General features: G+C 31.5%; 11 protein-coding genes across 16 annotated transcripts in view; 3 read left to right on the top strand and 8 right to left on the bottom strand.

Moving 5' to 3' along the window:
• Positions 1 to 10716: 10716 nt before the first annotated feature.
• On the bottom strand, positions 10717 to 18536 carry LOC111318550 (pleiotropic drug resistance protein 1-like). The gene is made up of 24 exons (XM_089755075.1): positions 18111 to 18536; positions 17851 to 17971; positions 17538 to 17626; positions 17325 to 17409; positions 17082 to 17241; positions 16801 to 16877; positions 16431 to 16484; positions 16225 to 16315; positions 15831 to 16132; positions 15213 to 15494; positions 14813 to 15129; positions 14546 to 14706; positions 14325 to 14428; positions 13897 to 14053; positions 13724 to 13819; positions 13489 to 13610; positions 13056 to 13388; positions 12663 to 12953; positions 12470 to 12553; positions 12222 to 12355; positions 11879 to 12106; positions 11615 to 11786; positions 11257 to 11511; positions 10717 to 11143 (listed from the first exon to the last, which is right to left on the bottom strand). The coding sequence occupies exons 1-24, from the start codon at positions 18431 to 18433 to the stop codon at positions 10886 to 10888; spliced, it is 4296 nt and encodes a 1431-aa protein (XP_089611201.1). The 5' UTR covers positions 18434 to 18536; the 3' UTR covers positions 10717 to 10885.
• Positions 18537 to 24062: 5526 nt separating this feature from the next.
• LOC111274484 (pleiotropic drug resistance protein 1-like) lies at positions 24063 to 31708 on the bottom strand. Its single transcript, XM_022859160.2, has 24 exons — positions 31148 to 31708; positions 30860 to 30980; positions 30676 to 30764; positions 30475 to 30559; positions 30202 to 30361; positions 30026 to 30102; positions 29673 to 29726; positions 29487 to 29577; positions 29096 to 29397; positions 28728 to 29009; positions 28323 to 28639; positions 28049 to 28209; positions 27869 to 27972; positions 27623 to 27779; positions 27404 to 27532; positions 27162 to 27322; positions 26711 to 27043; positions 26042 to 26332; positions 25862 to 25945; positions 25627 to 25760; positions 25255 to 25482; positions 24994 to 25165; positions 24647 to 24901; positions 24063 to 24540 (listed from the first exon to the last, which is right to left on the bottom strand). The coding sequence occupies exons 1-24, from the start codon at positions 31483 to 31485 to the stop codon at positions 24271 to 24273; spliced, it is 4395 nt and encodes a 1464-aa protein (XP_022714895.2). The 5' UTR covers positions 31486 to 31708; the 3' UTR covers positions 24063 to 24270.
• A 5890-nt stretch (positions 31709 to 37598) lies between these two features.
• Positions 37599 to 42457, bottom strand: LOC111274485 (PII, uridylyltransferase (DUF2921)). 2 transcript variants are annotated; one of them, XR_016334143.1, is made up of 2 exons: positions 42069 to 42457; positions 37599 to 38016 (listed from the first exon to the last, which is right to left on the bottom strand). XR_016334143.1 is itself a non-coding variant. In XM_022859161.2 (2 exons), the coding sequence occupies exon 2, from the start codon at positions 41811 to 41813 to the stop codon at positions 38625 to 38627; it is 3189 nt and encodes a 1062-aa protein (XP_022714896.2). In that variant the 5' UTR covers positions 41814 to 41858; positions 42069 to 42214; the 3' UTR covers positions 38434 to 38624. The 2 variants fall into 2 exon arrangements, 1 of the variants encoding a protein (XP_022714896.2); XM_022859161.2 differs by lacking the exon at positions 37599 to 38016 and adding an exon at positions 38434 to 41858 and having other exon boundaries at positions 42069 to 42214.
• A 1715-nt stretch (positions 42458 to 44172) lies between these two features.
• Positions 44173 to 46100, bottom strand: MOT2 (sulfate transmembrane transporter). Its single transcript, XM_022859159.2, has one exon. The coding sequence runs from the start codon at positions 45849 to 45851 to the stop codon at positions 44451 to 44453; it is 1401 nt and encodes a 466-aa protein (XP_022714894.1). The 5' UTR covers positions 45852 to 46100; the 3' UTR covers positions 44173 to 44450.
• Positions 46101 to 48379: 2279 nt separating this feature from the next.
• Positions 48380 to 52280, top strand: LOC111274482 (uncharacterized). Of its 4 annotated transcripts, none has more exons than XR_016334176.1 (8): positions 48380 to 48641; positions 48822 to 48937; positions 49050 to 49168; positions 49254 to 49416; positions 49513 to 49739; positions 49838 to 50159; positions 50248 to 51336; positions 51891 to 52280. XR_016334176.1 is itself a non-coding variant. In XM_089755472.1 (7 exons), the coding sequence occupies exons 1-7, from the start codon at positions 48480 to 48482 to the stop codon at positions 51284 to 51286; spliced, it is 2100 nt and encodes a 699-aa protein (XP_089611598.1). In that variant the 5' UTR covers positions 48380 to 48479; the 3' UTR covers positions 51287 to 51630. The 4 variants fall into 4 exon arrangements, 2 of the variants coding, with proteins under 2 accessions (XP_089611598.1, XP_022714893.2); XR_016334177.1 differs by having other exon boundaries at positions 49886 to 50159; positions 51891 to 52193; XM_089755472.1 differs by lacking the exon at positions 51891 to 52280 and having other exon boundaries at positions 49886 to 50159; positions 50248 to 51630.
• On the bottom strand, positions 51790 to 55001 carry ECB2 (Tetratricopeptide repeat (TPR)-like superfamily protein). Its single transcript, XM_022859157.2, has one exon. The coding sequence runs from the start codon at positions 54911 to 54913 to the stop codon at positions 52295 to 52297; it is 2619 nt and encodes an 872-aa protein (XP_022714892.2). The 5' UTR covers positions 54914 to 55001; the 3' UTR covers positions 51790 to 52294.
• Positions 55002 to 58276: 3275 nt separating this feature from the next.
• Positions 58277 to 60612, top strand: LOC111318549 (uncharacterized). The gene is made up of 6 exons (XM_022921409.2): positions 58277 to 58347; positions 58558 to 58654; positions 59292 to 59435; positions 59546 to 59644; positions 59881 to 60000; positions 60131 to 60612. Exons 2-6 carry the CDS (start codon positions 58621 to 58623, stop codon positions 60439 to 60441), a joined length of 708 nt encoding a protein of 235 aa, XP_022777144.2. The 5' UTR covers positions 58277 to 58347; positions 58558 to 58620; the 3' UTR covers positions 60442 to 60612.
• A 13588-nt stretch (positions 60613 to 74200) lies between these two features.
• Positions 74201 to 77304, bottom strand: LOC111274480 (coleoptile phototropism protein 1-like). Of its 2 annotated transcripts, XM_089755036.1 has the most exons (3): positions 76609 to 77304; positions 75621 to 76445; positions 74201 to 74954 (listed from the first exon to the last, which is right to left on the bottom strand). In XM_089755036.1, the coding sequence occupies exons 2-3, from the start codon at positions 76353 to 76355 to the stop codon at positions 74412 to 74414; spliced, it is 1278 nt and encodes a 425-aa protein (XP_089611162.1). In that variant the 5' UTR covers positions 76356 to 76445; positions 76609 to 77304; the 3' UTR covers positions 74201 to 74411. The 2 variants fall into 2 exon arrangements, with proteins under 2 accessions (XP_089611162.1, XP_022714891.2); XM_022859156.2 differs by having other exon boundaries at positions 75621 to 77304.
• A 499-nt stretch (positions 77305 to 77803) lies between these two features.
• On the bottom strand, positions 77804 to 82145 carry LOC111274479 (plastidic ATP/ADP-transporter). The gene is made up of 5 exons (XM_022859155.2): positions 81232 to 82145; positions 79669 to 79923; positions 78960 to 79103; positions 78511 to 78858; positions 77804 to 78422 (listed from the first exon to the last, which is right to left on the bottom strand). Exons 1-5 carry the CDS (start codon positions 81982 to 81984, stop codon positions 78063 to 78065), a joined length of 1860 nt encoding a protein of 619 aa, XP_022714890.2. The 5' UTR covers positions 81985 to 82145; the 3' UTR covers positions 77804 to 78062.
• Positions 82146 to 88133: 5988 nt separating this feature from the next.
• Positions 88134 to 89809, bottom strand: LOC111274117 (caffeoylshikimate esterase). Its single transcript, XM_089755837.1, is given in 2 exon segments — positions 88134 to 88964; positions 89390 to 89809. Coding segments are annotated over 2 exon segments (795 nt in total). The 5' UTR covers positions 89526 to 89809; the 3' UTR covers positions 88134 to 88305.
• Positions 89810 to 100834: 11025 nt separating this feature from the next.
• LOC111274478 (uncharacterized) overlaps positions 100835 to 102888 on the top strand; it is a 5744-nt gene continuing 3690 nt past the window's right edge. The window contains exons 1-3 of the mRNA XM_022859154.2: positions 100835 to 101413; positions 101515 to 101828; positions 102626 to 102888. The exon at positions 102626 to 102888 is cut by the window's right edge and continues 472 nt beyond it. Coding sequence (XP_022714889.2) covers positions 101146 to 101413; positions 101515 to 101828; positions 102626 to 102888 — 845 coding nt within the window. The 5' untranslated portion in view covers positions 100835 to 101145. The remainder of the gene's footprint in view (positions 101414 to 101514; positions 101829 to 102625) is intronic.

Below are 102888 nucleotides of genomic sequence, written 5' to 3'. Positions count from 1 at the left end.
CTACTCTGAGCTCTTAAGCTCTGCACAAGTTTAATTTTGTTCTATTTTTTAAATTTTTTGATACAACAGTAGAAACGATGAGCTCTTAAGTGAATGTAAAAATTTGATGTTACTTGAACCAAACTAACACACCAGCCAAAATATAACATTAAATGAAGAACACATTTCACATATATTAATATGATTCAACAAGTTGTTCAGTATACTAATCATCACGTTAGAACCGATTTTTGTAAGAAATGATCCCAACCTAATGGAACAAAAAGAGATAATCGATCAAAAATCAGACTTGAATGCAAACCAACCTAAGCCGGTTAAGAACCTCATAACAATTTTATTCTGGAATAACGTCCTTAAAAAATACATGCAGATTGAAGTCAAGCTCCAACATAAAGACCAATTGATTTAACTTATAAAAGATAATGTTAACCTATTTGCTTAGACACCATTCGAAATGACCAAAATTGATATCGAGGTAATGGTCCATAGACTACATACTAATCTTGAGGTTAAACCAATTCAATAAAAGCAAAAAACTTTTGTCATTAAAGACAACAGGCCATCGAAGAAGAAGTTGACAAATTAGTAATAGCTAATTTTATCGAGGAAGTCCATTACCTTGAATGGATAACTAATGTGGTCATGGTTAAAAAGCACAGCGAAAAATGAAAAATATCCTTGAACTTTACCGACCTGAATAAAACTTGTCCAAAAGATAGTTTTTCTTTCCCTAACATAGATCAGCTGGTAAACTATAATGCCAAGCATGGTCTTTTTAGTTTTATGGATGCTTATTTCTACTACAATTAGATCAAAATATTAAAAGAATATGAGGATAAAATAGCCTTTATTACCAAAAAAGGTCTCTGTTGCTATAAAATCATGCCTTTCGAGTTGAAAAATTTAGGAACGACCTACTAGAGATTGGTGAACAAGATATTCAAAAACTAGATCAGTCATAATATGGAGATATATGTAGATGATATGACAGTTAAGAGAAAGAGTCTGATCAAGCATTTAAAAGACTTTAAAAAAACCTTTAACACTTTGAAAAATACAATATGAGACTTAACTGGAGTAAACATGCTTTTGGGGTTACGTCAAGCAAGTTTCTCAGCTACATGATCAACTAAAAGGGGATAGAGATAAACCCCGAGAAAGTTCAGGCAATCCTAGAAATGAAAGCATCGACCTCAATAAAAGAAGTGTAGAGATTAACAGGCAAAATAGTCGTACTTAATCGATTCATGTCTAGATCGATAGAACGATATTTATTGTTCTTCAAAACTTTCAAGAATGTCTCTGACTTCATATAGACTTTTTAATGTCAAAAAACTTTCGATGAACTTAAAGAGTTCTTGTCTTCCTCGCTTGTTTTATCTAAACTAAAAATTGATGAAACTTTGTACTTATACTTGGCCAGCACAAATCAGGTTGTCAACTTTGTCTTAGTCTGAGAAGAAAAGAGGAAACAATGACCAATCTATTTTGCAAGCAAAGTTTTGACATGACCTAAAGTTAACTATAGCAGTATAGAAAAATTAGCTTATGCCATGGTCATTTCGGTTAGAAAACTTAGGTCATACTTTCAAGCCTACATGGTCTACATCTTGATCGATCAACCATCGAGATAAGTCTTACAGAAGCTTAAGACGTCAAAAAAGGCTAATCAGATGGGCAATAAAGTTTAATGAAATTGATCTACACTTTTTATCCAGATTAGCATTAAAATCACATGTGCTAACAGACTTCGTAATAGAACACATCTTGGTACAATTGGAAGGATAACCTAAGAAAAAAAAAGTTTGAATAAGGGCGACTAAAAGCTCTATGTCAATAGATCTGTTACAAGCTAGAAAGAGGACCCGACTTTATTTTGATCAGCTCGAAAGGGCTATAGTACCTATATGCCTTAAAATTCCAGTTCAAGGCATCTAATAATGAAGCAGAATACAAGGCAATGATAACTGACCTAAGGTTCATAACCAAACTGAATGTTTAACACATAATCGCTTATAGTGACTCTCAACTAGTAGTTAGTCAGGTAAATAGAGAGTTCAGAGCTCGAAAAGGTGGAATTTGAAAGTACCTCAAGTGGTTTCAAAAAAGCTAAAGTGAAAAAAATACCAAGGTTAAAAAATTCAATAGTAGACTCTTTGTCTAAGTTGGCTTCAAGAGTAGTAATGGAAAGCCTAAACTAAATCTTAGTAGAGGAACTAGTGCATAATAGCTCCAAAGACAAACTTATGGGACAGGTCATAGAGAAAAAAACTAGGATGACACCAATTAAAGCTTACCTGACTATAGAAGGCTACCTAATGAAAAAGTCTAAGCTAAAGCACTAATAAGAAAGGCCCTCTGATACATTATGATCGAAAGTAAATTTTACAAGAGATTTTTAGTCTACCTTACTTAAGATGTGTTGATGAGAAAGAAGTAGAGTACATCTTGAGAGAAATTCATGAAGGAATATATAGAAATCACTTTAAACCTTGGCCTTTAACTTATAAAGTGCTAAAACAGAGCTATTACTGGCCCACCATCAGAAGAGAAATGACTAAACTGATGAAAAAATTTGATAAATGTCAAAAGTTTACCCATGGTAACATCTCCCCTCAACCAAGCTCACTCTTATATTAGCCCATGGCTATTCATGTAATAAGGGATGGATGTTCTCGGATCATTCACATCGACCATAGGTCAGAGGAAATTTGTCTTAGTGGCAGTAAATTAATTCATAAAATGGTTAAAAGTTAAAATCCTAGCCACTACCATGAAAGTGCAAGTTGAAAAAATTGTGTGAAAAAACATAGTTTGCATATTCGAACTATCTCAGTCTATAATAACAAATAAAGGCAAACAATACGATAATCTGAGATTTTGGGAATGGTGCTCAAATCTTTATATTGACCTCAGGTTCACATTTATTGCCCACCCTCAGTCTGATGGGCATGCTGAAGCTGTAAATAAGATAATACTAGAAGCTCTAAAAAATAGACTCGACACAACGAAAAAAAATGGGCAAATGAGCTACCAGGAGTTCTGGAGCTTTGAGGACAACCACGAAGGTCTCTACTAGTGAAACCCTTTTTCACTTGGCATTTGAAACAAAAGCCATAGTATCGATTAAGATAAACCTATCGAGTTTAAAAGTTAAATTTACTTCAAAAGAAAAAAATAAAGAGGCACATAGGGCCGACCTTGACCTTGTGAATGAACAAAAAGACATAGCCCTGACCCGAATTATGACCTACCAGTAGAAGGTAGCTAATTACTATAATAAAAGAGTCTAGCATAAACACATCAGAAAAGGCAATCTGGTACTCAAAAAAGTTAAAGCTTCAGGGGTAGATGACTGAGGTGGCAAATTGGTTCCAACATGGAAGGGACTATATGTTATTAAAAAGGTTGCTCACAATGCAACCTACAGATTACAAGATTTGAGTGGCAAAGTTGTCCCAAGAACGTGAAACACAGACAACCTATATATTTACTAGTAATAGCTCGATTTTAACTGAGCTCACACTTGTATTATTTTGTCTTAAAGATATAAACTATAAATAAAGATCTATTATCAATATATCGGTTCTAACTGAGTTCATACTCGAACAATATTTTTATGCGCGAACATATAAGTTAAATCATCTTCAATAAGTTTATGTATAAATGATCTAAAGTGATTCAAAAAAAATTGATCCAGAGGTTGTAACTATGTTCATTTAATCCAAGTAGTCTAAATTATTTGCCCTTAGATCGGTTACCCATTCTCAAACTTGTGTGAATAAGAAAAAAACAATAGTAAAATTGGGTTGAAATCAAAAAAATCTTTTTTTTCTATTTTAGTGTAACCAACTATATCAATTGGAGTATAGGAGGTCTTCATAAAAACCTAACCTCAAAGACAAAAAGTTTACCAAAGTAAAAACAAAAATCATCAAAATCATCCATTAGTAGTAGTAGCAATAGTAGAATGAACGATTTCAACTTTAATGTCCTTTATTTCTTCCTCATTTATCCCCATGGCAAGTTCCAGCTCTTCCTCCAATGCCTTATCTTCAATTTTTTCCTCTTCTTTTTCATCCATTTCCTTATCCTCCTTGGGTTGATTCCAAATAAGCCTTGATCTGATATTGTTGATATCAATAGCAAAAAGGTTGAGATTGAGATAGGAAAATTTAAATTGTACCTTATTTTTAGCCAACTGAAAGACACCAAGAATATTTTTCCTAGAGAACTCAACCTTTACTCTGAAACATTCATCAAAGGCTTTATACTTCTCCATTGCCTTCACCTCTAACTCCCATTTCCTATTATCTCGAGCCTCCAGCTCGAACCTTAGCCTTGCAATTTCAGTCTGAGCATCATTTAGTTTCAGCTTGATCTATTTCTTCATCAATTTGGTTAAGGTCTTGTCCACTAAAATGACATCCAACTTCATTGACAAGTTATCTATTTTTTTTTCAACTCGGCCACCTTCTTATGGGACGCAAATGAGGCTTGATCTGACATTGCCTAATGCTTTCAAGCTCTTTTTATGCTCCTTAACAAGGGCAACTATATCTCTTTTAGCCTTCAACATATGCCACATGAAAAGATAAATGTGATAGAGAGCTTGCATATTATTCTTCACAGGCTGAGATGAAAACTTCTTTTGGACTACACAAAAAGAACTTAAACTTAAAAAAAAAATTAAAAAAATAGTAAGAAGAAACCAAGCTGAGGTCAGGGGATACTCACCAAGAGTAGGAACCATGACTTTGTAAAACCTCTTAGCAATGCTAGGGTTGGATACAAGATCATCCATCGAAGTAAACTCTAACCCCACAATTATATATTTTTTTAGCTAGGTCTCAGCACCCTAGCCTTAGGGTTCTTAAGAAAAAAAGATAACACTTCATTTGTGGTTTCTTGGTTGGAAAGGGTGGCATCGGTGTTGACATGAAAGACAGGTCTTGACTTACCCTAGCCTTCGATTTTTAACCTGGGAGAGCGCCAAGAATCACTGTGCTAATTACTCTATCTCTCTCACACAACGAGGCCTTGAGTTGGATTTTTTCCCTCTTGGGCCTAAGGGCATATTGGTATAAAGCAATATGGAATCTTCCTCAGCTTTAGCCATATCTGCAAAATCGAGCTAGCAATTAAATAAAAAATTAACTTAAAGTAAAACCCAATGAGGTTACCTCTAGCCTACCCCAACACTTTATCATGTTTATTACTTCTGGGGAGGTCAATCAATGAACATCAATAACGAGCTCTCCCTACATGTAAACTCTAAAATTTTATCTCGATCTGACAAATCAAAGATGGTGAAGGCTACCTATATATTCATAAAAAAGTCAGATATACTACTTATTTCTTAAGCCTCAACCCCAGGCTCACCATCTTTATTAGCCTTTTATTTCTCAAGACATAAGAAGAGTAGCTTCTAGTTCTTTATTGTACTTGGGTAATCAATGAGAATCTTTTTATTTAATCAAGTTGTGATATAAAATCACCTACTATCATTATGATGCTTTTTAAGAGAAAAAAATTCCTTGAATGAAAGGAATGAAAGAATAATATTTAAATGTTGACAAAGGATAATGAAATAAACTACATATTGAACAAAATTAGGAGTGAGTTAAGTAATTGTTAAATTATAATAATTAAAAATTGAAATAAATAAGGATGAAGTGAAACCCTCAGAACGACCATGAACGAATCTCAATATACATAAAGCTAATATGGCTGTAGTCTATCAGTGAACTGGTTTAAGGAGTTTGATGTTATTATATTGTACATTTCTTTAAGAAAAAGAAAAATAAAACCTAGAGCTTGAACATGTTAAGCAAACACATGTTGGGATAGTCTTCGAGATTTGCCCTGCCCTTTAACTCACTCATCGCATCTTTGGGAATTACACCAAGGTTACATGGAGTATATATAGAGACCTCTATGAGTTCGTCTTACTTTGTGGGATTCTCTCTTTTATCATCATTTCCCCATACCGAGGTGCTCCCTTCTTTCCATTTTTCCTCGAAACCTTTATCGTCAAATGACTCTAACTCTTGGAAAGGAGGTGGATCCTAAAAAAAATTAGTGAATGAAAGTAGCTTAATCTTGGAGAAAGAAAAACGAGGTGAAGATCCTTCAAGAAAAGATGAAATATCAAGAAAAACTAATTGAGGGAAAAAGTAAAAGTGGTAGAAAATGGAAAAGATCAAGCAGGGGGTGAAGAAGATTGAACCCCAAAAGAGGAAACAATTGAAGAGGAAAAAAGGTCGATCATAGAAGATGGATCAACTTGAGAGATAAAAAAAGTAAGTGAATTTTGAAGTTTAAAGTCGATTTGAGCACACAACTCTTCAGTGCTCAAAACCCGTTCGGCTTTTACCCGAGCATTCTCTTTATTATGTCATTACCCTTTCTTAGACATCGAGTTAAATCAATAGGCCATCATTTCGTAGTTACCTCGATAATAAAGAGGATTAGGTTATCATCTTACTCTTGCTGACCTTCTTTTGGCTCTACCCTATAACTCTCAGCCCTTTTAGAACTTATATTAAAAAACATGATTAGAAATACATACCGAAGTGGGTGTAAAAAGAAAAACTTGGAAGGCTAGAAAATTGTTGCGATCAAAAATTTTATTTTGGATTAAGAGCAAAGAAAGCAAAAGGTAAAAGGCTAAAGCTCTACCAGCCTGTATATATGGATACACTATAGACCAGATGGATGACACGATTCATGCCACATGTTAAAGCATGAGTAGGTAGACACATTTTCATCTTCTTGTTTCTCATTTAAATCACCTCTCTCCTTATTTAATGCTATTAGATCGACCTAACTGGATGAACCCTAGATAGGACTGGTTGAACCAAACAGCCATTAAGGATAAATGTAAAGCCCGATTTACTTCTAAGGTCCAAAATAAAAGCTCAAGTTTGAATTTTTAAATGAAAATACATGTCTCACCATGGACAAATAAGCTCTAACAATAACTTTGAATCACCCCAAACAATTATCACATCGATAACTTTTAAATTTATCATGCATTTAATCTTAAACACATGTATAAGATCAGATAACTACTAGGTCAGACCATTAGTCAAAGCCAGTCATCATCCAAAATCGACCTCCTTCTGTAACATCGACTTTCGACGAACCATGCAATTAACCAACCTTACACTAAGGACGTCAGTAATAAATTTGATTATTTAATACTCAGATCGCTGGATGAGGGGGACAAAGTATTAGGGACATATAATGGTTAAAAGGGTATAGTGGTTTTTTCATCTTTCTAAGCTTTTAGCAGACAACCGGAGGCATCTTGGTCATTGACGTCAACATGACTTAACATGGTCAATGCCACCTCAGCTCGGCTCTATCTAATTGTCTCTTTTTTGTCTTTTTCAGTTTACCTATAAATACGAAGACTCGGGCATCATGAAGCAGGTTCATTTTATTCATCTCTTTCCTTTCTTCCTACTTCCCCACTTCTTTTTTTCACCTAATCCTTATTAACTTATGTGTCAAGGTATAAACACAAGGAACACCTCTTGCCTTTGCCTCTATTCGTATTTTTTTTTTTTTGTATTTACAAGAATATCTTCAGGTCAAAGCTTGACACCAACAAATCCTTATACAATTATTTATGTAATTAGTTAATTATAGCATTATAAAAAAGAAAATTATAAATGATATGCATCCATTTTCTATGTGGTGATTGGGGAAGCATTTCAAATATAATTTTGTTCACTATAATATTACAAATGTTCAAACACAATCAAGAATTACATGAGAATCAACCAATTATAAGAATGGACTCTACATAATATTTTGATAAAACTTACATAACTCTAAAATGTGATTTATTAAATGTAATATAATTATTATAGGTGATACACTCTGAATGATTGGGTATTTTGTTGAAAGCTAATTGGGTGAATGATTTAAAAATTCGAGTGATATGTAAAAGAAAAAATGATCAATGAGATATAGAGATAGAACTTCATAACACACAACACTCAAGTTAGTCACGTTGTTAAGTTCCAACAAAATACCCAATTACCATGCCAAAAACAACATCAACATGTTTCAAAAGATGAGCAGCACTTATAATTCATCCGAATTAGGAATATTATATAAAAAAAAAAAACCTTTTATTTTGTACATTCAAATTTTCACAATTAAATAATTAGTTTATTGAATTTTTTGACCAAGTATTAGTTAATTGGATAAAAATGAAATAGTTTGACAACAAATTTAATTTTAATATAATTAATATCATTAAAGTAAAATTAAATATAGTAGAGTAGGTTAAGATAGTATCTATTCATTTTTTTTAATTACGTGTATAAATTATAATCATAATCAAATATTACATTCATAATTAATAAATAATCAAAAAAATTAATTATCCAACAAATTTATAATAAAATTAAATCAAATTCACATATAATAAAATTTAAATCTACGACCTCAATCCAACATTTTAATCATAACTTTTCTTAGTTACTTAAACAAAAATAAAATAGAATACATTTCCACTTTCTAGTAATCACTTATCAGCTGAGATATTGGCTGACATGTATAAAACATGCTTTAGTTGGAAAATCCTGTTTTCTTTTAGACTTGAAAAATACTTTCAAATTTTTTGATATTTTTCGATTTGTGGGTTCATTTCAAGTTTTAAATTTTTAGACTGATTTTTAAAATAATTTTGCAATTTCAATTTTTATTTTTTAATTTTTTTTAAAGGGAAAAAGAGAAATGCGGAGTTTGAGGGCCTAGGGGACTGCATTTGGCTCCCAAATCTGGGCCGAAATGCCCCTCAAGGCATCAAATCAACGTTGCAAGATGACCAAAATTAACCATCCAATCTCATATCCAACAACCAACGAGCTAGCTACGAGTATTAGAATTGTGAACGCTAGATTTGAAAGAGAGCAGGGAGCGGAGTACATCCGATTTATATATGGTATGGATATTAAAATTTAAAATTTAAAATTTTATTTTATATAAAAATTATATATTATAATTTATATTGATATGAAAAAATAAAATATTTTTTTTTATTTTATTAATTTATATATAATTATTATTAAATTTTTAGTTGATATCATTTTCATTGTTTTTTATTATGTTTGTATTATATTATTATATTATATTTTAAATCGTAGATTTAAAGAAAAAGATAAAAGAAAGAAGAAAAATTCGATGGGGGAAAAATAGCCGGTGACACCAAAGACAATTCTCAATCCAAAAAAAAGAAAGTGGGATTGAAGACCCAATTGAATCTATAATTTGAGCTCTTCAAACACGTAGCAGATGAGGCAATTTACAAAAAAAAAAAAAAATTCATACCATGAAACTTATATTTCTAACACCACAAAAACACGGGGAAAAAAAAAAGATCAAACCAAGTTCCAAAATCATAGCAAAACTTCATTTCATTGCCATTAGCTTCACCCGCCAAAACACAATCTGTAAACCACCAGGCAGTCACTAAAAGCTACCCATTTCCCACTCACTTCCAGTCTTCCACCACCGATTCAAATTATCAATGTAAACAAGAAAAACCATCCTAACAAATCCTAAACACAACAACGATCACCCTCTCACAATCCAAGCTCGACCAGTTTCAACGACAGCCCAAAAAAAACAAACCAAAACCTCAAACAAAAAAAATCAGTGAAATGGTAGCTTGACCTTGAGTATAAGGGCAAGGATTTTCGTTTGAAGGTTTAGGGACGTAGAGGGATGTGCAAAACCACCGTACGTGGCGGCGAAAGTGGTGACTTGCGACGGAGCTTCGGGGCTTTAGGTGGAAGAGAAGAGGAAGGAGAGGGGTAAAACATAGTTGATTTTGTGGTGGTTTGGAGCGGGGGAGGAGACCAACGGCTTTAGGTTTAGATTTAGGTTTTTAAGGTTAATTTTGAAAAAATTAATTTTGATGCAAGTGTAGAAGAAAAGGGTGAGGTTTTTGGTAATTTTTTTTAAGAATGTTGTTAGTATGTCAGGAAATTTAGAAAAAGATTTAAATATTAAATATTTGCATTTATTTATGAAAAGAAATAGAAATGTAGAAGATAATAAAAATTAAAAATGAAAATGGATAAAAACTAAAAATTGGAAATTAAATGAAAAAGTTTAAATTTGAGTTATCTTCATAGAATAAAAATAAATATGACGTGGAGTTTATTCAAGAAAATAAATGAATTTTTTTAATAATTTTAGGTAAATATTTTTTTAATAATTCTATCGTAAAGATGTAACCAAATTTTTGTAGGGTGATATTAATATTTTCTCTTCATGTAATCAGATTTTTTATATTAATTTTGTAGAGTAGACAAGAGTTTATTCTTTTAATTTTAATCAAGTTTAACTTTTTTTTTTAAAAAAGATAAATTTTATTAAGTAATCAATCATAATTAATTAAAAAATATTAGTGAAAAAATTTCTTTTCACATAAGGTGGTGGAGTTTTTGGAATCGAACCTTTGACAATGAGCATTAATAATATTAGATTGAAATTTATATATAATAAAAATTTTATATTATTTGACATTAGCAAAGTTAAAATATAATTAAAATTACTAAAATTATTCTTGATGTCAAATTAATATTTTTGTTTATAAACTAAAAATTATTAAAATTATTTTTATCAAATGATACTTTACATTACTAAATATTTGAAAATTATTTTCATGTATATTTTAATGTAAGTTTATTTGATTCATTAATTGATTTCTTATATTGAATGTAAAATGTTATCTGATTATGACATAATTTTGACTAACTAGTAGTCTTACATACTTCATTATGCCTATAAAAATGATTGGAACAAACTCCTATATATATATATATATATATATATATATATATATATATAGCCTTCCATCCTATCGCTTTTGAAAATTGAACAATTTGATGAAAACTGAGAACAAAAAAGCAAAAAGCAGTGCCCATCCAACAATCACAGCAGCCACCACGCCTAGAAATTCATGCCTGAAACCAAAATAATTTTTCAAGAATTGCTTTGTAGTTTCTCCAGTTGCAAGAACATCCTTTCCATCTCCATACTGGGATACCACCAATCCATACAAGGTCCAAGCCGGTGGACAAATCCAATAGTTCCACCTCCACCATACAGGAATTTTCTGCAAATCAATTGATCAACATATAGGTGAAAAATGTAAGCAGAAAATGGTATGTTTAGATGATAAAGAAATTGGAAACAAGAACAATTAATGGATGCCAAGAGCTTAATTACCGTGTGTGGGACTAAGAATCCTGTAAAGAGATTCCAAATTGCATAAAATGCAGTAGAAATGACTCCAGCAATGTGGAAGTTTGGTGTTATAGCCACAGACATCATGCCGAAAAAGGTGAAGTACAGCAATGTGAAATACATGAAGAATATGTACCATAAGAATTTAGCAGCAGTCCATTCGAATGCCATTATTGAATAAACGATGGTGCCATAAGTCACTGCTTGCACAAAGATATATGGGAGCTCAACGACAACCTGGGGGAAAGAAATGCATGGTAAAATCTCTTTTAAGGCCAATGCCTGATCAAATGCAGTTGAAAACTGATGAATTTTTTTTGCAGTGCACAAAATGATTTACCTGTGCAAAAGCATAGGCCATAGGTGTATACATTCCAGCAGCTTTTTCCCTGTAAAAGACGGTTCGCTCAACGTTCACGACTGGCTGTATACTTGCAGCATTTTGGAACCCAAGAAAGAGAACAGCAACATACATAGAACCCATTGAATTAAAGAGGTCTTGATGCCTTGATCTGTGGTTTTAAAATGTAGCATTAGATTAAAGGCCGGAAAGAAATTTAAGGTTCTAACACTTATTCGCCTTTAGTTTTCTGTAGTTGTTTACCTCTTGGAGCCAATTTTCCAGAACATTGTTCCGATCATTAAGGCTATGACAGTCGTGAAGAAAAATCTTACTGCAGTGTATGATGTATTTCGCCAGTATGACCATCGTTGTTTCCATAAGCAAACCAAGAATTGGGAGAAAAATGACTGCGAGTACCGAGTGGGAAAATGAAGTTCCTTTGAACCAGGAGAAGGCACGTTCAGTTGTTCAATAAGTGCTTTATTTCTCCTAAAATATATCCAATGAAATGGTAAGAAGTTGCAGAAACAGGTTCAAGCTACTCTTTTATGTCTGAAATCGTATGTTGGTAGTTCAGATGCAAAAGTTTTGTCTTTACACTTACTTGTGCAGTTCTGAAGTTTTGTATAAATCAGCAAAATCAACCCCCAAAGCCATCTCCTGCGCAGGAGTGGAAAGTTCTAACATCCAAGTTGCTGGGTTATAGCCATCTTTTATTTTGCTGACTCCATCAATTCCCTTGGTGATCCAACAACAAATCGAGTATTTCATTAGAAAGTACTAACCATGAATTATGACTTAAAAGTTTTACATTCACTGGTGAATTTAATAAGGATCAACATTGAAGTTTACCTCAAAGTACTTTATTAAGTCACAGTAATTGTGACCCAGTGGCCCAACATATATCTCTTGTCCTCCTTGCTTCAATAATAATAGCTGCGATGCCATCCATATATATCAGTTACTCATGCTTGGTTCTATTTGGACAACGGCTTACTATATATGGCAGAGGGCAGACTCTTTTTGGTTCTTTAACATTTCTTACCTCATCAAAAGCTTCAAATATATCAATGCTTGGTTGATGGATGGTACATACAACTGTCCTTCCAGTGTCCACTGTGTTCCTAACTGTTCTCATAACAATTGCAGCAGCTCTTGCATCAAGCCCTGAAGTTGGCTCATCCATGAAAATGATTGAGGGATTGGCCACTAGCTCAACTGCAATGGTTAGCCTCTTGCGCTGCTCGATAGACAAACCACTTACACCTGGCAGGCCAACTAAAGCTTGCCTCAAGGGGGTTAGTTCAACGAGCTCCATGACTTCCTGCACGAACATCTGCAACCAATTGTGCAACCATTTGTTTGTTTAGTTGAACTATATGGAAAAGAGTGAATGGATTATGTAACTGGTCCTAGATCGTAATCTTTTGGACACTACCTTTCTGGTTTCAGTATTCACTTCAGGAGCTAACCGAAGCCAAGCAGAGTAGAGCAACGACTCATAGACCGTAAGATAAGGGGAATGGATGTCATTTTGCTCACAGTATCCAGACATACGAGCAAAAGTTTCTTGCTTTTTGGGAAACCCAGAAATTTTTATGCTTCCCTCAATGTATCCTCCAGTTTTCCTACCAGCTAGGACATCCATCAAAGTGGTTTTACCAGCTCCACTAACACCCATCAGGGCAGTGAGAATACCAGGCCTGAAAGCACCACTTACCCCCCTCAAAAGCACCAATCTATCTTCAGTCACACCCTGTGCTTTCATTTCCTGAAATTTCAGTTCCAACTGTTAATCAATTTTTTTTTTTTTAACTTCAGAAACAAGCTTTCCAACTTCTAATCAATTCTATCATATATTTCAAGTTCACCTGTGGCATATCTACCGCATATGTAATCTCCTCAAAGGTAATGCAGTGTTGTTGAAATGGAAGAATCATGCCCTTTTTCCTGTCTCGTATTGTATCTGACTCAGCTTTTGACCTCAATAGTTCTGCTCAAATTATTTGTTGCATAACATATCAAAATGTGCTGATTTTAAGACATGTGCTTGCACATATAAACGCATGCTATATTCAATGTCATTATCTATGCATGTTTGATTACCAGTTCCCTGGGGCAGCAATTGAGCCTCTCCTTCACTTCTATCATCATCTTCATTGCTTTGAGCTTCTGACTTTACACACCGGGATTCATCCAAGGCTGCACAAATATTGTTAGAATATGAATATATATGACTTTAGTTTAGTGGCTTCGAGTAGACATGTAAACAAACTCACGGTTGAGATACGTGAGAGCGAGAGTATAACAGAAATTGAATACTAATATGAATCCCACCAATGCGCCTACTCCTATCCAATACCAGTACGCTTCTGTAAAGAACCCGCGAGACTTTAAAACCAAAACTCCCAGAGGTTCTGCTGTTGACGGGATAACCTATCAGAAAGGAATTATTTAGGCATTAGCTTTACTTAATAATCTACAAACAAATGATCAAATGGATAGAGGAAAAGGGTAGCCTGGTGCAAGAGGCCTCAGTGTTGCAGGTTCTGGGGAAAATCAAATGTAGACAGCCTTAACCCTGCCGTGCAGAGGTGCTGTCAGCACGACTTGACCCTTTGACCTCCAGCTCACAAGGAGAAACCTCAACCAATCCACCAGGGCACACCCTGAAATGTTCAATTGGCCAGCCAGTTCAAGAAAATACATGATTCCAGCTCTCTCCAAGGAATTCATTAATTACTATTGCATTCTGTGAGTACATCATAGGTGATATCCAATAACCCCAGATCCACCATTTCTTAACCTCATCTACAGGAAGAGACAAAGACAAGGCATCAATGCTAATGTTAAAACTTATCTGATTATATATAGACGAAATACACTTGTTATCATGTATGTAAAAGTAAAGTTGTTCACTTATTATACCTTGTGACAAGACATATCCACAGTTCGCAAAAAGAACAAGCAATGAAAATGATGAGAATGTGCTAGTAATAGTCAACTCCCTACCCAACGCTGCATTTAATCGAAATAATGCAGAAGCCATCTGGTTCGTCAGCACCAGCAAAAGAAACTGCTTTAAAAACCTGCAGCAAGTTACATTCTAGTGAGAATGAAGTAATATGAGAAACAAAATACAACTCTAGTTATGTCATTAGTATAATTCTTCTTTTCTTTAAGTTTTTTGGTTACCTGAAAATATCGGGATCCAGGCCCATGACATAATAGGTGATCGCTACCCAGATGCCAACCTCTATGAATGATATAGGAATCTTCAAAATCCATGTAGGAAGGGCATATGCCCATGCAGGATAGAATAAGTTGTCTCTTTGCTTGAAGAAGACTGGAAGCTTGAAAATAGTGAAGCCGAGCTCTACTAATCCATTAAACATGATCATAAATACAGAGAAGAACACAGCCCCCATCTGAATTACTCCATCAATTTCAGTCTTCTTATGCATCTCAGTCCTCAGAAAGACAGTTGATCCTATCACTGCCATCAGTACGATCTACTAGCAGAAATAGAAAACCTAGTCATAATAAAATGTGTTAAATTAAGACTCAAAAATGATACTGCCTTCCAGAGTCCTACCTGTACGAGCTTGAAGATGTATACAAATGAATTCCTCTTCATCAACAGAAGTTCTTTTGAGAAGCAAGCTTTGAAAAGCTCCATCTTCTTAAGACCATAATTCTCGGTGGTCAAAAGAGTAGGATCACTTCGAGTCTTATCAAATGGAGTTGCAAGATCAACTTGCAATCCTTTTCCCACATGGAATGATTGGAAGGCCTCCGCAAAGTTGTCCACTGTGACGAAACTGTAGGCTCTGTCAGTTTGCATCCAATACTGTCTTTGATCATTCCTTGATGTAACCTGCAATGCAGTATTATTATTAAGGTCAAATATATGACACTTTCCAGGTGTGGTCACCTCAAATAAGATAGTCTTTACTTAAAACCATGGATGTAGACTCAAGATACAGGTGGCAATACAATATCAATATGGTGATTGGACGATTCTAAGAAAATTATAATCTAATACCTTTTTTTTGGCCATAGGATCTAATACCTTGAATACTACTATCAGTATTCAACAATGGTACTTGATAAACATAATAAATAGCTTATGAAGTTTTCAATGAAATATTTTATTGATGATTCCGAATGATGAATGACAAGTTTGACAGACAAAAGCTACGTGTACTCGTACTTCTTGCAAGAAGTCAGCTACACCCTTTCTTGGAGGACATTTGAAACCCATGGATTCAAAAAACTCAAGCACATGTTCACGGGGACCCTGGTAAACAATCTGGCCATCAGACAGGAGAATGATATCATCAAAGAGTTCATAAGTCTCTGGTGCTGGCTGAAGGAGAGAAATAAAGGCAGTTCCATTCAGAATGTGAATAAGTTGCCTCAGTGATTTGACAATTTGGTATGTCGTTGAACTGTCCAGACCAGTGGATATCTCATCCATGAGAAGTAGCTTTGCTGGTCCAGCTAGCATTTCACCTATAGCTCAATCAATAGAGAATTTCCACTTTACTATGCTGAATTAGCAATAGCCATTCTTCAATATTATGAGAAATTTTGACAATGTTTACCGGTTGTCACTCGCTTCCTTTGTCCTCCAGAAATGCCCCTAATCATTTCATCCCCTACCAAAGTATCTGCACAAATTTCTAGTCCCAAAACCTGAAAGCTCGAAACGAAGAAATTAGATATGAGGTCAGTGGGATTCCTTTTTCTCTTTCCTTCTCTAGGTTCTTAAGGTCCTTTGATGACGATAGAGTGATCAGTATCATTATACCTTTATAATGTACTCTGTGATCACACTTGTTTCTTGACCCTCTATGGATGCTGCCTGGAATATTAGAATACTGTTAGAACTAATAAAATAGAGTATAAGCCACCCAATTCAAGGCCTTGCTTTCAATCACACAACATTAGAGAGTTGTAGGAATCAAACTCAAACCAAGATCACCGAATTTTGAATTTATTTTTAAACCCAAATTTTGCCATCACCTGTTCATATAAGATCACATTCGCTAAAAAACCATATTTAGACTGCCTGTGCATGCAGTTCTATTGTAACATTACTTCCCTGCCAATAACTTCTTGTCTAAAACAACCCAAGCTAGATAGTACCAATCTTCATATTTCTGACATAAATTCCTTACCTTCATGAAGACATCGATATCAGGATCAGGTTTAATATTTGCAGCTTTTTCCCTCCTTGCCAATTCTGCTAGCATCTCTGCAATCACCGGCATATATATATTGATCATTTACATTTTGCAAGAAAAATTATTCACATATGCATGCATATATGTGCATATAGACATTCACTTTAAAATAAAAACTCTGCTAAAAACAGTAACACCCATCCAAACAGTTAGTCTTGGTTTTAAGTTATGGCAGAAATCAAATGAGAAAAAACTTGGGCATGTTCTTAACCAACCGTAGCGTGGTCCGACCCCCTGGCATCTTGCAGAGAAGGCCAAGGTTTCTCTTACTGTCAGCTCTGGAATATGGAGATCATTTTGACCGATGTATGCAGCAGTTCTCTGTGCCACAAACTCATTCATATCATGGCCATTGTATGTCACCTTTCCTGAAAACTGTAAGAGATATTACAGTGCAGCCTCTTAGGTTAGTCAGTGTACTAAAATATGCAATTGCAAACAGAGTTTAGAATTTCAACCTTTAGATCACGGTCAAGCTTTCCTGCCAATGCTAACAAAAGAGTGGTTTTTCCAGAACTTGGAGGACCCAAAAGCAAAGTCATCCTGCATATTTATAAACACAATGAGACATCTAAATTCTGAGAAAATCCAAATTTAAACCAGTTAATGTTTGTACAAAAATTAAGAGCCTAATTCAAGAATATAATGGGACATATCTTCACAGTTCTCACCTGCTAGGCCTGATGATCCCACTTACATTGCGAAGAATAGACAAATGTTTCTTTCTACTAGAAAGCAAATGCAGGTGATGCAAGATGCTCTTCAAAACCAAAAGAAACAAAGTTAAAACTAACAAGAATAGCATCAAAGTGTGTGTTTTTTTTGTACAAATGAGACCAGAGTTTGAAGATAGAGAAAAAAATTACAAATATTGAGATTTAAACCTTATACCTGCTAGATGTTATCTTCAGTAACAGTACGAACCAACTAACTTTTTTTTTTTTAAATAGAAAATGATAGTAACTCATGAATTTTGGTAGTTACCTCTAGTTTATTGATAAAGAAACTGAAAAATGAAGGCAAGGCCCTGCTTCCTATATATGCTTCTGCGTCAACTCTTAGATGCTCAAATCTGACTTCAAGAGTGGGAATTTCAATACCAACCCTGACAAATATTCAAGAAACAGGAAAACATGGCATGTCAATAACCTAAGAAAAAGCAAAGTAAATCAAAATTTAGTAAAGTTCTATGCTTCTACTCTGCACCAATGCCAAGAAAACAGCACAAGGAAGAATGTTCTTGCCTGTCAAGGCGCTGTCTGTGCTTTAACAAGAAACTTTCATTGTCTTCTTCAGTGTCTTTGATCAACCTTCCCATCAAATTCTTCCTTTCTTCATACCCAAGTTTAGATATATCAACTTCGCTTGTCTCGCCATTTGATGTGGTCAATAAACCTTTCCTAACACGAGCAAATGTTGGAAGTCTTTCAATGGCTGCCCATTTTAGTGCTTCTTCATCATCTTCTCGGAAAGATCTTGAGAAAACGTCGATACCAGTGTCCCTCCATATGGACGAACTGTTTGCTCTTAAACTATTACTTACTTGATAAAGATCACCTCCCTCCATTGCCAATGACCAACCTACCAACTATCGAAAACCACGTAAAGATTCAAAAACTCCAAATTTTGGAGCCCAAAGAAAACCAAACGGCTCTTTTCTATGTACGTTGATCACTTCCCTACAGTAGCCTTTTTCTCATAAAAGATACATAAGAAGTGTATTTTAGTAGAGTTAATTAAACTTTTAGTCTTTGAATTTTGTAAAAATGTACTTATAAAAATAAAATGTATAATTTGCATCATAAATTTTTAAATTATATATAATATTAATCCGAATTCTAATTATGTTAATCATATCAACTCATATACGTAGCATTTAATAAATATTATCAAATTATCAACATTGTTTTAATATAAATTAAAAAATATTTTTTACTTGACTTATAAAAATTATTTAGGATCAGTCAATTATTATTTATCATGTAACATTTGACATTTTTATTAAATATTTTATACTTTTATTTAACAAATAATATACATATAATAAAATTATACTAATTAGATATCATATAAGTAAATTAAATTATCATTATTAAAATTTGGATTAAAATTATATATTATTTAAAAATTCAAGCACAAATTATACATTCTATTTATTTGAGTACCAATTTATATATTTATCTAAATTTCAAGTACTAAAAATATAATTAACTCGTTACATTAATTTTCAAAACTTTGGTATAGAATTATTGTTTATTTATTATTATTATAAAAAGTTAGACTTCGAATTTAAGATCTCTACCAAAATTCTATCCTATATATCTCTATCATTTGATCTAAGTCAATTGATTCATTTTGACTTGATTGTAAGAAATTAATGAAAATTGATTAAGGAGATGGCATATGTAAATGTGTTTCTTTTTTTTTTTTTTCATTTGGCCTACAAGGGTGATTAATGTGGCAAGAAACTTAATTCAACTAATCTTCGGAGTTAATGTTCAAAATTCAACTTGAATTAAACAAAATTATTTTCCATAGTTAAAATACTAAATAAGCGACTTCAATTATCTTAAAATTATTTTTTTAAAAAAAAGCTCTTATCTTTTTATTATATTTAAATAAACTCTTATTATATTTATATAAGTTCTTATATATAAGATTAGAGGTCGTGAAGTTCATAACCAATTGAAATCTTTGCGCTCATAACAAAACGATATGCATTAACACTTACGTGTGTAAAAGATGCTAGTTGGCCATGAAGTTAAGATTCATAGGATTAGGGCTTAAGTGAGCATAATAAAAAAAATAAAAATTTATTTAGAAAAAAAAGTGAGAAAGTTCAGGATTTATTTAATATTTTAACCAAATTTAAAAACACAATTAAAGTCTTTTCTTTTTTTTTTTTAGATATATCAATTAAAATGACAAGCCAAAAATTCTCCAACCGGACAAGATTAAAGATTTGCTACAAGAACTAGACAAATAATTAAGTCCCAAGTATTTATTAATATCACCTTATTAAAGGCAATGCAAAAGGGTGAAGGGAACCAACCTTGAAGTCCCGAACCTGAATCTCTTCCCCTCCCTACGGCCCCTAAAGACTGAAAATACCTAACTATTAATTTACTATAGAACACGTTTTCTTGATAAACTACAATATTCGTATAAATCAACTTATATTATGCTAGACTATTAAGTTTTTAATATTGTTTATTATAATATTTTTTATTATTTTTATGGTTGAGTTAAAGCTTTAGATTTATTAAATATATATTTTACTAAAATGAAAATAATTAAATTTATATAACAATATAAAATTTAGAAGTTTCAATCCAACGTTCTATGGTACTTAACGTTATCATTATATAAGTAATCTATAAGATTTTTTGTTCTTAGAAATTCGAATCCTACAAATTTTATACTTCTTAATATCATCACAATTTAAATAACTTCACTTGAAATTATAATATATATTTACGGACGTGATAACAAATATTAGTGGAGTAATTATTAAATGGACATATATAAACATTTATGATTTAAATTCGCATATAAATTTATAGAAAAAGAATATTACGTTAATGATGGTACGTAATTACTAATTAATTATATTTTTTTCCTTTTTCTTGCAAGATGAAATAGGATTTATTCATGATAAGATCAGATTTCCTGTCACTTAAAAAAAAATTACTTTTTTCTTGGACCTGGCTATAGAAGAAATTAATTATTGTAATAAATTTAGATTTATGAGAGTCTGCGCATCATATACCTTTTTTTTTTCAATGGCTGTTCAGTAAGGATTTAATTGTTCTTTACCTTCCCATCCCAACCCCACCCTAAATTTAATAATTTTATATATATAAGAGTTCTTCAGATTTTAAGTTACGAAATAAAAGCTAACTCTTTCGCACATCGATCATTCCATGAAATTTCTTGTTAGGGATAGGTAAGTACATTTGAAATCATAGATAAGATGCATGCATGTATTGCTTTTGTCTGATAGAAAATCAATACACAAGATATACATAGACAATAGAACAAAACTCAAAGATAAGAACATATAAAATGATTTACTTTAAATCCAATTCATTAACAAATAAATTTTTATAATTATAAGAATTTTAAAATGAAAAAAATTACAAAAATCTCATTACTCAAAATTTAACGCAAAATTCAAACTCAATTATATCATTTTAATAATTTATTCACTTAATTATTCTTTTAATGTCTAAATATCTCGTATTATCAAATTAAAATTAAAATATTTTATTTATAAAGATGAAATCCTTATACTTTTGTTGAATTATCTATATAGGATACAAGATAAATTTTCAACTTTTATAATTTTACTCAATTTTTGATGTGGGAATAAAATATTAAAAGCAAATCTCAACATTACCATGATAAAGGCAGTACATGCAAATTTTTATTGGTATTCATGGACAGTCTTTAAATTGAAAAATAAAAAATTTTCCCTTGATACCTTTAAAAATGTTTTTTGAATTTTTTTTATTAATAAAATTAATAAATCTATCAATAATTTTTATATACATTATAAGTAGACATTCAAAAAAATCTTCAATCTGTCGCTGCAAGCTTTAATAATAAATATTTAATCCCAATTTCGTGTACTTCTTGAGCTTCTAAGGTAAGTATCTTAAATCCGAAAATATCAAAATCCATAACTAAGAAATATTTAATCGAGCTAATTTAATTTTCTTTTGATTACCGATAATCACAATCTTTTTAACTTCTCCTTCTCATATGCATTTTGTATCTCAATCGATGGATTAAAATTATTAGAAAAATGCATCTTAGCATTAAATAATTCAATGGTTGTGCATTCTTTCCAACCTGTTCTTTCGACTCGCATCATCCCAATATATATAATAATAAATATATTTTATTATTATTTGTGGAATATATATTGGATTTCACTTCTTTGTAATTATTATTTGACTTTCGTATGATGTTTTCATATCTATAAAGTCCACACATCGTGGCCATCCCATTAATTCTGGCGCCTAACGTAGTGCTTGCCCGGCCTACCCCGTTTTGTTATAAAAGTTGTTTAAACCTTACAATTTTGTGTAGTTCTACTTCAATTTCAATTGTCAACTTGGTTAAAGACTTGTCGTACTGGGATTGTCTCAAGGCTACTAGATCAGCAAAAGGAATGATGAGAACAATATTGAAATTTTAAGTTAAAACAATTAATTATCTTTGTTCTTTTTTTTTTTTTTCATTTTTTTGGATATTTAGTAACATTCCATAAAAATCTCACCAAATTTTGGCAAAATTTAAACATTTGGGTCCTTTTACCAACCTTTTTTCCCTCTTATACAAGGTAGCATAGCCTATTTAAAAATGTATATAATCAACTCAAAATAATTTTAATTTGTGATTGATTGATTGTAAATTTGTAATGTAATAATTATTACAAGTAACATGTTGTCATATTCTTGAAGGTAATTGACAATTTGATCCTTGAATATGGTTTGAAATGGCTTAAAAGCTCAACCTGATAAACGATTTTAATTTGTTTTATTCAACCTTATAAAGCCACTTTTGTTCTTTTTAGTTAATAATTAACTTAGTTGACTCGAACTAAAAGGTGCGCAATCATATTCCAATTAAAGTTTCCTTTGTTGAAAAGTCCAAAGATAAAAGAATACGTAGAGGTTGGCACCATAGGCTGCGGAGAAAAGGTAAAAGCTTGTAATTGCTCCATCAGATTAGGAGTAGACATGCCTAAGGTTGGATTATTTGTTCAAATTTTAAAAATTTATTTAAAATTTGAGAAAATTTGAATAAAAGATTAAAATTTATTAAATGAATTTAGATATAATTTTAAAGTCTATTTAAATTTCAAACTGAACTTTAGATAAAAAAAAATTTTTAATTTGAGTTTGATCCAACTTGATCAAATTCATATATATATATATATATATATATATATATATATTATTTATATATATTAATTATATATAAATTAATTCACATATATATAAATTAAAAATAAAAATTATATATTTTGTTAAACTTAATTTTTATTTTTTATATATATGTGAATTAAATATAATTCCATTAAACGTAATTTAATTACATTTTTTAATTTTTTATTATATAAATTAATTTAATGGGTGAATTTTAGATTTATTTTTTTTTATTTTGATCAAGTTTGAGAAAATTTTAAAATTTTAAATTTTAAGTCAGATCAAATCTAAACAAACATATAAATTATTAATACTAAAAATGATATCAATCTAAATTCAATTCAATTCAACCTATGAACATCTTTAATCAATTATCCACATTTCAACACTGTATTTAATTAGTTTGGTTTTTCATCTCCCATTCACCAAAATCATTTGATTTTGTAAAGCATTACAATTTCAAAGTCATGTTGTATTCAAAATTTCTTTGACCCTTGATACTAAAATTAAACGAGTTCATAATATGCATAGAGAAAATTGGAGATAATCATCCCTCATTTCATAAATTTAAGTACCCATTGTTCACAAAAACTGAACATGAGAATGAAATATCCAGTTCTAACCATTATGTTAAAATAATTAATCCCCTTTAAGGGATCATCAATTCATTTAGATTTTTTTTTTTTTTGGGTACAATCAATTTTTAATACTACTGTTTTTAATGACGAATAATTTATTAATAATTTTTTATGAAAATAATTTATTAACAATATGTCAATACGATAGTTATGGATGAATTGGGCCTATAAAATTTCGAGCCAGGCTAAACAATTTCTAGAGCTTCCAGAAGGCAGGCTTCAGAATTTAGGCCGAATCTCTAAAACTGACTTCAGAGAGTTTGGGCCAAGTGTTTAACATTTTCAACTTGTGAGAACATCAAGAAAATTGCTATGCTAAAGAACCCAAAAACAGAAAAAAAAAAAAATTTGCTTAAGCCTCATTAGCTATTGAAATCTTTTACTTAATTCCCGATGTTGAAAAAGAAAATTCTGTGTGCCAATGCAGAAATGGTCTTTTTTTTCTGATGGAATAAATCCTCAGCCATGCATTTTTTATATTGTGATTTACAAATACATAATTACATTAAAATAATTAATTCGATTAACTAGAGTATAATTTTTTCTCAAAAAACCGAATAGATCCTTTTTCCAAAAAAAAAAAAAAATCTGAACTTCGCTACAATGAAGTATATTGCATTAGTTTAATCAGAAATAAAGAGATATTCATTGATTCATAGTTACATGCAACAAAATCTTCAATTACAATGAAAGGATTTGTGTTTTGTAATAAATAAAATAAATGTATAAAAGTCATAAGAGTTGATAGGAATAAAACATACAGGAACTTTTTAACCGTAGATGGATCTTGCTTTAACACTCTACGTACATTAAGTATCAAACCAAAAATTCTAGCGTCTTTGGAAATTAAACACCTTTATGGACATGGTAAAGATTGCTGCAAAGAGTACTGTGAAAGCAAGAATTACAGCTGCAACTACTCCCAGAAAATCATGTCTGAAGTCAAAATAATCTCTCAAGTATTGTTCAACTGTCTGACCGGTGAAGTCGCCATCCAGAAGAGGCTTCTGTATATCTCCAAATTGTGAAACAACCAATCCATACAAGGTCCAAGATACTGGACAAATCCAATAGTACCATCTCCACCACACAGGCATACTCTGCAATTGAATGAGTTGGAACAAAAGTTAGTCCTCAAGATATGTGTGCATGTATGTATACCAAGAACTTGAAAATGAAGAATCATGTGAAGGCAGATCAACTTACAGGTCTTGGGATGATGAATCCTGAAAAGAGATTCCATATTCCATAGAATGCTGCGGAAACTATGGATGCAATGTGGTGGTTTGGTGTGACAGCCACAGCCATCATGCCATAGAAGGTGAAGTACAGTAAGGTGAAGTACATAAAGAAGAGATACCAGAAGAACTTTGCAGCAGTCCATTCAAACCCGATCATCGCATACACTATAAGGCCATACACAGCAGCTTGAACAAAAATGTAAGGCATCTCGATTAAGACCTGCACTTGCAAAAATGGAAGTCAATTATAAGATGCTAAAATTTTGTACAACTTTCTTTATGTTTTCAAGTATTCAAAATGTGAAAGCTTACCTGGGAAATGGCATATGGCATGGCAGAATACATTCCAGCAGCTCTTTCTCTATAAAACACTGTCCTTTCAACGGCAACAACAGGTTGCACAGATGCAGCGTTTTGGATACCAAGGAAAAGAACTGCAGCATACATTGAACCCATTGCATTGGACAGATCTTGCTTCCCATCCCTGTAATTTCACAACGTGACTTAGATATATATGAAGTTGATAAAAGCCAACATTGAGGCTTAAGCTTTTGTGCTTGAGTTGTAGCTTACGTTTTAGAGCCAAGGTCCCAGAACAATGTGCCAAACATTAATGCTATGACAGTTGTAAAAAGCAATCTCACGGCAGCATATGGTGGGTTGCGCCAATATGACCAGTGCTGCTTCCATAAGCAAGCATTAATCTGAGTCAAGAATGACGTAGAGTACTGAGTTGGAAAATGGAGTTCCTTTGAACCGGGAGCAGGTTTGCTTAAATCTTCAATAAGAGCTTTGTTTCTCCTGAACAAATGGCATACGTCAGTAGCAAATTCAAGGTAGCTGAGATAGCTATGCCAGATATAGATTTTATGCTGAATTAAAGTAATCAGTTGAATCAGTTTACACTTTTTCTTGCAATGTTGTGTCTGAGTAGCTTATCATTACCTGTACAGTTCTGAGTTTTTGTAGATATCGGCAAAATCAGCACCTAAAGCTAATTCCTGCGCTGTTGTGGTAACTTCCAACATCCAAGTTGCTGGATTGTAGCCATCTTTGATTTTGCTAACTCCTTGAATTCCCTGAAGGAGATGAACATTATAGTGTTTAAGATATAGTTCATGTGAACTGAGAATGAATAAGCTATCAACTATGTAATTTGTGGTCTTTCATTTCATCTCACCTCAAAATACTTGATAAGATGTTTAGAATGGTGTCCTAATGGCCCTACATATATCTCTTGTCCTCCCCGCTTCATAAGGAATAGCTGCAATATATGGCATGTTTATTCAGTTACACAATTGTATAAAGAACCAACTAAAAAAGCAGCAACTTATTTCAAACTGATTTTTAAGTTTTTCACCTCATCAAATGCTTCAAATATGTCTATACTTGGCTGATGGATGGTACACACAACTGTTCTTCCAGTGTCCACTGTGTTCCTAACTGTTCTCATGACGATTGCAGCAGCTCTTGCATCAAGCCCTGAAGTTGGCTCATCCATGAAAATGATTGAGGGGTTTGCCACTAGCTCAACCGCAATAGTAAGCCTCTTTCGCTGCTCAGTTGATAAACCACTTACACCAGGTAAACCAACTAGTGCGTGCCTTAACGGATTCAGTTCCACAAGCTCCATGACTTCCTCAATGAACATCTGAAAACATATGTTGAAATTAAACCATCAACTTAATCCAGGCCAGAGTGATCATTAGGAAGATGTGTAATTTTGTTGGACTCTGTTGTCAGGATTTCAATCCAGATAAAATGACCTATATACTCCAGTCATTGAAACGATACAATAATTGGTAAAGAATCCTTTTCTTTTTCAACTCAGTTCTTGAATTCATTCTATTCAGTAGGCAATGGAGGGGTAAATGAAAAGAATTTTTATCAAACTAAAAACTTCTCAACCTGAATAAGTCCTTGGAGTTTGAAATCGAATTGTCTATTGGCTTATCTTAGTGAAAACCTCTAACATGTACCAAAGTAGATTAAGAGACTTGAAAGAGTTTAGGGTTTGATGAATGCCAACCTTTCTTGTTTCAGCATCAACTTCGGCAGGTAGTCGAAGCCAAGCAGAATAGAGCAAGGACTCATACACAGTGACATGGGGAGAGTGAATATCATTTTGCTCACAGTATCCGGATACTCGAGCAAATGTTTCTTGTTTCTTCGGGAAACCTGAAACTGTGATGTTCCCATCGATATAACCACCAGTTTTTCTGCCAGCAAGCACATCCATAAGAGTGGTTTTCCCAGCACCACTAACACCCATTAGAGCTGTGAGAACGCCTGGTCTGAAAGCACCACTAACACCCTTCAGTAGCATCAATCTATCTTCAGTGACACCTTGTTCTTTCATTTCCTGCAAAGTTTCAATTGAAGCAAATAAACTCTTATATATCTGGACCACATTAAACTGAAACAAAATACAATCCGACCATTGAACATATATGGTATTTGTACATGGAACCTTATGTTACCTGTGGCATATCAACTGAATAGATAATGTCGTCAAATGTGATGGAATGTGGCTCAAATGGAAGAACCATTCCCTTTTTCTTGTTACCACTGGCCCCAACAGTTGCCTCAGTAACAGATGAGGACTTGGATGAGATGCTTCTTCGAATATCATCCTGAATCTCTGCATGTCAACTAGATTTAGTATTTTACATAATGGCTTGTACACAAACACACTGACACACATATAGATTAGCTCTAATACCTGATCCAGTCACACGACTTGAGCTTCTTTCAAAGTTTGATAACTGAATGCTTGCGCCAACTCCAACTCCATTGGATTGTTCGTTGCTTTCAGGTTCTTCTGATATTACTGCCTGAGGCTTCTCAAATGCTGCATATTTATATTTAATTGAAAAAAGGTAAAAATTTAGCTCTCCCTTCCAAAGAGGCATAAGTTTTAAGTAGATACAGCTATACTCACGGTTTAGATAGGCAAGAGCCAGAGTAAAACAAAAGTTGAACAATAATCCGAATCCAATCAATCCCCCTACTCCGATCCAATACCAATGTGAATCATGGAAGAAACCCCTGGACTTCAAAACTTCAATTCCCAGTGATTCTGTTGAGTTCGGAAGAACCTTCGATACGAAAGAAAATACCATAAAAGATCAGCAGATTGTTTAGAGATAAAAGCAGAATCATAGACATGGCAGATTCAAAGCATTACCCGACTCCACTGGTTCCCAAGGAACTCATTAACCATCAATGCGTTTTGACCATACATCATAGGTGAAATCCAGTAACCCCATATCCACCATTTCTTTATGTCCTCTGTGACATTAAACAAAGAAAAGTGATTAGAACTGTCTAAAGTTTGATGTCCCGTTCTGTCTAAAACTTATCATACCTCGTGACAGGACAAAGCCACCCAATGCAAAAAGTACGAGCAAAGCAAATGACCCAAAAGTGTTGGCAACAATCATGTTTCTACCGGTTGCTGCAATGAAGCGAAACAACCCCGAAGCCATCTGGTTAGCGAGAACGAGTACAAAGTACTGCCTGAACAACCTGCGCCAGGCAAATTACTTACATCAATTTGGATCAAAGCTAATAAGCAAGCAATTATATATACTACTACTCAAGTTCCCCCTGAAATTTTTATTGCCCTTTCTTTTGTTTACCTTTCAACATTCGGATCAAATCCAATGACATAGTAGGTAAGAAATACCCATATGGCAACTTCTACAAATGTAATAGGAATCTTGAGTATCCATGTTGGTAGAGCATATGCCCATGAAGGAAAGAATAGGAGGTCTCTTTGCTTGTAAAAGACAGGAAGCTTAGCAATGGTCATAGAAAGTTCAGACATTCCATTAAACATGATCATAATCAAGCCAAAAAACAAGGCTCCCATATAGATTCCTCCCCCTTCAACTGAACCTTTGTTCATCTCAGTCCTCAGAAAGAGTGTCATGGTAATTAATGCCATGATTGTGAGCTAGTAGCAGAAAGAACAAAAAAAGTAAGTCACAGTCATATAAACCATAATAATTGTGGTAAAAGAATTAAATATCATAAGTACGCACTTGAATGAACTTGAAGATGTAGACGAAAGAGTTTCTCTTCATCAGCAGAAATTCCCTTGAGATGCAAGCTTTCAGCAACTCCCGCTTTCCAACACCATACTTTTTGGTTGTCAAAGCAGCAGGGTGGCTCTTGGTTTTTTCAAATTGAGTTCCAAGTTCATCTCCGAGTTTCATTCCCACATGGAATGACTGGAACGCCTCAGCGAATTCATCGGCCTTGACAAACCTATAAGGTTGATCTCTACGCATCCAATACTGCATTTGATCTTTCTTTGATGTAACCTGCAATGAACAAAATCGAGTTAAATGTGATAGAAGAGCAGCTTTGTCCCAATGCAGAAAGGAAGAAAACCTCTGTCAAGACTTACTTCTTGCAAGAAGTCAGCCACGCCTTTTCTCTCAGGACACCTGAAGCCCATAGATTCAAAAAAGCTCAGCACATGTTCGCGGGGACCTTGATATACTATCCGGCCATCAGAAAGGAGAATAATGTCATCAAAAAGATCATAAGTCTCTGGAGCTGGTTGGAGAAGAGAGATGACTGTGGTTCCATTAAGGATGTGAACAGTTTGCCTAAGGGAGTTCACAATTTGGAAAGTTGTAGAGCTGTCCAGACCAGTAGATATCTCATCCATAAACAGTGCCCTTGATGGTCCAACCAGCATTTCACCTAATTGCATCGACATGATTAGATTTCATGACAAGAAATTTAGGGTACTTTGGTAATGGAATTAATGGTTAACTGATTTCATCAATTACCTGTTGTGACACGCTTCCTTTGTCCACCAGAGATACCCCTTAACATTTCATCTCCTACCATAGTGTCTGCACATATTTCCAGTCCTAAAACCTGCAAATTTTATGGTAAAGGTATTCAATAAGTAAATAATTTTTATCCTGGTTTTTCAATATCTTTCAATATACTTCAGTTTTCTGCAACATTACCTTTAGAATATAATCTGTGATGACGTTTGCTTCCTGGCCTTCTGTTGCTGCTGCCTGAAATGTTAAAAATGACAAAGTAAATCAAGATGAATACAAGATTCTCTATAATGGAGATTCCTGTGAGATAAAATTAATCTTAATTTGAATTAAATTTCTGATTTTCAATCAATTTTGTTTCCTATTGTCATGAATGAAAAGACCAATCCAAGTTAATTGATTGGCTTGAGTGCATAGAACATGATTTCAAGCTACATATGCAACTAATTTCACAGGACGCCTCCAGCAGACGCATTCTGCCAGTTAGGAATAAAAGATGTCCGTATTTTACATCAAAATGGCTTTTTGGTTCTTACCTTCATGAAGACATCAATATCAGGATCAGGTTTAATATTTGCTTGTTTCTCTCTTCTTGACAACTCTGCTAGCATCTCTGTAAAGGCCCAAAACAACAAAATTTAATGCTTTGAAGAACCAAAAAAACATGTAGATTGTTCCAAAACCAAAAGGGGTGGAAATCAATCAAACTAACCATAACGGGATCCAACCCCTTGGCATCTTGCAGAAAAGGCCAAAGTTTCCCTCACAGTCATTTCCCCTATGTGAAGATCATGTTGACTGATATAGGCAGCTGTTCTCTGGGGCACAAACTCATCCATTCCATGCCCATTGTAAGTCACTCTCCCCGAACACTGGAAGCGAATTTCACTTCCAAATTAGAAATAGAAGCAAAGACAGAATTTAATGCAAAAACAAGAAGCCTAGAAAGGACACCAATGATAGAAAAGTAAATTTTCTAGAGCACCTTGAGAGCGGGGTCGAGCTTCCCAGCTAAAGCCAACAAGAGAGTGGTCTTTCCAGAACTTGGAGGACCCAAAAGCAATGTCATCCTGTAATAAATACATGAGAAGAAAAATAGTTGATGAATTCCAGGATCTCCAATCTTTAAGTTTAACAGTAAAAATAAAAATTCAGGTGTTGATGAGAACTGAGATCGCCATGTTACCTGCCCGGCTTAATGATTCCACTGACATCATTGAGGATAGTCAGCTTTTTCTTTCTACTAGAAAGAATACCCATATCATTCAAGAAGCCCTGTAATCACAGTACAAATTGGAACGTGAGAAAGAATCCTTAAAAAAAAAAAAACTGTGAAATGATAAAGTAGCGAATATTTTCTAGGTTGGTACCTCAAATATATTAGTAGTGAAATTAAGAACTGTAGGCAAAGCACTGGTTCCTACAAAAGCTTCAGCTTCAATATTTAGATGTTCGAATCTGACTTCGATTGTGGGAAGATCAATGCCAACCCTGAAAATAAAAAAAGACCAATGCAAATGATTATTAATACATGAGAACAGGACGTTCAAGGACTAAAACAGGGTACTCTGTTTAGTTTTATTCTTTCCCTCCAAAATATTTCTTTCCATTTCTGTTTTACTAGTAACCAAACATAAAAAAACACAAAAACTCTATACCTATCTACACGGTTCTTGAGCTTCAACAAGAACTTCTCATTATCTTCCTCAGCAACTTTGACCAACCTCTCAAGCAAAGTCCTCCTTTCTTGCCATCCAAGGTCATAAACATCGATTTCATTTGCACCACCTTGAGAGCTAGTCAATATACCTTTCCTGAGACGAGCAACAGTGGGTAGTTTCTCAAGTGCAGCCCACTTTAAAGCTTCTTCATCATCCTCTTCTCTTGAAGACCTTGAAAAAACTTCCACACCATTGTTTCTCCATATCGAAGAACTACCTGCTCGTAAACTTCCCCGTAAACTACTACTCGCTTTATAAATATCAGCACCCTCCATTGGCAAAAACTTTCACGTCCCCGGAGATCAAATAAAAGAATAAAAAAGTGGGTTTTCCTTTTAAAAAACAAGAAACTCAAGAATTGAATGAATTGAAGAAAATAACTTGTTTGGTACTGTTTTCTTATCAGGCTGTCTTTGAACCTGAACAAGAAATCTCAATGGTTTTGAAACTGAAAGAACAAACAAAACAACAGTATGAAGTTCGGGAAGATCGTGGTGCAAGAAAATCAAGGTTTGCTATATATATATATACATATAAGGTTGTTAGCAATAATACTGGCGGCCCTTTTTTTTTTTTTCTTGTTATCTGTCAAAGTTCAAAATTTTCCGGGGTGTTTCGTGGGGATTGAATTATTTGTTTTAAAATAAAGGAAAAAAAAAAAGAAGATTCTTAATCTGTTTCAAGTCATTTCCAACTTTTCTTTTGTACAGACAAAATCCATTAGCTTTTCCATGCCACCATTTTTGAAATTGAATATTAATTAATTTTCGGTTATTTCTTGGTTCTTTACTGTTTTGGAAATAGTAATTTGAAGGGTTCTTGTTCCCACTATTGTCCTGTTTACCAAAAAAGCTGCCAACTAATAGACAAATGGATCCAATATTACAATTTTGTTTGTCGTGTCTTATTATTTAACAAAATTTGGATTTCAAAACTTTGATCAATTTGTTTTTTCCTTTATTTCACGTGTTAATTAGACTAATTAAATTATAAGAACATACTTTTGATAAATAGAGTTAGTTTTTATTTTTTATTAAATTTAATAAATAATTAAAAATAATTAATTACGTCAAAATTGGCACTCCGCTAGTTCAAAACATCAAAAAGCCAACATGATATAACTTATACAATATGTGTTTGTCTGGAAAGTCATAAACATGGATCATGAGAATCCACTAAATCAAAGGAATATTTTTTAAAATATGTTTAGATGACATAATTGCTGAGCTATGACCTACATTAATTTTAAAAAAAAATTATATATATGCTAATTTCAAAATAATTTTCAACTCTAATAAATTGGACCAAAAGCATCAGAAAATTTTTTGGTTAAGAAAAGGATCTAATCTGTGCATATTTCGTGGAAATTGAAGTTGGAACTCTGATATTAACATAAAGAAATTTCTTTTGAGTTTTTTGATAAATGAAAACGTCAAAAGATTAAAAAAAAAAAATCTTGATGCTGCGGAAGTTAAATGGGCATTTAGATTTAATTTTTGCTTCTAATTGTTTCTATTTATAACTTTCATATAAATTTTTATTGAAATTTATGACACATGTCGAATTTCCCTCCCTTACCAACCTTTTCTGGAAAAAAAAAAAAAGGGTAATTTTTTCAAATCGATAAAAAATTACTTCATATCAGCCTGTCATGTAGTTTTTTCTTTTTCCTGATTTTTCCGGGTTTCTTGGTCATATTAGTAAACACGTCACATCACAAAGTTTCAAAATTTATTCAGAAATGAATTAGCAAATTTAATTGGTCACGGTCCATTTGATCTAGAAATAAATACATCGTATCATTTGAAATTATACTAGGTTGAATGATAAATTTTTTACCAAAATGTGACAATTTTTCCCATTTTTTCAATTTCTTATTAGTTAATAATACATCACATTGCATAATTCATCTTAAAAATTTTAAAATCAAATCTTGAAATAAGTGGAATAAGATTTATAAAATGAAATAAAATGTCAATTATTTCGCGTTGACATAATTCAAATCCTTGTGAACAAAAAAAATTTTTTTTAAATATTATCGAATTTTGAATTGGCTTTAGTCAATTTAATTAATAATCAGGAAACAACATCATATTTTGAAATAAAAGCCAATCCCATATATAAAAACAAGGTGAAAAAACTGACTTAGACTAGAAATTTGAATATCAAGCAAGGAATATCTTTCAAATTTTATAAAAAAAAAATTATAAATCCAAAAGATAATACTAATAATAATAATAATAAAATTAAGACATCATAAACTTCCTATGAAACATCACCAATGACGTCATCTTCGGAGTTTTGGGGAACAAGTAATGTGGTTCGTGACCAATGGGTGATGTCTTGTAACAATATGGAAAACAGTGGTGAATTTTCCGACATTGACTTGACTCATCTTTGCCTTCTAGAAATACCACCAATCGAAAATTGAACACGACTAGTTAAATAATAGTCATTGGAAATCTTAATTAAGTCTGCATTTTGCTTCTAGAAACACAACTGTACCTTAAAATTAGGGGCATCTTCCGCAATTCTAGTCATAATTTTTTTTTCTTTTTATATGAGAAAAGAGTTCTTTTTTATATATCAATAAAATGTTTTTAATTTTATAAATGAATTAAAATATTATCTCACATTTTATTTTTAATATTTTTTAATTTTATTATACTTGGAAAATATCAGGTCTTGTCACCTTTCCAATTTTGATAAATTCAATTATCAGTAAATATTATAATTTTTTCAAAAAATTTGAGATTTCAATCCAATATTAAAAAAAAAAAGACATGCATTTTTTTAAAAAAGAAAATGCCTTTGTTGTTAAGCAAAATACTCGTCTCCATTTCAGTAAGGATAAATAGTGAAAATATTTGCAAATTCTGATCAAATTTTAAATTTTCAATTTTTTAAGTGAAAAATTGTTTTGAACCACGTGATAAATGCCATAATAAATTCTTCTTTTAGAAAAAGGTAAACAATTGAATGCAATAATTAAAATTACACCACAAATGATATTATTTTTTTTTCTTATAAATTACCTTCTTTCAATATATTAAGACTCTTCTAGAAGAAAAAACAAACATGAACCAAATATTTTGGAGTTTGGACAGAATCCAGTTTCTTTTCTTTATAATTTTCTTTCTTAATGCCATAATTATATATTATGTGATAAGAATTTTTTCCTTAATAATTCATAATTTCTGTGAATATTCATACTTTACCTGTATTATCCAATTTATTTGAAAATTTTATAATTTTATCAACAAAAAAATTTTCACAAATTTAAATTTAAGTTTTTACATACACATATAAATCCATATAAAATTTGAAACATTACAATCTCTTTAATTAAAATTTGACGTTTTCATAAAATTTAAATAATATCAAAATCACATCATGTGTTAAGATTTTAAAAATAATTTTTACAAAATGATATTTTACAAATACTCACTTGAATTTTATAAATGATCCGATGTAATACTTAGTTCTCACATTTTCAATTGATGATTGATCTAATATTAATAGAAAAAATTTACACTTAATTTATAAAATATTATTTATTTGAATAAAAAAAATATCACAATTTTATATTATAAAATACACTTAACAAATATACATTTAAATTTTTATATATATACACCATATCATATCAACATAATTACTCAATAAGAGATTAAGATATTACATTTTATTGCTTTTTTTAAAATTGTAGTTGAAATCAAGAAAAAAACTCTTTTTTTTTCTACAGATGAAGATCAACACCACGTAATAATTGATCAAAGATAAATTCCCTAATCCATCAACACGTTTTGGTGAAGAAAAAAGAAAAAAAATAGGCCACATGATTTGATTTTGCAGTTAGAAATTTAGTCCAAACGAAGAAACATATTGAAGCATGGGCAACCGAACCTAGAAGTAGAAGGAAATTTTATGCACGGTACTCTTTGGCCTTGACCAATGCAGGTTTGGCTATAAGGACTGGACCTAATCCAACCAATTTTACGTTTGAGTTCTTTCAGTCTTCACTCCAGCATCCCGAATTTCATGCATCTTCGGTTCTTCCCAACGCTGCGAAAAAGACCACGACTGCGGTCCGCAGCCCCAATCGACCGAAGACTGGTTGCTAGGATAAGTTAGGCAGTCCCCGCCTCCTTAGAACTCTCAATACTTAAATTTATTTTTTGAAAATTACAAATTCAAAAAAATTTATATTTTTAATATAATTTTTAGTTATATAGAGAGTAAAAGATATAAAGATAAATTTTAAAAAAAATTTAAAAAAATTTGTTCCCATTTTTTAATTAACTAATTTTCTTTGTTTTTCTGAGAAAATTATTAGGACTCTAAATTATTTTAAATTTAATCTTTGTGCATTAAATACTTTTCCACCGGTCTTGCTATTCATGTGAGCAAGTGATCGGTCATGTGTGCCTCTAAAATATTGGTTGTTAATTAACCAGAAAACATGCACTTTCTCCACAAAAATTTCGGACATTTCTTAGGACTTTGTCCAATTCTGCTGCCCACCATGCATCCGTTTATTTGACTTTTCTTTCTTCTTAATTACTAGCGGTTGCCAGCCTCCATCTTGCAAATTAAATTGAACTCGCACTCCATCGACTTCTCCACGCAAGTTTGGAACTAATAATTTTTCATTACAAAACCATTTCTATCAAAAAATTTTAATTCCAAATTACAAAAAAAAATCAATACATTAAAAGTAGATTATATGTTTTTTTTTTTTTCACAAGATAATAATTAAACTATATAATAACGTGAAAACTAAAACAAAATGATCATAAGTAAGGTAAAAGAAAGTTGTAAAGATTAGTTGTGACATTTTCTTTTCTTATCAATTACGGTCGATTCTTGTCAAGAAGCATTTCGAAAATAAAGTTTTAATGATAATGATAATGATAATATGAGCAAATAAAATCAGAAAATATTCTAACTATGTTACAGAAAAGATTTCCTTGAGAAGATTTCTACATGCATTAAAACTGTTAAGTTATAATCAATGATCTCCTAAAATGGGAATTATAAATAAAAAAAAATTATAACTTCTAAACGAATGGATTTAACATTGTGTAATCTAAAAACCATACGAATAAAAATAAATGCGGCAAACATTTTAACAGCTTTGGCATGGAATTTGTGGGATCTGCTAGCTGTTATTAATTAGGCGTTAATTAAACTTGTATAACAAATTATAATCAGACATCTATTTTTCCTATAAATTTAATTTAACTACCAAGTTTTTTTCCCTTAACAATTGTTTTTGGGATATGTTGGATTTGTGAAATTTTAAGTTAATAATTTTAGTATTTTGAGGAGAGTCGATAATTTTTTTTTTATAATTTTTCAAGATTGTTAATGAGAATTAAAATTTTTTCATATATATTAAAATTATAAATGAGATTTAACCATTGCATTATATATTAAATTCTATCAAACTTCCTAATTAATGTTCACTAATTATCAAATTTAAGTAAGCAATTTTAATATTTTGACAAGACTAGATTTTTTTTTTAATTTTTAATGAGAATGAATTATTTAAAACTTTTAATATTTACTATGAGCTTCTAATTAGTTAAAGTTGTTAATAAAATTGAACAATTACATTTTATATTAAATTCTATCAAAGTCGAGTATTTTTTTAATAAAATTTATACAAGTCTCGAACTGAAGCCGACTGTCCTAGTATCCAATGAAAACGAGAATCTGAGTTCTCAAATGTCAAGATTTAATAAAGCTCCCCCAAACCATAACGAAGCTGAGCATTCATTGCTTCCATTGACTTTGCCTTCATGCATATACATCGATTTCATTCGGCTGGCCTCGTTATTCACATGGCTTGGATGGAAATCAATATCTAATAAATTGAGACAATATGGATATTAGTTTTTGAGTAGTTTGGTAAGCCTTCATTTTAGACTTTGAGAAATGGATTAGCTTGTTTAGTTAATTTAATTTAATTGATGAGGTATTTTAAATATATATATATATAGACGAAAATAATAATTAATTGAACTGAAATCCAATCATATAGTACTTTTTTCTTCTCAACTTGAATATCCATATTTAATTTGATTAATTTTTAAAAAATGTTTTGATTTTAACATTTTTTAGATTTTTTTACAAAAAAATTACAATATTATTTTTGAAATTATATATCAAACAAATTGTATATATACTAAACAACCCAAGTTTAATTCTTCTTTTTTATTATTTTAGAATTTATTTTTCATCATGGATCTGTATTTTTTGGTCACACATGTTATGGTCTATCATGCCTTCTTTATATTAAAGGCATTTAAATTAAAATTAGCAGAATTTCTAAAGTTCAGAGTTTACACGCTATAGTATTCCTTACTGAAAAGACCCCTAATATATATGATTTGGAAACCAATTTGAACTTGTAATGAAAATCCATCCAAATCTACCATATCCTTGACCTAATTCAAGCCCCACCTTTTGTTAATAGATACAGCAAATATATATAGTTAATGAAATAATTATACATTTCTTACAACGAAACTAAAAGCCTGGAAAACAAGTATGAATAAGATTGAGTTGTCTTGCCAGCCACTGCCAATTGAGGTTTGATCTGATGTAGGGTTGCCTAATTGTAGCTCCAATTTCTTCATGCAATAGAATTGTTTAAGGTATCGGTTTTGGTCGTTCTCTTCCATGAAAAAGGCGTAAAGTGTTATTCTTTCCATTAATTTGCTTCTGGCCTGATCAAGTTTCCTTGGTATAAAAGAACCAGGAAAGATGGAATCGTTGCATCGGAGATCAAGTTACTATAACTGAAAAAAAAATGGAGATCATCACATATTCATGATTCCCCCTCTCATTTAATAATAGCTCTAAACTCGGTAAAAGTATAGCTCCTATATGGTGCAGTCTGTGACAAGTTTGGATATCTGGAGTGACATAATATATATATATATATATATATATATATATATATATAATTTGTTCTTCACAGGCTCCGAAAATTGAACAATTGGATTCAGAAGACGACCACGATAATGACATAATGGGTTTCACATCATAGCATTTTAAGTGTTGTAAAACACAATTTCAGAGGCAGAAATTCTATCCTCTTATGCAAGTAACATGAGATTTCATGATTTTACATTCTTTTGGACACACCCTTATAAGAGTAGCAGAGCAACATTCAGCCACGGAAAATTTATCCAGCAAGAATGGTGAGATTAAACTAAGATAAAACCAACCTGAAGTTGTTTTTGTTCTCTATTTATGGGAAAACATGCAGGACAAACCAAAGCTTTTAATTGCAGTTTTTAGAGGCCATCGTGTTATACTTGGAAAACAAACATGAAAATATCACCTACTTTCACATATATTTTACAAACATCTCTTCTGTCAGTAATGCTGAGAAGGAATTGAACTATTCTTCATCATCGTGCTGTAGCTTACGTGATGTATTCCCATTAACATCAGAGGCAAGCTCTGCTTCAAATGACAGGGAAGGCAACCTCTCATAAACTCTTGATCCTGCAGGAAGAAGCCTACATTGCCTGAAGCCAAGAATCTGGCTAAGCTGCTCATAATTCCACCTTTGCTGACAATAGACAGCAGCCGCAAGGAAAACTGCAGTGATGGGAATGGCAACATCCCCAATATTAGAGTAGAAGTCCAAAGTTGGATTCACAAACTCATACGCCTCTGCGAAGTAAGGATTGGGAACTGGGGCTCGTATATAGTCATAGAAATGAGGGAGAAGTCTGACCACTGTAATCCCAATAAAATACAGTTTCCTGAGAGGTTTACAATCGATTTGCCAGATAAAATTACCAATGACTTGAGGGAGCAAGAAGAAATCTTGAATAAGGCCAATATACTCCCCTAGTTCAATTTCCCATTCCCGTAGTGTTTTGGTCTGACCCCTTGAATCTATAAACCTATCTGTTCGAAGTGGTATCTGACTAGTTTTTACAGTATGAATGATCAGAACAACTACGTATCCAATGACATGTACGACAAGGGTTGCAATAAGTACCCGCTTGTCACTTGGGACACGATGTGATTCGAGTGGGGTTCGTGAAAGTAATCTGATCCGAGATTTCCACACCTTTTGACAAAGCCTCAGAGTCAGAAGGAACATAACCAGCACAAGAAGCTTCACCATGTAATCAATCAAATTCAACCACTGACTCTTCTCAAGATCATAAGATTGCATTTCATAAGAATCAGAAGCCTCTCTCTTGAAGAAAGCTTCGGCGCCAGTAATTAGAGGAAGACCATACCCAAAGGCTTGGACACCCAGCATGACAAGAGAAATAAAAGGAGAGGAATCAGCATTCTGTTTGAGGTAAAACAGTTGACTTGAAATGCAAGCAATTGCTAAAGAAAGAGTCAAAATACGGAGGATTCCCTCAACACCCCGGCGAGAGAGAATATCTTCCCTCTGCTTCCTGTACATAATTGGAAGAGTTTGAAGCTTAACCATTCCAAAATATAGTGGATCATCTTCATTTCTCTGGCTGGCTATGGAAATTCTTGCAGTTGGGTTGACCAACCACCGAGCTGTAGTGGGCGGGTAAGACACTATGACTTCTGTCAAGCAATCCAACCCTGACTCAAGATCCATGCTCTGAAATAAGATCTTCCATGAGGCTCGGACATCCCTGCAGCCAACAAGATACATCCGACCAAAATGTGGATCATAAAGACCCTCCAGAAAAACAACAGAAAAATTGCTATAATCTTTTCCGATAATTGTTAGTTGAGCTGATACATTCAAAAGGAGCTGTTTTTCGGTGTATTCAGCTTTAGTGTGGTAAGGTGTCTCTTCTTCTCTGGTGCTTATATTTCTTGAATACCAATAGCGCCCAAACAATGGACCAAGTGAGAAAATATCCATCTGAATATCAACTCTTGGGGGATGAGAATTTGGAAATGGATCAGGAACTGCAGAGATTTGAAGAGTCAGATCTTCTGCAAGGAGATCAAACCTGGATAAAAAGTCATCTGTGTCTTCTAGTTTAGGAAATTGCAGCAAGGATTTCTTAACTAGAGTTCCAAAACTGAAAGGCTCATTTTTTTCTAGGATTGCACCAGCTGCTTGGATTTTTAAGTAACTATAATAGGGACGTGACACTCTGAAGTAATTCCACAACTCTGAGGGCCTAACTAGCCTTTCAAATGATAAAGGAAAGTACTCCTTATTACTTTTATCAATACTTGAAATACTCCCAACAATTATGCTTCGCTGCTTTATTGAGAATGAGACAGGAATATACAAACAGATACGAGAGTTACAACTACTCCCTTCTACATCTACTATGCCAAGACAACCAACCATGCAAAGCTGCCCACTAGAAGAATTCCAGATTCCTTCAGCAGCTAGAGTCATGTTGCTAAGCCCAGATCTCTGTCTCACTCTATACTGATCCTCTGATGCAGGAACAGCCCAAAAAACTGCAGCAACTCTTGCCGCACTAGCATTTCGATGCCCATTCATTGTCTTGCACCTTACATCCTGCATGTAAAGTATGACATCCTTGAAGGCGCCATTTGTGGCTTTAATCTCTTTATCTGACACAAAAGGACCCAGCTTGCTACAGTAATCATCCATGCCATTGCATTTCCAGTTTGGCACAACAGTGAAAGCTCCACTATTAGTAACTTGCTCAAGAATGGCACAGAAGCTATCTCCTTTGTAGACATCAATGCCAGAATTCATCAAGTTATCTCGATATGGATAAGGATCACAAGCCTTGGATACAATCTTCTCAGAGCCAAACTCATATTTTGTCGACTTGAGCATCTGGGCCAAAACATGAACTTGATCAAAGTACTTAGCATTTGATTTTGGATTTAAACTTTTCAACTCCCCTCGTATCACCCTATCAGTCAATTTATGTGTCAATGGGTAATGAAGAACAAGCAATATCTGATCATCTTGCAAAAGAGGTGCTTGGTTGTAATTTAGATCAGAGCCCTTCAACCATTCCCATGGATTGTTTGAGTCAGACTCCCGAGATGGCAACATTGCATTCCCCAACAAACACAGCACTCTTTCCCCACCATTCTGTTTGGTTTCAGTGTAAATCCCTTCAAATGAAATTGCAAGCTGAGTATGACTAGGCCATATCTGAAATCGAGGACTGCCCTCATACGGCCTCTCTGCAAATGAAGTATCTAGTGTTATGCCCAACATCAGAATCCCACTGACACTTACAGACTTCTTAGTCTGATGAGCGTGATCAACATCTGTGATCCAGAAAGATGATATGTTCGAAGGATCCTTTGAAAAGGTCTTAGGGACATCCCTATCATCAAATGGCATAATGGGAGCATCACCTGCATCCTGCCACCAATCCCCATACCCGAAATTGAGCTCTTCTTTTATGTCAGCTATCCTATTATCTTCAGCTTTGAATTCAGAAGCAGATGATAAAACTGGTTTACAATGTTTCTTTACCTCACCAATTCTTTCATACTTGTACTCCACTTCCGCCGAAGATTCCTTTTTAAACTCAAACTCCACTTTTGGGACATAATTTGCAAACCCTAGGATAAACATCTCATACATTACCCAAACAACAACAACAACCAGATATAAACTCTTCATGGTTCCAAATCTCACTTTTTTCAATATTTCTCAGCTACCCACTTCCTAAAAACCACTAAAAATCAAAACCAATTTCTCAAAACACAAAACAAAAATCACAAAGACTGCAGATTTGCTACTTCCCCATAAAAACTAGTAAAACCGTAGTCACTACAGAATTATTAATCTAAATGAAGACCATCAAGATACAAGCTTATGGCATAGTAGGTACTTTTTGCAAATTCAATGAAGCAATTTAGTACAAGAAAAACAAACCTGAAATTTTGGGTGTGCCTGTTTAAGTTCTCGCAAAGATTTCTGGGAACTTCGATTTAGTGAAACTTTGGATATTGGAGAATGCTTAAAGCGAAAGACTTTGAAAGTAGTTGTCGCGTAACAGGTCAATGCTTGTTGGCTTGTCTTTTTCTTTTTCATTTTTTATTTTTTTTTTACTTTAAGTTAATTTTAGATAAAGTTATGCTGCCGCGAATAGTCAAGAATTAAGTGAATAAAAGGAAAGCAAATTATCCGTCCCCGGATTTTTTTTTTTTAAATTGATTTTTTTTTTTATGTTTGTGATCGTAGAATTTAAGTATTTTCATGCAAATTAATAATTTAATATTTTATCAATAAATTATGAGATTGTTGATAAATATTTAATTTTTTAAAAATATTTTGATTATAAAAAGAAAGAAAAAAATAACTAATCAATTGAAAAATAAATAAAAGAAAATTACAATAATCAAATGCATCCTTCTTGGTTTTTTTTTTTTTTATGGGTTCATTGAAAGTTGTTTATCTTGCATGCCAATTTTATCAATGTATATTCGATGATTGTTAATTTTGTTTAAGAACATGTTAATCGATTGACTTTATCTCAGAGACTTTAAGTGACTTTCAATGTTCAGCGTTAAGCTCGTGACAGAAAATGAAAAAAATAGGAAAGGGGTCCTCTTGTCTTATTTCCTCTAGTAGGGGTAATGGTGTCAGTTTTGGAAGCCTTGAGAAGAACCGAGAGTTTAATGGTGAATTTATTCGGAAAATTAAGGAGAGTAATCCCATGTTAGCCTATCAAAAGCTTTCCTACGCTTAAAAGTATGGATAATTTTTTGAACAACAAAAAACATTATTATCAGCATATTTCATCCCAGGGATTTTTAACTGGATTGATAATGTTTTGCTTATTCTTATTAACAAAATTTTACCAATGGGTCTATACAGGGAGGGAGGGAGCAGCCATTTCAGGATTGTTGTTCTTATGGGAAGGGAGAGAAGACTTTCTCAATAACATCAGTAGTCCCACCATTTTCCCAGCTTATCAAAAGAAAATTGATATCATCGATTACTCCTCTTATAGAAGGATGTAGACGTGAAGTCAGGATTACTGACTTGGGGGACAATTGTTGCCTTGGTAGACAAGACAATAAAAATAAAAATGAAAATAGAAAAGAAAATTTTAACCAAAAAAAGCATTATAAAAAGTAAGCTAAATTCAGTTAGCGATGGTGCTGCAGAGGAGCAAACCAATAAGGTAACTTATAACCAAATAAAGGATTTGATAATGGCTTTCCAACACAGCCTTCCTGTTCTTGAGGCCTGAAATTTGCTCCATTCCAAGCTTCAAGCTGCCTGAAAACCACCTAAAGTCATACTTTTCAGGCAGCTTGAAGGTCAGAAATTTTCTTCCAGAACATGTTTTTAGGCATATGTATGACAAGCTATTTAATGAAGAGCTCAGATAAGAAAATTGCTGTCCATCCCATATGAAAATGGTTACTATAAAGCAGGAATGTAGTTTATGAATTTTCAGCTCCAATGATCTCAAATACCATCCAATCCACCTTATTCATCTTGATGATTCTCTTCATGCCAACAAAGATGTTCCATTGCTTCACAGCCAATCTTCGTTTCTAAATGACTTTAAAAAAAAAAAACCTTCTCTAGCCCCATGTGAACCTCCATCCTTCCTTAGCCACACAAAAAGAAGAGTTCTGCCATCTTATTCAACTTACGTTTGATTTCTAATGCTGCAGAAGAATCCCAAAGAAAACTTAAACTGATCCATGACAAAAAGTTCTACCAACATCTTTCACTTTTAGTAGCAGAATATTCATTCTTCTCATTTGAAATTCCTAATAGACAGATTCATCCGAAAAGAAAATTCTTACCCTTTGAATTTCCGGCACCATGTGAAACCAGATAGTCTTTGAAGAATTTAAACTTTAAATTTGACAACATAGAAGCAATACCCTGTTAACTATGATTTCTATAATGAAAATGACAAAACTTCACCTAAGATACAAGTTTTAAGAAACTTGCTCTTACAAGAACGAGATTTATTATAACTAGTTTGCCAAGGAGCAAGATACATCAAGTCCAATTACTGTAGCAACAGAATAGGAAGAATACATTCCACAACATGCACTGATAAAATCATGTACAAACTGCTAAGCCAGAATTTGGTATATCCAAGAGGATTATCTTCTATCATATGATTCTGGTAGTATAATAATACATAAAATCTGCTGATAAAGATACCATCATAATTTAATCAGCATAGAAATCAACAATAAATATTGTACTTACATTTTAGAGTGCAACTTATCCTACATTGCCTCGTTATCCAGTATCGAGCATTTAGCTGATATAAGTGCAGCTTTAAGGAATTAAACTAGTTTCATCATCAATGGCAGAGCCAAACTTGAATTTGCTAAAACAAGAACCAGAACACTCCATTTTCCTTAGCTTCAGCAATAAAAACAGCAAAATCCCACACACAAACCCCAACGCAGCACTAGAACCAGTCAAAGAAACAGCAGCACAAACCAACATAACAAAAGACTCCTCCTTTGAGTTCATATCCCTAGAGGCCATAGCCAACTCAATGCCAGCAAACAATAAAAGTACTCCAAGAATCCCTATAGGAAACTGACTCAAAATCCTAACAAAAGAGTTTCCAAACACCATCCCAATCACCAACTTCCCAATCCCCAAAAAGACCACTGACCATCCACTCCTTGCCCCAAACCTATACTGACCAGCTAACCCACCAGCACCATGACAAACTGGCATTGCCCCAAACCAACAGCCCACCAAATTCATAACCCCAACACTCACAGAAACCTTAGCAGCAGACAGTTCCCTGTCTGGAAACAAATCACCAGACAGCTTGCAAACTGCAATAACTGAATTCAATATGGACAATGGAATTTGTGGCACAGCTCCTTTCAGAAACCCAACTTTCCAATCTTCCCAGGTAATACTCAGAAATCCAATCTTTGATGGACCAAACTTAATATCATTAAAAATCGAAGGATCGCGTATAAAGCATAAAACTAACCCAAATAAAAACACTATCAAAGCAGCTGGAATTGAACCCATAATTCTCAACCTCTTTGAGCTTCTGCGACGAGGCTCGTTGTCATCAGATTCATTTCCGTTGTGATAATCACCAGAACCTGTGAAGATTACTAAAAAGAGAAGACTTGAAAGGGCCAAAACAAGACCATCAAAGCCCAACCAAGCCCGTGGGGTGGTAGATTTAGAAGCTACGAAATCCTGATTGTAGCGGATATACTTGATGGCTGAGAAGGCAAAGGAGAGGCCTTGAGAGAGCTGGACCCCACGGACAACAGGGAGAGGGAGGATACGGTAAAGAATCGACATCAGACCGGTAGCCCCGAGGAGGAGGAGGACGGCGGCAGTGGAAGCACCAGCAGTCGCGATTTGCGAGGTGGTAAGATGTGGGGTTTCGGAGACGGCGACGGCAGCTATGGATTTCATGGGTTGGACAGGCATGGGGATGTGGAAGAGTAGGCCTGTGATTATGTTGTAAAGAGCAGTAAAGATGAGAGTTGTGGACAGATCTAAATGGGAGACCAAGGTAAGGGTTAGGACTATTGGGATAAAAGTGCCCAAGTCTCCTACTGCTCCTGATAATTCGGAGGAGAGCGTGTTTTTTATGTGGAAATGATGAGACCACCATGACCGGTGGCGCGGGAGGAGAGGAGTAGCGCTGGTGCTGGTGGTAAAGGAGGAGGAAGAAGATTGCTGGTCCATGATTGGATAGCACTTCGGGGAGCTTGGATTGTGGGAAAATGGAAATAATTTTGTCCCTTTTTTTTCCTTGGGATTATGAAAGTGTCTGCTGATTTGGCATGTTTTGATGCTGACGTAGATTTGATTTGTTTACCAATGATATGAGAGGAAATGGGGTGGAAGGTGCAAAGATCAGGGAAAATCTAGGATTATAAAATTATTGGAGTCACTTGAACTAGTTGGCAATGAGATGGGACGGAATGCGTCTGGCTGTTGGGAGATTTGGGAAGTTAGATCAGATCATAAGATGGACAAAATTTTGGCTCTTCAGATCCGTAAAGGGTGCTGTTGGGCTTTGGCTGGCCTTTTCCGGCCTTTTTTATAGATAAAAAAATGTCTTTGCAGGCTCAATCCTTTCAGCAACTTACTTTTTGATGATAAAAAAAAGGGATACATAGATTTTCAATTCTTAAGTTCAAGGTAAAATTTGCTCCACATAAATAATGCATTTGAAATTAACACAAACAAATAAGATTGGAAATCCAAAATCACTTATGACGCATGAACTTATGATTGAATCAACCACGAGAAAGAGATGCTTGGATTAGATCGTGACAGGTTACCACCAGGTGAAGTATTGAAGCCCGAATGCTCCTCTTTGCGGCATATGTTGTTGCTCATGAAGTCCTAATTTACCTATGGCTACGGACACTTGGGGCTTATGGAGATTCAGCAGTTCTGGTCAGTGTTATACCAGACTGATTGAGTTTGAAAGGATAAGATATTTCAGTTTATATTTGATTTTATTATCAGTAATTTTTTTGTGATTATCTAGAAATCTAATGTAAATCTTGATGTTTATCCCCAACTTTCCAGATGCCAATCTTGAGAGTCCTTCATAATTTAGGTCCTAAGCCCAAGACCCAAATAAGCCTAGCCCACTACAATCTAATAAATCCAATAGTTTGAAACAACGTAATCAAATGGCTTTTTTTAGTGGTGTACTTTGTGCTGAAAAGAGGCTTTTCATCAGCTTTTTTATATATTTGGTAATTTTGGTTCAAACGCTAATGATGAACCCAATCTTACTACTTTGGTTTCAAATTGAATAATAAGTGTATCACATCACATCCCTTATCTAAATCCCCAACGAGGTCAAGGTCAAAAAGTATCCCAATTTACTCTCTTTTGGGGGACATAAATATGACAAGATTCAAAGCAAGCATAATAATTACTTTAATTCTTTGATTTTTTTTTTATGATACATGAATTTACTGATTTGAACTAAAAGATTGATGATTTAAGTATGATTCCCTATTTAAACTTCAAAAAAAAAAAAAGAAAAAGCATGATTCCCTAAGTTACTTAAGGATAAAATTCAAAAGTAATGGCAGAATCATAACGTTCCCTTAATATTTTACTGATTTAAATTTCACCCTTTTCTGAAATTTAAAGAATGAAATATGGGAAGATTAAACAAACTTCTTGAATATTTAATATTTACTACCAAATTGAAAAATTAGTAATTAATCGTGCACCCTAATAAAAATTCATGAATTGATAATGTAATAAATAATATAATAAACAACGGTGGATTTAAAATTTTTTTCAAATATATTCATTTATAATATATATAAAATTGTTAACAAATTTATTAATTTTATAAATAGAAAGCACATCCAAATAAAAAATTTTAAGGGCATTCACAAAAAAAAATTTCAATATTTTTTTATTTTTCAATACTTGAACTCTCCTTTAAATATGAAAACGTCAGTGAAAATAAGAGAAAATGACATTTAAAATATATACAGTATGATCATAAAAGAACATAACTTTTGAGAAAGCCCCATTTTTAATTTTCACAAAATAAAAATTTTTATTGCTATAATCAAATAACTACAAATAAATATTTTTTTGGTTGAAAAGCAAAATTTTAAAAAATGTCTTTATAATTTATTATGGATAATAATCTAAAGATAATTGCAACATTGTGGCCCCCAACTTTTTTCCCAATAATAGTAAAATATCATGATTATATTTGACTTTTTTAAAAAGTTTTGGGAATAAAATTAAAAAAGATTAGAAGTTGTAAAAATATTAAGAGTTATATATATATATATATATATTATCAGCATAATTTTTTAATTTTATAAATTAAGTAAAGGAATTGACAAAATTCTCTTTTTGAATTATTTTTTGATTTTTTAATATATTCTTAAAGAATTTATATCATTATATTAATTTTACTTGTAAAATTTAAAAATATCATTCACTAATAAATAAATTAATTTGTATATATTAGATACATAAAAAAATATTCAAAAAATAGTAAAATTATCACAATAGAGACAAAGCAACGGTCCAAAGACCAAATCCTAACCATAAGAAAATATGAAACGTATTTTTGTCAAAGAAAATATATAAAAATTAATTTTGCATGGGACCGGGACAGCTTTTATCCAACAATGTAGTCGTTACACTCCACCACCGAATTTTGCTAACGTGGCACGTTAAATTTTAAATCTACCAATTCTCCCTACACAGAATTCGACCGTTAGCTCTTTCCTTATTCTATAACCAAAATCAGAACATTTTCTCTTTGGTTCTTCGATCTTCACAAAGAAAGGAACAAAAATCTCATTGAAAAATATGGCCATCGATTGTGGCTTCGCCGACGAGGAAATGGTGATCGATGAGGGTCTCGGATACCCGAGAGCCTATGCGAAAATATGCCGGGACCGTAGTCTTGGTCCCTACAATCATGGCCCTCCTTTTACCTTCATGCCTTATGCTTTCCAGCAGTGTGATGAGGTAATTTTTACCATTTTTCTTTGATTTTCTTATGTTTTTTGGGTTCTTTAAAGATGGAGAGGAAATGGGTTTTTGGGGTTTTGGGTGATGTTGTTCTTATGTTGGATTTTTTGACAAAAATTGAGGAAATGGGAAAGAAAATAAGGCTTTGGAGGTTAATTACTAATTTGTATTTTGCAGAGCTTGAGAGCGAAGGAACTGGACCAAATGTTCTCGATAATTGATCCGAAGGCAAGATCAACAGCTAAGCCAAAAATCTTCATCAATCTCTTGTGGAAGCAGCTCAGTCATTTAGGGTAATTTACTTGAATTTTACTCTTTAAGACCCTTGGAAAACTTACAAATGTGTTGAGAAATGGAAAATCATGGGATTTGTTTTCTGATTTCTATCACTTCTCCTGAATTCAGGAACGCCGGCTTTGATCCAGAAGTAATTCGTGTCGATTCATATGGCAATGTGCTGTACTACCATGCTGATTCAGCTTCACCGCTTTATTGGGATATTGATCACTGGTTTCCTTGCTCAAGTACATTACTGAATGACCATCAAGAGCTCTATTGTTTTGTTTTTATTAGGTTATCTTTTCATTAAATTATGGTGCTGTTTTTTAGGGGGTGGATTGACCGTTGCAAGTAATCTGAGGATATTACAGTGGCAAGTATGCAAGAAAAAACATAACAAGCTAGAATTTCAAGTTCCATGGTGGGATTTTCAGTTGGGAATTTCTGTGAATCAGTTCTTATCAATTTTCGCTTCTCGAAAGTCTGATTTCAGGTTTGGGATTTCTGTAAATTTATACATTTCAATCCATCTTATAATTGGAGAATTGATAGTGTTATATGATTAATACAAGCTGTACAAATATGGCAGGCAAAGGGCATTTTCCTTCTTGTTTGCAGAAGGTGAGAATGAAGAGATAAATTCTTCACAAACAGTGGAGTCACATTCTTTTCCACAGCATTTTATGAAGTCAAAAGAAAATTTTGGCCTTGCTCCAGCTGCCGTTGTTGTAACTCGAAAGGAACTATATGATACTTCATCAGCTTTGAAATCACTGGATTACAACAGGCAGATAAGGTCACAGTCTCCTATTATTGGTTAGTACAAAAGGGGGAAAAAACTCTAGCTGCTCGTATACTTGGGCATTCATCTCAATCATTTGTCTCATAATAAGCTTTCTCTTTAAACTTTTCAGCTGCAAGGAAAATGAAATCTAACGTTTTGAAGGAAAATGAAAATCCAGATTTTGTTACAAATCCATATCAGGCCATTGTTATGGCCAGAGATTCACTGAAACAAAGAGAAGAATCACACAAGATGCAAGCAGAAATTCAGAAGTTGGATGAAGAAGTGAATGACATGAGGAGGAAAAATGATGAAGAAAAGTATGCTATTCAAGACTTGGAAGTGGAGCTGATAAAGCGTAGGAGAAGGGCAGAAAAGTGCAGACGGCTAGCAGAGGCACAATCTTCATACAGGATTATGCTAGAAAAGATGATTCGGGATGCTATGCACCAGTAAGATTGTCAAACACCTGCTCCTAATATAATAATAGTTATGTCTTCTATTTGTAGATTCAATATATTCTTGTTTTGCTTCTTGCAGGAGTGTTGTTTACAAGGAACAGGTGAGACTAAACCAGGCTGCAGCAAATGCACTCATGGCAAGACTTGAAGCACAAAAGGCAATATGTGATGCCTCGGAGAAGGAACTTCATAAGAAATTTAAACAACGAGATGAACTTGAAAAGCAGATAAGGCCTAATTGGGAACACGCAAGGAAGAGATCGAGAACGGATGATACTTTCTTTGAAGGACAAGATAGCAAAACTGTTATTTATCTACCAGGAATCAGACCAAGGACACCTGTACACAAGGAGCTGAGAGTGTTTCTGGAGGAGGAACATAAAGCATCTGTAGCTGGTTTATCTTCAAATGATGATCAAAAGCATGAAGAAATTGAAGAGGAACTGGCAATTACAGCAAGAAATGCCTTCAAAGAAAAGCGTGAGGACCATGATAAAGCCATAGCTGCTTTAGAAGATGAAAAATCAATCGAGCAGAAGTTTCAGAGACTTGAAATAGAAGAGGAGAGACGAGAAATTCAATTCCCTGTTATTGAAGAAACAGAAAGAGAGGAAGATGAAGAGACAAGGAGGCAGCGTGGGAAAGGGAATGTAGAGAGGTGGCTCCAAATGCTATTGGAGAACACTCAAGAAGAATTGGACTCTCAAAATGTAGATGCAGAAGAAGTGACTGGAACTTATGAAATAATAAAAACTCAAGATTTGAAGTATCCACAGAAAGAGAAAGAGGTCATGACGCAAATTCATGAGAAGCAGAAGAGTGTTCAGGAGAAGGATGATGAGATTGTTGAGATAGTAGAAGGCAGTAAAACACCAAGGAGCAAAGCTTGTGAAGTTGTTGGAAGCAGAAAGGAAAGAAATCTTATGAGGTCTGAGAGTGCCAGGGCCTTCCGACGTATCCCATCGTCTCCATCTTTGATTTTGGGTGGTATGAAGAAAGGAGTGGAGTGCATGAGGAAGAAGCCAATTGTAACTAGTGATGATGAAGAAGATTATGCTGTGGGAAACAACTTCCTCGAGTCATCCATCAAAACAATAAAGAAGGCTGTAAAAATATGAAGATTTATACCAGCAGCGCCTTTCTCTCTTGTAAAATCTTCAACATTGAGGTGATTTATTTATTATTTTTAAGATTGTTAAAAGTATCGCTTAAGTTGAATAATTGAGTGAATGTATGTCTTTTCAGCTTTATGTTTGTATATTTGGTCGTCCGGTTGTGAGATAACAGCTAGTTGTTTGTTATACTATTCTGTTTGGTCAATATCTGTTTAATGTATCAGTGGTTTTCTTTTATTTTTTAAATCTGTTCTCTGAATAACTTTGGGTATTAGAGATACGTTGTTTTATCAAAGTGAGTGCTAATAGCTCCAAAATCGAATAAACAGTGTTTTGGGTATTCTTGTAAATATGAATTTAGATCAGACATTTTTATTTAGGGTTAATGTCATAACGTATCTCTTTGTTAGATGGTTAAAACCCTGTATGCAGCCCTGAGGAGCTCTAAATACATCACATTAATCTGTGCTTCTTCAACATTCAAGCAAAAAGGACGCCTAAAATCATGAGCAAAATAGATGTATTTCAAAATGATGTTATTGTGATTTTTGATTTAATACACCATCCTCAATTTTTAGGCAACTTTTTCTCGCATTTGACTTTACAGGAAAAATACAACAGTACAGAGGAAAGTAGAGTAGCAGACAACACCTTAGGAAGTTACAGTTCAGAAAAAGGAAGTCTACAGCATTTCTGTGAGCACCACGCCATCAACCCCGACGCTGTTTCCCTTGTTTATGGATACATTCCTAATCAAACAGAAAGGAAGCTTTTTCTCTCTTCATGCCAATGGGGCATCAATATTCAAGATGATTCTACAGCATTCTTCCAAGCTTCCCTGTCCTTCTGTGATATATGGTAATACGTTTTAATTTTAACAGGCTAATCAATGGTGCTGGATGCATAGCCCAAAAATACATTTTCACGTTGCAACATTTAAGCTGCCTTTTACGCATCTACATTCTATATGGGAGTTAATAACTTCCCAATTTCTTTCAAAGATCTTATTTGTCAAGCTTTCCCTAATATTTCCACATCACCACAAGAACAGATGCCATCCTTGAAATGGTGGAATTCTTCAGTATCCCTAACAGAAATTTCCCGGCGTACAATCTTGGAGATGAATTTAATGGTACCGTGACAGCTTTGGCACATATAGAGATTCTTTGTTACCCAAATAGGCGTTCCAGGGACAGTATTAATGAGACCAAAAGCAACAGCTAGTCTCTCACTGTGCCCACAGAACATCTCAGCTTTTGAAATTTCAACTTCATCCATGGAATCACATTTTCCACCCAGGCCAGCTACCTTCATTTTCTCATAAATTCCTTCTAAAACTGCATTTATTTCCTTTATTTGAGGATGAAAATTATCTCCACTGAGGAAAGCATGAATTTTTCCCTTAACTTCCACCCAACTGCATCCAGGATCAATGATTAGCCCATTATCTTTCATCATCTTTCGAACTTTTGCAACTTCATCCCATCTACCACTGTTCGCATAGAGATTACATAACAAAACATAATACCCAACACTTCTTGTATCATTTTCAAAAATACGCTGAGCTGCAAATTCACCAAGGTCAACCTGCTGGTGAATTCTACATGCATTTAACAAGGCTCCCCATATAGCTGAATCTGGCTTTATAGGCATTTCCTGTATAAACTCATACGCCTCCTCCAACTGCCCAGCACGGCCAAGCAAATCAACCATACATGCATAATGCTTCAAATTTGGGGCGATGCCATATTTCAGTTCCATGCTATTAAAAAACTTCAAACCTTCAGTTACCATTCCGGATTTACTGCAAGCACATAAGAGTGGAATAAATGTAATCTCATCGGGATTGACATTAGATTCTATCATTTTATCGAAGAACTCCACAGCCAGTTTCCCTTGTCCCCGCTGTGCATATCCTGTCAGCAGAATATTCCATGCCGCAACATCTTTTTTCTGTGACTTAAATTGGTTCCCTGCCGGTCCCATCCTTCCACACCTTACATACATGTCCAGAAGTGCATTGGGCAGGAAACCATCAAGCCCCATGCCAGTCCTCAATGCATATGCATGAATCTCTTTTCCACACATCAATCCTCCTATCCTAGCACATGCAGATAGAACAGACACCAAAGTGACAGAATTCGGTTTTAAACTCACTTTCATTTGTCGAAAGAAAATCAATGCTTCAAAGCACCGGTTGTTAAGTCGAAGCCCTAAAATGATAGCAGTCCAAGAAATGACATCCTTGTCTGAAATGTTGTGGAACACTTCTAGAGCCTTGTCAATACATTTACACTTGGAATACATATCAATTAACGTGTTAGCAACAATAATGTAAGACATAAGCCCTGACCTTTTGGCCAGTTCATGAAGCTTAATCCCCATATCTAACTTACCCAAATGGGCACAAGCAGACAGAACACTGACTAAAGTGATCTCATCAGGCATGAAACCCTGCAACTCCATCCTTTTGTAGGTATCCACAGCTTTATCAGGCAGTACATTCTTCTCATAACCTGAGATCATTGCTGTCCACGAAACTACATCCCTACATTCCATCCTGTCAAAAACTTTCTCCGCTGTTTCCCAACATCCAAAACTTGAGTACATTTGAATCAAAGAATTACAAACCGAAACATCATCCGACATCCCTGTTACAATCACATATCCATGAATTTCTCTGCCTAATCTCTCATCACCAAGACTCTCACAGGCAGAGATCACACTCGTCATAGTCATCAAATCTGGATCAAAACAATGCTCACGCATCGTAAAAAACAACCTTATCCCTTCCAAACACTCTCCATTCTCAAAATACCCTGAAATGATCGCATTCCATGATATCCTATCTCTCCTAGTCATTTTATCAAACAATAACCTCGCTCTTGGCAAATCCCTACATTTTACATACATAGTTACCAAAGCATTAACCACGTCAACATCCGCCTCGAAACCGAACCTAATAACATGAACATGAACCTCTTTACCTCTTTCCAAATTTGGAACAGCTCCACAAGTTCTCAAAACACAAGGGAAAGTATAAATATCAGGCTTAAAACCAACCCACAACATCTTATGATACAAACACAAAGCTTCGTCGAAAAACCCATTTTTCGCGTACCCGCTAATCAAAACATTCCAAGAAAATACATCTCTTTCCGGCATTTTACCAAACACATACCAAGCATCACTCAATTTTCCAAACCTCATAAACATACTTAACAAAGCATTTCCAAGCCTAAGGGTCAAAGGGTTACTCGAATTCGATATAAAAATGTAAACTTGTTGCCCTTCTTCCAAAGCTCTCTTCCATTCACAGAGTCCCACCATAGCAATAGCTGCGTCTTCATCTAATGGAATCTGCAATTCTTGCATTGAGTTTAAGTAGCTTAGAGCTTGTTGGAGATGTCCGTTGAGACAAAGAAGGTTGAGATGGGAATTTGAGTTGTGGGTATTCAAGGAATTGGTGTTCAGGACTGAGAATTGTCGGTGGGGTTGTGTTGAGGAAATTTGGTGGGTTTTGCGTTGGTTTGAGAAATATAGGGATTTGGGGCATTGGGTATTGGTGTGGAGAGCGTTTGGTTGGTCGGGTTTGATAAGGGTTTGTAGAGTTTTAGCAGAGAAAGCCATTGTTGAAACTACAGAACATCGCTGGTTTTGTCAGGGTTTTTGAAAGGGTTTAACTCGTTTGGATTGAGGATAAGGTGGAAAATTTTGAAATGAAATAATACTACAAATAATTGAATTTTAAAAATTTTTAATATAATATTATAAATTTATTAATTAATAAATATTAAAAAATTATTTATAAGTAATATATTATCATTTAAAATTAATTATATTAAGAGAAATTATGATATTAATTAAAATTTTAATAATTCAAATATTATATTTTAAAATTTTAAAATTTAAATATAATATTAAACATCTTACTATGATTTAAGAATAATTTTATTGTTGTTTTACTCTTGCCATTTTACATCTTAATTTTCATTTTTTTAGTATCATTATCATAATATTTTTTTATTTAATAACTTATTTTTTAATCTTATAGAATTTCAACATTATAATTACTTGGCAACTCAATAAAAATGTCTAATATCATTCACCATCTATTATTTCAAAATTACGGGACAATATAATTTTCAAAGCATAAAAAATAATTGGTAAATTTCATGAATATACTTTTTGGTTCAAGGTGAAGTGAAAAATACATAACTTGTTCCTTTGCATAAAATCCCAATCCCAAACCAGTTAATCCTAGCAATAATTTTGCAACAAATCTCATTAAATTTAAATTGAGAACTATACGTACCTTGTCCCACTATATTTCAAAATCTTTGTCAAATTGTGCTTAAATTTTCCTTCAATCACAAGCCTTCGACCAATTCTGCAAAAACCTAATCTTAAATCTTGATTGGAATTACTAAATGAAATTTGTCTACATCATAGTTGAATAATTTTCATGATTGATTGTTGAGGGAAGAGGATTATCATTTCAAAATTCGATTGAACAAAATTTTGTTACCTATTCGATTGCTTCTCTATCAATTCCTAAGTTGTGTTATAAAAAAATTTTAGTTGGTTATTTTGTAGTTAACCGTACATTTTCAATCCCTCTAAATTCACAGGATTTATATTTTAAGTTTACTCTAGAACTAATGATAGTCAAAGATTAAAATTTTTTAGTGTCATCAATTTGTTTTATTTTAAAAATATCATCCCTTTTTACTTATGGCATTAAACTAATGATGATGATGATGATGCCACATGATGGCATATGGCCTGATGACTTTCTTTCTTTTTTTTTTTCTTTTTTGTTTTTAAAAATAAAAATCTATTTCAATCCGTATGCCTTTAGACATGGCCCATAACATAATTTATATGCGATTAGGCATGATCATACATAACATAATCGATATGTGTTTAAACATGACCATACATAACATAAGTAAATATATTGTAACTAGTGAGACAAGGACAGAGGTGAATTAAAAATTAAAAAAAAAAATCCTAAATTTAAAATCTTACACTTACACATTGTTTTGTGCTTTTATCAGCACTCAATGAATGTCATGGCATTTATGTCTTTCACCCCCTCTCATAAGTATAAAAAATACTATTTAAATACTATTTCATGAATTTTATTGATTTTTTTTATCTCTAATCTTATGCAAGTCATTTTCATTGTGCACCCTTTTGGTTTCCATGATTTTTTAAAGCATTCATCTCATGTTAATTTTTCTGATGTATAGCTTTTGGAGTCTCCTTTCATTTGCTTATAATTTGCTGGTCTCCTGCAAGCTTGGGTTTCCAATCTTTCCCTCTTATCAAAATCTTTGTGCCTGTTTTCTTGTAGTCGTGATTTAATCTTTCTCCTCTTTTTTTTTTTTCTCTCTACTGTCTTGTCTTTGATAATATTAACGTATAGCTTCAGGACAATCTTTTTTCCTTTCTTCTTGTTGTCGTGCTTGTAACGTGTGTATGTGTCTGGGTACAACATCTCGAGGGAGCTGCTTCTTAATTTCCCTTGCTGGTTCAAGTGTGACAAAAAGATCATGGAAAGCTCGACACATTGAACATATAACTTCAGGTATCATTAGAAGCAGGGGCGAAGCCAGGGCACTGGCAGGGACCTCCCCTGGCTTTTGGAATCTTTGAGAATATGATAGATTTTATGAAACAAAAAAGGATAAATATATTAATGCTTATCAAGAGAAATATATACATTTTATTCAATTACGATTTATAATTATTTAAATTTAGCATACTATTTTTGTTAATTTTTTATTATTTTTATTGTTATATTGATTCTTATTTAGGCTAAAAAACTTTTAGCTTCGCTCTTGGTTACTACTTAGATAGAGAGTTTTTAACAAATGAGAAATTATTTCATATACTATTAGTAAAATTTTTAAATTTATAAAGGAAATTAGTAAAATGATATATATCTTTAAGGTATATTAATAAATATTGAAAATGAAAGCTTGGGGGTCACCAAAGGACACAAATAGGTAGAAATGCAAGAATACTATTGTAATCTCTTAAATGATTTTTTTTTTGTTTTCTTAGAAATAGACTTGATCTGTTTCGTTTTGGATGAATAAATTTAATCATTTATCAAGGATACTGGAATACCAACCAAAAGGCATAAATTAATTCAGATAGAGTGTTTGGGTATAATAATATCATAAATATAAGACCAAAGGTACTCTTCTGACCAAAAAAGAAAGGGAGACCATGCCAAATTAGAATCAGAGAATTATAAAACTAAAAGTTCAATTGAATCATTGAGAAGGTCCAGAGAATCATTGGTTGAAGCAAATGTAAAATATATATTTTTTGTAATTCTTTGCTGACTCCTTTATAATATTGCTTATGGATCATTTTTTGTTAGTTGATTCTAATGATTTTCATGGTTCACTGCATCAAAAATAGAAAATTAACAAAAGAAAATCAATATAACAGAAAAAAAAAATCAACAAAGAAGGAGAACATGAAAGACATATATGCCTTGTCAGCTGACGGCATTCATTGAGTGCCGAGCACAACACAATGTGATTAAGTGTTAGATTTAAATTTAGGGCACTTATTTTTTTAATTTTTAATTTACCTTTGTCGCTATCTCACTGGCTATGGTATATTTACTTATGTTATGTATGGTCATGTCTAAGACATATTTATTATGTATGACCATGCCTAAATATATATATATATATATTTATATATTATGTCATGTGCACTTTTTTATTTTGTTTTTATCTTATACAAGTCAGTTGTCGTCATTTTCATTGTGGACTCTTTTGCTTTCCATGTTTATTTAAAGCATTCATCTCATGTTGATTTCTATGATATACAGCTTAACATATGGCCATGTCAAAGACATTTATTATGTATGGCCATGCCTAAAGATATATATTATGTCATGGGCACTTTTTATTTTGTTTTTATCTTATACAAGTCACTTATTGTCATTTTCATTGTGGTTTCCATGTTTATTTAAAGCATTCATCTCATGTTGATTTCCTTGATATACAGCTTTTGGAGTCTCCTTCCATTTTCTTGTAATTTGCTGCTTTCTTGCAAAGCTTGGCTTTCCAATCTTTCCCTCTTATCAAAATCTTCGTGGCTGTTTTCTTGTAGTCATGATTTAATTTTTTCTCCTTTTTTTTTTTCTCTCTGCTGTCTTGTCTTTGATAATATGAACATATAACTTCAGGACAATCTTTTTTTTTTTCCTTATTGTCGTGCTTATAACGTGTGTATGTGTCTAGGTACAACATCTCGAAGGAGCTGCTTTTTAATTTCTCTTGCTGGTTCAAGTCTGAGAAAAGATCATGGAAAGCTCCGCACATGAACATATAACTTCAGGTATCATTATTAGCGGGTCAGGGACCTCCCCTGGCTTTTGGAATCTCTGATAATATGATAGATTTTATGAAACAAAAAAGGATAAATATGTTAATGTTTATCAAGAGAAATATATACATTTTATTCAATTATAATGTACATTTATTTAAATTTAGCGTTAACTTTTTATTATTTTTTCTGTTATATTTGTTTTTTCATTAAACTCAAAAAATTTCTAGCTTGGCTCTTGATTACTAGTTAGATATAGAATTTTTAAGAAACGAGAAATTATTTTGTCAATAAAATTTTTAGAATCTATAATAGAATGATATATATACATATATATATATATACATATATCTTTCAGATATATTAAAAATAAAAAAACTAATTAAAAAAATAAAACATATGGCATCCTTTAATCCTAATTATAAAATTAAAAAGTTATATTCAAAGTTTATTAAATATCAACTCCTAACGTATTTTAATTTAATTATATATTAATTAATAACAAGTTTATGGCTACGAGATTTTGGAGTGTCCTACGTTGACTATGTAGGATATAAAATAATTTGTTTTTTCAACCAAAAAAAAAAAGTTTTGGACCTTGGTTAGATAAATTTTTTTTCTGTCTAGCTTTTGATTCCTCGTGTTGTAGTGGGTTTTCCTTTTGCTTGGGAAGAAAAGGCACCTTCCCCTCGCCCACATACTCCATGTATTGGAGGAATCAGCATACCTCCTTCTCCCCAAACTTTCTCCGAATATTTTCAAGATACCCTGCTTTCTACAAGTCTTCCCCAAGGTTAGTATTTAGATTTTTATTTTTTATTTTTTGGTTTTCTCTTGGTACTTTAGGATGATTTGAACCTTTGCCAGATTTCAAGTGTTTATTCCTTTTAATGTGATTTTCAGATCCTATGATGTTCCAGCTGGCTACATTCTCGCATTTACAAACCACAGAGTATGTTGGTTCCCTGCCAAGTGATCTTCTGACCACCCACCAACAATTAGGTATATAATTCTTGTACCCTGACCTCCTAGGGAAATTAATTAGGTAAGTTATTACAGTTCTGATTACAAAACTACGTAAGGCAATCCTCTCAAGATATTATCCATTGTGCTCATCAACAGATAGTGCAATTTGCCATTTAATCATTCTGTTTTTGTCAAGTGACTTTGAGAGGTGTTGTTATTGAGAATTCTGGGGGATTGTTTAAGGTTTTTAGTGTTTAATGTTTTTTTGTCAGATCTTAATACATCATTCTCAAAGGAACTGGCTATGTCCTTCCATTTTAGAACTGGTGTTTCTGGCTGTGGAAACTTATTGCCAACTCATTCTTTAGCAAGCCAAAGCAATGCACAATCAGGTATGCAAGACTCTGCTTTTCTTTCAATCCTAAAGACGAGTAGAATAGTTGTTTTATACAATTTTCTTTTTCTTTTAACCGAATTGAAGTATTTTGAATTGAAGTATTTTCCTTTTGTATGTATGGCCAGTGGCTCTGCCTCTTGGGCTTGACCAACACCAAGGGATTTCATCAGTCTCAGAACCAGCTGTTGATGCTTCGCAAAATCCGCAACAGTCAAAACCATTGAGTAAGCATCAAATCTACAGAAGGCGTGTGAAAGGGAAATCAAAGTTCAAGGATCTTTCACATCAAGTTCTGAATGAACACATCAAAATGCTGAATGAAGATTTTGTAAGGATAACAGGTGAACTTAAAGCCAAGGATGAGCAGCTTTCCCATCTCAAATCGGAGAATCACAGGCTCAGGAACGAAAACAAACGTTTGAAATTGCTTCCATAGGTTAGGATTTTGTGACTTTGAAACGACCACCTATACTTGTTTTTCTTTTTTTTTTTTCTTGGGATTGTAAATATAGTTTTATATATAATAATCTTTTTTCTTTTTTTATGGGATTGTAAATACAGTTTTTTATATAAATATATATAGACATCTCATTTTGGGATCAATTTATATTTTAAGATTAAGTTTTAAATTTTTTAAATTTATTTTTGATATTGTATTTAGTTTAGAGTTATTATTATTAAAAAAAAAAGAAAAATTTGTATTACTGAAACTTAAATAGGGTTTATTTGTTAAATTGAAAGTTTTTTAATTAAAACAATACTGTAAAAAAAAAAAATTGGTTTGAGAGATAGATTTAGATTAAAAATCCAAGGTTAAAGTTAATTAGGAGATTCCAACAAAAAAAAACTAATTTTCTTATTGTAATTAAGATTAGAAGCCTATAAAAAGATTCTATTAAGATCAATTAGAGACAATAAAAAATCAATCACAATAATCAAGAAAGAAAAAGTTAAAAAAAAAAAAAAAATTAAGAGTTTTTTTATAATTTTTTCTGATGTTTTGGGTTTAAATAATTAAGATTTTCTTTTGAGAATTCTGTATTGAAGAAAGAAGTTGAGAAGAAACACAATTATAAAGGCTCACTTGCTTTGGAATCAATTATGACTCAATATTTGATATTTACTTTTCATTTTTTTTTTCTTAAGTTCTAGTTATTTTTATATTTTATCATAATTCTCTATTTATTTATTTGTTTATTTTATTTATTTGATTATTTATGTATTTGTTTATTTGTAAATATTTTTTAAAAAAAAGGCAAAAAGGAAAAATATTTTTTAAATAAAATAAAAAGAACTTTACCAACATATTGTAGGGTTCAAATTTTCTTAAAATAAATGTTTAAATAAAAAAATCTTACCCACATATTAAAAGATTCAAAATTTTAATAAATTATTTTAATAAAATAAAAGCCTTACTAATATATTGAAATGTAATTTGATTTTTAAAATAAGGCTTTACCAACATATTAGAGAATCTTATTATTTTTTTTATAAAAAAACCAAATTTTAAGAGAAAAAAATAGTTTTCAATAAAACCTTACTAACATATTAAAAGGTAATTTAATTTTTAAGATAAGATTTTATTAATATATTGAAAAAATTTATGATTTTTAAATATAAAAATTAATTTTTAGAAAAGAAATAATTTTCTTAAAATCCTACCAACATATTAAAGAATAAGTTTTAGTAAAAAATCTTACAACATATTGGAAGATATTTATGGAAATAAAGAGTTTTTAACAAAGTTGGATTTTAAATCTCCGATGATGAAATCACTAAGAGCGTTGTAATAGCAATCTCTATGTAAATTTCTAGGTGAGAAATTCTTTCTAAATTTTATCAACATATTAAAAAATTTAGAAAAGATTGTTAATATCAAGATTGTCAAAAAAATGTCAATTATCATTAATAAAAAATTTTTTACAAAAATTAAATGAATACGATAATAGAGTCTTTTCAAAGTATGATAAATAGTATCTTTGAATACTCCTAAAGTGAGAGAATGTTCTTGAATTATTATCAACATATTAGAGTAATTTAAAGATAATTTTAGATATTAAATTACTTGGTAAGTTTTTTTAGGCTTTTAAATAACATGAAATTAAGCCGATACCATACTTTAGGTGGGTAATATGAGGGTGCTATAACTTTCCTTCCACATAGCCCTACTCTCGAATCTTGTTCTGATTTTGTAGATATGAATATTCTTTTTAGAGATACCTAAGTCAAGATTGGGACTTTTTTTTAAAATGGGATAGATTTAGTTAGATAGCCAATAGCACCTAGACAAAAAAAATTGATAGCGACTTTTAAAGTCAGGTATTATGATAGCTCTACAGATATATACGTTATGATAGTTTGGTAACTCTGAGGATGCCGAGAGTCAAGCTAGTAAACTTGTTTTATCTAAAACCTAAGTTAAAATTAAGAAATTTTCTTTGAATGTTTTATATGTTTCTAATTATACTATACTCTGTCATTCACTTGCATCTGCATAACATGAATTTTATACCTGAGATTCGTCTCTTATGAAAGAGTAAAGTACCTACACTTTTGTGAGATTTAATATTTTCGTTTGGGCTAGTGAAACACTCTCAATCAAATTGAACCATTTTTGCTTGTAACCTATAATGGATGAAAATTGAAATGCCTTATTAGCTTATGATGGACAATGATGTGAGAAATAATTTGGCAACCTTTAGATTTAACCTGAACCACATGTAGTAGAACATAAAAAGCCAACCTTAGGTTAGAGTCATGTCTACCCATCATTAGAATGTAACCCTAGTTATGACATATAAGTGAACTTTTTTAGCTTTAGTTTATCTTTTATTTATTGGTAAGTTGTTGTATATTGTTTGTTGCATTTTAATCTAGCATCACTAACATATTGTACTTTAATCTAGCATCACTAACATATGTATTCATTCATGCATCATAATATGACAAATATCATTACATGCATTCATTTATCCATTCATACATTGTTGTGCATACAATCATGTGTTTATGTATCATAATTTGTTGTGTCAAAAATCAATGCATTTATTTATGCATGCATATAGGATTCTTAAAAAATTAGGTAAAAAAGCTTCTACGTATACCCATTTAGTAACATGAGCATTATAATTGTGGTATAAGGTTTAAAGATTGCTCCACCATCTAAAAACCTAGTTCAATCCATTCATTATCAGTACAACATCAGAGCTCAAGCCAGGCAAATGGAACAAAAAAATGTAAATTGTTTAGAAAAAATAAAAAAGGCCTAAGAAAAACTTGAAAGGGAGTTGAGTAAAATTTTAAAAGCCCTAAACAAGTTAAACAAAGGGAAAGCTATAGAAAAAGATACCAGCCTACAAAATCATCCATTATAAAATATTATTGATCCTTTTTATCCTCCTAGTTATGGGCTGTATCAAGCCCAGTCCATACAGGATGTACCACTATAATAATTCACATATCCTGTAGGGTATATATACTTCGAAATGCCATCGACTTCAAATCCAGAGTCTTATCAAAGTTATGTAAATCATGTCATTACTGAGAAGGTAGAAGAGCTAATCCAAGTCCTCAACCTAGATAGTTTAAAAGAAACAGAGATATTAAAAACAAAAGTAATCAAGTCTTAGGGAACTCAATAGCTAACAAGAAGATAAATATGCTGAAAAAAATGTTACGAGTAGTGGAAAGAATTAGTTTTTATGGTTCCATGAATAATGTTGGTTTCTGTTTAGTCGCAGATGTCATTATTCCTTTGAAGTTCAAAGTATCAAAGTTTAAAAAATATGATGGTATAAAGTGTCCAATAACCTACATTACCATATACTGTCAAAAAATGGCTACTTATGCTAATAATAAAATGCTACTAATACACGTATTTCAAGATAACATTATCGACTCATAACCTTACTAGCTCTACTGCTAAATGGTATGTCCAATTAGATAGGATCTACATTCACTTTTGGAGTAAAATAGTCCATGACTTCATCAGTTAGTATCAGTATATAAAAGATCTAGCTTCTGATTGCCTTTCCTTATAAAATATGAAAAAAAAAGTGACTAAATCATTTAAGGAATATGTTCAAAGGTAGAGAGATATAGCTACCCAAGTTCAACCACATTTGACTAAAAAAAAGACTACTGTATTTTTTGTAAGTATTTTAAAATCTTTTTACTACAAAAAGATGATAGGGAGTGCAATGAAAAACTTCGCTGATATGGTGATCTTAAGGGAAATTATTAAAAATGCTATCAAAAGTGACAAGCTTCAGCAAGAAAAAACCATCAAGAAATGAAGATTGCCTAAAAAGAAAGAAATTGAAGCCCAAGCTATGAATTTCAATGCGCAACAATTCAAAAGCTATGCTCTATATCCATCACCTATTCATCCTATTTACTATTCCATAGTTAATAGTATTGTATAAGCCCTTTACCATCAATATCCATAACCAACTTACCCATCAATATTTCAACCAGCCTTTTAAAAGTTTGCATATGGTCTAGGCCTAACAACCAAGCAAGTGGTTTAAGAAAATCTCATAATAACTAAGAAAAAGCCCATATTGATCTTATCTCTATGACTTACACTGAAATATTTTCAGAACTAGTTAAGAATGACTTAGTATCTTTAGTTATTCTAGAATTACTGAAGTCACTCTATCCCAAATGGTATGATGCTAATATCATATATCATTACCATAATGAGAACATGGGTCATTCTATTGAAACTTGCCCTGCTTTCAAACACAAAATGCAAATTTTGATTGAAAAAAGCTCGGTGAGCTTCAACAAATTAGGAAGGTTAGATGTCAATAAAAACCCTTCTTTTGATCACACAATGGTATAATTTTGAGAATGACAAGGATGTTAAGGCTGATTAAAAGTTGCGTGTCATTTTAGAATTTCTCTTAAAGTAATGTTAGAATTTTGTTATGTAATAAGATTTTATTTTTATTATTTTAATAAAAAAATAAGTATGATGTATTTCATTACATTTTCTCTTTCATCCCAGCCACTATTTCATGTTTTTTTTTCATGTCTTTTTATTCTCATTCTTAAATTCCAAATGATGAATGTTTAAACAATAATAACAATAATTTTGGGATTTAATTTTAAAAACTCATTCATATTAATTTATGAAGACTATTCAAGCAAAAAAAGTAAGCTACTAACAGATATAAAATAGATATATTTTGAAGATATGCGATCATTTATAATGATCCATGAGTTTATTTTTGTTCAATATATGATTTTTTAAAAAAAATTCATATTTGAGATAAAAAAATTATCATTCTTTCTTTTATCATTCATAAAACTATCTATTGCTACTTCTTTTAAGCCTATTATGATTTTTTTTTAAACGAACCTCAACCAAGTATCACCCTTCATACTGAGGGGTAAATTTTAAGAAAAACTTACTTGAAAAAGGAAAGAAACAAAAGATCACAAAAGGTTTCAAATAAAAAGAGTAAAAAAAAATCATTTATAAAAAAAAAATGAATGTCACAAGTGAGTTTGGGTAAAGTAATGAGAATCTTTTTGTAAGAAATAAGATAAATGAAAAAAGAAAAAAAGTAGTAAAATGATGTGAAATGGGACAAAATGTCAAGTTGCATCACATGATAGAAAATGATTCTTTGATTTGAACCTTTTAAACATATGTTTTGAGCCTATTTTATCTGTTTCTTTCATGACTCCACCATAGCCTACATTATAACCCTTAATAGTCCATTTTAATCGAATGCGAATGCTCGAATTTAATGACCATATGTTGAGCTAAGGCATACTTGTGATAGAGTAATAGAATCGTGCTATGTTCTCGTGTTATAGAGATTAATGTGTGAGAGATATCAATAATAAATAAAAAATAAAAAAAATAAAAAAATGAAAAAAGTGAAAAAATGAAAAAAGTGAAAAAATGAAAAGAAATGAAAAAAAAAAAAAAGAGAAAATGAATACTTAAATTGAAAACCTAAAAGGGTGATTTAGGTAAAAAAATATTTGAGTTGAAAGTTGGATGGACAATCAAATATACAGAAGATCAAATATATCTAAAGATCCTCCAAAGTTGGGGCAAAGTTTGATGAGCTCAAAATGATTTCGAAAGTTAATAAAATAAGTTTTTGAAAAAGAATTCTGGATTAATATTAAATATTGTCTGAATATTCATTGTCTGAATATTGTTATACCAGTCATATACTTATCCCAGTGACATACTTTGAATTTGTTCATTTGCCCATTTATTTTTGTACTAGACTCATTCTTATATTAATTATTTTTCTCTCAATTTACCTTACACTTTTTCATTTTTGTATTCCCTGAATAAATTAAAGAAATATATGATTGCATTATATTTGTCAAGAATTAAAATGATAATGTTCATAAAAGATTCCTACATTTTACTTAAAGGAAATCTAGGAAGATAAAGGCAAAAAAAAAAAAAATGGAAGAAGCCTGAAAATATGATTTGAAAGGACACATAGGGAGACCAAGTGATGAATATGGTGATGGATTGGTTGATATAACCTATGAGTTGTGATCAAATGATGAAAATAATGTGGATCAGTTGACGAAATTTGTTCTAAAATTGTTAGTGCTGAAAAGCTAAAAAAAAGAAAATATGAGATAATGGAGTCTTGAAAACCATATTACCATAATTAATTAGAATTTTATAACAATAATGTTAGTGACATATACATTCCATGCATTATGTTTGCATTATTGTTTACACAATACATGTATATAACTTGGTGAATATTTAAAAATTTAGTTTGGACATGCATTTGTATCATACAGTGAACATTTGAATCATGGTTTAGAGTAAGACATCTGCATTATTGTGAAAATCTAGACTATTACATTTGCATCATTAAAAAAATATTTGCGTCATTATCATGACGTTCTTTATAGACAATATTTTGACTTTGATGAAAAATTGAGAATTTTCATGACAAGAAATTTTGAACTTTTTGAGGAAAGCTTTTTAAGATAAGGTTAGGAATCCTCAAATGAAAAAATATTTTATGAGGAAAACATTTAGAATTTTAAAGTTATGAAGCCTTTTAAAAAAGTATTTTTAAGTTAAAAATAATGAGAATTTTTAAGAAGTTTTAAATGAGAATTTTTTAATAAGAATCTTTGTCTTTGAGTTTTGAATGAGAATTTTTGTCTTTTAAATGAGAATATTTAAGGAGTTTTAAATGAGAATCTTTAAGAAGTTTTAAATGAGAATCTTTAAGGAGTTTTGAATTAGAATATTTATCTTTTAAATGAAAATTTTAAAAAGTTTTAAATGATAATCTTTGAATGATGACCTTAATTTTTTAGTTTTAAATGAGAATCTTTGTCTTTTAAATTAGAATCTTTAAGAAGTTTTAAATGAGAACCTTTGAATTTAGATGTGAAACTCTAAAATTTATTAAATATAAATCTTTGACTCGAATGAGAAACTTTGAAATTTTGGATATGAACCCCTAAATTTTTTTGAATAAAAAACTTTCAATTTAGACGTAAAATTCTAAAATTTATTGAATATGAATTTTTAAACTTGAATGAGAAGCTTTGAAATTATGTATACGAACCCTTAAAGTTTTTTAATGAGAACCTTTGAGCTTTGAAATTATGTATACGAACCCTTAAAGTTTTTGAATGAGAACCTTTGAATTTAGATGTGAAACTCTAAAATTTATCGAATGTGAATCTTTGAACTCAAATGAAAAGCTTTGAAATTTTAGATATGAACTCCTAAAGTTTTTGAATGAGAACATTTGAATTTAGATGTGAAACTTTAAAATTTATCGAATGTGAATCTTTAAACTCGAATGAGAAGGTTTGAAATTTTAGATGAAATCTTAAAGTTTTTAAATAAGAAATATTGAATGTGAAACACTAAAATTTTTTAATCAGAATCTTCGAAATCTTGGAAGTGAATCCTTAAAATTTTTCAAATAAAAATCTTTAACTTTTGGTGTGAATCTCTAGAATTTTAGAATGTAAATCTTTAAATGTTAGATGTAAGCCTAGTAATTTTGATGCGAGTTTGAGTTCTCGTGAATCTCTAAATAAAACGTTGGATGTGAATCTTTTAAATACGAATCTAAGTTCTTGCGAATCTTTATGATTTGTGAACCTAAAAATTTTTGTGAATCTTAGTTCTTGGGAATCTAAAATTTTGAGAATCAAATTCTTGCAAAATTGAAATCTTACGAATTTAAATTCTTACGAATCTAAAATTCTTGCGAATCTTTAATCCTTTCAAATCTAAAAATTTTTACGAAACTGAAAATTCTTTGTAATTTTTATGATCTTGAATAACTTGTGAATCTTTGAATCTTTGAAATCATTATAAATCTTGAATTTTTACGAATCTTTACAATTGCTAAACTTTGAAATTCTTTATAAATCTTAGAATCTTTATGAATCTTCGCGAATCTTTGGAATTATGAATTTTTGAAATTCTTTGTGAATCTTAGAACCTTTGCGAAACTAGTAATCTTTGCAAGAATCTCTTGCAAATCTTGGAATCTTTTGCAAATCTTGAAATCTTTTGCAAATCTTTGCAAGAATCTTTTGCAAATCTTGGAATCTTTTGCAAATCTTGAAATTTTTTACAAACCTTTGAATCTTTTATGAATCTTGAATCTTGCGAATCTTTAAATCCTTGCGCATCATTGATTTTTTTATGAAATTTTGAATTTAATTGCAGATCTTTGAATTTTTTAAAGAACCTTAAATGTTTTGCAAGTCTTTAAATTCAAATTGAAAATTTTTGAATTTACTTGTGAACCTTTGAGATTCAAGTTAGGAATCCTTGAATTTCAATTGCAAATTTTGAATCTTTATTGTAGAAAAAAATCTCTAGATTTTTTCTTTGCATCAAATCTAGACATAATATGTGTCTATATCTTTGTACAATTTATGTTTCACAGAAAATGAGTAAAGAGGGATAACTGTAGACACACCATTTAAACCTGGATCAATTTATATTTTAATATTAGGCTTTGAATTTATTTATTTATTTTTGGTATTGTATTTAGTTTAGAGTTATTATTATTAAAAAAAATAAAAAAAATGGGGAAAGAATTGTCTTATTGAAACTTGAAAAGAGTTTAATTCTAATCGGGTTGTTGAATTAAAAGTGTTTAATTGAAAAAAGACTGTAAACGAGAATTGGTTTGAGGGATAGATTTGGATTAAAAATCTAATGTTGAAGTTGATTAGGAAATTTAAACAAAAAAAACTCTTTTTTCCTATTGTAATTAGGATTAGAGACCTATAAAAAGACCCTATTAAGACCAATTAGAGACAATCAAGAATCAATTAGAAAAATCAAGAGAAAAAGAGTAAAAAAATTTTAAAAAAATTTATAATCTTTTTTGGTGTTTTGAGTTTAAAAAATTAAGATTTTCTTTTGAGAGTTCTGTGTCGACGAAAGAAGTTGGGAAGAAACACAATTACAAAGGCCTATGTGTTTTGAAATCAATTATGGCTCAATTTTTTGTATTTACTTTTTACTTTTTACTTTTTTTTCCTAAGTTCCAGTTATTTTTTAATTTTATCATAATTGTCTATTTATTTATTTATTTGACTAATTATGTATTTATTTGTTTGTAAATATTTTTTTTTAAAAGAAAAAATTATTTTTAAATAAAATAAAAACAACCTTACCAATATATTGAAGGGTTAAAATTTTCTTAAAATAAATGTCTAAATAAAAAAATCTTACCAACATATTAAAAGATTCAAATTTTTAATAAATTGTTTTAATAAAACAAAAAACTTACCAACATAATGAAAGACAACTTAATTTTTAAATAAGGTTTAACCAACATATTGGAGAACCTTATTAACTTTTTTTATAAAAAAAAAAAAAAAAATTTCAAAAGAAAAAAATAGTTTTCAATAAAACCTTACTAATATATTAAAAGGCAATTTGATTTTTAGGATAAAGTTTTATCAACATATTAGAAGATCTTATGATTTTTAAATATAAAAATTAATTTTTAGAAAAGAAATAATTTTCACAAAATCCTACTACCATATTGAAGGATAATTTTTAGTGAAAAATCTTACCAATATATTGGAGGATATTTATGAAAATAAAGAGTTTTAACAAAGTTAGATTTTGAATATCTGATAATGAAATCACTTAGAGCTTTGTAAGTATCAATCTCTATGTAAATTCGTAGGTGAGAAATTCTTTCTAAATTTTACAAACATATTGAAAAATTTAGAAAATATTTTCAATATTAAGATTTTAACAAAAATATTAATTATTACAAATAAAAGTTTTTTTTTACAAAAATTAAATAAATCCGATAACGTAATCTCTTTAAAGCATGACAAATAGTCTCCTTGAAGACTCTTAATGTGAGGGGATATTCTTGAATTATTACCAATATATTCGAGTAATTTAGGGATAATTTTCGATGTTAAATTACTTGGTAAGTTTTTTTTAGGTTTTTAGATAACACGAAATCAAGCTGGTACCATTTTTTGGATGGACGATGTATAAGTGCTATAACTTTTTTTACACGTAATCGTACTTTTGAATCTAGTTCTAGTTTCATAAACATGAATCTATCTTTTAAAGATACTTAAGTCAACCTTGGGACTTCTCTTTAAAATGTGATAGATTTAGTTAGATGACCAATCTCATCTAGACAAAAAAAATATTGGTGACGACTCTTAAAGTTAGGTATAGCGATAGCTTTAGGGATCTATATGTTATAACAATATGTATATGTAATTATTTCAACACAAAAATTTGAATCCAATTTTTTGAATAATGAAATACATGCATTTATTTTTAAACTAAATTCGGACTATATTTGATATTATTATATATGTCTATTTGCATTTTTCCATTTTTTTCATATTTCTTTACTACAAGTTATCATCATAGCGAATGGTATTTATTTTGATCAATATTCAATGAAAATTTTTATTATATGAAAAATAAAACATTTTAAACAATAGTATGTGAAATTTGCATAAGAATATATAGTTTCACAATAAAAATTACTTGGTATACATGTTGGGTTTTACCTTGAATCTCATAATCTTATATCGAAAGTTATATAAAGTTATAAGAGTTTGAGTTTGTTTTGTATCTCACATCGAGAATTTAGTAAAAGTATAAAGGGTTTCACCTTTATAAATAAGATATTTTAATTTTAATTTGATAATCTTAGATAATTAGACACTAAAAGAATAAGAGAGTAGGCTGTTAAAAAGGTGTAATTGGGTTTGAAGTTAAGTTTTGAGTAAAAAATTTTTGGTGACTTTTCTCATTCTAAAAATCTTGTAGTTGTAAAGATTTATTTATTAGTGAATTGAGTTTAAAGTAGGTCATTTTAGATTAGATCGAAACAAATATATTTGTATGTTCTTATTCTTGATTTGAGCTTGCTATTTTATGTGTGAGTATGTGCTAATTTCCCAAAAAATGGTATTAGAGCGAGTTTTGTGGAAAGAAGAGGTAGGCCCAAGAGATCATGAAGCAAGTATTTCAAAGTATCTGAAGAAAGTATGTCTAGTATGCTTATGCTCAAGTTTGAGATTCTTTTATTTGATAAAATGAGTAATTTTATGTTATGACAAAGTATAATTTAAGATCTAATAGTAAAATAGGGGTTTGATTAGGTATTAAAAAGTAGTAAGCTTAAGAGAATATTTTACAGTAATTCTAATAGAATTAAAAAAAAAAAGCTATTAATACTATTATATTGGTGCTAGGTCTAGAGAAAAAGTACAATAAATTGATTGAGAGTACTCCGAAGAGTTTGTGGGATAAACTTAAAGGTATTTATGCATTGAAGTCATTAATTAACAGATTATATTTGAAAATATATCTATATTCTTTGAAAATTAAAAAAAAAAGTACGAGTCTTCATAATTACTTGAATGAGTTTGATAGGTTGGTTTCTCAATTGCTGACAAATTCTGTTGATGAGTTAGAAAATGAAGAGAAGGCTTTAATTTTGTTATCATCTTTGCCCAAGTCCAATAAACTTTTAGTTCAGACTTTATTGTTGGATGGTCTATTTTGAAGTTGGATGATGTGACTACTCTATTGTGTGAGAACGAAAAGGTTTATGAAAACACAGAACTCACCACCTAGAGGGACTACACTAGCTATAGAAGGTTTTGATTGAGGGAGGACTCAAAAAAAGATTAATAGATCAAGAAGGATATCCAAGTCAAGAGATAGAGATTACAATAACATAAAATATTATTATTGTGGTGAAAAAAGACATATCCAAGTGCGTTACAAAAAGTTAAGAAAAGATGTGACTATTTTCAAAAGGTCAAATAATGAGAAGAAATCGAATGAAAGAAAGAGTGATACTATTACTGTTGTGTCTGATGATGATAAGGTTATTTTGATGACTTGTGCGGATGAGATTCAGACTTTGAAAGGTGTTAAAGGTTGAGTTTTAGATTCAGCTGCTATAGTCCATGTCTGTAATGATAGTAATTGCTTTGTGAAGTTAAAATAGAATAAAAAGTATAGGGATATTGTGATTATCAACAATAAAATGGTACAAATTCAAGGCATTGGAAGTGTTCGCCTAAGATATCATAATGGTGTTGATAGGATGTTTCATCATGTAAGGTATGTACTAAGTTGTAGCTACAATTTAATTGCTTTGGGTAAATTAATTTTTCAGAGGTACACATATTATGATAGTAATGATTGGTTGAAAATGTACAAGAATAGTAGTGTGATTTTACAAGGAAATAAGGTCAAAAATCACTTGTACATGCTTGATTCAGACTCAATTACTGGGATTCTTATGACAAAAGAAAAGAAGAAAGACAAACGTGTCAGCTTTACAAATACTATTAAAGTGTTTAAAGATTCAAGTCAAAAAAGAATTTGTTAGGGTTTGCTTTGAATCTCATAATCCATATCCAAAGTTAAGTGAAGTTGTCAGAGTTTGAGTTTGTCTTGTATTCCACATCAAGAGTTTAGTAAAGGTATAAGGGGTTTCACCTTTATAAATAAGATGTTTTGGTTTTAGTTTGATAATTTCACATAATTAGATATCAAGAGAATAACTAAGTGATTAGGCTATTAAAATGATGTAATTAGGTTTTGGATTAAATTTTAAGTAAAACGTTTTTGATGACTTAACAATACAAATAAGGGTAATAAAAAAATTAGGCAAATATGTTAAAATTATATGGAAAGTGAAAAGAAACAAATTGATAAAGATAAAATATCATTTTTAATTAATATGAATTAATTTTTTCTGCCATTTAAAGAATTATTTTATCTTTTGGATGATAGTCAAACTACATAGAGTTTCTTATCTTTTCAAATTGTCTTCCCCGTATGAGGCAACCCTTTTTATATGGCACATTTTGTCTTTTTACCTTTTTTTTTCCGTACTCTTTCATGGAACAACCTAAAATACATAATAAATATTATTGTTAAAATTTTTTGTAAATGTGCACGGCCAATTTATTAAAGTTTTGATTTATAAAACGAGGTGATAGATTTAAATTTAAGAGAAACATGCAGATAAATTTAGAATAAAAAATTTAAAAAAAAATCAAAAATTGATTTTAACATATCAAATTTTTTATTTGATTCTTATTAAGTTTAAATATTAAATATATATATATATTAAGTTTAAATCGGATTTTGAATTAAAAAAAATCAAATTGTATATTTTTATTAGTTTTTATACATATTTTAAATTTTTATAAAATAAAATTAACTATTTTATATTTAAAATTATTTAAATATATTAAAATAATATATAAAAATTTAAAAAAAATTAAAAATTAATGAACCTTTTCTTCTCAAATGTTTCAACAAAGCCTAAAATTGGTGCGATTAGCTTTGTATTTGATCTGCACTAAAGAAAAATCAAAATTAAAATTTTCACGGGCTTAATTATAAGAGATTCTGCGTTAATGATAGAGTAATTAATATAAGACATCAATATTTCCGCCGTGGATAATTATAACGAATGTACATCTACTATAAAATCCTAAATATTTTTAGAATTCAGTATGTAATGTTTAGAAATATAGGATTTCAATTGCAAAATTACTATATATATATAAGACCAATGGTGTTATTAACTTTTTATTATTATTTAAAATTGTTAGAAATTGAAACTAAATTACTAAAATTAAAATTTTAAAACTTTATCAACATATCGTCTTATTGTAGGCTGGTGTTGTTAATATTATCCCAAGGATAGCTTTTTTATATATTGGACAAGAAACACATTATAGTACAAATTATTACATTATTTCATACCTTATTAGAATAATACAAAGACAAAAACAAACATACAAAATAACATATATATACATATATATATATATATATGTATATATAACAGCATCAAATGCAACAGCAAATTAATTTGGAGTTCTACTTCTTTTTCAAGACATGGATTTTCTCCACTTGGGAGGAGTCCTACCTCGAACAAGCTTTGCTTTCATATCCATGGGTGTTTGCCTGCCAAAACTAACATCTCCTTCTCCTTCTTCTTCAATCTTCTCAAAAACGCTCACGCTACTCTTAAACGAAGGCATGATTCCAAGCTTCCTCCACCTGAAAAACCCTTTCTTCTTATCCATTATTTTCTCCATTTGCATTTGCAAGGCAAGGCATTGGCTTTGGACCTTGAGCAGGTCTTCTTTTAGCTTCTTTATCTCCATTTGTTGAGCGTTCATTTCACGTTTAGACAGGCAGCGAGCTGGGGGTTCGAGTCCCGGGTTCGGACTCCTTGTTCCACTAAACGAACCACTCCAATCTACATGTCGGTTGAGCTTGGATTGTTCCGAGAATAACACTTGAATTACAGCTCGAACAGGTAAACGTTCATTTTGAGCTGCGTGGAGGGATGCTTCCGGTGAGAGTTTTCGGCTGTCTATTAATCTGCAAAGAACCTTCCTATCTTGCTTTGAGACACCAGGGTGTGCCTGAAACAATGTAATGTCTTCTTAATTCAAATAGTTGAAAAAAATATGACAGGGCAAGTAATTAGCATGACTAGTTATTTTAATGAAGATGTATGAATAACATAAACCCCAAATTGACACTTAAGACGGTGTAGTTGGTAAGACAAGACAAGGTTTCATCATGAATTGTAGCCCCTAAATTGCATGCCAAAACAGTCCAAAGTTGGAAATGTTTTGCATTACACATTAGCTTTCACGAGATTACAGAACTAAACAACAGAAAATCCAACTCAAAGCCATGGTAGGTTTCCACTAAAGATAAAGGTCATCCATGTAATTATAGAACCTTGGTCACCTAACACTTAAAATTCTGTTGAGGAATCTTTTGCTGGTGACTACTCATCAACAACCTCTATCTTTCTAGGGGCCCATATGGCCTTATTCTGTCCCTAATCTTTTTCTTGTCCAATTCGCTCCCCCTAATTCCTCCCTAATTTCTGGTAGCTAGATATACCAAAATCATAAACGTTTGTCACAAATATGCTTTGAATCCTCAACTCCTATGATGTTTTTGAACTATGGATAATTTAATTAAGCAGTCGAAATTTACTGATTTAAATTGTGTTTTGGACCAATCAACAGCTGGGACTAAAATAGATATCAGAATTGGAAATAATATGAACTTACTTTCATATAAGTGTCAATGGCACGGTAGAGGCCATCATCCATGGCACGGGCATGGCCAGGAAGAGCTCCAGCAAGTGCAATAAACTCATCCAAACTCAAATTGGTATCCAGGGCTGCTTCTGCTAAGTAGCAATCCACAAGCTTGGCTACTTTAACCAAAGCAACACCACTTCTAGCTCCTTCATCCAGGCTAGCAAATCTCTTAACCAACCTTGTAACAAGCTCGACATCTAACAGAGTGCCACAAGTGTGACTAAACGACGGAATCATGAGCTCTTTCAGTGAAGCTTGGTCAAGCTGCCAAGAAATCCTTTTCTCGAGCTCAGCCCTATAGGTAGGCTCTACGCCGACCATGTTGGCTGTCCGAAGAAGGCGTAAAAGGAAGTTGCAATGAATGGAATCTCTCTCAGGAGGCAGAATTCCCACCAAGGTTTCAACAAAGAATCTCTTTTTCATCCATGAAGCTGTAACAGTCTCCGGTGATGACTCTTCAAAATTCGTAGGACCCTTTCCGGCGTCATCGCTGGATAGGTCAGGTAGCCATTTTGATGCATAATGCGCTATGATTGAGCCTATTAAGTCAGGACGGACCCCCTTGGCCTTAATGCCTGAGATGGTCTTGACAAAGTAGTCCATATCCAGGATACATGCATCGTCAAACCAGCATTCAGCTGTGGATTGGGTTGGTTTTCCAGGAAATGTGATAGAATCTTGCAAGGCCAGCTTCTTCGTCATGGCTTTAACAGTACACACAAGAGAGAATTGAGGGGAAGCAGTACCTTTATGCAGCGATGTAATTTGAGAAGAATTTCATTTTAGATTTACCTGTGGAAGATAAAAGCAAACGTGGACAGTAATGGGTCCTACGCAACATGGCCTTGAGTAGAATATGCCAGGAAAACTGACTAAAATACCCTTGAAACTTTTGTCGGTTGGAGAGGAAAAAGCAATAGATAACACTGGTCTTTTTGGGGAAAAAGAATTGTACCTGATGGGAAAAGTGATATTTGAGGATTGAGATCGAGGGTTTTCTATCTCCAGCCGTTGGGAGGCTGAGGTGAAGGTGAAGATGGCTGAGAGAGGGAGAGAGTGAAGACAAGTTCCTTTAAATGCTAAAATATTCCATTTAGTGACACCACACGAACTTATTCCCTGGTTCAGCATGAGGAAAACAAAGTTAATTATGATCACCACGTTACAGTGAAAGTGACTTGAAACTGATATCTCTCCCTCTCTCTTCCATGGTGTTTTGGGTTGCAGCTGGATCGCCACGCGCTCTACATGACATCAAAGCCTATACAAAATCCGAACCTTCCTACTTTCTACCTCGCTGTCATCCCAATGTAAAGCATAGAATTGAGCAATTTGTCCAACTAATTAGAAAACCAAAAGCCCCGAATTAATAGGAGATTTTGTTTTCAGTAGTGGATGAGAGACCTGACAGATTTTTCTGACAAATCCTTAAAGTTGGATATTTGGTGATGATCATGATTGTGAGGAAAGGTACAGCTGTAAATAAAATTTTCACTTGGAATATCATGAGAATCAGAGAATCCATTGGGTCATTATATATTTCCTAATCAGAATGATTAAGCAGCCTATATAAAGTCAAGGGGAGGACCAAAAGCAAAGAACCTTTTGCTCAGAAATGTACATATGATGAGACATATATAAGACAACGACCTAAGCTTTGTATACTTTTGTATTGCCACAGAGAACACGTGAACCTTAGTTTTTTCCAGGTTGATTCTCGAGTAGTCGAAAACTGTAAAGCAATGCCAATGAGCATAGTCTTTTGATTTTTTAGCTTAGTGGTAAGGAAATCTTAAATAAAACATTTGAGTTTAGGATCGAATCAAAAAAAAATTTCTTATGTAATAGGATGCTGCTTTCTTTTAAAAAAAAAAATACCAATGTGTGTAACTTCTCTCAGCCTTCCGTCAGCAGTACCGTCTGGGCCTAACAAATAAATCTTGGGCCTAAATCCTGCATTTGTGACGTTGCTGACGCCAACCACACCGGCCTTTCCCGGATAAAGCTCATGAAACCATAAAATACGGGACACATATTTGAAGATAAGAAGAGTTGCTGAGTTGGGCTTTCCATTTCAAAGATGTGAAATGGAAGCGTTTTTATGCATGTACCATATATAAACAATTTTAATAAGCAATATTCATAAAGAATTTAGATCAAAAAAGGGTTTTGCTTGATGTGATTCCAAATGCAATTCTACAGGATACAGTAACTAAACAAACAATAAGCTCAACATGAGGAAAAGATGAGAGTTAAAAATAAAAAAACAAAGGTCAAAAGAAGCATTTTAGCTTTTAGCTATTATTCTTTCTATAAATAGAAGTAAATTCTAGAGCCAACATTCACCTAGCATTGCTTCTTTTCAGCTTCTTATTCTTCCTGTTCCACAACAAATGGAAGAATTATTTTCTAGATGCTGCTTGGAGTTGATGTTTGAGATGCACTTCCGGTCGAGTCACCTGCTGCCGGGTTTAGTGATGAACCACTTGCAAGAGAGCCGTTTCCACTTTCAGACACAACTGGGATCTTAACAGCTGCTCTTTCCATCTCCTTCTCAAGTTCTTCTTCCTTGCGCAATGCTGTGAATTGGGTATCCAAAGACTTGGCTGCTGCTAGCCATGCAAGAACAATCACCATAAGTATACCTCCAAGGTATGGGGTTGAATTCGCAAGTGATCCAAAGGTCAAGATCATAAACTGCTGAATCAGAGCACCCCCTGACTTCCCCAGTGGATTGCAGACAACATCAATGGCTGCCTTCCCTTTAACCTATACATAGTATCAAATAGGTCCTAAGTAAATGACCAGAAGTTACACAAAATTTTGGAAGTTCAAATTGTGAGTAAAGATTCCAAACCTTGGTGTCCTCATCCAGAGGAATATATGCCATTTCTTTGCAAGGATCAAATAAACTGTACTTTGCACTCTTGCTGAAAATGTTTTGCATGGCACCCACATATACAGCTGCAAGAAGAGGAGTCATACCAAACTTTGCAAGAGCCGGACCAAGTGGATCACCAGCTAATATCAAGGAGAAGAAACCAACTCCAGTCAGAAGCAGGACAGTGGGAGTAATTCCAGCTGCAACTCCCCATCCGTATTTGTCGAATATAAATTGACTTAGTAGCATCATAGTAAATGTCGCTATTCCAGTGGCAGTTGAGAAGTCACCCATGAAGGAGGAGTATTCATTCGGGCTTGGGAACTGCAATATGGAGAGAGAATCATTACTTACTGAGCCAGTTTAGGTAAAAAAAAAAAAAAGCAAATAAATATAGAAGCAGAAAAATAACCATATAATTTTACCTGAGCTTTGAGCTTCGATTTCCAGGTAACTTCAACAAGGTTGATGCTAATACCATAAGCAACCACCAAAGTAGCAAGATCCCTAATGTACCTTGAAGACACCAAGAATTTCAAGCTCTCCATTGTTCCCATTTTAGGCTTTTCCTGCAAACAGATTGACAACAAAATGAAAAATGGCTTCATTTATGTTTTGACCTCACAACTTCACTCTGCATGCAAACACAATATATGCATGAAGAACTCTCCTATTTGTGAAATGATACAAGTGCAGATACAAATTATCCAAAACAATAGATGTAGAACAATTCTAGAATAAGCTGCAAACTTTTTCCCAGCATAATGGAAGAGCTATTCGTGCAGTCAAAAGCAAATCTAGCTTCTCTGCCACATGTTAAGAACTTATGTGCAATGTTAAGAAAAAAGGGTAATTGGTACCATGGTCCATAACAAATACAATGGAATGACTGAAAGTGACTGAATTATGAAAAGTAACTCTTTCACTCACAATTTAATAGCAATCACAGGACACTTAATGAAAAGTTTTTTTTTTTTTTTTTTACTCATAATATCTCAACAACTCATAAGATTTTACTATCAGTTGTAGACTTGAAACAAATAAACATTTAAAACCAAATAAGCAGATCCTGGAGCCTAAGAATCTATGAAAACAAATATGATAAACATGAAGAGTAGCTTGACAATGAATTACCTTCTTCTTCTTGCTACGTGTGGGAAGAGGTACAAACTTATTCACCCACCAGTAAAGGAAACAGATAGCAAGTCCCATCAGCACCACAATGCTCATCATTCCCTTTAAGGAGATGGCCCAACCATCAACTCCAGGACCCAGATTTTTCCTCAAATTAGAAAAGTACTTAACAGTTCGACCAGAGAAAATGAGGGCAATATTAGCTCCAAGCCCAAACAGAGGATAGAATCTTTTTGCTTCCTCTACAGTAGTTATCTGCACAAGAAAAATGCAACAGTAGGTAAATACAGCTTTAATTCTCAAAATTGGGTGAAGATATCAAAGATGCAACTAATGCAGAAAAACTAGAGAAAATGCCCCGAACGAAAGCACCGAAAATACAAGTAATAAATTCCAATTAAAAATGCAAAGCAAATGCCAGAATCCAGCTTGCTTGAAATCTGTATAAATGAACAAACACAGTGCAAATTCAAATAAGATATTGAAAGTTTATATTTTTCATAGTAGTCAATTATCTTCTTTTTATCATTTCTCTTTTGCTTCACACATACACCCAGAAATGGTGGAAGAGAGATTATGTCAACCAAGAATTACAACTCAAATAGAGGATATATGAAATTTCAGCTGAGATAAGTTTCTTATTTCTCTCATGTATCTCTGGAACTTTCTTTTTCAGCTCCCTATAAGTTTGATCACCAGTATTAGCAAACAAAGAATGGTCCAGCAAGTAGAATTTTTAAATCAAAGATGGAATAAGTTTCGAATCCATACTTTTTTTTTTTCATTGAAAGATCAAACAGAGAGAAAATTTCCTAAGAAAGCAACATGCTAGAAAATGGAGAAAGAACATGAATTTCAATACGGAATACAAAGGAGCATGAACTTCAATGTCCACAACTTTGTCTGAATAAAATAAGCATGCTTATTGTCCATAATCTCTTTTTATAACCAATGCCCAACTATACAAGCAAAACATTTAGATCACCTTTTCTTGTCTGAATCAGTAAGCAAAAATTAAATAGCATAATGGCATTCATGAAACAACTTTTAGAACATTGATGATGTACAAATAAAAAGTAATCAGAACTAATGTAAAGAAGCAAAACCATTGATGCAAACATTCCATTGGACAGGCTAACTAGTTTTGAAAAATGGAAAGCGAGAAAAATCTATCGCTTGTGGTTACCTATAGATGAAGAACACAAGCAATTATAAACAACAATTTCAAATCTAGCTGATGCCTACATATGCAGTCATATTGGCAAAAGCATTAGCCAATAGAACAGAAAAAGAGAACTTGATGACCGAGACTAGATAATCTAACAAGTTCAAATTACCCGGCTTACGGGATAGGAGTTACAAGTAATATCCAGCTTAAGATCTGCTTCTTAAGGGAAACAAAAAAAAAAAAAAAGAATATTCCCAACATATCAGATTTACAAATTTTAATTAAAAGCACTAATTTCTGACACAAGAATCAAAATACATAAAAACCAACATGCTTATGCAATCATGCAGAAAAATCACTTCCATGATTCAATCTCATAAGACAGTATAAATCACCTGATTGGCAAACCCCCAAAATAGAACGGAAATAACCACACTGCCCCAAAGTTCAGCCATGACATAGAACAGACAGAAACTCCAAATCCTCAAAATTGCGAGAGGACCAAGAAATCTAGGTCCAAGAACTGCAAGAAGCTTATCAGCAAGTGCTTCAGGGTGGATGTAATTGCTGAGAGGATACAAGAGGAATCCAAATGCACCAAAAAAGGCTATAAAAGGAACAATAACAGTGTAGAAAAGAGCCTTCTTTGATAAGACATTAGCCAGCTTTGTGTATAACAACATGAACCCAACAGCCATAGGCAAATTAACCCACGTCTTTAAAAATGGTATAATTTCTGCACTGCTTCCTTTAGCTGTCACAACCAAGACATCCTTTGTATCCCTAAGGATTGTGTAATTGAAAAGGATACAAAAGAACATTAACCCAAGTGGGACAATCTTCTTGAGAGTCACAAGATCTATACCCAATAACTTTGGCGTCTGAGGTTCACCAAACAAAGGCTGTCCATCAGCTGCAGCAGCAGCCTCAGCCTTGCAAATAAAGTTTTTCCCTCTTGGGGACAAACCATTTGGTTTTGCAACAACGCTTGTAACTCTTTTATAAGATAGAGATAACCCATTAGGGCCTAAGGATTTTGAAGCAAAAAGCCTCTGCTTTAAGCCTTGTGATGGGTTCAAAAGGCTTCTGACTCTGGTCGGATTTGGTGGCAATGAAAGAAGCCCTCTGGTTTGTAAAACAGCTGCCATGTCTCTCTTAAGGTTCCTTCAAAAGAATTGTGAAATCAAATCCCCAAAAAAGCCTTGAATTTTTTTAGAACATAATAGAGAAGCAGAGAAAAAAAAGGAAGGAAGATAGAGAGATAAGGTAGCTGGCAGGAAGCCTAGAGAAGCTTGTTTTCCCAAAGAACGAAATGGGTACGAAAAAAATACCCCTTTTATATCAAATGAACATAAAACCAAACCCTCAGAAAAAACCAAAACTTTTTTAATCAAAGCTCAAGAATTTAGAACCATTTTAAGTTTACCAAGAGAGATTTTTTTCATATGGGTCTTTAAGAAGAGGTTAAAGGACTGGCAGGGCCGTTAATAAGAAGACAAATTTTGCAGATTACGAGAGACAGATGGGAGTGATTCACTGATTTATGACAAACTGTGAAAATATAAAACCAAAAAAACTGTAAAAGCGGGGAAAGTGAAGGGAGGGCTGGATACAGTCAAGGGAAGAGAAAGTATCCCAACACAATTACAATCTCACCCAAACCAAAGCCAAGAATTCCTCAATCAACTTGCCATTTTGAATGAAAATATTAATTTGGGTATTTGGGAATTGGAGATGTTTTCCACTTTTTTTCTATTGCTTTTGTTTGGCGTGGACCAGTTGAGGTCACATCTAAAGGTAAAGAAAATCACGGTGTAAGGAGGTAAATTCTCCATCTTTAGTGATGAAAGTTTTCGCAACAAACCTCTTTGTATAATCTATGGTTTTAAATATTTGGAATTTCTTATATTATTTTCAATGTATCTATATTTGAATATTTGATATATTTATTGGTCAAAAAGCCCTTGATTTTCTCTAGGTCCTTGCAGAATCCTAAATCATTGCCAACGATTTTAGCTTTGAAATGGTATTGCTTCCTCTTTTAAAGGAGACAAGAGGTTTAGAACTTAAACCCATAAGTTAAGGGATATAAATCACATGGATTATCAACCTTTCTTTCCTTTGTCTAAATTTAGTTTTATAAAAAAAAAAAAGGATAATTGCAAGAACTAAAAAATATATATAGAAACTGATAGTGTTGACAAAATCAAAACAATGTTGTAATTTTTTAAAAAATTACATATATAAGTAAAAATTATAGTTATAATTAAATAATTATTAATATACATAAAAAAATTACTGACCAACAACATAGTAATACTATTATTCAATATACTTGACGCACTACATCAATAAAATTTTTAAATTTTAATGATAAAATTAAAAGTTTTTAGTTTAAATTCAATCTAAAATAGTAGTTATAATTATAACTTGATATTCACTCAGCTGATGTTTCTTAAAAAAAATCATGGTAGGATACAATTTCAAATGCCCTGTCTCCAAACTATGAAAGAAGCCAATTGAAATTGAACTGGCAATATTGTTTGTCGTAAGATTGAGATTAGTCACAGACGCAGAGACAAGAAATTTTGTATGAAATGGTTCATAATCTTTCACTTTTAATTCATAGTAATAATACAAATAAGCAATGGAGCCAAATTGCGACATACAAAAATATATATAATTATTATTATTTTAAATTAATATGTCTTCTTAATTTAAATTATGCCAGTAATCCTATTATAAAATCAAACGTTTATTACATATTGCATACAATTATTTATTTGAATTTAAAAAAAAAAACCTGACGTTGAATAATGTTCATTTGAGAATGGTGGGCTCCATTTATGAAGTAATAAATATTTTAATAGTAATTACTGGCTTTTTTTTTTTTTTTGGTGCGTCTTCGATGAATCTTGGCTGTGTCCTTAACAATTAACATTCACGAGCTTACCTAAACAAGCAGCCACCAATAATTTTTTTGGTGGATTAATATTGTATGGTCAAATAACCTTTTTATGGAATACTTGACTTCAGTCTTCATCAAAAGCCTTATTTCTCCAAAAAAAAAAAAAAATCAAACATGGGTAATGTAGGTATGCCTTTCTTGTAAGCTTCATAGTTCAAAATGAAGACATTGATTCGTTCAGACCAAAATTTCCCAGGTCAAAACAAGTGGCTTGCAGCCTAAATGCTTCTTCCTAGGAATAAACAACAAAACAAAATCCCATTTTTTTTACTAAAAAACAAAACAAAGGAACCTTTTAATAGTTTTCCAATACGGAATTAAAGCATGTAATATGTAAATTAATACCTCCTAGTCGAAGTAATTACATGCTTTAAATCTCAGTTTTGAATTTTTTATTTATTTATTTCTTTCTTCTCTTTCAAGAGATGGGAATTCTTCAAAGTACCTTAGAAAGTTAAAAAAAAAAAAAAGGAGAAAATATATTAGAAATTTATCAAAAATGTTTAGTGATATGTCTGAGGTGGTATTTAAATAATGAAATAAGCAATTACTAATTGCATTGTCTTTTTAAAATTTGATGGAAATAATATATTAAATGCAAAATATTTTTAATATAATATTTTAAGTATTAGAATAATAATAATAATAATATAATATAAATACGTGTATCATCATGTCATTAGTTTTACTAAAACTATCAGTTAAAAAATACATTTGTCTAAATTTTATAATACAATAGCAATCTATTGATGCATAGACCAAATTGGAATTTTTTGTATAAAAGAGATCTCTTACAATAGATTTCATATAGTAAAATTCATTTGGTGGCAGAGTAGATATTGTGCACGTCTGCAAGAAAGATGGCCAGGGACCGTTCCCTGGATGCAATGTTTCAAGTGTGGAACAAACATATGAAATGACAGTTTTCACAAGGCGCGGCTTCGTTGTCCCACTCAAAGTTCCGAAGCACAACAGTCCATAATTTTGTGGGAACATCTCGATTTGCTAGGACCCAACGTCCCAATGAATTTAAAGCTTTTTATTTGGTAACTAGGACGGTGAGCGCCATGTTTCCTCAGGCCTTTGGGAAACTTCTCTTACTTTCAGTTGGGTTAAAATTGCAAGTGGAATGTGAGAAAATTGGTCCAACACAATTTGTTTCAATCCCTGGCTTGGTAATTGGAATGACCACTTTTTTGAACCCATTAGACTAATGTTTTGCTAAGTTTGAATCCATTAAATTATTTATGATTTAAGTTTAACATAACTTGTGAGAGGATCTAATTTTATAACAATATAATGAAGCGATAAAAAATTTTTTTCATTCATGATCCAAATTAAACACAGACAAATAAAATGAGACAATTTGACTAAACAAATATATAAATGTAGCAGCTAAAAAAATTATTACATTTGGTGCAATTTTGATTTCCTAGTAATTGCGGCTGATTTTTTCTTTTCTTTTTTTTTAAGAAATCATTGTGGCTGATTTTCATTGCCTGGACCTAAAGTAAAGGAGGATTAGATCTCCGAATAACTCGGAAATAGAAATTGACTGAACTTGAGTCCTCACTATTATTGAAAAGGGTTTATTTATTTAAGTTTCTAATTGCGTATAAATATGAAACACGTGAATGAACCTTCAAAGAAGAAGTAAAGTTCAAATCGCAAAAGGATCTTCACGTTAAGGTGGACGGTGATGGGAACAAAATGTGAACATGATCATTTATGTAATAATCCTTTTATAAAATATTAATAATTTATATATTTATATCATGTTATATATTATAATTATATATTATAATTTATATGATATAAAAATATAAAATTTTTATTTTATTAAAATTTTAAATTATATTATTTTTATATATTATCATATTATATTTAAAATTTTATTTAAAAACTGCGAACAACGCTACCAGTCCCAGTCGCCAGACCTAAAGCTGTTGCAGTCACGGACGCTGCCGTCCTAAAGCTATAAATTGGTTGCTTAAAGGTGACTGATGACTGTGACGCCCACCGCGGCCCTTTGTTATTTGTTGTCAATGTGTCAAGCCGTTGGTCAAAATTAAATGCCAAATTCTAATTCAACACGATAAAAAAAAAAAAAAAAAAAGTCAACTAAAGGTGTTTTTCTGATAAATGGAAAATCAATCTCCAATTTGAAAAGAAGATCCTCTTTAATGCAAAAAAAAAAAATTGCATTAATCATCTTAACACGAAATCATGAAATAGTTAACATTTCTATAACTATTTAATTATTTTTAGTAGTGAAGAGTTTTTTATTTCATAAATTAATTTTATTGTACATAAATCAATTTAGATATAAAATAAATAATGAACATCTCTATTGCTTTTTAATAACAAAAGGATTCTTAATTTGTTAAATATCATATTTTATGAATATTTGAAGAAATTAATTAAATTGAACTTTGAATTAACATATTTTTATTAATTAAAATAATTTATTCCGTGCATTATATGTACTTATAAACTCTCAATTTTGGAGCTAAAATTTTTATTTCCAAATCTGCCAACAACTTGCCTCAAGGGTTCACAAACAGCTTGCGGTGAATCCATTTAAGCTGAACAATTTTATTTTTTTTAATAATAGGTGAGGGGTGTTTCAAGCTTATGCTAAACAAATTTGACCACACGGTAATCAATTGATGAATGAAAGACTAATATAAAAAACAATAATACTTAAAATCAATCAAAAACCTCTGTATGGTGGTTCTACCGTTCAGGATTTGAGGTTAAATGTTGACATGAAGGGTCCAAAACCATTCTGAAATGTGAAATCTTGCGATGGATTCCGCGAGCGATGCTTCTCAATCCACGTGGTCAAAAAAAAAATGGTAAGGAAGAGATGGCAAAGTCAAATATCATTTGAGACCACGATGCCCAAATACACGTAAGTGATACAGGACAGAAACGGTATTTTGTTGCTACACGTCAGGTTTTGTTGTTGTCTCTCTCTATTCTCATAATTAAAAGGGCTTGGGCTACCTTTCAGCGCCAGTACTTTTTGGCCCACAAGACCTTCAAAGATTTTGCCATGTCTTTTCTTGTGGGGTTCTACCATCATTTGTTCATTTTGTTTGTACGTGCAGCTACATGGGACATGACTTGATTCGACCATGTATCTTTGAATTGATATTTTCACAAAGATTATGGTTGGGGGTATGGTTCGAAAAAAGATTAAGTTTTGTGTTACTTAAGGGGAGGGAATTTGGTAGCAAATTGGCTTTGCCATAAAGAGAAAATGATTCAGATTCACCACTTGGTTATATGCCCCTACCATGGAGCTTAAAATCTCAATTGAGTTGCATCATCACCATTCAACTTCAATATATGATTTAAAATATATATATCATTTGTTAACTTACCTTTTTTCTGTTTACCAAACTAAACCCTATATTAATGAACATGTACTTTTTTTTCTCCTTTTATTTGAGCATGGTTAAGTAATGAAACTAGTGACTAGAACTATAATTTTTTAGCATGCATTGTGGGGAGGGGGGGGATAGGATGGGGTAAATGGGTCACTTGGGTTCAAACTTCAAAGGCAAAAGGTACTATCCCAACCACAATGGTTTTGGGTAACTGCCGAGCACTTAGCCAAATGGGCCTTTCGGTGGATTTGAAGCGAAGCCCAACCCTTGATGAATATTTTAGGCTTTTCCTTAAATCCAAGTATCACACCAATCATCCCATAATTAAAAGCTAATTATATATAATATATAGGCGTAATGTTTTTCCAATAAGATAAACATAAAAGGTAAGAATTCAAAGGCAGATTAAATATTTTATGTATGAATGAAATTTATCAAATTATTTTAAAAAACGGATATGAACTAAAAATAATTAATTTAATAAATTAAATTTTACTACTTATAATTTAAAATTTTTCAATATTTTAAAACAATTATTTTAATTTTATTATTTTTTAATTTTTTAATAAATAGGTTTTTATAAAAAAATCTCCACGTGAGAAATAGTAAATAGTAGTTGTAGGCTAGTAGCTGCCATGATTTTTTTTTCTTTTTAAGAAAAGGAAAATTAGAATTATAATCTTTGATGATTGAAAAAAAAATAAAACATAATGAATCAACCACCTCACTAATTTTTTTTTTTTTTTAAAAAACCACTTGACTAAATGTTTAGATGATTAGCTTACAACAAATTTTTTTCTTACAAAACTTGACATAATATTTTAATGCCAACTTTTCCTTTTTCCTTTAGTCTTTATAGTTTCTACCCGTTGATCTATCCAAAATGGGATCTTTTTATATGAAATTTTCCATTGATATTTACTTGCCTAAATAATGACTATACCACATAACAACACTATAATCATGACAAACCACATTACAGTTCCATTGGTTATCTTTATTACATTTTGGTTGAGATTTTTTTGTCGTCAAAACTCAAATTAATCAAACACATTTTCATCCCAAAAGCGCCAATTATGAAGACCAATGAAGGCAAATAACTTGTGCTAACACTTTTTGGAACCATACCTCTCAACCCTTTCGTCAATCCATTCCCTCGTATCCTTCAACACAAGATTTGCATTCTCATCAGGCTCCCCTTGTATCAAAGAATGATACATCCCATCATACAGCTTCAAGCTCTTGTCCGTACTCGATGTCTTTTCATACAACAATTTGGATGATGTTGGGCAGGTGATTCCATCAATTGTCCCATGCACTGTAAAAAATGGTACCGTTACCTTGGAGAAATTGTCCTGAATGAACTGGCACATCCTAGCAAGCTCTCTCATGGTCCCAACTCTAGGCGGCCCCGAGTATCTCCTTGGATTCGAGACTATGATCTTCAGCTTTTCGGGGTCCTTGATTGCCTTCCCAACCATCTTGTTATCAGGCATTATCGCCCATGTCTCGGCTAGTCCAAAGAGCAGACCATACATAAACAACCGGACCTTACTAGGTTTCATGTTCTCAGGCATGACAAAGAGCGGGGCTGAGAAAATCAGACCCGTCTAAGTTTCAGGCTCCGATTGGAAGTACATCAGCATTGTTGCTGCTCCTCCCATGGATTCACCAAAGAGGAATGCTGGTAACCCTTTGTATTCCTCACTGTACCGGACGTGCTTGAAGAATGATAAAGATGTGGCAGCCACTTTCTCCATGTCACCTACATCAATAAAACTTGAAAGAGTTACAGGTGTGTTAAGGCAATTGAATATCCTTAAACTCCAATGGAAGTGAACAATTTTTGAATCAAAAGTTCATCAAATAACAAGTTTCTTTGTTTTCTGAAAACATGCTAATACAAATTCAAACTACAGAGTGGGAACGAACATTGATACAACAAATAACCTTAAATAGTTATCTTCGGAATCTGACCATCCATCTCAAAACCGGAAAAAAAAAAAAAAAAAAAACAGAGATTGTCTTTGATAGAAATAAGGTTAAGTTAGGAATCTTGAAAAGTACCTAAGTAGCAACGGAGACCATCTAATCTGCCATGTCCAAGAAGATCAGCGGCGAAAACAGCATAACAAGGTTAAGTATTGTCTTTGATAGAAATAAGGTTAAGTTAGGAATCTTGAAAAGTACCTAAGTAGCAACGGAGACCATCTGATCTGCCATGTCCGAGAAGATCAGTGGCGAAAACAGCATAACCCCATGTGGCAAAGTTGATGCAAATCTTCTGGAACATCCAACCAGTATCCGATCCATAGCCGTGGGTCATGTAGACCGAAGCCTTGACCTTTTGATCCAAGGCACAAAGCTCTGCGTGAAGAGTTTCCCGTTAGGTGTCACGAAGTAAGACTTGCTGTTTCGGACACCCTGCGACGTGTAATACTCTTCTTCCGGCATCCGCCCCCAGAAATTCGCAGGCGCTTCACCTTCATTTCGGACGCCTAAGGTTTTCGACTAGCGTTTCGTAAAAGAAACTGGATTTGGAAGAAAGAGAAGTTGAATGATAGCCAATGAGGGGAAGAAACGTGGAGCTCACCAACCATGTTTTGTAGGAGTGGATAAGAGTTGGTGCATATACCTATTGAGGGTCCACAATATGGGCTAGGTTAGGTAGAGGACAGTGTTGATTCTGTTTTGTATGAAATAAATCATTTTTGCTTAAAAAAATCCATTTTTAGAATCCAAAAAACTCTAATTTAAAGTTTCTGGACCGAAATTTGCAGTAATTCAATTAGACAAGAGGTAGAATTTAAAAGATTGAATACTTCATAGTTCACTAGTGTAAATTTTTATATGTATATAGTTAGAGAATAGAAGAAGTTAAAGGGTGTCCATCACACCCATTCTTTTTTTTATTATTATTTTTAATTTTTAATTTTAATTTTAATTTTAATTTTTATTAAATAAATTTTGTTAAAATAATCAATGAATTAAAGATGATAAAATCATTCGTATCTTATTAATTTTGATTCGTAAAAATCCAAAGGTATATTTTTCAATATTAGGTTGAGGTTTTTATTTTTTGAAAATAAAATTGAATTAAAAATAAAATTTAAGTGTTTTGTCTCATTTTAAGCGTTCACGTGACATTTATTTTTTTATTTTTTTATTAGTTTTCCTTGTTTTTTAAAGTTTTTTTGGGTTTTTTTTTGTGTTTTTATTAGATAAATTTCATAATAAAAAAGTTAATTAAAAAAATAAAATAACTCATATCCAATAAATTTTAATTCGTCTCGATCAAATTGATATGCTTTCTTTTAATTTAGGTTAAGTTCATTTAAAAAAAAACGAATTTAGGTAAGAGTAAAGTTTTAGATATTGTATCTTAACTTTGGTATATATAAGAAATACATTTTTTATTATTTTTTTAATTATATATATTATTAAAAATATTATTTAATACGTTAATTTAATAAATTTATATGTCATCTTATTTGACTTTTTTTTATCATTTTTTTTAAAATATATTTATTAGATAAATTTTGTAAAAAAAAATTGATATGAGTATTTTTATTTTTTTGTAAAATATTATTGAAATTATTTATTTTGTAGTGATTTAATTTGAAATTTATTGAATTAAAATTAAATAATTATTTATAATAAAAAATGATAAAAATTTTAATTATTTAATTGAATCAAATTAATTTTGATAAGTTATTTAAAAAATTTTAATCAATTTAATTATTTGTTAAATAAAAATTAATTTATTAATTTATTAAAATTTTTAAAACGAATCGATCTAACTTATCAATTTATTCACTCCTAATAGGGAGACGGGGTGCGGGAAGGGCTTAACTTTCTCAGCTGTTTGCTAGGTCTGGGAGTCTGCCTCAGCCCAACAAGTCCAATTCCCAAAGACTCTGATTCTAACCTTCTTTTGGACTCGCTGATCAATGTTGCCCTGTTTCATGTCTGAAAGCTCTATAAATGGGCCATCATTTTCATCTGCACAGTGGATGGGCCTAGGATACTGTAGTTGCTACTTGCTACTTGATATGACTATAATTAATTTTGCAGTGCAAGATAACATAGTCTTATGAGGAATGAATCATAGCTCTTAACCCAAATATACATAATCTTTGATGTATTTATGAACAAAACTAAAGGAATAAATGAAATTTAATGAGCAATTTTTCTTTTGCTAAAACAAAGTATTAAGCTTTTATTTTTCTCATTTTTTATAAAAAAATGTGTTAAAAATAGTTGAATAATATGTAAATTTATCGCTCTATTTATGCAAGTTATCTATTATAATTTTACTCCTATGCTTTTAAATTTGAAGTAAATTTATTATCATAGTTTTAATTTTGAAGTAAATATGGTTAAGATATAACAGTTGAAAAATATATTGCAAAAATGTTCTGTTAGAAATTGTTTTACAATTAAAAAAATTAATAATGACATGACAAGAAAAATGGTCAATTGTAATTAAAAAATATAACGTGATGTTATATTTAATAGAAAACGCTATAATAAAAAATATAGATAAATTCTATTCATCATAAAATGCATGTAATTCCTCAATGAAGTCATCTTATCACTTTCATTTTTAATTACTTCATTGGATGTTCCAAAATTCAATGCGTAAAGTTACAATTTTTTTTACAACAGACATAACAAATTAAAAATAAATTAAAAAAATTATATGAATCAATTGAATTAAACATATTATTTGTAATTATAAAATTAAATAATTCAAAAAAAAATATTTAAAATAGAGACTTGACATCATATTAAATATTAAGTGATTCTTTTAACATGATCCCTATAGTTCCCACCAAATGGCCTTAACTTAGTGCCTAGGGGTAGAAGGTCAGGAAGCTAAAAGAAGTTGGGAAGGAGAGAGGGAAGTAAATCTATTAACTGGAACTTTAGTTCTTTACACAACTACCCTACATTGAGTATGATCTATTCCTTTCTAAAATCCCTTCTCAAATTTACTCATTAAATTACTATCATTACCTTTTTTATTCCAAATCCAACCAACCCAACCAACACATACCCCTCAACAACCTCATTCCAATTCACAAGTCTTTCCAACACTTGTGCTTTTGCACAAACTTTGCATCACTTCAAACCAACTCTATTAAGAGAGTAGGAAAAGTAATTCCAAAAAAAATAAAAATGAGCCAGCTAGGAAAATCCTAGAGTGTAAGGTTTTGCTTGGATGATTCAACAGACAACAATTCCTTGGAATTTAATGGAACTATGACAAGGACTGAAAATGACACAACCAAAAAGATCATTATAAAGGAGAATATAATAAAACCAAGCTAAAGTGTTCATAATCAAGCTTTAATGCTTTCTTAAGATCATATTCATATCTTTTATTTCATTGATGATGGTGATACCATGAACCCATAGTTGATTTAAGCCACTCATTATGGAACCTCCTTTTAATTGTTAAAACTATCATCATCAATAAATCAAGATTTCTCAACAATGACTTTGATTGGACTAAAAGTTGTGCCTCATATGGGCCATTGAAGTTGGGAAATAGTTTTCAAGATTGATAATTGGGTTATTCCTTTGTCCACAATTTACCCTTTCACAAAAGTGTTGTTTTCATGGTGAGGTGATGGAAACTTTAAACCTATTTCACATTTATACAAAGTCCATGGATGACATTTTAATCCCCTTGGAACTTAATTTCAACACTTGATTTGTAAGATAGATTACCATTTTCGAATGTGGTCACCTATAGAGAAGGCTTCGATGTGTATTACTAAAGATGAATTCTCATTTCTTTTTCCTTTTTGTTTTTTTGGTTTCTTATATTTGGGTCTTTAAGATGATTTCGTCGATTAATTTAGTTAGTAACTTTTTCGATTTTGCATTTATATAAATTCTTCAAAAAAAATCACAATCTAAAATAAATAAAAAATTACAAATATTAAAATTTGATTTTTTAATTTATTAAATATCATTTTTTTTAATAATTACATAAATCAATTACGTTAAATCTCAAATTCAATATAATATATATTTAAGTCTTTCATATGATTCAAATTGAATGGTAATCTTACGCAGACATCTTAAAATTTAAAGACAAAATTGACAAATTTTCATTATGATAACCTCCTCGTGATGCTGAGCTAAGCATGAGTTTTAAAATAATGATACATAGAAGTTTATCATTCAAGGTTAGGTTGCCATATTGCATTGTCAAATTAGAAGATTAAGAGTTAATTAACCATATTTATCTATATATATATATATGTGTGTGTCATTTTTTGTCATATCCAGCTTGGACCCCCGCAATTAAGAATATTACTAATTAATTAATTGCCAGTAAAAGTATTATCTCATAATGTGAAATTTTTTATGTGCAACTTATAAAAAAAAGTGAATAAAACTATATATATTATTATATATATTATTGTCCCCATGCTATAGAAAGTTAGACTTTGTTTTGGTAATTATTTGATTATTAAATTTTTGTTTTCAAAGACTCCAAATAGGCAGTAGATATGTTCTTTATGCGGGTGCTTGTCAATACATATCATGGTTAGTGGAGAGATAATACATCAAGCTGTAGATGTGTATATGCGTCTGAGCTAAACTTGATTAGCTTTTTAAAGACCTTACTCAAGGTTTGATCTTATCCGTCAATTTTAAAATTTTTCAAAAAAAAATAAATATTTTAAATTAAATTTAAATTTAAAATATTTTATTAATAATTTAATATTTTAAGTTGCCTCCTACCAAGTTCAAACTAAAAAAATCCAGGGTTGAGGACCGGAACTGATCAAAAGAAATTATTAGTGAAAGAAAAACTTTAATTAGTGGATACTTTAGTTGGTGGACAGCAGTTTTGGATTAAGAAGCTAAATGATCAAAAGAAAAAGAGATGATGATTATCTTTTTGTTTATACTGTACAACTCACTCTTCCAGGTCTTCTAGCTGTACCCAAGTTCTATCCACAAAGAAGAACACGAAAAGTGGACTTAAGTTTAGTTTTGAGAGTTAGGGTTTTTTTTTTTTTTTTTATAGATTGAAAAAAATAAATTGATTTGTTTTAACTCTTCAACTTTTATAAAATTTTTGCATGCGACACATAATTAAATTTTCATATCAAAAATTTATTTGATTCATTTCGATTCATTCTGAATCTTTGTAACAGATTATAAAAATAAATTTGATTGTTTTGATGAAATACTTTTTTTTTTTAATTTTATGCCCTAAACATATTTGTTTTATGATCAATTTGATGATATGTGTGTAATCAGCGGCTTAAGTTTAGTGATTAGAAAATAGATAATTTTTTTCATTATGAATTAGCTTTCGGTGCAAAAAGTACAAAAGCATTTAGAAAAAAAAAAAAAAAAAACGAGTAATAAATTTTGTCACAATGTAGATAAGTCTTGATGTAAGAAATTTTTGTCACATAATAATTCTCAAATAATGCAGCATGTAATGTTGACAATGAAGTGGCCTTATAGTCAAATTGATAATTGAAAATTTTAAAGAATCCAATAATCCATTATTATAAGCTGTCAACATTTTTCAACAATAATCAAACTAGAAAAAGTTGCTTACTTCAAATCAAAGATGTAAAACGTAAATTGTTAAACATTGAACCTCTCCACAACTTTGCTTTGGAACAGATTGTTGATAAATGATGTTGACTTTTTATTTTCAATGGTCAAATAATCAAAAAGCAATGGTACAGTGTGATAGCACTCAAAATCCACTATAAAGATCTTTTGTATCTGTTCAATTACCTCTAATTGGTATGATTCTCACACATAAATTTTCATATTCAATAAAATATTAATTGGTATCTTTTGATGAAATTTTCCCTACCTCACAATCATCTATTATAATATCTTTAATATAATCCATATTGAACCCAAAACGTAATTAAATTGATTCATGCAATTGTCTTAAAATTTCAACAGTTATAATCTTTTTATTTTGAGTTTGGGCACGCTTATTAGCTTGCTCATATAATACATTATTAATTCAAATATTGAAATCCATTAAGTGGGAGGAAATTTAGTGATTCTTGAGATAAACAAAAACTTATAACTATAAAAATTTTGTTTATGAGATTACATATTACAATTACAATCAAATTTAAAAGATATTTCTCTTTGAATTAGTTGAACTTGTTGTACTAAGTACTATCTTTCTTAATTAGTGTAAGAAAGTGAGAGCTAAAAGTTGAACAACCCATTATCCAAAACAAAAAAATTTATGCCTCTTTTTTGTTTCTTTTTTTTTTTTTTTCAGCAAAAGCTTCATATTTTTATGGAATAAAGATTGAGAAGGGAATTCTTCTTCCATTTTTATTTTTAGCTAAAAAAGAGGAATCTGATTGTTAGAAACTTTATCTGAATGGCCGCAACATAAAGGGCCCATATAGACGTCAGCAGCTGAGAAAGGGGAAGACAGGGTGAAGGGTGACTCAAATGGCATGCTTTTGCAGTTGGCTTTACGTCCAATTTTCATGTTTTCAGTCTTCCTTTTGTCTCATTTCTTTTGATGTTCTTCAAATGAGATATCATAAAATATTGAGGGAAAATTTTTCTCCAGAATCGAATCATCAATAAATTCACAATTTTTTGAATTGGGTTTTCAGGATGTGAAAATCCCATGCTGCCCATGCAAAAAAAATTTTGAAAAATTGCAAACAGCTTTTTTTTTTTTTTTTAGCCTTAAAATGGTGGCGGAAATGGTATTACCATTCCGGGGAATGGATCATTAATTATCTAAGAACAGTGATCACCTCAGTTATCTCCCTTCTCAACAAAGATTTTTTTTAATTTTCGAACCCCTATCTGTTGACAAGTAAAGTTCGCTTGGGGCTAAATTATTTATCACGGAGCTAACACCTCGTTGATAATTGCAAAGAGCTTTTGAGTCCTTGGAAAAAATGATTATGAACTTTGAATCGAAATTGATTCTTGAAGTGGAGAAGAAAGGAATCTAGATAGGACCCATCCAAATTTATTAAATCCTTCTAATGAATTTAAGGGTTTAAAGTTTTATTAAGTATGATTTAGTTTAATTTTATGTTAAATTTATTTATTTGATTATTTAATGATATAGTATTTAATTATGATTTTAATTTTTTTTATTTCTATAATTAAAAAAAAATCAAGGGTTGAAAAAAATAAAAATCGGTTAAACTCATCAAACAAATAAGTTATTGTCATTATGAAAATGAGAATTTGAATACTTGTTTCTTGTTTTATTTTGTTACAAATATCTTAAATGATGCATATCATAATTTGTCTCTCGTTAAATGTATATTAGATGTGTTTAGTATATAAAATTATAATAAAATAATATAAAATAATATTTTAAATATGATTAAATTAAATAATGACATTTTATATTGTTTTTGATACATGCGAAAATTAAAAAAAAATAATTTTATTTATTGATCAAAATTATTTTTTATTAAAATTCATACAATTTAAGTTATTTATATAATTTTTAAAGGTATATTAAAATATGTAAATTTAATCTTTTAAATTAAAAATAATTATCTCAACTTTAAGAAAATTAAATCATTTTATGTGAAATTTATTATTTAAAATTTTTTTATAATCTTATCTTTTTTTATATATATAAATAAAATATGATATAAAATCATTATCATTTTATCTTATTTATTATTTTATGTATCAAACATTATTAATATATCTTATATAAAAATATATCGATAAAAGATTTAGATTCATTTAAAAGGGTGATGAAAAAAAAAGTGTTTTGCAATTGAATCCTACGCTCCCAAATGGAGTTGAAAGCCATCCCTCACTAATGAGCTAACAAAATCAGTAAAAAATGCTGAAAATATATGCTAATTACTATAATCAATTTACAAAGCATATATTAGACAAGTTTCTTGTAGACAAAAATTATTAAACTGAACTCCAAAAAATAATTTAATTGATTGATGTAAGAAAATTTTATAATTTAAAATCTGTAATTTTTTAATTCTTATAATAATATATATCTGACAAGAAGGATGACTTTTTACTTGCTCCGATTAGACACAAATGAAAAACAAATAATAGATGTAATAATTAATTATTTTTGCATAAGTGCAATTGCAACTCAAGGAGTCGAGCCCTGACCAACAGGACCTGCTGTTATATAACATCTTTAAAAGGTCTTGGTTCAATTAATTTTTTAATTTGCTTTAATAAATAAAGATTATTCCATTTAATTATTGTATAAAATTTTTTTATTATGAAAAAATTTAGAAGCAAAAAATATTATTTCATCTTCAACAGTAAATTGTTAATCCATAAAAGAATTTATGTATTTTTTAAAATTTTTTTAATTTAAATATTTTATGTTTAAATTCAAAATTTTAATTACGTGTGCCAACTATAGGCTTCTATACAAATTTTGCTCCTGCATCTGCATGTTATCGTGTAGGAATTTCAAAACCCATTCCTACCCACCATAGAATGAAACATTAAACTTCGATTTCATTTCTCTCAAACCAAGGAAGAAAAGTGGAAATGCACATGGGGTTGAATGATTTGTTATTTGTTGGGATAGTCAATAGAACAAGGAACAACTAGGCAATTAGAGCGAACGAAATCTGGAACTGACAGGCTTCATTTTAGAAAAATCACCAAATTGATGTGAAAAGGTTCAAATTCGGCGCATGCGGCCACTAACCCAAGCCAAGGAGTTATATAAAATATTTCAAATATATTATTTTTATATGTTCTTATATCATATTATATTTAAATTTATAAATTATTTAATAAATTGTAAGTAATTTTGAAAAAAAGTTTTTGTGATTTAATTTAATTTTTGAAAAATCCGACCGTTACGGGTTCCACTATGGTAAGGGGCCCACCACTAACACAAACAAGGACGGGCGGGGCTATCTTGAAACAACTAGAAACAGGCTGTACTGGAAAGTGACACGTGTCAAACAGGGACAGGCTGGAAGGAATGTGGGACCGTAACGAATGATAGTGACGTGACTCGTGGTGAGTAGTGGGGTGCGTTTTTGGATTTCTGGTCCCGACCATCATGCCCTCCGTTCCTATGACTCCCACCCCACCAAAACGGTCAGGTTCTTGGGGCTCCCGCTCTTTCCTGTCCCTTGGCATTTTCTTTTGCTTTTCCTTAATCTTCTTTTTAATTGTCTCTATTTGTTTCTCGACCGCCCTCTTTTTTTTCTCAAACTAATAAACATAAAAAAAAGCTTGGCCAGCACTTGCTTCCTTATTTACCCTTCCATTTTACATACCTTTTTCTTAATTTACGATTCAAATTTAAGATTTTATCTCAAATTTTTTATCTAAAATCTTATAAATTATAAATTTAATTAAAGGGGTGATTTCATTTTCCTATTCACTCTATCCTATAGTAATACATAAATTAATATATTGCAAATAAAATTTTATCATGTATATGATTAATGAATTTCTTAAACTTACTTATACAATTAAAAAACTATCATGTATTTTTATGATATATTAGTATATATGGTTACATGTGTGGCAAGTGAGTATGTTATTAGTATATTCTTATATAATTCTCTAAAAAAAGTATATTGTTATATAATGTATAATAAATTAAAATATATTTAGTAAGTATAATTCTCTAAAAAAAGTATATTGTTATATAATGTATAATAAATTAAAATATATTTAGTAAGAAATTGTTATATCTAGTTATACAAAAAAAAAAAATCGTAATAATAAAATGATAAAAGAGAAATATTATGGGAATATAAGTTGAAGAAATTCATTAACTTAAAAAAAATCACAAAACCTTATTTGAATAAATTTACCTTGCCTATGATTTAAGTTTTGAAAAGTTTACTAATTTAATATTCATAGATTACAAATAAGAAAGTGAAGTTGATCTAGTTACTTACAAATTTTATATTATAATTTAGAAAAAAGATTGATAGAAGATGATAAAAAGCGATGTTTAATCATAATTTAATTATAGAAATGTAATAGGATTACAACTTTATTTCAAAAATCATTTACCATCAAAATACATGAATTGGATTAAAACTTGATTCCTTAAAATTAATAAAATAATTACTAAGTATGATAACGTTATCCATCAAAATTATTGTTACATATAACTAATAAAGTATAATTTAAAAAAAAATTTATATTTGATACACTATCAATATATATTTTATATAAATAATTATTGTCGGTGTATAACTAATAAAATATAATTTTAAAAAAAGCTTTATACAAATAAAATGACATTTAATTATTTTTTTCTTAAACCTTTTAACAAAATAATGACTTTATATTAAAAAAAAAAAAAAACTCTCAACAACACTACTCTCTTTTATCTACTTTTAGAAATTGTTATATACATAAAAAGACATCAATATTTGTATCTTAACATTTTAGGCAAAAGTGTAAAAAAAAAATTCAACAAAAATTCAATAAAAACTTAGGGCCTTTTCATTTTATTGTAATTAATTAAATCTTGAATTTTTTATTTTATATTAGTTGAAACCTTAAATATTTATTTTCACTCAATTAAATCCTTAAACATATATTTTCATCACAATTAAACTCTTGACTAGGCGAAAATGAATATTAATGATTAACCTAATTTCATTTTATAAAGACTCTGGAAGTGAAAATAGATGTTTGAAATCTTAATTGATTGTAATAAAATAATAAAAAACTTTGAAAATGATTAAATTTTTGTTTAGGGTTTTTTTTCCCCTATAGCCAACATTTTATGATTGTATAATTATATAGTAGATCAATAAAAATATGCATATGGTTTTTTAAGATAATATAAAGATAACAATGAATTAAAAAATTTTAAAGTTATGAAAAATATAAAAAAGTCTCATCCATTGCACGAGTTAAAAAACTTATTTTTTTAAATTACATCAATCAACTTAAAAATTGTAAATAAATATGAAAAATACTTCGAATTGTTGAGTTATCACTATAATAACATAAAAAATTTTAAATTTTTATTTTTTTAATGATGTTTGAAGTTTATTTAGATTTTATCCCTATATTTATTGGAGAAATAGAAAATGTACAAATTTGATTCCTTATTTTTTGAACTAAAATTTGTTTACTTATTAAACTCTCAAAATATATATTTTTTATGATTCACTTGAAGATTGCGAGTTGAAAAAATATTGTGCACATAATATTTTCTGCAACTGAATAAGTAATAGCATAGGGGATTAAGGATTGATTAGGAACATAAAAAATTAAAAATTTTCTTCCTTTCTAATTAAATAATCACTAATCACTTGAATTAAATTTGAAATACAAGGAAGGAATTTCTAGAAAGGGTAAATCCGTCCAACCAAAAAATAAATTAAAAAAAATTTGTCTAAAGAAAGAAAAAAAGTTGCCAGCCCAGACCGGCATCAAGCGGTGTCTGATTAGAAAAAACGTTATTTTAATTGATCATGATTTTCTCCTCTTCTCTTTGCCACAACAGTTTAATATCACAGTAATTAATTAAAAATTATTAAAAACGACAACAACAAAGAAAGAAAACCCTCTAAATAAAAAAAAAAAATTTCTGATATTTTTTAAACGTAAAAGGAAATAAATATAAAATATAGTGAAACTAAAAGGCAAAGAGAGAGAAAACCAGAGAGGAAAGAAGAACGAAAACAAAGCTTTGATTTTAGTTTTCTCTCTTTATTTTGCCCCTTTCGAAACTTAGCAGGAGGGAGTCGGAAATCCGGCACTCGTGAATTTACCGTTTTACCCCTTTTCTTAATCGGACGATGACCGAGAGGCCGCCGCATACGGCGTTCCAATTGGTTTTCTGTAGGGTTTCAACTCCAGCACAGTTTTATTTTTAAAAAAGAAGGGAAAAAAACTTTCTTTTTTGGTTTTTGTGTTTAAATCTGGGAGAATATATTGTGCCGTCCGATTCGATTTCGATCATGGTGATGAAAGCATGGATGGTGGTGGAAAAAGGGAGGAGGATCGTACGGACGGCATTTTTCATGGTGGCGATGTTGGCGTCCCTTCTAGCATCGTCTCTGCCGTTGCTGGTAGCGATAGGCGACATCATGGTCCCTTTCCTTCTACTCTCGAGCTTCACGTGCGTCACGTGCTACGGTTTCAACGAACACTTTCGTCGTTACGCTTTCAAAAACTCTTTAATCGATATCCCTCTCGTCTCCATCCTCAGATCCATCATCATCACTTGTACGGTTCTTATTTCCATTTTTTAAACAAAAAATTCAGAAAAAAGAAAGAAATTAATATAAATAGAATTTCTCATTTTGTTTTTGGGTTATAATTTGCAGGTGTATATTCGATGTGTGATGCTCCAGCTTTGTCCCATGGACCTTACTTAGGAACAGTTACTTTATGTTCATTCGTTTCGATTCTTGTACTTTCCGTTAAAGCTTGTGTTTTTACGGTGAATTCGCAAATAGAGGCAGAGGCATCGTCGGCTTATTCGTTGGCAAGGCAAAGGCTTCATTTGAAGAAATCGTGGGGAATGCCAGTTTTGTTTCTTTCGTCAGTAGTTTTCGCACTTGGTCACACTGTAGTTGCTTATAGATCAAGTTGTAGAGCAAGGAGAAAGCTTTTGTTTCATCGAGGTGACCCTGAAGCTGTAAGTTTTCTGGCTTTCTTCTTCTGGGTCAATTTCATTTTTGGGTTTTTCATTATATAAGCATTTGGTTATTGCTTTTGCCAAATTTTTTTTTTTTTTCACAAAGCCAAAACCAAGTAGGTAAGTTAAAAGTTGGAATTTTCTGAAGACAATGCATGATTTTACTTAATATAGCATATTTATGTTGGAATTAGTGTTGGTTTTTTTTTTTTTTTTTTCATTTGTTTCGTTTTTATAATAATTATTTTTGCTTTCTGAAGCAAAGAGCAAGAAAATAATTTTTTTCTTCAAAAATTCGAAGTTAAAATTTTAGTTCTTTTGAGGCATAAAATGTATGATTTTACCTTAATATGAAATGATTATGTTAGAATTGATTTTGCATTTTGGTTGTTTGTTTCTTTTTAGTCGACTGTGATTTCACATTCTATCTTTTTCCATTGTTTTTTTAGCAATTATTTTAGGCCCAAAAAAAAAAAAAAACCAGTGAAAAACCACAACTAAGTGGATTTTTTTTTTCCCAAAGTTTATTATGAAAGAAACTGTGGTGGTTTTAGGTGTTAATTTTCAACTTCTATTGTTTTTCTGCTTTTTTTTTAAATAAGTGAAATAATCTTGTATTGTTTCTCCAAGTATAATTGAATGTGTTTTTCACTGCATAAGATGTAAGTCAGTAGTTTGATTCTACCACAGGGTAAACTAATGCAACTACAGATCTCTTTATAGCTTTCATAGCTTTTGTTTTTGTATTGGGAGTATTGGTATTTTCTTTTTGGTTTGTAACATTCATGTTATTCCAGGTTCTTTCATGCAAAAATGTTTTCTCTGGCTTCCAAAAGGTTCCACGATCTCCCACTCCCTCTGCAGGGAAAACTCCAAAAAGTGACACTGAAACAAGGCGAAAGGCTTTTGGGCAATCTCATGATGATGAGGAACTCCCTGTTAGATTGCTTGCTGACATTGATAGCTTATTCATTACATTGCAAGGGCTTACCATTCATTACAAGCTTTGCTTTCCTGGTTCACCCCCTAGGTCTTTGTCATCTACTGCATTTCTAGAACC

The sequence above is a fragment of the Durio zibethinus genome, chromosome 26 (genome assembly GCF_047325235.1).
Source record: "Durio zibethinus cultivar Kanyao isolate XHJ-2024 chromosome 26, ASM4732523v1, whole genome shotgun sequence".
Lineage (NCBI taxonomy): Eukaryota > Viridiplantae > Streptophyta > Magnoliopsida > Malvales > Malvaceae > Durio > Durio zibethinus.
Note: the sequence above shows the minus strand (reverse complement) of the source record. Positions and strands in the feature narration are given on the sequence as shown.

What these genes read in the sequence shown, in the direction of transcription:
- LOC111318550 (XM_089755075.1), bottom strand. Translation starts at nt 18,433, where the DNA reads ATGGAGGGAGGTGATCTTTATCAAGTAAGTAATAGTTTAAGAGCAAAC. An exon ending in ATATCGATGTCTTCATGAAG is followed by an intron (nt 16,485 to 16,800) that starts GTAAGGAATTTA and finishes CTAATATTCCAG; the next exon opens with GCAGCATCCATAGAGGGTCA. An exon ending in AAAACTTCAGAACTGCACAA is followed by an intron (nt 12,107 to 12,221) that starts GTAAGTGTAAAG and finishes GATATATTTTAG; the next exon opens with GAGAAATAAAGCACTTATTG.
- LOC111274484 (XM_022859160.2), bottom strand. Translation starts at nt 31,485, where the DNA reads ATGGAGGGTGCTGATATTTATAAAGCGAGTAGTAGTTTACGGGGAAGT. An exon ending in GGAATCATTAAGCCGGGCAG is followed by an intron (nt 30,560 to 30,675) that starts GTAACATGGCGA and finishes TATTTATTACAG; the next exon opens with GATGACATTGCTTTTGGGTC. An exon ending in AGCTCGACCCCGCTCTCAAG is followed by an intron (nt 30,362 to 30,474) that starts GTGCTCTAGAAA and finishes ATTCGCTTCCAG; the next exon opens with TGTTCGGGGAGAGTGACTTA.
- LOC111274485 (XM_022859161.2), bottom strand. Translation starts at nt 41,813, where the DNA reads ATGAAGAGTTTATATCTGGTTGTTGTTGTTGTTTGGGTAATGTATGAG.
- MOT2 (XM_022859159.2), bottom strand. Translation starts at nt 45,851, where the DNA reads ATGGACCAGCAATCTTCTTCCTCCTCCTTTACCACCAGCACCAGCGCT.
- LOC111274482 (XM_022859158.2), top strand. Translation starts at nt 48,480, where the DNA reads ATGGCCATCGATTGTGGCTTCGCCGACGAGGAAATGGTGATCGATGAG. An exon ending in TCACTGGTTTCCTTGCTCAA is followed by an intron (nt 49,169 to 49,253) that starts GTACATTACTGA and finishes GCTGTTTTTTAG; the next exon opens with GGGGTGGATTGACCGTTGCA. An exon ending in TCTCGAAAGTCTGATTTCAG is followed by an intron (nt 49,417 to 49,512) that starts GTTTGGGATTTC and finishes CAAATATGGCAG; the next exon opens with GCAAAGGGCATTTTCCTTCT.
- ECB2 (XM_022859157.2), bottom strand. Translation starts at nt 54,913, where the DNA reads ATGGCTTTCTCTGCTAAAACTCTACAAACCCTTATCAAACCCGACCAA.
- LOC111318549 (XM_022921409.2), top strand. Translation starts at nt 58,621, where the DNA reads ATGGAAAGCTCCGCACATGAACATATAACTTCAG. An exon ending in GACCACCCACCAACAATTAG is followed by an intron (nt 59,645 to 59,880) that starts GTATATAATTCT and finishes TTTTTTTGTCAG; the next exon opens with ATCTTAATACATCATTCTCA. An exon ending in CCAAAGCAATGCACAATCAG is followed by an intron (nt 60,001 to 60,130) that starts GTATGCAAGACT and finishes ATGTATGGCCAG; the next exon opens with TGGCTCTGCCTCTTGGGCTT.
- LOC111274480 (XM_022859156.2), bottom strand. Translation starts at nt 76,355, where the DNA reads ATGACGAAGAAGCTGGCCTTGCAAGATTCTATCACATTTCCTGGAAAA. An exon ending in CCATTGACACTTATATGAAA is followed by an intron (nt 74,955 to 75,620) that starts GTAAGTTCATAT and finishes ACATTGTTTCAG; the next exon opens with GCACACCCTGGTGTCTCAAA.
- LOC111274479 (XM_022859155.2), bottom strand. Translation starts at nt 81,984, where the DNA reads ATGGCAGCTGTTTTACAAACCAGAGGGCTTCTTTCATTGCCACCAAAT. An exon ending in TTTGGGGGTTTGCCAATCAG is followed by an intron (nt 79,924 to 81,231) that starts GTGATTTATACT and finishes TTTCTTGTGCAG; the next exon opens with ATAACTACTGTAGAGGAAGC. An exon ending in CTCTGGATGAGGACACCAAG is followed by an intron (nt 78,423 to 78,510) that starts GTTTGGAATCTT and finishes TACTATGTATAG; the next exon opens with GTTAAAGGGAAGGCAGCCAT.